Source organism: Rhinoraja longicauda, chromosome 30 (genome assembly GCF_053455715.1).
Source record: "Rhinoraja longicauda isolate Sanriku21f chromosome 30, sRhiLon1.1, whole genome shotgun sequence".
NCBI classification, from domain to species: Eukaryota; Metazoa; Chordata; class Chondrichthyes; order Rajiformes; family Arhynchobatidae; genus Rhinoraja; species Rhinoraja longicauda.
In genome coordinates this window covers 26495427-26617926 of record NC_135982.1, presented here as the reverse complement: position 1 = coordinate 26617926, position 122500 = coordinate 26495427, and the positions used below count along the sequence as shown (strand labels likewise).

The 122500-nt window shown below is 46.2% G+C and overlaps 3 protein-coding genes across 6 annotated transcripts in view; all 3 read right to left on the bottom strand.

The window, feature by feature from the left end:
* Positions 1-7008: 7008 nt before the first annotated feature.
* On the bottom strand, positions 7009-58843 carry ano11 (anoctamin 11). Its single transcript, XM_078425002.1, has 23 exons — positions 58527-58843; positions 54353-54449; positions 49693-49874; positions 45377-45484; positions 42437-42573; positions 40184-40241; positions 39639-39749; positions 38552-38717; positions 34705-34795; positions 32509-32605; positions 29911-30054; positions 28172-28309; positions 26938-27036; positions 23640-23742; positions 23125-23236; positions 20991-21045; positions 18526-18623; positions 18226-18362; positions 16827-17032; positions 14478-14620; positions 13401-13491; positions 10301-10435; positions 7009-8586 (listed from the first exon to the last, which is right to left on the bottom strand). Exons 1-23 carry the CDS (start codon positions 58656-58658, stop codon positions 8563-8565), a joined length of 2664 nt encoding a protein of 887 aa, XP_078281128.1. The 5' UTR covers positions 58659-58843; the 3' UTR covers positions 7009-8562.
* Positions 58844-65529: 6686 nt separating this feature from the next.
* Positions 65530-76673, bottom strand: cplane2 (ciliogenesis and planar polarity effector 2). Of its 3 annotated transcripts, none has more exons than XM_078425005.1 (6): positions 76567-76673; positions 71323-71482; positions 70395-70547; positions 69559-69683; positions 68843-68979; positions 65530-67666 (listed from the first exon to the last, which is right to left on the bottom strand). In XM_078425005.1, the coding sequence occupies exons 2-6, from the start codon at positions 71432-71434 to the stop codon at positions 67426-67428; spliced, it is 768 nt and encodes a 255-aa protein (XP_078281131.1). In that variant the 5' UTR covers positions 71435-71482; positions 76567-76673; the 3' UTR covers positions 65530-67425. The 3 variants fall into 3 exon arrangements, with proteins under 3 accessions (XP_078281131.1, XP_078281129.1, XP_078281130.1); XM_078425003.1 differs by lacking the exon at positions 76567-76673 and adding an exon at positions 76245-76377; XM_078425004.1 differs by lacking the exon at positions 76567-76673 and adding an exon at positions 76163-76366.
* An 11625-nt stretch (positions 76674-88298) lies between these two features.
* Positions 88299-122500, bottom strand: part of fbxo42 (F-box protein 42) — a 35811-nt gene continuing 1609 nt past the window's right edge. For both annotated transcript variants that reach the window (XM_078425254.1, XM_078425256.1), the window contains exons 2-10: positions 116596-116853; positions 112681-112797; positions 105653-105787; positions 101753-101906; positions 100550-100660; positions 99771-99867; positions 97964-98020; positions 95237-95353; positions 88299-93801 (exon numbers count right to left, since the gene is read on the bottom strand). In XM_078425254.1, the coding sequence (XP_078281380.1) occupies positions 92653-93801; positions 95237-95353; positions 97964-98020; positions 99771-99867; positions 100550-100660; positions 101753-101906; positions 105653-105787; positions 112681-112797; positions 116596-116842 (2184 nt within the window). In that variant the 5' untranslated portion in view covers positions 116843-116853 and the 3' untranslated portion in view covers positions 88299-92652. The remainder of the gene's footprint in view (positions 93802-95236; positions 95354-97963; positions 98021-99770; positions 99868-100549; positions 100661-101752; positions 101907-105652; positions 105788-112680; positions 112798-116595; positions 116854-122500) is intronic.

Here is a 122500-nt window from a genome sequence, read left to right as displayed (position 1 = left end):
GCGGAAGCCATTGGTGGAGCGGGAGCACGTGGCTGCTGGCTGTGGGTGACGGGGCGTGGGGCGGTGACGTCACCCTGTCCCGTATTTGGGAGTCAGATAGTTGGCAACCCCTAGATATGAACCAAACGCGGGCAGGTGGGACGCAACCTCCCTTAGGCGAACGCACTCGGACACGCTCCCCAAACACACTCCGTTAGCCTACACCGTCCCGGCCGACAGCGGCCCGCGGGCCTAATACGGGACAAGGGCGGTCCCGTACGGGACAAACCCATTTAGCCCAAAATACGGGATGTCCCGGCTAAAAGGGACAGTTGGCAGCCCTGTTCATATCCCTGAAAACCGGTCCTATCCATGCACAGTACCTGTCTAATTGTTTCTTAAACGTTGGGATAGTCCCAGCCTCAACTACCTCCTCCGGCAGCTCGTTCCATACACCGGCCCACCCTATGTGTGGAAAAGTTACCCCTCAGATTCCTATTAAATCTTTTCTCCCCCTTCACCTTAACCCCATGTCCTCTGCTCCCCGATTCCCCTACTCTGGGCAAGAGACTCTGAGCGTCTACCCGATTGACTCCTCTCGTGATTTGATGCACGGTTTCACACACAGTTCCTGGGTTGTCGGTGTTAAATAGCAGGGAGGTGTCAGTGCTCCTCCACACAGGCCTCAACAGGCAGTGAACAGAGTCGTTCCTGCTGGCTGGGGACCAGCCAAATCCGTCACATCCCCAGGGAATAAGCAGACAGAGCTGCCTGCACTGAGCCGTGACATGGACCTGCCCCGTACAAGAGGGCAGATCTCCCATTCCAAGAGCTTATTGAACCAGAGTCTAAATCATCCCCATGATCCCATCAATAAACCCCAGGCAGGAGGTCATTGAGAATCATTATTGAATCACCATCTTAGATGGGTCATGAAGGTCTGGTCTAATGTTTCTTATGCTGTTGCAAAGCCTCAATTACATTGTCACGTCAGTTCACAGTCACTCCCATGAAGGTCCTTGGGGCGTTTATCAATGTTAAAGACATGATGTCAAAGGGAATTCATTTTGTGACCATCTTTTTGTCAAGTCAAGTCAAGTCAACTTTATTTGTATAGCACATTTAAAAACAACCCACGTTGACCAAAGTGCTGTACATCTGATTAGGTACTAAGGAAAAAAATGAAACATACAGTAGCATACAAACACAACAGCACATACAAAACAGTTCACAGCGCCTCCTCAATGAGTCTCAAACGCTAGGGAGTAGAAATAGGTTTTGAGCCTGGACTTAAAGGAGTCGATGGAGGGGGCAGTTCTGATGGGGAGAGGGATGCTGTTCCACAGTCTAGGAGCTGCAACCGCAAAAGCGCGGTCACCCCTGAGCTTAAGCCTAGACCGCGGGATAGTGAGTAGCCCCAAGTCGGCCGACCTGAGGGACCTGGAGTTAGAGAGGTGGGTTAGAAGATTTTTGATGTAGGGGGGGGAAATGTCCATTTAGGGCTTGTCCATTTGTGACCTTGGGTGGCGCAGCGGTAGAGTTGCTGCCTTACAGCGAACGCAGCGCCGGAGACCCGGGTTCGATCCCGACTAACGGCGCTGTCTGTATGGAGTTTCTACGTTCTCCCCGTGACCTGCGTGGGTTTTCTCCGTGATCTTCCGTTTCCTCCCACCCTTCTCTCCTGAGATGCTGCCTGACCCGCTGAGTTACTCCAGTGGGTCACATTGGCCTTCATCAGCCAGGGAATTGAGTATAGAAGTCAGGAGGTCATGTTATAGCTACATAAGACATTGGTGAGGCTGCGTTTAGAGTTTTGTGTTCAGTTCTGGGCACCATGCAATGGGAAAGACGTTGTTAAGTTGGAAAGGGCGCAGAGAAGATTTACGAGGATGTTGCCAGGACTCGTGGGGCCGAGCTACAGGGAGAGGTTGCGTCGGCTGGAACACTTTTCCCTGGAGCGCAGGAGGTTGAGGGATGACCTTATAGAGGTGTATAAAATCATGAGAGGAATAGATCAAGTCTTTTGCCCAGCACAGCGAAAAGCTTTTGTTGTAATGGGAGACCTGGCCAATTTTAACACTGCCGTCTTTGTAATATCCCAGGGAATTGGTCAGGGAATCGAGAACCAGAGGGCGGAGACTTAAGGTGAAGGGGGAAAGATTTTACAGGAATCTGAGGGGTAACATTTTCATGCAAAGGGGGGCGGGTGTATGGAACGAGCTGTCGGAGAAGGTAGTTGAGGGAGGAACTATCGCAACGTTTAAGAAGCAATTAGACAGGTACATTAGATAGGACAGGTTTTAGAGGGATATGGACCAAATGTAGGCGGGTGGGACTAGTGTAGATGGCCGGTGTGGACAAGTTGGGCCGAAGGGCCTGTTTCCACACTGTGTGACTCTATGACTAACTGATTGATGTAATGACGTTGGCATTAGCAAAGATATTCTTCGCCCCTGAAGAGAGGTTCCTGGTGAAGACAGCCAGTTCTGCCGGGGGATTGGCAGGGCTCCCACCCTGAACTCATCTTTGCTCGGGAGCTGCTGGGTAATGATCAGTGAGGGGAGCTTTGCCCATCCTTCCTCCACTGCCACTGAAGGCCACCAACTCAGTTCACAGCGCCAGTCAGCTCAGGGTCTCATGTTGAACAGGTTACAGGAGCAGAATAAGGCCATTCGGCCATTCGAGTCTACTCCGCCATTCAATCACGGCTGATCTATCTCTCCCTCCTAACCCCATTCTCCTGCCTTCTCCCCGTAACCCCTGACACCCGCACCAATCAAGAATCTGCCAATCTCCGCCTTAAGGATATCCATTGACTTGGCCTCCACAGCCGTCTGTGGCACGGTCTCACCACCCTCTCACTAAAGAAATCCCTCCTCGTCTCCTTTCTAAAGGTAGGTCCTTTTATTCTGAGGCTGTGCCCTCTGGTCCGACCCTCTCCCACCAGTGGAAACACCCTGTCCACATCCGCTCGATCCGGGCCTTTCACTGCCGGTTTGTGTCGGCCTGGGTCATCGGGTGATAATCCCACCTGCTCGTTGGGAGAGCAGAGCCGGCCGGCCCTGCTCCACTCCTCTCCTGAGCACGAGAAGCCTGTGTCGACCTGCCCGCAACACCGACAGCTCAGGCCGGCAGCTGCACGAGATCTGATGCAACACATTCCTGGCAGAAGGTGTGACTCCTGCTCCATTTTGTAGCGAGCTCGATCCGAAAGCCACTGTGAGTGGGGCCGCTGGCAGCAGACAACCCTCGCATTCCTTTCCAGGATGTGGGTCGAAGTTGCACCGGAGTGCCCTGGAATTATTTCTGATGTGACATGAATTTAATTAGGGTTTACACGCGAGTTGAATTCTCCAGAATCGCAACTGGAGAGAGCGGTATGTGAGCAGCTCACTAATGTGATTCCACGCAGCACCAACGCACAACCGGCTGCCTGTTGTGTGACTAAAATGACCCGTTTAAATGCAACCCATAAAAAGCCACAAACGTCACAGAATCCCCAATCCTCACACTCTGCCCAACACACAGAGCGACCCGCACACGTATAACACTCACGACACCTTGGCACAGTGAAATACCCAGAGGGATCTGCACACGACTACACTCACGGGCACTCTCACACTACTACACATTTATTTAGAAATATATACAGTATATATGTTTATATACCATGGGTAGGACAGGTTTGGAGGGACATGGGCCAAACGCAGGCAGGTGGGACTAGTGTAGATGGGACATGTTGGCCGGTGTAGGCAAGATGGGCCAAAGAGCCTGTTTCCACGCTGTATCACTCTATGACTCTATCTCTCTCTCTCTCTCTCTCTCTCTCTCTCTCTCTCTCTCTCTCTCTCTCTCTCTTTTTCTCTCTATATATACCAATCAGCCAAAACATTATGGCCACTGACAGGCGAAGTGAATAACATTGATTATCTTGTTACAATGGCACCAGTCAAGGGGTGGGATATATTAGGCTGCAAGTGAATAGTCAGTTCTTGAAGTTGTCGCATTGGATGCAGGAGAAATGGGCAGGAGTAAAGACCTGAGCGACTTTGACAAGGGCCAAATTGTTATGGCCAGACGACTGGGTCAGAGCATCTCTGAAACGGCAAGGCTTGTGGGGTGCTCCCGGTCAGCAGTGGTGAGTACCTACCGACCGACAGTGGTCCGAGGAGGAACAAACCACAAACCGGCAACAGGCAGGGTGTTGGGCGCCCAAGGCTCATCGATGCGCAAGGGCAACGAAGGCTATCCCGTCTGGTCCGAACTGACAGAAGGTCGACTGTGGCACAAGTCACAGAAAAATTTAAATGGTGGAATGTGTCACGATACACAGTGCATCGCACGCTGCTGCGTATGGGGCTGCACACGGAGGACCAACAGCATATTAGGCAGGTGGTCATAATGTTTTGGCTGATTGGTGTATTTTCTATATACACTGATCAGCCAAAACATTATGACCACCTGCCTAATATGCTGTTGGTCCTCCGTGTGCCGCCAAAACAGCGTCGACCCGCCGAGGCAAAGACTCTACAAGACCCCTGAAGGTGTCCTGTGGTGTCTGGCACCAAAACATTGGCAGCAGATCCTTCAAGTCCTGTGAGTTGCGAGGTGGAGCCGCCGTGGATCGGACTTGTCGATCCAGCACATCACACAGATGCTCAATCGCATTGAGATCTAGACAATGTGGAGGCCAGGGCAACACTGTTAACACCTCATCATGTTCCTCAAACTATTCCCGAACAATGTGTGCAGTGTGGCAGGGCGCATTATCCTGCTGAAAGAGGCCACTGCCATCAGGGAATACCATTGCCATGAAGGGGTGTACCTGGTGTGCAATGATGTTTAGGTGGGTGACACGTGTCAGATTGACGTCCACATGAATGGCCGGACCCAGGTTTTCCCAGCAGAACATTGCCCAGAGCATCACACTCCCTCCACCGGCTTGTCAACCTCCCACAGTCGATTCGGACCAAACGGGATAGCCTTCGTTGCCCTCGCGCATTGATGAGCCTTGGGCGCCCAACACCCTGTCTGTCGCCGGTTTGTGGTTTGTCCCTCCTCGGACCACTGTCGGTAGGTACTCACCGCTGCTGACCGGGAGCACCCCACAAGCCTTGCCGTTTCAGAGATGCTCTGACCCAGTCGTCTGGCCATAACAATTTGACCCTTGTCAAAGTCGCTCAGGTCTTTACTCCTGCCCATTTACTCCTGCATCCAACACATCAACTTCAAGAACTGACTGTTCACTTGCTGCCTAATATATCCCACCCCTCGACAGATGCCATTGTAACAAGATAATCAATGTTATTCACTTCACCAGTCAGTGGTCATAATGTTTTGGCTCATCGGTGTATATCTATCTATGGTTTAAACCAGCATCTGCAGTTCGTTTCTACTATATATGTGTGTGTATATATAAGCTAGACGATATAAGTAAATGATCTAGATATAAATGTAAGACACAAAATGCTGGAGTAACTCAGTGGGACATGCAACATCTCTGGAGAGGAGGAAGAAGTGCCTTCTCTCCTGAGATGCTGCCTGACCCGCTGAGTTACTCCAGCATCTTGTGCCTATCTTCTGTATTCAATCAGTCTGAAGAAGGGTCTCGACCTGAAACGTCACCCATTCCTTCTCTCCTGAGATGCTGCCTGACCTGCTGAGTTACTCCAGCATTTTGTGCCTATCTTCTGTATTCATAAGATCATAAGTAATAGGAGTAGAATTAGGCCATTTGGCCCATCGTCTACTCCGCCATTCAATCACGGCTGATCTACAATGTCTCTCCCTCCTAACCCCATTCCCCTTCCTTCTCCCCATAACCTTGGACACCTGTACTAATCAAAATTATCTATGTATCTTCGAATGGAAGGACTATAACCCTCCACTGCTAATGCAGCCATGCATGGATGCAAGATTGCTTCAGCAGTACATGTAACAAAAATGGATCTAGAAAAAGGAAAAGAATATTAAATATTTTTGTCTAGAATTCAGATTGAAATTCTAAATAATCTTTGTGCTACGAAAATTGTAGATAAAAATCCCACTTCACCCTCAGATGTTACTTTCTTTTATCTTAATATATTACTGTAAATATTATTTAGCTGGATACCAAACACTCACTTTGTTGAGAGGCTGAGTAACTAATTTAAATTAAACCTGCTTTCCTTTCCAAGGTACCTGAATGTTAGATTTTTGAATATCCCAGTTAGTTTTGGGCATTGCTTTATCCACATACTGAATTTGCTAAGGAGCTTTTAAAGACTAGACATACTGCTGAAAATAGAATAAACATGATAACTTCCATAACTTCTGAGGAGAATTTAAAAAAAAATTTAAATCAGCAAAAAAAAGCCCAAAATATCAAAATAGACCAAAACAGGTAAGAAAAACAAAATGTGCAGATGCTGGTTTACACTGAAGATAGAAACAAAATGCTGGAGTAACTCAGCGGGTCAGGCAGCATCTCTGGAGAACATGGATAGGTGACATTTCCACCCAAAACGTCACCTGTTCCTTCTATCCAGAGATGCTGCCTGTCCCGCTGAGTTACTCAAGCTTTTTGTGTCTATCTTCATTTCTAGTCGAGACCCTTCCTTAGTTTAGTTTAGTTTAGAGATACAGTGTGGAAACAGGTCCTTCGGCCCACCAAGTCCATGCCGACCAGCGATCCCCATCTGGGCAGCATCCCTGGAGAGAGGGGTGACGTTTCTGGGTCGAGACCTTTCTTCAGTCTATCCCTTCCCTCAGTCTGAAGAAGGGTCTTGACCCGAAACATCACCCATTCCTTCTGTCCAGGGATGCTGCCTGTCCTGCTGAGTTACTCCAGCATTTTGTGTCTACCTTAAGAAAAACTAACATTATCTTGGTGCAACAAAGCTGCTATATAATGGATCAAAAGAGGGAAAACTACAGAACAAACAGATTTGCCCGGTAATAGGGAATGTTGATGGCTCATCAAACTCACTGAACAGCCATGGAGAGTCTCGAGATGCAAAGCAGATAGACTTGAAACAAATGATGGTGCAAACTAGTTTATTCAATCAAAATAAATATATCCAGATCATTCTGCACCTAAATGCAAGTGAGGAAGCAAATATACAGTAGATACAAAACAATTAACAGCAAGTCTTTTAAGCATAGAGTGAAGAAAATCAGGAAGACACAAATGACCAGCTGACACAAAAGTCAAGCTGAACATCATCATTGTGAATGTGTTAGAGCAGTGCTTCTTAAACTGGTGAGTGGTTCAACCAAGGGTGAATTAAATTATTTTGGCGTGAATGAAACTAGAGGGGTGAAGGACTTAATAAATATAAAATTATACACAAGGGAGAATAAGCCGAAAATGACCAAAAACAGTAAGAAAATTTAGTCGAGAGTGAATGAAATTTTGTGATAAAGACTCAAGGGTGAATGACACTGAAATAGTTTAAGGGTCACTGTGTTAGAGACCACATGCACAGCACTATTTGTGGTGTTTATGGTAACATCATTTTATTTTTGTGTTAGAATTTTAACATAATGAAATGCTTTGTGTTAAAATGGAATACTTTGTAACTTTGTCGAAGCCCTTTATGTGGCCACTCTTTGCATACCTTGGGGAGGCAAAACAAAGAGTTTCATTGTGAAATGACACATGATAATAAAGTATCATTCATTCATAATGGAGTGGATGGGGTGAGTGGGTGAGGGGTATGCATGGGTGGGGGGGTGTGGGTGGGGTGAGTGGGTGGGGTGAGTGGGTGGGGGTGTGGGTGGGCTGAGCATGGGGGATGTGGGTGAGGGGTATGCGTGGGTGGGGTGAGTGGGTGGGGGGTGTGGGTGGGGTGAGCATGGGGAGTGTGGGTGGGGGTTGTAGATGGGGGGTGTGGGTGGGGGATGTAGTTGGGGTGAGGGTGGGATGAATGGGTGGGGTGAGGGTGGGGGGATATAGGTCGGGGGGGTGGGTGGGGGGTGTGGGTGGGGGGAGTGGTTGGGAGGAGTGGGTGGGGAGTTGGTGAGGAGTGGGTAGGGTGAGTGGGTGGGGTGAGGGTGGGTGGGGTGATGGTGGGTGGGGTGAATGGGTGGGTGGGGTGAATGGGTGGGGGGTGTGGGTGGGAGGAGTGGGTGGGGGTAGTGGGTGGGGTGAATGGGTTGGGGATGTGGATGGGGGTGTGGGTAGGGTGAGTGGGTGGGCTGAGCGTGGGGGGGTGTGGATGGGGGGGTGTGGATGGGGGGGTGTGGGTGGGAGGAGTGGGTGGGGAGTTGGTGGGGGGAGTGGGTGGGGAGTGAGTGGGGAGTGGGTGGTGAGTGGGTAGGGTGAGTGGGTGGGGTGAGGATGGGTGAGGGTGGGTGGGGTGAGAGGGTGACCCATTCTATCTGCCGCTTGTGTGAAAGTGCGTGACAGACATGCAAAGCCAGCAACTGGGGTGGAACACACCACATCTGCAGCCATCACCAAGCCGAGACCACTGACAGCCGAGCAAATCTACAGCATCGTCCTGCAGCTTCCTCTCCACGTCTCCCACCGTGGGAGGACCCTGGCCGGCTGTGTAATAGCCAGTCAGCTCCTGTAAGGCCAAGTTGCCACTTGCAGGCTTATTACACTGCTGGACATACTATTTCCTGTGGAGATATAATCGGTGGAATTAGAGCGAGATAGAGATATAAATAAATGAGCACATGCTAATTTATCCATTTACTGGTGCTGGTACAAATCGTAGGTATCACAAAATACTGGAGTAACTCAGTGGGTCAGGCAGCATCTCTGGAGAGAAGGCAGATCCAGAGATGCTGCCTGGCCCGCTGCTCCGGCAGCGGCAGCATCTTCGCCCGCCCCGAATCGCGGGGCTTGGGTCGGCCCGCTGCGGACCTTTCACCGTCCGGCGCGACCTGGAACGTGGCAACTTCAACAGCCTGACCGCGGGAGAAGACGGCAAGGGAAGAGAAAAGGCATTCTGGCCTTCCATCACAGTGAGGAGGTGACTGGAGGAGACTCACTGTGATGGATGTTTCTTTTTTTTGTTTTGTGTTGGTTTGTGATTGTGTTTGTTATTGCTTATTTTTATTGCTCTTATTGTTGGACTGTGGGTGACAAAATCTCGTCCAAAAGACTTGTTTTTTTGGATGACAATAAAGGTTATTCTGATTCTGATTCTGAGTTACTCCAGCATTTTGTGATACATATTCCTCATTGTTCTTTAAACAGTAAATAAATACTTTCTCCTCCCTGTTTTTTCATTGTGGTAAAGGAAAGATACAATGCACCATTCCTCGAACGCATGGACTTAACTCTGAACTGCCCTTGGGTCAGGAACTCATGGACTTAACCTTGAACTGCCCTTGGGTCAGGAACTCATGGACTTAACTCTGAACTGCCCTTGGGTCAGGTTCTCCCTCACAGACTTTAAAACCAAAGATTAGCATCAACCAATCACTGCTGAATTACCTACTGCTTAGAGACCTTGCTGGACCAGTCACTGAGTAAGAAAAAAACTGCAGATAGATGCTGGTTAAAATCGAAGGTAGACACAAAATGCTGGAGTAACTCGGCGGGTCAGGCAGCATCTCGGGAGGGAAGGAATGGGTGACGTTTCGGGTCGAGACCCTTCTTCAGACTGATGTCAGGGGAGGGGGCATGCACTTCACTCCAGATGCAGGGCAGAATTTGTCGTAGCAAGATAAAGTTCCATTATAACAGCAAAGAACTAAACATTCCCAGCTCCGTCCACAACCTAGTGAGATAACTGTAATTAGCAATGAGGTCAGGAAACATAGCTCGCCATTTATATATTGTATTTCATGCAGTAAAACAACACAAGGAACTTACATCCCAGCAGTAAGAATATTGATTTCTCTAACTTCAAGTTATCCTTGCATCCCCTCTGTCTCCGTCCTTCCCCAACTTAGTCGCTGTACTAGTTTCACTGTCGTCGGGTTGAGTTTCACTGCCTGTACAACTCGTTATTACCTTCCCCCAAACCAACAATGGACCATTGTGGGCTCCAACATTCCTTGACCACTGTTGGTTTCTGCATATCTTTCATTCATTTGTTCTGTGCACTGTCTATATATCTCTCGTTTCCCTTTCCCCTGACCCTCAGTCTGAAGAAGGGTCTCGACCCGAAACATTCACCTATTTCTTTTTTCCAGAGATGCTGCCTGACCCGTTGAGTTACTCCAGCATTTTGTGTTCACCTTCGATTTAAACCAGCATCTGCAGTTTTTTTCCCTCCACATCTGCAGTTCCCTCCTACACATTCTAATCTGATTGCCCGCTGCCTCTAACCAATGCGTGCCGGCACCATGGCCAACCTGGTGGATTTACACGTTGACTCACCGACAAGTAAACGTCTTGGTTGTCCGCCAACGCCTGTTTGGCAAGGTACCGCTCCCGCTTAATCTTCACCTGCAACGACGCAGGGATGTCCAGCACCATCCAGTCAATCAGATGCAGAATGAGAAACACCACGTGCTGCAGAACCAAAGCACACCAACTCAGTGACACAGCCCGCGGCAATCAGCGACATAGCCCGCGGCAATCAGTGACATAGCCTGCGGAGATCAGTGACATAGCCCGCGGCAATCAGTGACATGGTCAGCGGCAATCAGTGACATAGTCCGTGCAATCAGTGACATAGTCCGTGCAATCAGTGACATAGCCTGCGCAATCAGTGGCATAGCCCGCGGCAATCAGTGGCATAGCCCGCGGCAATCAGTGGCATAGCCCGCGGCAATCAGTGGCATAAACCGCGGCAATCAGTGGCAAAAACCGCGGCAATCAGTGACATAACCCGCGGCAATCAGTGACATGGTCAGCGGCAATCAGTGACATAGCCCGCGGCAATCAGTGGCATAGCCCGTGGCAATCAGTGGCAAAAACCGCGGCAATCAGTGGCATAGCCCGTGGCAATCAGTGACATAGCCCGCGGCAATCAGTGACATGGTCAGCGGTAATCAGTGACATAGCCCGTGGCAATCAGTGACATAGCCCGTGGCAATCAGTGACATAAACCGCGGCAATCAGTGAAGTGGTCAGCGGTAATCAGTGACATAGCCCGCGCAATCAGTGACATAAACCGCGGCAATCAGTGACATAAACCGCAGTGCTCCTGCAATAGCAACAGTTCTTTCAACGGGCTTAGGGCAGAGCCAGCACACCACGAGGCCACAGGAACATACAGTGTGGAGGAGTATCTACACTGAACCCACCAGGGACGGCAGTGTGAAATTTACAGTGCGTTGCAGGATGCTATTAACCATCGCAACGTTTAAGAAATATTTTGACACAAAATGCCGGAGTAATTCAGCGGGACAGACAGCATCTCTGGATAGAACGAATGGGTGACTTTCCAGGTCGAGACCTGTCTTCAGACTGGTACACGTACATGGATAGGATTGGTTTAGAGGGATAGACAATAGACAATAGACAATAGACAATAGGTGCAGGAGTAGGCCATTCAGCCCTTCGAGCCAGCACCGCCATTCAATGCGATCATGGCTGATCACTCTCAATCAGTACCCCGTTCCTGCCTTCTCCCCATACCCCCTCACTCCGCTATCCTTAAGAGCTCTATCCAGCTCTCTCTTGAAAGCATCCAACGAACTGGCCTCCACTGCCTTCTGAGGCAGAGAATTCCACACCTTCACCACCCTCTGACTGAAAAAGTTCTTCCTCATCTCCGTTCTAAATGGCCTACCCCTTATTCTCAAACTGTGGCCCCTTGTTCTGGACTCCCCCAACATTGGGAACATGTTATCTGCCTCTAATGTGTCCAATCCCCTAATTATCTTATATGTTTCAATAAGATCCCCCCTCATCCTTCTAAATTCCAGTGTATACAAGCCCAATCGCTCCAGCCTTTCAACATACGACAGTCCCGCCATTCCGGGAATTAACCTAGTGAACCTACGCTGCACGCCCTCCATAGCAAGAATATCCTTCCTCAAATTTGGAGACCAAAACTGCACACAGTACTCCAGGTGCGGTCTCACCAGGGCCCGGTACAACTGTAGAAGGACCTCTTTGCTCCTATACTCAACTCCTCTTGTTACGAAGGCCAACATTCCATTGGCTTTCTTCACTGCCTGCTGAACCTGCATGCTTCCTTTCATTGACTGATGCACTAGGACACCCAGATCTCGTTGAACTCCCCCTCCTCCTAACTTGACACCATTCAGATAATAATCTGCCTTTCTATTCTTACTTCCAAAGTGAATAACCTCACACTTACCTACATTAAACTGCATCTGCCATGTATCCGCCCACTCACACAACCTGTCCAAGTCACCCTGCAGCGTTATTGCATCTTCCTCACAATTCACACTACCCCCCAACTTAGTATCATCTGCAAATTTGCTAATGGTACTTTTAATCCCTTCGTCTAAGTCATTAATGTATATCGTAAATAGCTGGGGTCCCAGCACCGAACCTTGCGGTACCCCACTGGTCACTGCCTGCCATTCCGAAAGGGACCCATTTATCCCCACTCTTTGCTTTCTGTCTGTCAACCAATTTTCTATCCATGTCAGTACCCTACCCCCAATACCATGTGCCCTAATTTTGCCCACTAATCTCCTATGTGGGACCTTGTCGAAGGCTTTCTGATTTGGGCCAAACGCAGGCAGGTGGGACTAGTGTAGATGGGACATGTTGGCCGGTGTGGGTAAGTTGGGCCAAGGGGCCTGTTATAGGGTTGCCAACTATCTCACTCCCAAATACTGGATTAGGTGACATCACCGCCCCGCGCCCCACGTGACGTCACCCAGCCAGCGGCCACGTGCTCCCGCTCCCGCTCCACCAATGGCGGCAGCCCGGGCTACGCAACCTCAGTTAGGCGGCACCCGGGCCTCCGGACCTAGACTGTCTGGAGCTTAAATGTCGGAAACCTAGAGTGTTAGGACCTAAACTGTCGGGGCCTACTGCGTTGGGACCTACAGCGTCAGGACCTACAGCGTCCGGGCCTACAGCGTCCGGGCCTACAGCGTCCGGGCCTACAGCGTCCGGGCCTACAGCGTCCGGACCTACAGCGTCCGGACCTACAGCGTTGGGACCTACAGCATCAGGACCTAAAGCGTCCGGGACTACAGTGTCCGGGCCTACAGTGCCCCCAGGCCTAATATGGGACAAGGGCCCGTACGGGACAAACCAACTTAGCCCAAAATACGGGATGTCTTGGCTAATACGGGACAGTTGGCAACCCTAGCCTTTTACCACACTGCACCACGCTGTATCACTCTGTGTGCACAGGGAAATGCCTCAGCATATGTTTATAAATGAGCTTTGACAAGAGGTTGAGCATTGACATTCCGAGCTCTGCATTGAACACCAAGGTGGAGGTTTAAAAGTATCCCAATACCCGACAAAGGGGTGCAGCAAGTGAACACACGGGAGGAATTGGTCCTCTTCACAGAATGACCACTTCTCAATACTGCGTTACCTCAAAGGCAATGATGAATCCCAGGCGGATGGCCAGCAGCTTCCAATAGAAGAGCGTGAGGTTCCCAGCGTCATCACGGAATGCTTTGTACCTGTCGTTACATGTAAGAACCACATAGAATCACAACACAGTAACAAGCTTGGTCCCAACGGCCCAGGGTGGTGTTTAGATGGTGTGCAGGGAGGACTGTTCATTCCTCACCTGGTTTATCTCTTAATCCCAACTCTTCCTCTAGTCATTGATCTGACCTACCCTCGACTGTTAACATATTTGATTAATTGATGGAAGGAAACAGGCCCTTCAGCCCACAGAGCCCATGCTGCCATTGCTCACCCGCTCACACTCGTTCTATGTTATCCCACGTTTTCATCCACTCCCTACACACCAGGGGCAATTTACAGAGGGCCAAATAACCTACAAACCTGCACATCTCCGGGATGTCGAAGGGAACCAGAGCACTCGGAATAAAACCCACAGTCTCGGGGAGAACGTGCAAACTCCACACAGACAGCAGCCGAGGTCAGGATTGAACCTGGGTCTCTAGCGCTGTGAGGCAGCAGCACTACCTGCCGTGTCCCTGTGCGTTGTTCATTTATTGCAATCACTCACTCTATCGGTGCATGACATGGTCTCCCAGTTCCCTGCGTAAATAGATTTCCCCTGTAATTTACCAAAGGCAATTAACCTACAAACCTGTACGTCTTGGGAGTGTGGGAGGAAACCGAAGCACCCGGAGAAAACCCACGTGGTCACAGTGAGAACGTACAAACTCCGTACAGACAGCACCCATGGTCAGGATCAAATCCTACCACTGCGTCACTGTGCCGGCCTCTCATTTTCTCAACAATCTTTCTTTTATTAATTTAAAATTATGCACATGGTTTGAGTTGAGGTGGATTTGATTTTGTATTGAATACTGGTCCTGAAGGGTAGATGGATAGGGACCATTCGGGCGACAATGGGCCAAGCACAGGTAGATGGGACTAGCTTAGATGGGGCACCTTGGTCGGCATGGCTGAGGTGGGCCGAAGGGCCTGTTTCCCTGCTGGCTGCCTCTTTGGGGTCAGGCGTTCTTACCTACATACAGTGTAGTTGCTGCTGATGTAGGTGTAAGGAGAGTAGGCCAGCGTGAAGTTCACGTATCCTTCCAGGTTCCGGCTGTTTTCATACTGGTAGAGCAGACGCGGGATGAATTCAGATGTGAATGCGATCAGGAACGCCTGGAGCAGGAAAGGAAAGGAGCACAGACAGAACGAGATGGTAACCGGACTGTACGTGAGATTAGGGTTGCCAACTGTCCCGTATTAGCCGGGACATCCCATATTTTGGGCTAAATTGTTATGTCCCGTACGGGACCGCCCTTGTCCCATATTAAGCCCGGGGGGGCGCTCTAGTCCCGGACGCTGTAACCACCACTGGCCTCCCTATGATTTGTTTTAGTAAATCGCTGGCCGTTTGCGTTCACGGGCCCACTTTGCATCCTTCAGCCTACGCACGGTCCACTGATGGCTTGATTTGAACAGCGGCCCGGACGGTTCCAAACCCCCTGCACCCGGAATCCGAGGGTTGCGTGGCAACCCACCTCCCAGCCCGGGCGGCCGCCATTGGTGGAGCAAAAGCACGTGGCCGCTGGCTGGGTGAGGTCACGTGGGGCGCGGGGCGTCACCTTGTCCCGTATTTGGGAGTGAGGAAGTTGGTAACCCTATCACAACCTACGCAAGTCAAGAATAGTTTCCCTCTCCCCTGTCTCTCAGTCTGAAGAAGGGTCTCGACCCGAAACGTCACCCATTCCTTTTCTCCAGAGACGCTGTCTGAGCCGCTGAGTTACTCCAGTGTTTTGTGTCTATCTTCCATATGTACAAGCACATGCACAATATGTTATATATTTGTACCGCACACACAGTACAAAGGTCTTCCAATGTGACCCAAATGTTTCAATGACTACAATCCTTTTTATTGATAAAATTAACGTCATCTTTAATATTAGTGAATTAGTCCCTGGCATTAATATTTACAGCTTCCTTCATTCAATTAATTGCTTTCTAGTTTTGACCCACACACTTGTTAATTTTTTCAAATCAGTTTTGAAAATTAATACTCACGTTTTCACCAATTCCACAAATCTGTCTTTATTATTAATATTCACACCTTCGCTAATCCCTTGAAATCTCACACTCACAAATTGTACTAATGACTTTAGCAGTAATATTCAGGCACCCACTAATTCTACTAATACAGTCGTTATTCCCGTATCACGTATCTATTTGTACACTATAAACGATTAGGTTGCGATCATGTATTGTCTTTCGGCTGACTGGCCAGCATGCTACCAAAAGCTTTTCACTGTACCTTGGCACACGTGACAATAAACTAGACTGAACAGTCACAAGCATTAACATTAACCAATGTTGTCAGAGATGCCTTGCCCCTCCAGTCCTGCCAATACTTTCAGAGGATTTTTTTCTGAAATTCGAGTAATATTGCAGCTCAATTAATTTTCCGTTTAGTTTAGAGATGTAGTGCGGAAACAGGCCCTTCGGCCCACCTAGTCCGCACCGACCAACGATCCCCGCACATTAACACTACCCTACATACACTAGGGACAATTTACATTTATACCAAGCCAATTGACCCATAAACCTGTACGTCTTTGGAGGGTGGGAGGAAACCGAAGATCTCGGAGAAAACCCAGGTGGTCACGGGGAGAACGTGCAAACTCCGTACAGACAGCACCCATGGTCGGGATTGAACCCGGGTCTCTGGCGCTGCAAGCGCTGTATGGCAGCAACTCTACCACTGCACCACCGTGCAAACTAAATTAATTATTAAAAAATGACATTCAATCTAATGTTGAAGTAACTGGATCTCGCCAATTCCCCAGGCTTTATTGTGATCATCTGACTGGGGAAGGCCCAGTTCTGATCTGAGGACTTTGTTGCTGAGTTAATTGATTTCACACAGAGCAGCACATATACTGCAGTAAGTGCCACCCACCGTGCCAGGCCTGGAGGGGGAAGATGTCAACCATCCTGCCGTCATTCACATGGTGGTGTTGCCAGCTCTGAGCCTGACGGGCGTGGGTTCAGAGGCTTAAACACCAAATCCAGGCACACTTTTTTGTGCAGAAGAGACAGACAGGCTGCCTCTGGAACGAACCTTGCTGTGGAGATGCCATCTGCCCACTCTGATGGTCAGAAGAAATTTGTTGGCAATATTTCACAGAGGGGAATTCTCCCTGGTATCCTGACTAGTTCAACGTCCTCTTACTGAATAGTGAGCAGCCTGGATGGAGTGGATGTGGAGAGGATGCTTCCACTAGTGGGAGAGTCTTGGACCAGAGGGCACAGCCTCAGAATTAAAGGACGTTCCTCTAGGAGGGGAGGGAAGGGGACAGACGCCGGGCAGTTGCTGTTCCCTGCTACTCACGTTGATAATGACGGAGAGCTGTGCCAGACCCTCGAGGATGTTGAACCAGACGCCGATGTTCTGAGCCCGCTCGGCCACTGGCCTCCGGTATTCACACACAAACTTCTGAGCATCCAGCCGGATCTCCACCCAGTTGTTGAGCATGGCAAAGAGTGGAGCCAGGGGGAAGGCAGCCACAAAGATGGTGATGAACCCAAACTGCAGCACTGCCAAGGGAAAGACGGCACGGATTCAGCAACCTTACCTCTCTGCTTCTCCCCCCCCCCCCCCCCCCCCCCCCCCCCCCCCCCCCCAGCCTTCCAGAAATACACTGCACCCAGGGATCTGTGCCATATCTTTGGATGTGTTACTAACGAGAGTTTTAAACCTGAGGGGCAACTTTGATTGAAAGAGGAAGATGGTTGAACTTTATTACCTTCCATCACAGTGAGGAATGTGGAATCCGCTGTGGTGGATGTTTATGTTACATTTTATTTTATGTGGCTGTGTGTCTTGTTGCTTTTTACTTAATATGGCTGTACGGTAACTCAAATTTCACTGTACATTAATGGGAACATGTGACAATTAAATTGAATCTTGAATCTTGACTCTCTTGATTAGTACGGGTGTCAGAGGTTACGGGGAGAAGGCAAGAGAATGGGGTTAGGAGGGAGAGGGAGATCAGCCATGATCGAATGGCACAGTAGACTTGATGGGCCGAGTGGCCTAATTCTGCTCCAATCACAAAAACCAAGGCACTGGTGAGGTTGCACGGGGTGTTGCCTTCATTTTGGTCACCCTGCAACAGGGAAGATGCTGTTAAGCTGCAAAGAGTGTAGAGAAGATATGTCGGGATTCCAGGGCCTGAGCTATTTATAGGGAGAGGTTGGGCAGGCGGGAACATTATTAACCTCATCCTAGTGCATCTGGTTTCCCAATGTGGCCTCTTGTGCACTGGCAAGACCATACGTAGACTCACTGAACACCTACACTCTGTCCACCAAGGCCTATTGCATCTCCCGGGCGCTAACCATTTGAACTCCTCTTCCCCATTCCCACACTGACCTCTCATTCCTGGGCCTCCTCCATTGCCAGAGTGAGGCCACATGCAAATTGGAGGAAAAACACCTGATATTCCGCTTGGGAAGCTCACAGCCCAGCAGTAGGAATTCTCCAATTTTAGGTAACTACACACCCCTCCCTCTTTCCCTTCTCCCCCCCGTCTTCCCCCCTTCCATCCCCCACCCGTTCCCCTGTGACCCAACTGGACTCACACCTATTTCACCCCTGATATGGGCCAAACGCAGGCAGGTGGGGCTGGTGTAGATGGGGCAAGTTGGTCAGCGTGGGCAAGTTGGGCCAAAGGGCCTGAACCCACTCAGTATCGGGACCAATGGTACAAATTGATCTGCCCGCTCACCCATTTCCAGATACTCGTCGAACAGACCCTCGGATGCAATGAGTTCATAGTCGTCCTCCCAGTGCTTCGGCTCCTGGCAGATCTGGGAACCCCTGATGATGGCCACCCTCCGCTTCTGCCACCATGCCTTCAGCTTCCTGGCCAATGCATGCAACAACACAACGCACCGTCACTTGCAGGTAGATGCACGACGCTGGAGTAACTCAGCGGGTCAGGCAGCGCCTCGGGACAGATGGGATGGGTGACGTTGCCGGGCCGAGCGTCTAGTGCGTTGGAAAGGAATGGGCACGGTCTACTCACGGGATAACAAACTCCTGGATGTTGTTGATTATCTGCTTCCCCACCATGATGATGAAAAGCTGCTGAGCCAGTTCAATGAGGCAACCTCCTGGGCCACACTGCGGACAAGACACACACTTCACCGCGAGCCCCTCACAACAACACGTCACAGAGGATGGGGGGAAGGGAAGGATTGGCATGAAGCAGGCAGGACATGTACATTCACAGTGATCCAACTCCAAAATCATTTACACAATAAACCAATGGCAAGAACCAAAGGGGCATTTCCCTCGAGCCCTCATCTTGCATGCCACAGAAACATAGAAAATAGGTGCAGGAGGAGGCCATTCGGCCTTTCGAGCCAGCACCGCCATTCATTGTGATCATGGCTGATCAAATGTCATAATGATACAGGACAGCGTTTGTCCCAGGGTGTCTGATAACCCCCTCCCCACACACACCACCACCGCCCAACCCCCGTTCATAACTTCTAGGAGCAGAATTAGGCCATTCAGCCCATCAGGTCTACTCCGCCATTCAATCATGGCTGATTTATCTCTCCCTCTCAACCCCATTCTCCTGTCCCTCCCCGTAACCCCTGACACCCGCGCTGATCGAGAATCTCAATCTCCACTGTAAAAATATCCATTGACTCGGTCTCCACAGCCGTCTGTGGCAATGAATCCCACTGATATCTGCTCTGCACTTCACAATCCCCTCCTGCTGTCACACAGGCCGTCATCATTAACCTACTCTTCACATCATCACAATAAAAGAGTTTCAATCTTTGCAGTTGGTAGGTTCAAGGATATCCCAGCCTCCCTTACACTTTCACACTTGTCTTAGAGTCATAGAGTGACACAGCACGACAACAGTCCCTTCGGCCCAACCCGCCCCTGCCATCCAAGATGCTCCATCTGAGCTCGTCCTATTTACCCTCCAAACCTTTCATATATATACCTGTCCAAATGTCTTTTAAATTATCTTATTGAACTACTTCCTCTGGCATTTATTCACAAAATGCTGGAGTAACTCAGCAGGTCAGGCAGCATCTCAGGAGAGAAGGAATTCCTTCTCTCCTGAGATGCTGCCTGACCTGCTGAGTTACTCCAACATTTTGTGAATAAATACCTTCGATTTGTACCAGCGTCTGCAGTTATTTTCTTATACTTCCTCTGGCAACTCGTTCCATTTATCTACCACTGTCTACATGAAAAAGTTGCCCCTCAGGCTCCTATTAAATCTTCATCCTCTCACCTTAAACCTTTGACGTCTCGTGTTTCATTCTCGTAGTCTGGAAAACGATTCTGGACATTCACCCTATCTAATCCTCTCATGATTTTACACGTCTCTGTGAGATCCACTCCTCAGTCTCCCGCTCTCCAAGAAATAAAGTCCTAGCCCATCCGACCCCTCCCTTAGGGTTGCCAACTGTCCCGCATTAGCCTGGACATCCCGTATTTTGGGCGAAGGTAGTTTGTCCCGCATGGGACAGCTCTTGTCCCGTATCAGTAGGGTTGCCAACTTCCTCACTCCCAAATAAGGGACAAAGGGTGACGTCACCGCCCCGCGCGACCTCACCCAGCCAGCGGCCACGTGCTCCCGCTCCACCAATGGCGGCCGCTGGCCGCTAGCTGGGTGAGGGCACGTGGGGCGCGGGGTGGTGACGTCACCCTTTGTCCCGTATTTGGGAGTGAGGATACGGGACAACCCAACAAATCCTCCATCTCAGGCCCTCAAGTCCTGGCAACATCCTCATAAAAACTTTGCACCCTCTCCAGCTTAAAGGCATCTTTCTTATAACAGGGTGACCAAAACTGAACACAAAATGCCCCAAACAGAAAAGACAATAAGTTTGCAAATATTAAAACAAAAGTTGCTGGAAATATAGAAAAGATCGCTCAGCCGTTTAAGTTTTTAGATGTGACTTCAAGTCAAAGAGAAGCACCTCAAAGCTGCTTCACGTCGTTCTGTGGAGCTTTGGTCACAAGTCAAGGAATGGGAGGGATTATGGTCCTGGTCATGACGGCACGGTGGCGCAGCGGTAGAGTTGCTGCCTTACAGCGAATGCAGCGCCAGAGACTCAGGTTCGATCCTGACTACGGGCGTTGTACTGTACGGAGTTTGTACGTTCTCCCCGTGACCTGCATGGGTTTTCTCCGAGATCTTCGGTTTCCTCCCGAACTCCAAAGACGTGCAGGTTTGTAGGTTAATTGGCTGGGTAAATGTAAAAATTGTCCCTAGTGGGTGTAGGATAGTGTTAGTGTGCGGGGATCGCTGGGCGGCGCGGTCCCGGTGGGCCGAAGGGCCTGTTTCTGCGCTGTATCTCTAAATCTAAAAAAAATCTAAAGTTTGGGGTTCGTGAGAGGGCATCTCACTCTCTCTGTTCCGGAAATATTTATCCACACGGACGCAGTCTCAGAATAAAACAAGGGGAAGAAATCTGGGAAACGACGAAGTCCTATCCAGACGGTCTCACTACTCACATCTTCGTTCCTCATTCCGAACAACGTTCCATAATGTCCCGGGTACCCGACAAACCTTGGAGAAAGCAGACACGCGGTTGACAGTAAAGGATTTCCATTCTCAGCCCGAGGCAACAACACCTTGCATTTATGTAGCGCCCTTCATGTTGAAAATGATTCCAGTGCACTTCACAAGGGGCTAATCGCATTAACAGGGTAGTTCAAATAATTAAATAAATACAGAGGCAAATGCTAATGTTAGGAATGGTCGCAGGGAAAATACTGCAATATAAAAAATAAACCCTTTTGGCTCACTAACATATTACAGAGAGGCAGATATGGTATCTATGCATAGAAACATAAAATATAGGTGCAGGAGGAGGCCATTTGGCCCTTCGAGCCAGCACCGCCATTCATTGTGATCATGGCTGATCATCCATAATCAGTAACCTGTGCCCAACTTCTCCCCACATCCCTTGATTCCACTAGCCCCTAGAGCTCTATCTAACTCTTTTAAATTCATCCAGTGAATTGGCCTCCACTGCCTTCTGTGGCAGAGAATTCCACAAATTCACAACTCTCTGGGTGAAAAAGTTTCTCCTCACCTCAGTTTTAAATGGCCTCCCCTTTATTCTTAGACTGTGGCCCCTGGTTCTGGACAGTCTGCAGTCTGCATGACTCTGATGATCATCAATATATTGCAACAACAGATGCACAAGAAGTTGGATTGTCAGACGCTGATACATCTGAATCTTTCTTTATGCCTTGGATCTATCCGGGAATTGGATCAGGAAAAAAAACTGCAGATGCTGGTTTAAATCGAAGGTAGACACAAAATGCTGGAGTAACTCATGGTATTGGGGGTAGGATACTGACATGGATAGAAAATTGGTTGACAGGCAGAAAGCAAAGAGTGGGGATAAATGGGTCCCTTTCAGAGTGGCAGGCAGTGACTAGTGGGGTACCGCAAGGCTCGGTGTTGGGGCCGCAGCTATTTACAATATACATCAATTACTTGGATGAAGGGATTAAAAGTACCATTAGCAAATTTGCCGATGATACAAAGCTGGGTGGCAGTGTGAACTGTGAAGAAGATGCTATGAGGTTGCAGGGTGACTTGGACAGGTTGTGTGAGTTGACGGATGCATGGCAGATGCAGTTTAATGTGGATAAGTGTGAGGTTATCCACTTTGGTGGTAAGAATAGGAAGGCAGATTATTATCTGAATGGTGTCAAGTTAGGAAATAGGGATCTGGGTGTCCAAGTGCATCAGTCACTGAAAGGAAGCATGCAGGTACAGCAGGCAGTGAAGAAAGCCAATGGAATGTTGGCCTTCATAACAAGAGGAGTTGAATATAGGAACAAAGAGGTCCTTCTGCAGTTGTACAAGGCCCTAGTGAGGCCACACCTGGAATATTGTGTGCAGTTTTGGTCTCCAAATTTGAGGAAGGATATTCTTGCTATTGAGGGCGTGCAGCGTAGGTTTACTAGGTTAATTCCCGGAATGGCGGGACTGTCATATGTTGAAAGACTGGAGCGGCTAGGCTTGTATACACTGGAATTTAGAAGGATGGGAGGGGATCTTATCGAAACATATAAGATTATTAAGGGGTTGGACACGTCAGAGTCAGGAAACATATTCCCAATGTTGGGGGAGTCCAGAACCAGGGGCCACAGTTTAAGAATAAGGGGTAGGCCATTTAGAACGGAGATGAGGAAAAACTTTTTCAGTCAGAGAGTTGTAAATCTGTGGTATTCTCTGCCTCAGAAGGCAATGGAGGCCAATTATCTGAATGCATTCAAGAGAGAGCTAGATAGAGCTCTTAAGGATAGCGGAGTCAGGGGGTATGGGGAGAAGGCAGGAACGGGGTACTGATTGAGAATGATCAGCCATGATCACATTGAATGGTGGTGCTGGCTCGAAGGGCCGAATGGCCTACTCCTGCACCTATTGTCTATTGTCTAACTCAGTGGGTCAGGCAGCATCTCAGGAGAGAAGGAGTGGGCGACGTTTTGGGTCGAGACCCTTCTTCAGAGTTCTTGGATCTATCAGCGTACCACTGGTTTTAATTTTCCATCTTACTCTAGAAAAATCCCAATGACCAATAACCATCTCGCTTGAATCTCATACGACTCATTTCTACTTTTGACGCACCGGCCTTTTATAAATGCCACGTAGAATGGGGAGGAGTAGAAGTTCACAAACTGGAACACAAACACTTTAAAGGTGAAGGCATCCTCAAACTGAGTCTGTGTGCGGTGCATCTCTGTGCAAAACAGAAAAAACAAGTGTTAATATGTCGAGAGGGCACGTCTCAAATACATGCTCTCAAACAAACAAGCAAACGCACACAAGAAACGCGCGCGCATAGGGTTGCCAACTGTCCCGTATTAGCCGGGACATCTCGTATGTTGGGCTAAATTGGTTTGTCCCGTACGGGACCGCCCTTGTCCCGTATTAAGCCCGCGGGCCGCTGTCAGCCAGGACAGTGTAGCCTGACGGAGTGTGTTCGGGGAGCGGGACGGTGACATCACCTTGTCCCGTATTTGGGAGTGAGATAGTTGGCACCCCTAGTGTTGAATCTAACTTGGGTCAATGCTGGGACATCAGGCACAAGTTGCTGCTGGCTCCAGACTGACTGTGCTGGTGGCCTGCGGCCTTTCTCTTACCCCATCGGGTCAGCTTCTCCGCCAGCGAGGTGTAGATCTGGCCCATCAGCAGGATGAGGATGAGGTTGACCATGGAGCCACTGATGTTCGCGATGTTCCCAGCCTGTCAGGGAAAAAAGCAAAAAGCACCGGGTACAGTCCCGACAGTTACTGTGCCCATAACCTAATAACAGCCTGTGAGGGGCGGGACTAGGGTCGCCAACTGTCCCGTATTAGCCGGGACATCCCTATTTTGGGCTAAATTGGTTTGTCCCGTACGCGACCACCCTTGTCCCGTATTAGGCCCGAGGAGTGCTGCAGGCCGGGACACTGTAGGCCGGGACACTGTAGGCCGGGACACTGTAGGCCGGGACACTGTAGGCCGGGACACTGTAGGCCCCGACACTGTAGGTCCCGACACTGTAGGCCCCGACACTGTAGGCCCCGACACTGTAGTAGGCCCCGACACTGTAGGCCCTGACAGTTTAAGTCCTGACACTCTAGGTCTCCGACATTTTAGCTCCAGACAGTCTAGGCCCGGGGCCCGGGCACTGCCTAACGGAGGTTGCGCAGTAACCCGCCTCCCGGCCCGAGGTGCCACCATTGGTGGAGTGGGAGCACGTGGCCGCTGGCAGGGTGAGGTCACTTGGGGCGCGGGGCGTTGACGTCACCTTGTCCCGTATTTGGGAGTGAGATAGCTGGAACCCCTATACGGGGCCTTGGATTGGAGATCGAGAGGTGTTGCTGCTGTGAATCCATAGCCCACGGGAGCTAATGGCTTGAGAAGAGGACGGGGGAAGACTTGCACTTAATGCTGCGTTGCAGGAGAAGTCTTAATGACTGCCACCCACCCCTCCAGCACTCTCTGTGATTTAAAGATCTCCATGCATGTGGAATGCGGACGCCATGAATCAAAGTCTGTCATTATTAATATTTATTGCCGAGACAGAGATGGATGACCAGTTTAGACTCTTCTGTCCAGCCCGATTGTTTTATCCTTGCATCCACCTCCATCTGCCAAAGCTCCAGTGTGTGCATTCCTCAGACGCACAGTCCCTGCCTCATCTCCCCAGGCAACCCGCACTCAGTCTCGTTCATCCACGTTACTCCCTTTCTCATGTATCTGTGCACTGTGAACGGCTCAATTGTAATCATGTATTGTCTTTCCGCTGACTGGTTAGCACGCAACAAAAAGCTTTTCACTGTACCTCGGTACACATGACAATAAACTAAACCAACTAACTAAACAAACTCTCTCTACACACCGAAGGTATTTATTCACAAAATGCTGGAGTAACTCAGCAGGTCAGGCAGCATCTCAGGAGAGATGCTGCCTGACCTGCTGAGTTACTCCAGCATTTTGTGAATAAATACCTTCGATTTGTACCAGCATCTGCAGTTATTTTCTCATACTCTCTCTACACACCAGTCTCCTCAGAATTAATCTTCCCAACGAAACCTTTAGGCATCTCTCCAAGTCTCTTCCCTCCCAGTTTGCTGTGTTTGGTTGTAAAGCGTTATTTATATGAAAGAGAAGACCAAGGGGGACACAGACCCAGTTCCCAGCCGTGCACATTTGCAGATCATCTACAGTGTGGTTTAAGTGCGGCAGGGAATCCTCTACCATGTCTCGGGTTGCCAACTGTCCCGTATTAGCCGGGACATCCCGTATTTTGGGCTAAGTTGGTTTGTCCCGTACGGGACCGCACTTGTCCCGTATTAGGCCCGCGGGCCGCTGTGGGCCCTGAGGGTCTCGACCCGAAACGCCACCCATTCCTTCTCTCCAGAGCTTTTGCCTGACCCGCTGAGATACCTCAGCACTTTGTGTCTACCTCTACAAGATGCAGTTACTGGATCTTATAGAAACATATACAATTCTTAAGGGGTTGGAGAGGCTAGATGCGGGAAGATTGTTCCCGATGTTGGGGGAGTCCAGAACCAGGGGTCACAGCTTAAGGATAAGGGGGAAGTCTTTTAGGACCGAGATGAGAAAACATTTCTTCACACAGAGAGTGGTGAGTCTGTGGAATTCTCTGCCACAGAAGGTAGTTGAGGCCAGTTCATTGGCTATATTTAAGAGGGAGTTAGATGTGGCCCTTTTTGCTAAAGGGATCAGGGGGTATGGAGAGAAGGCAGGTACAGGCTACTGAGCTGAATGATCAGCCATGATCATATTGAATGGCGGTGCAGGCTCGAAGGGCCGAATGGCCTACTCCTGCACCTATTTTCTATGTTTCTATGTTTCTATGTTTCTATGTTTCTACTTCACTGGGCTACAACATGCCCCAAACCTGCATCCTCGACCACCAAGTCGGGCCATGGCTTCAGAAGCACATGGACCAGTTGCCCTTCATGTCACACACCAACCTAACTTGACCCATAATTCATCAATTCATAAGCCACTGCAGCAGAGTTAGGCCATTCGGCCCATCGAATCTACTCCACCATTCTTCATTGGTTGATCTAACTTTCCCTCTCAATCCCATTCTCCTGCCTTCTCCCCATCACCTTGGACACCCATACTAATCAAGAACCTGTCAATCTCCGCTTTACAAATATCCACTGACTGGGCCTCCACAGCCCTCTGTGGCAATGAATCCCACAGATTCACCACCTTCTGACTAACAAAGGTCCTCCTCATCTCCTTTCTAAAGGTACGTCCTTTAATTCTGAGGCTGTGCACTCTGGTCCTAGACTCTCCCACGAGTGCAAACATGCTCTCCACATCCTCTCTATCCAGGCCTTTCAACGAGGACCCCCCTCATCCTGGAATTGCTTCCCCAGAGATCAAGTGGGAGCAGCTTGAGCAGAAGGATTGCAGCGACTGAAGAAGGCGGTTCCCCACCACTCTTTTCAAAGAAGATTATTGAAGAGTAATACTTTTGGCTTTGCCAGCAATTCCAAAATCCCCCCCAAAATGAATAAACGTTTAACAAAAACAGGGAGTGTGCACATGCAAATCGCGTCAAATTTTAGTTTAGAGATAGAGCGCGGAAACAGGCCCTTCGGCCCACCGAGTCCGCGCCAACCAGCGATCCCCGCACACTAACGCTATCCTACACACACTAGGGACAATTTACAATCTTTACCGAAACCAATTAACCTACAAACCTGCACGTCTTTGGAGTGTGCGAGGAAACCGGAGCACCTGGAGAAAACCCACGCAGGTCACAGGGAGAACGTACAAACTCCACGCCCGTGGTCAGGATCGCACCCGGGTCTCTGGCGCTGTGAGGCAGCAACTCTGCCGCTGCGCCATGAAATGGATAAATGAATGAGAAGCGTGCCGAGTGTGTAGGCCACAGGCTGTCAGACTCACCTGGGTCATGAGGATGGTGTTGCCAGTGTGGTACATCATCATGCTGATAATCGCGCGGTATATGATGACTGTCACCAGGAAGATCATCACGACAAAGAGCTGGGCGAGCGAGGCAGGGGACAGAGGGAAGAGAAGGAGTGATGATTGTGGGAGGGATGCGGGAGTGGGAAACGAAAGGACGGGTTGCGATAGGAAATAGTGCCAGAGGGACAAATAAAATGGAGGAAATGAGAATGGAAAAATGTAAAAAAGAGAAAATAAATTACAAGAAGTATGAGAGAATGGACAAAAGAAATGAAAAGCCAAAACGTAGATGTTATTGTTGCACCATAATTATTAAAATGATAAATCTCTATAATCGTAGTAACTTTGCATTACATCAATATGGCCAATACTGTCAAATATCCCCAGCATTCCCATAGACCACACAACCCATGCCCTTTAAATCTGGCGTGGTCTTTCCCAACGGTGATTATGCAACGTGATTGTTGGTCAATGTTCATTTCTGTTTCGTTGGATAGTTTGTACAGAGTAGTTTAGATTAGTTTATTGTAGGAAGGAACTGCAGATGCTGGTTTAAAACGAAGATATGCTGGAGTAACTCGGCGGGACAGGCAGCATCTCTGGAGAGAAGGAATGGGTGACGTTTGTCACCCACAGATGTGGAAGGAATGGACAGGTGATGTTTCTGGTCGGGACCCTTGCATGTCCAAGCTTATTGCTTGCTTCTGAGGGCAAACCATCCTAATACAGTCGCAAAACACCCTTTTAATGGACATCATACATTGTTGAATTTAATGAATGCTCGATTGTCGTCAAAGGCGGGTCTCGACCCGAAACGTCACCCATTCCCTCTATCAAGAGATGCTGCCTGTCCCGCTGAGTTACTCCAGCATTTTGTGTCTGTCTTTGTTTTAAACCAGCATCTGCAGTTCCTATAAGAAGATAACTGCAGATGCTGGTACAAATCAAAGGTATTTATTCACAAAATGCTGGAGTAACTCAGCAGGTCAGGCAGCATCTCAGGAGAGAAGGAATGGGTGACGTTTCGGGTCGAGACCCTTCTTCAGACTGAAGAAGTCTGACAATAAACTAAATTAAACTACTCTGTGCAAACTATCCAACACATCAGAAATGCAAGTTGCAATTCGAGGCTTAACGCTGCATGAATCTGCACCGGCTCTCAGCGCTTGGAGGCAAGGGCAGACTAATGCAGATGTTTATCTGATCTCACCATAATTATGATAACGGTGGAGCCGGTGATGATGCGGGACGTGCGGTCTCTCTCGGAGAAGTGCGGCTCATTGATGCCAGTGATTGGATTGTGTTCCATTGCTGGCGCCATCGCTGCAAACTCAGGTCTCGGACGTTCCTGCAAGAAGGCAACTTGTGTTACAGGTGGGGTCGCCAACTGTCCCGTATTAGCCGGGACATCCCGTATTAGGACGCAAATTGGTCTGTCCCGTACGGGACCGCCCTTGTTCCGTATTAGGCCCGCGGGCCGCTGTCGGCCGGGACAGTGTGGCTAACGGAGTGTGTTCGGGAAGCGGGGCCGAGTGTGTTCGCCTGACGGAGGTTGCGTAGCAACCCGCCTCCCGGCCCGGGCGGCCACCATTGGTGGAGCGGGAGCACATGGCCGCCGGCTGGGTGAGGTCACGTGGGGCGCGGGGCGGTGACGTCACCTTGTCCCGTATTTGGGAGTGAGATAGTTGGCACCCCAATTCCAGAGCAGGTCACGTTGTTGGTAACCTCTCTCTGATAGAACACAGAGCACAACACAGTACAGTGCAGTGCAGTGCAGGAACAGGCGGTCTGGCCCTCAATGATTATTCCAAACACAAAGCCAAGTTAGACACACAAAAGCCGGAGTAACTCAACGAGTCAGACAGCATCTCTGGAGAAAAGGGATAGGTGACATTTTGGGTTGAGACCCTTTTCTAGATGCCAAGTTAATCTGATCTCAACTGCCTGTACATGATCCATATCCCTCTATTCCCTGCACTTCCTGGTGCCTCTCCAAAAGCCTCTTGAATCCCACCATCATACCTCCCTCCACCACCACCCCTGGCACTGCGTTCCAGCTAGGGATGCCAACTATCTCACTCCCAAATATGGGACTAGATGACGTCACCGCCCCGCGCCCCACGTGACCTCACCCAGCCAGCGGTCACGTGCTCCAGGTCCACCAATGGTGGCTGCCCGGGCCGGGAGGCGGGTTGCTATGCAACCTCCGTTAGGCGGCGCCCGGGCCTCTGAGCCTACACTGTCTGGAGCTAAAATATCGGAAACTTAGAGTGTCGGGACCTAAACTGTCTGCACCGACAGTGTCGGGGCCTACAACACCCCCCGGGCCTAATACGGGACAAGGGCGGTCCCGTACGGGACAAACCAATTTAGCCCAAAATACGGGATGTCCCAGATAATATGGGACAGTTGGCAACCCTAGTTCCGGCCCCCCACCACACTCTGTTAAAACATTTGCCCCAGGACTTCTCCTGTAAACTTTCCCCCCACTCACCTCAAAGCCACGCCCTCTAGTGTTGGACATTTCCATCCTGGGAATAAAGGTTGTGACTGTCTACCCCATCTATGCCTCTCACAACGTTATATACTTCTACCAAGTCCCTCCTCGACCTCCAAACCAAGTCTATCTAAACTGCCTGTAGCCGAAACCCTTCTCACGACCCGAAACGTCACCCATCCTTTTTCACCAGAGATGCGGCTTGAGTGTCTATCCCACAGCTTTAAGCACAGGCCTCTATCCACAGGCCTCTTGCAACTTCTGTTTGGATTATTTTTGTGCTGGCACCACACTGTTCAAAGATTGCAATTTATGGTTTTATGAACACAAATGTTAATATCTCACGTGATTTTCCTTTCATTGGATAATTAAGGTTGTTCGGTGGCAGTCAAAATTGGACTCGATTTACAGATTAAATTAACCGACAAATCATGGCAACTGTGTGGCCTCACCTCTTCCTCTTCAAAGTTCATGCAGTCCCAGTGATGTGCCAGCGTGGCGTTCTTCCGCTTCCAATACTCCAGGAAGGACACCGCCCAGAAGGACATAAAGATGCTGAAGAAGACGGTGCCAGGATGGTCAAAGAGATAGCCCAGCTGGAGGGAGGAACAAGGAACCAGCACCAGGCAAGTCAAAGCGGTGGCCATTCCCATTAGCAACATCAATGTTTGGACGTAGATACAAGAAACTGCACATGCTGGCTTTCAAAGAGATCATCACTCTTAGCCGGTCGTCAGACTGGATCAGTGAAACTGAAAATGAGAGTCTTTTGCTCAGAGTAGGTGAATTGAGGGCCAGAGGTGAAGGGGAAAAGATATAATAGGAATCTGAGGGGTAACTTTTTCACACAAAGATGTGGTGGGTGTATGGAACAAACTGCCAGAGGAGGTAGTTGAGGCAGAGATTATCCCAACGTTTAAGAAACAGTTAGACAGGTACATGGATGGGACAGGTTCGGAGGGATGTGGGCCAAATGCAGGCAGGTGGGACTAGTGTAGCTGGGACATGTTGGCCGGTGTGGGCAAGTTGGGCTGAAGGGCCTGTTTCCACGCTGTATGACTCTATGACTCCACGACAAAATGATGACATCGAGAGAGGTAGACACTTTCCTCATGTTTCCTCTCTATCTCATTTAGGGAACTGGTGCGCTACGATGCTGAGAGAACTATATTCTGCACTCTTTGTATCTCACTCTTTATCTATTGTACTTAAATTTGTGTGTAGGAAGGACTGCAGATGCTGATTTACACTGTAGACACAAAATGCTGGAGTAACTCAGCTGTTTCAGGTCGAGACCCTTCTTCCGAAACTTCACCCATTCCTTCTCTCCAGAGATGCTGCCTGTCCCACCGAGTTACTCCATCATTTTGTTTATAATTATGTACGGTACATATGATCCATTTGGATAGCAAGCAAAACAAAGTTGTATACTGTAACTCAGTACATGTGGCAATAACAAACTCAAACCTCCAGCTCTTACCCATTCTAATGGTGCATTTACCTCTGTGGTGAGTAGGGTTGCCAACTGTCCTGTATTAGCCGGGACATCCCGTATTTTGGGCTAAATTGGTTGGTCCCATACGGGATCGCCCTTGTCCCGTATTAGGCCCGGGGGGGGGGCGATGTAGGCCCGGACAGTGTAGGCCCGGAGGCCCGGGCGCCGCCTAACGGAGGCTGCGTATCAACCCGCCTCCCGGCCCGGGCGGCCGCCATTGGTGGAGCGGGAGCACGTGGCCGCTGGCTGGGTGAGGTCATGTGGGGCGCGGGGCGGTGACGTCACCTTTTGTCCCTTATTTGGGAGTGAGAAAGTTGGCAACCCTAGTGGTGAGAATGTTCTGAGGGACTACAGCTCGGGTTTGAGTAATATAAACAAGTTGAGGGACTAAACGATCTGCTGCTGTTCTCAGACTCCATGTTAATTGTTGTTCTCATCATCAGTCTGTCCTCTCGATTAATACCTCTATAACCTGGGCATTTCGTGACCACAGGTCAATAGACAATAGACAATAGACAATAGGTGCAGGAGGAGGCCATTTGGCACTTCGAGCCAGCACCGCCATTCAATGTAATCATGGCTGATCATTCTCAATCAGTACCCCGTTCCTGCCTTCTCCCCATACCCCCTGACTCCGCTATCCTTAAGAGCTCTATCTAGCTCTCTCTTGAATGCATTCAGAGAATTGGCCTCCACTGCCTTCTGAGGCAGAGAATTCCACAGATTCACAACTCTCTGACTGAAAAAGTTTTTCCTCATCTTAGTTCTAAATGGCCTACCCCTTATTCTTAAACTGTGGCCCCTTGTTCTGGACTCCCCCAACATTGGGAACATGTTTCCTGCCTCTAACTTGTCCAACCCCTTAATAATCTTATACGTTTCGATAAGATCTCCTCTCATCCTTCTAAATTCCAGTGTATACAAGCCTAGTCGCTCCAGTCTTTCAACATATGACAGTCCCACCATTCCGGGAATTAACCTAGCAAACCTACGCTGCACGCCCTCAATAGCAAGAATATCCTTCCTCAAATTTGGAGACCAAAACTGCACACAGTACTCCAGGTGCGGTCTCACTAGGGCCCTGTACAACTGCAGAAGGACCTCTTTGCTCCTATACTCAACTCCTCTTGTTATGAAGGCCAACATTCCATTGGCTTTCTTCACTGCCTGCTGTACCTGCATGCTTCCTTTCAGTGACTGATGCACTAGGACATCCAGATCTCGTTGTACGTCCCCTTTTCCTAACTTGACGCCATTCAGATAATACTCTGCCTTCCTATTCTTACCACCAAAGTGGATAACCTCACACTTATCCACATTAAACTGCATCTGCACCAAGACTGCACACAGTACTCCAGGTGCGGTCTCACTAGGTCTATAAAGCTGAGGGTAATATTCATTAGAGGGCACCAAATATTAGAACCAAAGATTCAATTAACCTAAATGTACTTTCAGAGGAAGGTAGCGGCAGGTATCACGAGACGACCGCGGGTATCGTTGCACAAACAGACACACGCACACACGGGCAACGCTGTAATCGTGTTAGAAGACGTACTTTAGCCATCGAACAGATCTCGGAGATATTCCAGGTGTCACAGCTTTCGCAGAGAGGACACATGACGTACTGGGTGCTGGTGTTGCAGATTTGCTCCCTGCAAGAAGTGAAACACAAGGTTAACGCACCGTCTCTCTGCCCACCCTGCACAGGCACGGTGAGGGCAGGGTCGCCAACTGTCCCATGCTAGCCGGGACATCCCGTATTTTGGGAAAAATTGGTTTGCCCCGTGCGGGACAGCCCTTGTCCCGCAGTAGTAGGGTTGCCAACTTCCTCACTCCCAGATAAGGGACAAAGGGTGACGTCACCGCCCACGCACCCCGCGCGACCTCACCCACAGCCAGCGGCCACGTGCTCCCGCTCCACCAATAGCAGAAGCCATTGGTGGAGCGGGAGCACGTAGCTGCTGGCTGTGGGTGAGGTCGCGTGGGGCGCGGGGCGGTGACGTCACCCTTCGTCCCTTATCTGGGAGTGAGGAAGTTGGCGACCCTAAGGGTGAGGTACAGTGAAAATCTTGCTTGCAGCAGCATCACGGGAAGGCGGACTCAAAAACACACACAAACACATCAATTACACAGAGAGTACAGATAAAATCTGCAAGAGAGTGGAGAGGAAAAATCTGCAAAACCCAAGACTTCAGTGCAAGACACAATTAGAAAGCAAGTCAAGTCAAGTCAAGATTATTTGTATAGCACATTTAAAAACAACCCACGTTGACCAAAGTGCTGCACATCTGATTAGGAAAAAAAAAGAAACATACAGTGCATTGTTCCTGCTAGAGGTGGTCCCTAGTATTCTGTTGCTGAGGTAGCATTAGGGTTATGGGATCGGTGGTAGGTGGTAGGAAAGTAGCTGTTCCTGCTCAGGGCCCTTACAATTGGTCACATTCTGAATTCGAAGGTGGACACAAAATGCTGGAGTAACTCAGCGGGTCAGGCAGCATCTCTGGAGAGAAGGAATGGGTGATGTTTCGGGTCGAGACCCTTCTTCAGACCCGTCCCCGTCCCCCCCTGACATCAGTCTGAAGAAGGGTCTCGACCCGAAACGTCACCCATTCCTTCTCTCCCGACATGCTGCCTGACTCGTTGAGTTGCTCCAGCATTTTGCGTCCACCTTCGAATTCAGAATGTTACCAGTCGTAAGGGCCCTGTGCAGAAACAGCTACTTTCCTACCACCTACCACCGATCCCATAACCCTAATGCTACCTCAGCAGCAGAATACTAGGGACCACCTCTTGCAGGAGGTTCTGTTACCAGTGGAATTCTCTGCCTCAGAAGGCAGTGGAAGCCAATTCTCTGAATGCATTCAAGAGAGAGCTAGATAGAGCTCTTAAGGATAGCAGAGTCAGGGGGTATGGGGAGAAGGCAGGAACGGGGTACTGATTGAGAATGATCAGCCATGATCACATTGAATGGTGGTGCTGGCTCAAAGGGCCGAAGGGCTGAATGGCCTCCTCCTGCATCTATTGTCTATTGTCTAAGCTGCCTGACCCGCTGAGTTGCTCCAGCATTTTGCGTCTACCTTCGGTTTAAACCAGCATCCGCACCTTTCTTTCCTAAACATTCTGAATTTGTTCAATGCTCGTCCTCCCCCATCACTAAACCTGGCTCCTCCTCTCTCCTCTTGTTTCCTCGCAGCCTGAAGAAGGGTTATTCTTTGCAGTCTTATCTTTATCACTCTCTTGTGGAATTAATGTGTACTTTACGTGTAGTTTATGTTCTATGTGTGATTTTTTTAATCTAGGTGCCTGTGATGCTGCAAACATGATTTGCAATGGGCACTGTCCATTGAAGGTCACAGTTACTGTGAAGGGTTGAAGATTGTGATTCCATGCTAGAGAATGCACTTCAAGTATTCCCATTTAATCGTGTAGTTACTGTGATGTCAGCTGACCGATTTTACACTCAATTTGTGATTCTTTTTTATTTCTTGACAGTAAATGGTATTCAAACGATGTGCACACTAATAACTAACAGCATCAAACAGCTACGTTTCAACCTCAAGGTTTTCATCACAGCTCATTCGCAGGGCAAGTAGGCTTCATGAGTTGCGGTACATCAGAGTAGATCTGGAATCTTGCGAGAGTTATTCTCTCCTCTGAGTCTCTGTGAGACTGTTGAACCTGATAACTGCAGGAGCGTTGGGCAGTGCCCGCATTGGGCAGTGCCCGCGCTTCCTCTGGGCAACTGACTTACGCTGCCTTGTTCGTGTTCATCGACATTATCCCAGAGATGAAGACAAACGTCCCGACCAGGGCAGCAGGGAGAAGCCAAGCAGTGTAGAAACCTGCAGAATCAAAGAGCAGAGATTGTACAATTACATCAGCTTCCCAATTAGTTTAGAGATACAGCACGGAAACAGGCCCTTTCGGCCGACCGAGCCCCGCGCCGACCAGCGATCCCCGCACACTAACACTATCCTATATTCGTGAGGGACAATTTTAACATTTACCAAGCCAATTAACCGACAAACCTGTACGTCTTTGGAGTGCGGGAGGAAACCGACAATCTCGGAGAAAACCCTCGCAGGTCACGGGGGAACGTACAAACTCCGTACAGACAGCGCCCGTAGTCGGGATCGAACCCGGGTCTCCGGCGCTGCATTCGCTGTAAGGAGGCAACTCTACCGCTGCGCCACCGTGACCGCCCTTAACTTGTCCCTTAAATAATCAGTAGGATTATTTGGTACAATAACAGGCCTGGTGCTGGGGGTCAGTGCAATCAAAGGAAGTTCATCCATTACCACAGCCACAAAAAACTCTGCCAATTCTCTCAGAGAAAGGAAAAGTCACAAAGACTGCTGTTCAACTTTGGTATACGACAGAGTTTAAATCAAGCAATGGGGATTTGTACGAAAAGCAAGGCAAAGATCCCAAATACGTGTGGGTTTGTGGGTGAATTGGATTGTGTTAATTGCCCCGACTGTGTAGTGAGTGGAAGCGAAGGTATGAAATCGGGTGAGCGATGGTCAGTGTGGACTCGGTGGGCCGAAGGGCCTGTTCCGTGCTGTATCTTTCAAACAATCAGTCAAAATGGTTGTATCATCTTGAGGATGAGTTGATGGAGAGTATTCTGAATGGTTTGTTCGAGCGGTACATTGAGCAAGTTATTTTACATCTGGCACCGTGTCTTGAGATAGGATTCATTAATGAACTCACTGTAAAGAATCCCTGATGGACAAAAACAATCAGAATTTCAAATTCAGTTTGAGGATAAGAAACTTGGGTCTGAAACTAATGTCCCAACTTTAAATGTAGGCATAATTTAGTTTAAAGATGCAGAGTGGAAACAAGCCTTTCAGCCCACCAAGTCCATGCCCACCAGCGATCACACTAGTTCTATCCTATACACTAGGGGCAAATTACAGAAGCCAATTCACCTACAAACCTTTGGGATGTAGGAGGAAACCGGAGCACCCAGAGAAAACCCACGTGGTCACAGGGAAAACGTACAAACTCCATACAGACAGCACCCGTAGTCAGGATCGAACCCAGGCGCTGCAGGGATGGTACTCTACCGCTGTGCCACCGTGAGGGCAGAGTTGCCAAAGTGGGCGGGGAAATAGATTAAAGAGTGAAGTGGCAGGTCCAGAGTCACAAGGTAAACCAGAGGACTGGACGTTTTTCCAGGAAATGGCTGTGAAAAGCTAAAACACTCGTAAGGAATAAGAAAATTGGAGAAAACTGTGGAAGGAATGGAGAGACAATGTTTTGGATCGGGATTGATTGGAATAGAGAGGAGAATGCAGGAAAAAAAGAGGTGGGAGCTTTTGGATGGGTCAAAGCAAAAAACACTGAAAGCATCCCAATAATAGATAGACAATCACGAGATGAAATGGAGGAAGGAACTCCAAACAATCTCCACCGCCAGGGACAACCAGCCGGCTGCAGGCCTGAACTCCAGGGGTTGATAGAAAACGGGGCCATTGGTGGAAAGTTACCAGATGATACACCGATGAGCCAAAACATTATGACCCCCTGCCCAATATGCTGTTGGTCCTCCGTGTGCAGCCCCATACGCAGCAGGGTGCGATGCACTGTGTATCGTGACACATTCCACCATTAAATTTTTCTGTAGCTTGTGCCACAGTCGACCTTCTGTCGGTTCGGACCAGACGGGATAGCCTTCGTTGCCCTCGCGCATCGATGAGCCTTGGGCGCCCAACACCCAACGCCGGTTTGTGGTTTGTCCCTCCTCGGACCACCGTCGGTCGGTAGGTACTCACCACTGCTGACCGGGAGCACCCCACAAGCCTTGGCGTTTCAGAGATGCTCTGACCCAGTCGTCTGGCCATTACAATTTGGCCCCTGTTAAAGTCGCTCAGGTCTTTACTCCTGCCCATTTCTCCTGCATCCAACACATCAACTTCAAGAACTGACTGTTCACTTGCTGCCTAATATATCCCACCCTTTGACAGGTGCCATTGTAACAAGATAACCAATGTTGTCCACTTCGCCTGTCAGTGGTCGTAATGTTTTGGCTGATCGGTGTGCATTTGCTTCGGAGGCAGTGCAGGGAAGATTCACCAGGTTGATTCTTGGCATGACAGGGTTTAGGTGTGAAGATAGGTGGAGCAGGTTTGGCATTTAGAACATTCAAGGTTATCTTATTGAAACTTTTGAGACTCAAAGGGAAGTGATAGGGTGGAGGCAGAGAGTGGGGTATCTAGGGCAGCCGGGAAGAAACTGCCCCTGAATCTGGAGGTGTGCGTGTTCACACTTCTGTACCTCTTGCCTGATGGGAGAGGGGAGAAGAGGGAGTGACTGGGGTGAGACTGGTCCTTGATTGTGCTGCTGGCCTTGCCGAGGCAGCATGAGTTGTGGATGGAGTCAATGGAAGGGAGGTTGGTTTGTGTGATGGTCTGGGCTGCTGGCCTTGCCGAGGCAGTGTGGGGTGTGGATGGAGTCAATGGAAGGGAGGTTGGTATGTGTGATGGTCTGGGCTGCGTCCACATTTTGCTGCAATTTCTCTCTCTCTCACTCTCTCTGGTTGATGCAAGTATTATCTGTCTGTTGTGCCAGAGGCAAGCAGAGTGGAGAAAGCACGTACTGGTGGCAGGTTCAGTCATGTGTCCCTTCCACATCGCATTGGCAAAGTCACACAACAGTGTACTGTCTGAGCTGCAGAAACATTCACTTTAGACTTCACTTTACTTTCCACTTTAGAAATACAGTGGGGAAACAGGCCCTGCAGCCCACCGAGTCCACGCTGAGCAGTGATCACCCCGTACACTAGCACTATCCTACACGCGAGGGACAATTTACAATTTTACCAAAGTCAATGAACCTACAGACCTGTAGGTCGTAGGAATGTGGGAAGAAACTGAAGCACCCGGAGAAAACCCACGTGGTCACAGGGAGAACGTATAAACTCTGTACAGACAGCACCCGTGGTCAGCATCGAACCCAGGACTCTGGTGCTATGAGGCAGCAACTCTACCGCTGCGCTTTTTGGAATCAAATTGTCTTTGTTAATTCTATATAAAACGGAACCAGAGCATTGATGCCATGATCACATTGAATGGCGGTGCTGGCTCGAAGGGCCGAATGGCCTACTCCATTGTCTATAATTAGGCCTGGTTACATTTATTGCTTACCCTGTCGAGTCCTTACTCAGTTAGGATCAGATGGGGCACTCTGAACCCACTTGTAAAAGATCAATAAATTTTGTTTAGTTTAGTTTAGAGATACAGCGCGGAAATAGGCCCTTCAGCCCACCGGGTCCGCGCCAACCAGCAATCCCCGCATATTAACACACAATCCTACACTCACTAATTTTGTTTTACATTTACCGAGCCAATTTACCTACATACTTGTATGTGTTTGGAGTGTGGGAGGGAACTGAAGATCTCGGAGAAAACCCACGCGGTCACGGGGAGAACGTGCAAACTCCGTACAGACGGCGCCCGTAGTCGGGATGGAACGCCGGTCTCTGGCGCTGCAAGCCCTGTAAGGCAGCGACTCTACCGCTGCGCCACCACACACAATTCTTGCGTGATTCTTCATCACTTTCCACCCAGGGAACTGTAGAAAGAGGAACTCACCCAGCCAGGCAAAGTAAATGGCAATCTTTTCCCCAAAGTACTCCCGGATGTGATCAAGTGGCTGATATTTGCACCACTTGGACCAGCAAGCCCAGTACATGTACAGAATCTGGCGTGGGTTCAGATCTTCTGTAGGTACGTCATATTCAGGCAACTCAAATGGGCCCTACAAAGAGCACAGATATACCAGGAGTCAGCACACAAACAGGCCATGGGTATTGAGAGCAATAACGAGTTGTAGGTGCTCCTCAACTTACCATGGGGTCACGTTCCGAGAAACCCATCGTAAACCGAAAATATTGTAAGTCGCAGCATCGTAAGTCGGGGAGCATCTGTATAGCCAAACTAGGGTTGCCAACTTGTCCCGTATTAGCCGGGACATCCCGTATTTTGGGCTAAATTAGCTTGTCCCATACAGGACTGCCCTTGTCCCGTATTAGTAGGGTTGCCAACTTCCTCACTCCCAAATCAGGGACAAAGGGTGACGTCACCGACCCCGCACCCCACGTGACCTCACCCAGCCAGCGGCCATGTGCTCCCGGGGCGGGCGGCTGCCATTGGTGGAGAAGGTGCACATGGCCGCTGGCTGGATGAAGTCACATGGGGCGCGGGGCGGTGACGTCAACCTTTGTCCCTGATTTGGGAGTGAGGAAGTCGGCAACCCTAAGCCAAACGGATGTTTTGTGTACAGACGCTGAGGGAGAGGGAAGGTGTAGGAAAGCAACTGCAGATGCTGGTTTACACCGGAGATAGATACAAAAAAGCTGGAGCAACTCAGCGGGTCAGGCAGCATCTCTGGAGAAAAGGAGTAGGTGACATTTCAGGTCGGGCCTGATGAAGGGTTTCAACCCAAAATGTAACCTATTCCTTTTCTCCGCAGATGCTGCCTGACTCGTTAAGTTATTCCAGTCTTTTGTGTGCATCTTCTGAGAGAGAGGGAACTGGGTGGAGAAGAAATTAGCTGACTTAATTCCAGGCTGCAGTTGGCAGGCAGCCAGTTGCTGGAGACTTGTCACATCCCTCAGCGCCCTTTTTTAATAGTACAATTTAATACATATATATTTAGCATTCCTATGTAGCCCATTACCTCATGCAGAGGGAAGGCTGAGGTAAAGGCTCTTTCGTTTAGCAGGCGGTCGATTCCAATCTCTGCTCTTTTTCTCTTTCCGTACGCAGTGGTGGCTAGAATTTCATACACCTGGAACACAGAGTGACTCAGGTTCAGGTGACGGCATTGAAGCAGACCTCCACAACGTTGCAATGCCACCCCCTGAAACATTCCCAGCAAATGCTCATGGTGAGGGAAGCCTGGATATCTCCCCGCTGCTGTCAGCACACCATGAGCGCGTACACACGCCTGCAGTGAAATGCACAGGCCGCAAGCTGCTGTCAGTGAGATCTTGGCTTGACAAAGAGGCACCAGGCAATGATGGCAAATCAACGCAGCAGTGCGTTCGTGAAGTAACTGGTGAACATGCAGTGGGGACAGGGCAGAGGTGCCCGGTGACCGGGTGGGGTCATTTGTTATATTGCCGGGCACTGCCCTCTTCATATTCCTGGAAAGGTTGACGTTTCTTTTCTTTCCCACACGCCCACACGACAGGCATTTACAGTTTCCCAAACAAAACTCACAATCCGGTGCCGCTGCGTGTTGGTAAAGTAGGTTTCATGATCGTCACTTCTCAAAAACCTAGGACAACAAAAGCAAAATGTAATCATGACCTGCCCTAGGGGTGCGATCTTCAATTAAAGTCTTCGGAAGAATACAGTGCTCACACATTGTGCCCCTGCAAAGTTATCATCACTATAGACAATAGGTGCAGGTGTAGGCCCTTCGGCCCTTCGAGCCAGCACCGCCATTCAATGTGATCATGGCTGATTATTCACAATCAGTACCCCGTTCCTGCCTTCTCCCCGTACCCCCTGACTCCACTATCCTTAAGAGCTCTATCTAGCTCTCTCTTGAATGTATTCAGAGAATTGGCCTCCACTGCCTTCTGAGGCAGAGAATTCCACAGATTCACAACTCTCTGACTGAAAAAGTTTTTCCTCAAAATTTTCCTCATTTCCTCACATTGGGCTTCTAGACACTCTCCATTTCACAGGCACCAACTTCATGATACAATGGTGAAAGCCGGACTATCAGACACAACACACACAATACACAAACACACATGCACACACACACACGTGCACACACACACACACACGTGCACACACATACCATTATCATTGGTGGTCACTGGAAGCGAGTGTGACTGTCCTCTCCGTAGGGTCGTACGCCCGTGCGTGACTTTGTGTAACGTGGGGAGACTGGAGCACAGACAGCCACCACACGGTCCTTGACAGATCTGGGTCAGGATCCAGTGGCGTGGAGTCCAAGACGACCGGGGACCCTTTTCTGCTGCAGCCTTCATCCATCCGCCTTCCCAGCCGCTGTGACGCTCCACTAAAGTCAGCCATCGTCCTCCCGCCTGTTCCACCGTTGAGGTCTTGGTTGGATCGTTCTTTGTCAGGGACCTCCCCCCCAACCTTACCACCATGGGTGACCCTACCAGGAGCGTAGCTCCAGGCGGCATCGCCCTCAGGATCTCAGGACCACACAAGCTTCTCCACCGCGACAAGGTGACAACACACACACACGCCGCACACACGCACACGCACACGCGCCGAACACACGCACACACACACGCACACACGCATGCGCCGCACACACGCACGCGCACACACACACACACGCACGCACGCACGCACACACGCATCTACATACAGAGCATCCTGGCTCGTGTTGCAGGTGGGAACCTCACAACCTGCCTAGGTAAAATATTAGTCATTCAGCACAGAAACAGGTCCTTCACCCCAACTTGTCCATGCCAACCAAGATGTCCCATCTAAGTTGGTGCCATTTGCCCGCATTTAGCCATAACCCGCTAAATCTTTCCTGTCCAAATGTCACTGAGTGTTGATACTGTAAGCTTCTGAAGGTTACGTTTCAGTGGGCCGCACATGGCCGCTGCTGCTCTGACTGTCTGGACAGGTTGCGTTGGAGCCAGTTGCTGGGGGTGGCAGCGTTGCCTGAACCTCATGCTGAGAGACAAGGGTTTTCCGCTTGGTTTGTCTCCATGATCGCAGAGCTAAGACTGACACATCCTAATGCTGTGGCTCATTTACCACCGCTTAGTGACGATGCTCACGCTAAGCTGGGGAGCAGAGCAACGTCCTGGCGCAGAGATCCATCGCTACAACAAGCTCAAGAGCCCACTTACCCCAAAGAATCAGTTTAGTTTAGAGACACAGCGTGGAAACAGGCCCTTCAGCCCACCGAGTCCATGCCGACCAGCGACCCCTGCACACTAGCACTATCTTACACACACTAGGGACAATTTGCACATACACCAAGCCAATTAACTGACAAACCTGTACGTCTTTGGAGTGTGGGAGAAAACCAGAGATCTGGGAGAAAACCCACGCGGTCACGGGGAGAACGTACAAACTCCGTACAGACGGCGCCCGTAGTCGGGATGGAACCCGGGTCTCTGGCGCTGTGAGGCAGCAACTCTAAGCTGCGCCACCGTGCCACCCACATGGGCAGTGGAAGTGGAACAGTGCTGCCTGGTCTTTGATGGACATGATATCTCCTGGGTGATCGTCCGCCCGACCACAATAGAACTGTTCCTGATGCTTACGGTCCACATCTCCACAGCGTGTCCTTCCTCCAGCCTCCAACTACACTCTCACTGAATGACCATTGGAAAGAACCATCTTCCTTCCCCCCCCCCCACACCCACCACACCACCCCACCACCACCCACCCACCACCACCCTCCCCACCCACCCACCCACCCACCCATCAACCACCACCACCCCCCCCACCCCAAGTGCTTACTTGTCGAGCTTTGATTTGCGGAAGGCACAGGTGTAGTAGTCCACAGGCCTGTTGGCAACGTGTTCGGACAGGATGTTTGGGATATTGAGCTTCCTCAGGATTTCCTCGGATGCATTAAGGCAGCGATTAGGCTGAGCCTGTGAACAGAACAGAGGATGCTGAGACAGAGACTTTGCCAAAATGTCCACTGAACAAAACCTGAATAGCTGGACAAATGAGTGTAGCAGTTGGGATGCTCTGTCTCCGACATCTCCCGACCGTTTCTAGATCTCACCGTCTCCATCACAGGAGACAGACTATTGACCGACATCTACTACAAACCCACTGACTCCCATAGCTATCTTGACTGCACTTCTTCCCACCTGCTTCCTGTAAAGACTATCCCCGACTCCCAATTCCTCCGTCTACGCCACATCTGCGCCCAGGATGAGGTGTTCCATACCAGGGCATCAGAGATGTCCTCATTCTTTGGGAAACGGGGGTTCCCCTCTTCCATTATAGATGAGGCTCTCACTAGAGTCTCCTCTTTATCCCGCAGCTCCGCTCTTGCTCCTCCTCCTCCCATTCGTAACAAGGATAGAGTCCCCCTTGTCCTCACCTTCCACCCCATCAGCCAGCGCTTTATAATCCTCCAACACTTTCGCCACCTCCAACGGGATCCCACTACTGGCCACAGCTTCCCATCTCCACCCCTTTCTGCTTTCCGCAGAGACCGTTCCCTCCGTAACTCCCTGGTCCACTCGTACCTTCCCACCCAAACCACCCCATCCCCGGGCACTTTCCCCTGCAACCGCAGGAGATGCAACACCTGTACCTTTACCTCCCCCTTCGACTCCATCCAAGGACCCAAACAGTCTTTCCAGGTGAGGCAGAGGTTCACCTGCAGCTCCTCCAACCTCATCTACCGTATCCGCTGTTCCCGGTGTCAACTTCTCTACATCAGCGAGACCAAGCGCAGGTTCGGCGATCGTTTCGCTGAACACGTCCGCTCAGTCCGCTTTAGCCTTGATCTCCCGGTGGTTTGGCACTTTAACTCTCCCTCCCATTCCCAATCTGACCTTTCTGTCATGGGCCTCCTCCATTGTCAAGAGTGAGGCCCAGCGCAAATTGGAGGAACAGCACCTCATATTTCGCTTGGGCAGTTTACACCCCAGCGGTATGAACATTGACTTCTCTAACTTCAGATAGTTCCAGCTTCCCCTCTCTCTCCATCCCCTCCCCTTCCCAGTTCTCCCATTAGTCTTCCTGTCTCCGACTGCATTCTATCTTTGTCCCGCCCCCTCCCATGACATCAGTCTGAAGAAGGGTCTCGGCCCAAAACGTCACCCACTCCTTCTCTCCAGAGATGCTGCCTGCCCCAGCATTTGGTGTCTAGACACATTTTGTGTTGAGTAGCAGCTCTACTCAATAACCAAACGTCTGCAGCCTCCTTTTGCTCTGGTATTTTATTTGATTCTTCACATGTTTAAACTATAATGTTTTATTCTTAATGTTTTATGTTTTATTCTTAATTGTTTACTGTATGTCGTGTTGTTACTTGCGAGCACCAAGGCACATTCCTTGTATGTGTACGTACTTGGCTAATAAAATGTATTCAATTCAATTCAATTCAAATGGGACCAGGTTAGATGGGGCCTCTTGGATGGCGTGGATGAGTTGGGCTGAAGGGCTTGTTTCCGTGCTGTGTGACTCTACAACTGGAGAGTACGTTCCCACCAAAAGCCGGAGGAGCAACACACAAAGGCTGGAGGTGGAGTGAGGTGGGAAAAGGAGGCCGGGGGGGGGGGGGTGGGGGGTGCTACACACATGGGGCTGGGAACCGTGTTGTTGACTGGAGCTTGTCGTCGACAGGAGGAGGGTTGGCGGTGACGGAAGAGATAAACAAACTCATGTGATTTAAGTCGCTCACATCCGCTGCTGTTACCATTTATCGAGCAAACATGAATGAATTCGCATCAACTGCCCTCCAATGTAAGATCAGCTTCACGGTAAAAGCTAAGATAGTCACAAAGAGCTGGAGTGACTCGGTGGGTCAGAGAAAAGGAACAGGTGGATGTTTCGGGTCGAGACCCTTCTTCAGACTGAGAGTCGAGGCCTTATCTCGACCCAGACCGTCACCTATTCCTTTTCTCCAGAGATGCTGCCTGCCCCGCTGAGTTACTCCAGCCTTTTGTGCCCACCTTCCGATTGAACCAGCATCTGCAGTTCCTTCCTACACAGTTGGTGAACGCGATGCTGGACTACACTGCCAAGCTCTCCTCATGTTCTTGATAAACAGCCCCGTGAAATGGTGGTGATTACATTTATATTTGTGATGTGACCGTTGTTCTGGATGTAACGATAGGAGTAGAAACATGGGAACATAGAAAAATAGGCGCAGGAGTAGGCCGTTCGGCCCTTCGTGCCAGCACCACCATTCAATATGATCCTGGCTGATCATCCAGAATCAGTACCCCGTTCCGGCATTTTCCCCCATATCCCTCGATTCCCTCAGCCCGAAGCTCTTTCTTGAAAACATCCAGTGAATCGGCCCCCACTGCCCTCTGTGGCAGAGAATTCCACAGACTCACAACTCTCTGGGTGATCTTGATATGATGCAAAGATATCGCTGACTGTATAAATTGTACCATACAAATACTCCAGCATGCCAGGACAAGATTCACCATGAGTATTTGTCTGACTCTACATAGCTGAGAAGCCTGCTCTGTGTAATAAGGAATAATGACTCAGGACGGGTCGGGAGAGTGCAATGTGTGTGTAGGAAAAAAAACTGCAGATGCTGGTCTAAATCGAAGGCAGACACAAAATGCCGGAGTAACTCAGCGGGTCAGGCAGCATCTCGGGAGAGAATGAATGGGTGACGTTTCGGGCCGAGACCCTTCTTCAGACTGATGTCAGGGGAGGGGGCGGGTACCCCACGAGTGTTCAGCCCACACTGACCTGTAGCGGTGCCCGCATACACAGCTCCTCTGCGTGATACACCAGCACTTCCCAGGGCGCGCTCAGCTTCATGTAATGGATGCTCTTCCTCTCGCTCACTGTCTCGTCCTGCATCAGATGGAGAGTTCCCTCAGTATGGCAGCATCACACGCAGAGAGAGACACGCACACGCACACACACTCCCTGAGCTACTGACGGGACTCAAGCACACCATCAGCCCGTTAACATCCCGTTCTGTACGATGGAGCTTCCAGGCAGCACATAACATTATAATGATACAGAGCGCGGGCGGCACGGTGGCGCAGCGGGTAGAGCTGCTGCCTCACTGCGCCAGAGACCCAGGTTCAATCCTGACCACGGGTGCTGTCTGTACGGAGTTTGCACGTTCTCTCAGTGACCGCGTGGGTTTCCTCCGCTTTCCTCCCATCTTTCAAAGATGTGCAGGTTTGTAGTTTGTAGGTCCATTGGCTTCTGTAAATTGCCCCTAATGTGTAGGATGGAATAGCATAGAACTAGTGTACCATGTCCATGGTCAGCGTGGACCCGGTGGGCCGAAGGGGGCCCCGTTTCCATACTGTATAGAGTCATATAGCGTGGAAACAGGCCCTTCGGCCCACATTGCGGGCACCAACCAACATGCCCCATCTACACTAGTCCCATCTGCCTGCGTTTGGCCCATATCCCTTTAAACATGTCCTTTACATGTACTTGTCCAAAAGTTTTTGAAACATTGTGATAGTACCTGCCTCAACTACGTCCTCTGGCAGCTCGTTCCATATATCTACCACCCCTTTGTGTAAAAAAGTTGCCTCGTGTTCTCATTAAATCTTTTCCCCCCTCACCTTAAACTAGGGTTGCCAACTTCCTCACTCCCAAATACGGGACAAGGTGACGTCACCGCCCTGCGCCCCACGTGACCTCACCCAGCCAGCAGCCACGTGCTCCCGCTCCACCAGTGGCGGCCGCCCGGGCCGAGCGGAAGCACGTGGCCGCTGGCTGGGTGAGGTCACGTGGGGCGCGGGGCGATGACGTCACCCTTTGTCCCTTATTTGGGAGTGAGGAAGTTGGCAACCCTAGTAATACGGGACAAGGGCGGTCCCGTACGGGACAAACTAACTTAGCCCAAAATACAGGATGTCCCGGCTAATACGGGACAGTTGGCAACCCTACCTTAAACCTATGTACTCTGGTTCTTGAAGAACTGTATCTCTGAGCTCTAAACTCAAACCTTTAGCTTGTGCAATCAAGATGTTAAGAACCTACATTTCCGTTTCTGGCATTTATTTTCCAACTCTAACATGCAGTTCCAACCCACTCACGAGGAAGGTAGGATGGAGAATGAACACTTCACCCCTCAGGCCATATTTCAAGTCCAACTCTTTTTCAGCCTGTTTCCCCTCAGGAACTGAACAGTCGTTGAGTTGATCCAATGGCTTGTCATCACATGCTCAGGGAAAAGATAGGGAATTTCCTGAAAAGACACACACCCATCCTCCTACCGCACAACCATCTTTGTTTAAAATATCATTTGGTGGCTCCAGCAATGGCTGCCTCGCCAACCATCCGTCTGATTTAGAGATACAGCGCAGAAACAGGCCCTTCGGCCCACCGCGTCCGCGCCGCCCAGTGATCCCCGCACACTAACACTATCCTACACACACTAGGCACAATGTTTTTTTACATTTGCCCAGCCAATTAACCTACCCGTACGTCTTTGGAGTGTGGGGGGAAACCGAAGATCTCGGAGAAATCCCACGCAGGTCACGGGGAGAACGTAGAAACTCCGTACAGACGGCGCCCATAGACAGGATCGAACCTGAATCTCCGGCGCTGCATTCGCTGTAAGGCAGCAACTCTACCGCTGCGCCACCGTGCCGCAATGGTGTTCTTTGTTTGTATGTGTTAAATGTATGTTTTAGTGTTCTTTAGCTTGTTTTATGTGGGTGGGAGGGTTGGGGGAAACTTTTTTAAATCTCTTACCTCGACGGAGATGCGATTTTCTTTTTCTGTATCGTATCTCCGTCCGCACTGCGGCCTAACATTGTGGAGCTGGCGGCCTCTGCTGGAGACCGACGTCGGGAGCTCCAACCGCGGGAGCCTGCGGACTTACCATCGCGGAGCCTGCGATCCCTTTGCCAGGGATCGACCTCCGAGCTCTACCGCGGGAGCCTGCGGACTTTAACATCGTGGAGCTCGCGGTCTCTGGTCAGAGACCGACTTCGGGAACTCGATCGCCCCGACGCGGGAGCTTCGACCGCCGGCTGCGGGAGCTTCGATCGCCCCAACTGTGGAAGGTTCGACTGCCCCGACCGCGGGAGAATAAAGAGGAAGTAGATTAGACTTTATTGGCTTCCATCACAGTGAGGAACGTGGGGAATCCATTGTGGTGGATGTTTATGTTAACGTTTATGTAGTTGTGTGTCTTTTGGCTTTATTTTTTAGTATGGCTGTATGGTCATTCAAATTTCACTGAACCATATTTGGCACACGTGACAATAAACTGACCTTGAAACCTTGACTAATCAAATGTTTCTAACCGTCTAAATATGGGCTTAAAACAAGGTGTCTCAAATCATAAGCATGAACAGTTTCATTTAACACTTGGCTGCACAGCGACACAGCTTCTAGAGCTACTGCCTCATTGCACCAGGGACCCGGATTTGATCCTGACCTCAGCTGCTGTCTGTGTGGAATTTGCACGTTCTCCCTATGGGTTCCCTCCGGCTGCTCCGGTTCCCCCCCCCCACATCCCAAAGGCTTGCGGGCTTGTAAGTTCATTGGCTTCTGTAAATTGCCCCTCAGTGTGTAGGGAGTGGATGAGAAAGTGGGATAACATAGAACTAGCATGAACGGGTGATGGATGGTCGGCATGGACTCAATGGGCCGAAGGGCCTGTTTCCAAGCTGTATCTAAACTAAACTAGTCTGGTTTAGAAACATAGAAACATAGAAAATAGGTGCAGGAGTAGGCCATTTGGCCTTTTCGAGCCTGTACGCACCGCCATTCAATATGATCATGGCTGATCATCCAACTCAGTATCCTGTACCTGCCTTCTCTCCATACCCCCTGATCCCTTTAGCCACAATAATATAGCCAATGAACTGGCCTCAACTACCTTCTGTGGCAGAGAATTCCACAGATTCACCACTCTCTGTGTGAAAAAAAACGTTCTCATCTCGGTCCTAAAAGACTTCCCCCTTATCCTTAAACTGTGACCCCTTGTTCTGGACTTCCCCAACATCGGGAACAATCTTCCTGCATCTAGCCTGTCCAACCCCTTAAGAATTTTGTAAGTTTCTATACGATCCCCCCTCAATCTTCTAAATCTTTTAATGGGATTTTGAACTAGCCTTGCAACCTTACTTTAGAGCAGCTCTTTCTGTGAGGGAGTACACATATGTTACATTTGCTGCGTCCTTTTCATAGCGGCTTCACCCCACATGTTTCTGTAGCTGTTTTTTTATTTGAAACAATTTTGCTTTAACCAGCAAGAATTCCTCGGAGAATTAAAATAGGCAATAGACAATAGGTGCAGGAGTAGGCCATTCAGCCCTTCGAGCCAGCACCGCCAATCACTGTGATCATGGCTGATCATCCACAATCAGTACCCCATTCCTGCCTTCTCCCCATATCCCTTGACTCCGTTATCTTTAAGAGTATCTAACTCTCTCTTGAAAGCATCCAGAGAATTGGCTTCCACGGCCTTCTGAGGCAGAGAATTCCACAGATTCACACTTCTCTGGGTGAAAAGGTTTTTCCTCTAAATGGCCTACCCCTTATTCTTAAACTGTGGCCCCTGGTTCTGGACTCCCCCAACATCGGGAACATGTTTCCTGCCTCCAGTGTGTCCAATCCCTTAATAATCTCATACGTTATAAACAGGAAAGCCCTGGGTGACACCCCATTTTGCCTCTCTCGTTCCTGTGCCACCCCACCCTGGTGTGCCTACCTTTCAATAGACAATAGGTGCAGGAGTAGGCCATTCGGCCCTTCGAGCCAGCACCACCATTCAATGTGATCATGGCTGATCATTCTTAATCAGTACCCCGTTCCTGCCTTCTCCCCATAACCCCTGACTCCACTATCTTTAAGAGCTCTATCTGGATGCTCTCTCTTGAATGCATCCAGCATCCAAAGCTTTCCTCTACTATCCCTCCCACTCCGCACCGTTGGTGGAGCAGGAGCACGTGGCCACTGGCTGGGTGAGGTCACGTGGGGCGCGGGCCGGTGACGTCACCTTGTCCCGTATTTGGGAGTGAGGTAGTTGGCACCACCACACTGGGCTGGTGCAGCTTTCTGGGGACTTGCTCACTCACCTTCTCCATCAGGAGCCCCACGTTCTGTAAATTCTTCATGAACTTGTTCCTCCATTTCTCGTGCCGGCTGAGCATGTTCAGCTTTGTCATGCCCTTCTCTTCTTTTTCCATCTCCTGATACTTGCATTGCACTTTCTGCTTCTTTGGTGTGGTTTTCTTCACCTCCCAGACCAGTACAAAATCTGAAGTGAGAACCACAGTGTTAAGGGCGTCCTGTCACCCAGCTGATAAACAAGGCACCTTTTCCAGGATCGCTGGCCCACTTCCTCTGCCATTGGCAATCTGACAATGTCCGCAAATCCAAGGACTGATAAAGATCCACATCTCCCTAAGATCTCCCTGGCACTGTTGTTAATGATTTAAACATAGAGACATAGAAAATAGATGCAGGAGGAGGCCATTTGGCCCTTCGAGCCAGCACCGCCATTCATTGTGATCATGGCTGATCATCCACAATCAGTAACCTGTGCCTGCCTTCTCCCCATATCCCTTGATTCTGCTAGCCCCTAGAGCTCTATCTAACTCTCTTTTAAATTCATCCAGTGAATTGGCCTCCACTGCCTTCTGTGGCAGAGAATTCCACAAACTCACAACTCTCTGAGTGAAAAAGTTTCTTCTCACCTCGGTTTTAGATGGCCTCCCCTTTATTCTTCCCTGGTTCTGGACTCCCCCTAACATTGGGAACATTTTTCCTGCATCTAGCTTGTCCAGTCCTTTTATAATTTTGTACTTTTCTATAAAATCCTCTCTCATCCTTCTTAAATTCCGGTGAATACAAGCCCAGTCTTTCCAATCTTTCCTCATATGACAGTCCCGCCATCCCGAGGATTAACCTGGTGATCACATTTACTGATCACATCCCTGGAAATACCACACACTCCGCCTGGGAATTGATTGTCATCATCGTGGAGGATTTAGACCATAGAACAATATAGCTCAATAACAGGCCATTCAGCCCACAAAGTCTGCGCTATCATGATGCTGAGTTAATCCAATCACCGCTACCTGCCCATGATCCACTCTCTGTGTGTAGCTAAACGTTGTTAACTTTTATTGCATCTCTGGGAACTAGTGATGGTTAGGGTTTACTGGTGAGATCCCTGTGATTTATTGCCTACATTTTCCTAGGATTCACTGACAATATTCATACAGGGTTTATTCATGGAAATGATTGATTGACTATCATTGGCGATTTATAGCCATTAATTATCCCCTGAAATGTATCACTTTTTTTGCAACAGGGACCTCCAAGAAGTGAAGCTGTGAAGTTTGACTTTATTTATTGACCCATTAAAAAATGTTTTCAGTGTGCCTTTATACTAAATCCGGTTAAACTGGAGTGCAGTCTGAGCTCGTGCTGTTCTAGCCCTTCCAGCTATCACTGCCCCCAGGGGAATGTCAAAGTGCTTTGCATACAATCCAGAGTTCAGAGCTGTGCAGATAGAAGGGGGCGGCGCGGTGGCGCAGCGGCAGAGTTGCTGCCATACAGCCAGCGGCCCAGGTTCGATCCCGACTACGGGTGCTGTCTGTTTGGAATTTGCACGTTCTCCACGTGACCGTGTGGGTTTTCTCTAGGCACTCCGGTTTCCTCCAAAAACTCCAATGTTGTGCGGGTATGTGCATTGATTGTACGTGAGGAAAAACCTTTTCAGTCAGAGAGTTGTAAATCTGTGGAATTCTCTGCCTCAGATTCTCTGAATGCATTCAAGAGAGAGCTAGATAGAGCTCTTAAGGATAGCGGAGTCAGGGGGTATGGGGAGAAGGCAGGAACGGGGTACTGATTGAGAATGATCAGCCATGATCACATTGAATGGCGGTGCTGGCTCGAAGGGCCGAATGGCCTCCTCCTGCACCTATTGTCTATTGTTTGGATTCGGTAAAGAGCGCAAATTGTCCCCAGCATGTAGGATAGTGCTAGTGTACGGTGTGATCGGTGGTCAGCGAGGACTCAGTGGGCCGAAGGGCCTCTTTCCGCACGGTATCTCTCAAGTAAAGTACAAGGGGACAGCCTTCTTCAGACTGAAGGGTCTCGACCCGAAACGTCACCCATTCCTTCTCTCCAGAGACGCTGCCTGTCCCACTGAGTTACTCCAGCACTTTGTGTCTGTCTTCGGTTTAAACCAGCACCTGCAGTTCCTTCCTGCACAAATGCTGGAGTAGCTCAGGGCCGGGGCCTTCCTTCGGCCCAAAACGTTGCCCTTTCACCCCCCAACACAGATGTTGCCCGGCCCACTGAGTTCCTCCAGCACTTTATGTTTTGAACGGGCTGCTAGAGGCTCAATTATCTTGATGTGCTGTCCATTTCTCTGTTGTATTTTTCCCGGATTTCCATAGCTCTTCCCGGAACTATGACAGACAGCCACAGAAAGTTCTTCTGCCTCCAGCCTCAGTCTGTGCAGCAGCACAGCCTGCTGGGCATGGAGAGATCTGCTTCTTGATAAACAATCTCAGTGCAAGACAGGCAGCATCTCAGGAGAGAAGGAATGGGTGACGTTTCGGGTCGAGACCCTTCTTCAGACTGTCTATCCGGCTGAGTTACTCCAGCATTTTGCGTCTTTCCTTTAAAAACAAAACGTCACCCATTCCTTCTCTCCTGAGATGCTGCCTGGCCTGCTGAGTTACTCCAGCATTTTGTGAAATTAATACCTTCGATTTGTACCAGCATCTGCAGTTATTTTCTTACACTCAGTGCAAGACATGCCCCTGGGAACTCAGCATTCAGGCGTACACTGTGGCCTGGGGTTTGAGTTTGAGCTCAGTTTATTTTGTTTGTTGTCACGTGTACCGAGGTGCAGTGAGAAGCTTTTGCTGAGTGCTAACCAGTCATTGGGAAGACAATACATGATCACGATCCGCAGTGTACATGATAAAGGATAACTTGAATGACGTTTAGTGCAAGATGAAGTCCAGTAAACTCCAAACAATGGTGGTCCGAGGGTCTCCAATGAGGTAGAAAGTAGTTCAGCACCGGTCTCTAGTTGTTAGTAGGATGGTTCAGCTGCCTGATAACAGCTGGGAAGAAACAGTCTTTAGGGCGGCACGGTGGCGCAGCTGAAGAGTTGCCGCCTTATAGCGCATGCAGCATCGGAGACCCGGGTTCGATCCCGACTACGGGTGCTGTCTGTAAGGGGTTTGTACGTTCTCCCCGTGACCGCGTGGGTTTTCTCCAAGATCTTCGGTTTCCTCCCACACCCCAAACACGTGTAGGTTTGTAGGTTAATTGGCTTGGTGTACGTGTAAATCATCCCTAGTGTGTGCAGGATAGTGTTAGTGTGCGGGCATCACTGGTCAGCGCGGACTCGGTGGGCCGAAGGACCTGTTTCCGCGCTGTATCTCTAAACTAAACTAAACTAAACTAAACTGTCCCTGAATCTGGAGGAGTGCGTTTTCACACTTCTGCACAATAAACAATAGACAATAGGTGCAGGAGGAGGCCATTCGGCCCTTCGAGCCAGCACCGCCATTCAATGTGATCATGGCTGATCATTCTCAATCAGTACCCCGTTCCTGCCTTCTCCCCATACCCCCTTACTCCGCTATCCTTAAGAGCTCTATCTAGCTCTCTCTTGAATGTATTCAGAGAATTGGCCTCCACTGCCTTCTGAGGCAGAGAATTCCACAGATTCACAACTCTCTGAGTGAAAAAGTTTTTCCTCATCTCCGTTCTAAATGGCCTACCCCTTATTCTTAAACTGTGGGCCCAGGTTCTGGACTCCCCTCCACTTTTTGCCGGATGGGATAAAAATGGGATAGAAGTGTGAAATCCCTCGCTCCAGTGGACAGGCTGCCCTGAAATGTAAACTGCTCCTATTAGGCAGCATGTTTGTTGTATTTCAAGTTGGTAACTCAAAGAATTAGGAGTTAAAACGCACAGACTTTTAAAATAACAGTGGAAACTGCGCAGTCAGAGATCGCAAGCAGAAGAACTTTCTGTGCCTGCCCCTCCTAATTCCGGGAAAGAGCAGTGCAAATCCTGGAAAAATAAAACAGAAATGGAAAGCAGCGCGGATAACTGAGCTTGTACCAACTCGTCTAGACTATTTGTTAGAGACACAAGGAACTGCAGGTGCTGGAATCTTGAGCGAAACACAAAGCGCTGGGAGTGAAAAGACAATGTTTTGGACTGAAGGATGGTCCCGACCCAAAACGTTGCCTATCCATTCCCTTCATGGATGTTGTCTGACTCTTTCAGTTACTCCAGCACTTTGTGTTTTACTCAAGATTCCAGCACCTGCAGTTCCTTGTGTCTAAACTTTGTGAGGATCAAACAACTGCTAATGTTGGAAATTTTAACTAAAAGCAAAACACTCTGAGCAATCTGTGGTCAACGATGAGCTAGATTATATTGCTAAGTTGTGTCTTATTCCAATGAGGGCAGAAAATGCAGCAGGTCAGGCAGCGTCACTGGAGAACATGGATAGGTGACACTTCAGGACGGGACCCTTCTAAGAGACCTTCTTCGTACCCTTCTTTTCTTCAGAAGAAGGGCCACGACTCAAAACGTCACCTTTCCATGTACTGCAGGCATGCTGTCTGACCGGCTGAGTTACTCCAGCATTTTGTGCCTTTCCTTTAAAAACAAAACAGTTCATGTTGGATCAGAAGCTGAAATGTATGAATCTATGCCCAGTGACAAGCAAGGCACGAGTGAAGTTCTTACCAATTTTTGTCTTTCCATCCTTGAAATAGTTGCCCCTGCAATCAGGACTGTAGCCATTCGTGGAATTAATGGCCAAGTCATTGTCAGCCTCAGCACCCTACAGCACAAAAGCAACGATGGAGTCAATGACTGAGCCAGCATGGACGTGAGCAACAAATCACAAACACATAGAAAATATGTGCAGGAGGAGGCCTGCACTGGACTGTCAGCCTGCACTGGACAGTCAGCCTGCACTGGACGGTCAGCCTGCACTGGACAGTCAGCCTGCACAGGATGGTCAGCCTGCACTGGTCAGTCAGCCTGCACTGGACAGTCAGCCTGCACTTGACAGTCAACCTGCACTGGATGGTCAGTCTGCACTGGTCAGTCAGTCTGCACTGGTCAGACACTCTGCACTGGACGGTCAGCCTGCACTGGATGGTCAGTCTGCAATGGACAGTCCGTCTGCACTAGATGGTCAGCATGCACTGGATGGTCAGCCTGCACTGGTCAGTCAGCCTGCACTGGACAGTCAACCTGCACTGGACGGTCAGTCTGCAATGGACAGTCGGCCTGCACTGGATGGTCAGCCTACACTGGACAGTCAGCCTGCACTGGATGGTCAGTCTGCACTGGATGGTCAGCATGCACTGGACAGTCAGTCTGCACTGGACAGTCCACCTGTACTGGACGGTCAGCATGCACTGGACGGTCAGCATGCAGTGGGTCAGCATGCACTGGATGGTCAGTCTGCACTGGACAGTCAGCCTGCACTGGATAGTCAGCCTGCACTGGTCGGTCAGCCTGCACTGGACGGTCAGTCTGCACTGGTCAGTCAGTCTGCACTGGTCAGTCACTCTGCACTGGACGTCAGCCTGCACTGGATGGTCAGCCTGCACTGGACAGTCAGCCTGCACTGGACGGTCAGTCTGCACTGGATGGTCAGCATGCACTGGACAGTCAGCATGCACTGGACAGTGAGCATGCACTGGATGGTCAGTCTGCACTGGACAGTCAGCCTGTACTGGACGGTCAGCATGCACTGGACAGTCAGTCTGCAATGGACAGTCCGTCTGCACTAGATGGTCAGCCTGCACTGGATGGTCAGCCTGCACTGGTCAGTCAGCCTTCACTGGACGGTCAACCTGCACTGGACGGTCAGTCTGCAATGGACGGTCAGCCTGCACTGGATGGTCAGCCTGCACTGGTCGGTCAGCCTGCACTGGACAGTCAGCGTGCACTGGACGGTCAGTCTGCACTGGGTGGTCAGCATGCACTGGACAATCAGCATGCACTGGATGGTCAGTCTGCACTGGACAGTCAGCCTGTACTGGACGGTCAGCATGCACTGGACGGTCAGCATGCACTGGATGGTCAGTCTGCACTGGACAGTCAGCCTGCACTGGTTGGTCAGCCTGCACTGGACACTCAGCCTGCACTGGACAGACAACATGCATTGGACGGTCAGTCTGCACTGGTCAGTCAGTCTGCACCGGTCAGTCACTCTGCACTGGACGGTCAGCCTGCACTGGACAGTCAGTCTGCAATGGACAGTCTGTCTGCACTGGATGGTCAGCCTGCACTGGATGGTCATCCTGCACTGGTCAGTCAGCCTGCACTAGACAGTCAACCTGCACTGGACGGTCAGCATGCACTGGATGGTCAGTCTGCACTGGACAGTCAGCCTGCACTGGATGGTCAGCCTGCACTGGACAGTCAGTCTGTACTGGACGGTCAGCATGCACTGGATGGTCAGCCTGCACTGGACAGTCATCCTGTATTGGACAGTCAGCATGCACTGGACAGTCAGTCTGCACTGGGCGCTCAGCCTGCACTGGATGCTCAGTCTGCACTGGAAAGTCAGCATGCACTGGATGGTCAGATTGTACTGGACAGTCAGTCTGCACTGGATGCTCAGCCAGCACTGGGCAGTCAGTTTGCACTGGACAGTCAGCCTGCACTGGACGGTCAGCCTGCACTAGATGGTCAGCCTGCACCGGTCGGTCAGCCTGCACTGGTCGGTCAGTCTGCACTGGATGGTCAGCCTGCACTGGACGGTCAGCCTGCACTGGACAGTCAGTCTGCACTGGACAGTTTGTCTGCACCGGACGGTCAGTATGCACTGGACAGTCAGCATGCACTGGACGGGCAGTCTGCACTGGACGGTCAGTCTGCACTGGACAGTCAGTCTGCACTGGACGGTCAGCATGCACTGGACAGTCAGCATGCACTGGACGGTCAGTCTGCACTGGGCAGTCAGCCTGCACTGAACACTCAGTCTGCACTGGATGGTCAGCCTGCACTGGACAGTCAGCCTGCACTGGACAGTCAGCCTGCACTGGATGCTCAGTCTGCACTGGACAGTCAGCATGTACTGGACGATCAGTATGCACTGGACAGTCATTCTGCACTGGATGCTCAGCCTGCACTGAACAGTCAGTCTGCACTGGACGGTCAGTCTGCACTGGATACTCATCCTGCACTGGACAGTCAGTGTGCACTGGATGCTCAGGCTGCACTGGACGGTCAGCCTGCACTGGACAGTCCGCATGCACTGGACAGTCCGCATGCACTGGACAGTCAGTCTGCACTGGATGCTCAGTCTGCACTGGATGGTCAGCCTGCACTGGTCAGTCAGTCTGCACTGGATGGTCAGCATGCACTGGACAGTCAGTCTGCACTGGACGGTCAGTCTGCACTGGTCAGTCAGTCTGCACTGGACAGTCAGCATGCACTGGACAGTCAGCCTGCACTGGACCGTCAGTTTGCACGGGATGGTCGGCCTGCACTGGACAGTCAGTCTGCACTGGACGGTCAGCATGCACTGGACGGTCAGCATGCACTGGACGGTCAGTCTGCACTGGATGGTCAGTCTGCACTGGTCAGTCAGTCTGCACTGGATGGTTGGCCTGCACTGGACAGTCAGTCTGCACTGGATGGTTGGCCTGCACTGGACAGTCAGTCTGCACTGGATGGTCAGCCTGCATTGGTCAGTCAGCATCCACTGGACGGTCAGTCTGCACTGGACAGTCAGCCTGCACTGGATGCTCAGTATGCACTGGATGATCAGCCTGCACTGGTCAGTCAGCACTGGATGGTCAGCATGCACTGGACAGTCAGTCTGCACTGGACGGTCAGTCTGCACTGGTCAGTCAGTCTGCACAGGACAGTCAGCATGCACTGGACAGTCAGCCTGCACTGGACGGTCAGTCTGCACGGGATGGTCGGCCTGCACTGGACGGTCAGTCTGCACTGGATGGTCAGCATGCACTGGATGGTCAGTCTGCACTGGATGGTCAGTCTGCACTGGTCAGTCTGTCTGCACTGGATGGTTGGCCTGCACTGGACAGTCAGTCTGAACTGGATGGTTGGCCTGCACTGGACAGTCTGTCTGCACTGGATGGTCAGCCTGCACTGGTCAGTCAGCAACCACTGGATGGTCAGTCTGCACTGGACAGTCAGTCTGCACTGGATGCTCAGTATGCACTGGATGCTCAGTCTGCACTGGATGCTCAGCCTGCACTGGACAGTCAGCATGCACTGGACAGTCAGTCTGCACTGGATGGTCAGTCTGCACTGGATGGTCAGCATGCACTGGACGGTCAGTCTGCACTGGATGGTCAGTCTGCACTGGATGGTCAGCCTGCACTGGCCTGCCAGGTCTCTGGAGTTAGACAAGCTCAGGAGTGAAACCCATTACTACACCACAGCCCGTGGCTCAGAGACCTTTGTGGTTGAAGGTTAAGCTGAAAGACCACATCAACACATGAACTGTCCTCCCCCCCCCCCCTCGTGCCTGCCATCAGATGATTTCGGATAATGCTGACCGTAGAGACAGCTCGGCTGATGAATTTCATCCAAGGGAATCTCGAAGGGTTGGTGGGAGGTCACCCTATGCATTAATCACGATTTTGAAATATAGATTTTTCTAACAAATGTCGCAAAATTACAAGAGAAAGGAACAGGCAAACGCGAGGGATTTAAAATATAATTCATATCCTTGCTCTACAGAAATGGCAGGCTTCGACCACTTCTCCTCTGCTGGAATCAAAGTTATATTGGATTAGATTATTCTGCATGGATGCGCAGATTGTGAGGGATGGCATGGCCACCTTTCAATGTTAAAGTTGCACAGAGGCAAGAGGGAGAAACAGGCAGAATGACAATTTGTACTGAAATAAACAAAACGACTCACATGGAGAGTGGAGCGATAACCACCATTCCGAACACTTCCATAGGTGTCCATCAAAATGCAAGATGCATCCTTTTCCGCAAACGTTAACACATTGTGATCCTCCTGGGTCTCAAAGCTCTCACTCTGCAGCATCTTCCAGCCCGAAAGCAGCTTAAAAATGGCCGTACAAGCAAAAAACTGTAAAGCAACAGGCCCGTTTACAATGCCTTTAGTCTGAAGGAACTTCAACTGTTTTATTAATGTGAGATGGCAGCATTTTGCAGCAGCAGATGTGCGTACGTGGGTCGATGCAGGAGAGGATTCCTCTGTTGCCGAGACAGATGTGCTGTGCACAGGCGCAGGGAACTGCATTTAATCTCCAGCAATCCAATTTACATGGCTTGGAAAACACTCTCTGGAGCTCCAGGCACTTCATCTCCTGACATTACATTTCAGCATTTGCTTTTGCTGCTAACCTTTTCCTTGTTCTACACAAATACAAATATTCAGGGGCAGTCACCATGAGGGCTGATTACATTTTAATAACACAATGTAAACATGCAGCACAGAATGGAGGAGCCGACACAATTGTGCGAAGGACAAGACTGCCTTTTTCAGTCAACAGAGGCAGATATTACATTTCCTTTTACTGTGTGTGTGTGTGTGTGTGTGTGTGTGTGATTAGTGTGCCTGATATTATACATCTACCTTCCATGTTAAGTCAACCCAGGCAACAACAAAAAAATCTATTCACATGTTACTTCCCCGTGGTGCTACATAAGTATAGCCTATATATTTTTTTAAAGATAAACACTGCAAAAGAAATTGAAAAATTAAAAATCTGAAAATTAAAACAGAAATTGCCGGGAACCCTTAGTTGATCAGGCAGCATCTGCGGAAAGTGAAGCAAACGTAACGTTTCAGGTCGATGATCGTTCATCAGAACTGGGCCAAGTTCAAAAACAGACCTGTTATAAATTGCAGAGGGATCTGTGGAATTCATTGCCACAGAAGGCTATGGAGGCCAAGTCAGTAGATATTTTTTTAAGGCAGAGATAGATAAATTCTTGATTAGGGGTTATGGGGAGGAGAATGGGGTTAGTGGGGGAGAGATAGATCAGCCATGATTGAATGGCGGAGTAGACTTGATGGGCCGAATGGCCTAACTCTGCTCCTATCACATGAACTTATGAAGAAAGGGGAGGGGTGAAGTGAAAAAAGAAAACGATCTGAGATGGGCTGAAGACCAAGACAAGCACATTGCTTGGATGCAGTTGAATGCAATTGAGAGAGGGTGATGATGGGGCGTCAGTAACTAAAATGACCTGGAATGTAAGTAGAGAGAGATGAATGAAAAAACAGCAGAGAGGAAACAATTACAAGAATGATCCCAGGAGTGAGTGTGTTAACATGTGACCAGCATTTGACAGCGCTTGGCCTGTACTCGCTAGAGTTTAGAAAGATCAGGGGGACTTCATTGAAATAGTGAAAGACCAGGATAGAGTGGATGTGGAGAGCATGCTTCCACTAGTGGGAGAGTCTAGGACCAAAGGCCACAGCCTCAGAATAAAAGGACGTACCTTTAGGAAGGAGATGAGGAGAAATTTCTTTAGTCAGAGGGTGGGGAATCGTGGAATTCTTTGCCACAGAAGGCAGTGGAGGCCAAGTCAGTGGATATTTCTAAGGCAGAGATAGATAGATTCTTGATTAGTACGGGTGTCAGAGGTTATGAGGAGAAGGCAGGAGAATGGGGTTAGGAGGGAGAGATAGATCAGCCATGATTGAATGGCGGAGTAGACTTGATGGGCCGATTTGACCTAATTCTGCCTCTTAACAAATATGAATATTGGAACTGGGAGATAGAAAACACGATATTGCTGGAAATCTTAAAAAGAGAATGCAAGAAACACACTGCAGGGCAGGCAATATCTGTGGAGAAAGAAACTGTTATTATTATTTTTTTCCTTTCATCTCCCTCTATTTCCACTTCCTGCAGCCAGTTCAGCTCACAAAGGATCCCTGAATTATCATCTTTGTATCTCTTTCCACAGATGCTGCCTGACCTGCTGAGAACTCCCAGCATCTTCTGTTTTTTTATTTTGCACTTTAAAAGACTTGCACAGTTTCATGGAAACAAGGCCACTCATACAGCATGTAAACAACGAACTGCAGATGCTGATTTACACAAAAGGACACACAGTGCTGGAGTAACTCAGTCGGTCAGGCAGCATCTCTAGAAAAAATGGGTAGGTGAGATACAGATTGGGACCCTATTTCAGACTACCTATCCAGTTTATTCAGAGATGCTGCCTTGCCTGCAGAGTTTCGCCAGTACTGTGGCAATTCAAAGCTATCCACATTGTAACAAACTCTCTGGTACCCGTTTGCCACTCCATGTTTAAATTTCCCAGTCCAGGACAGTGGCATCTTCTCTACACAATACAAATTTTCTCTGCAGAATTGTACATCCCTGTGAATGCAATCTAGTTTGAATATGCAGTTGAAATGGAAGAGAGTCAGTGATATAATCCCAGTTCCTGGTTCATTTGCCTATGAGCTCCAACCTGTTTTACAGCACAGCCTGGTTCCTCCAACCCACATTTCCATGTCTCTGTGCAACTTATCCCAATCATTCTGTGTGACTCAAACTGTGGTGTCTGTTGCTTGTGATGGCTGCTCAACTTGTCACCCTCTGTGCAATGTAATCTCTTTCTGGACGTCCATTACAGTTTACCACCAGGTGTCCTTCAATCGGTGTGTAACACATTTCCACGTTTCTGTCATTTTCTGCGTATGTGATAAGTGAATAGAAATTGTGACGTCCACCTTTGATTTCAATGTTAACCAAAATATGAAGGAAATCTCAATTACATCAGTTAACATTCTAGTCATATGCAGTTTGCAATTTATATGTAATCCGCCAAGCTTGAGTTCATGACTTCAGGGGAGTAGTGGTGGTCTTTACGGATACTGCAAGGATATGCAGTCTTTCACCTGCTAATGATTGCTGCTTGAATACAGACACTCCCTGACTTACACAATAGGCGACTCACGTAAACCTGCACTGATGTAAACAATTCTGCACTGCCATAGTGTACTCAGTACACTAGTGTAAACAGTGCAATCGAAGCAGTTTGTAATTTCCACAGCACCATACAATCACTCGTTTACATCGGAAACAAGCCTGGCATGGTCACGCACCACAGAAAGTGCCCCAATAGCAAGACGGAACTCAAGCCGGCAATGGTGGCAGTGCTTACAGAGGAGACCGCGCTGCAGAAAGTACCCCAACAGTGAGACTGAACTCAAGTTTACACGTTCACAAGTAACTTGACCAAAATACAAAGTGCTGGAGTAACAGAGGAGTACATCGGGTAGACACACAGAGTCCCTTGCCAAGAGCAGGTGAATTGAGGACCAGAGGACATGGGTTTAAGGTGAAGGGGAAAAGATTTAATAGGAATCTGAGGGGTTACTTTTCACACAATGGATGGTGGGTGTATGGAACAGGCTGCCAGAGGAGGTAGTTGAGGCAGGGACTATCTCGATATTTAAGAAACATTTAGACAGGTACATGGGTAGGATAGGTTTGAAGGGATATGGACCAAACACGGGCAGGTGGGACTCGTGTAGCTGGGACATGTTGGCTGGTGTGGGCAGGTTGGACCGAAGGGCCTGTTTCCACACTGTATCACTCTATGAATCCAATTTATTGGGTCAGCATCTATGGAGGACATGGATCTACATTTCCATCACAGATGCTGTGGTGATGTTTTGAGTTTTGAGTTGCTGCTGAGTTGCAGTGGTCATCCCTGAGACAGCGAGCTTTAGTCCAGCAGTGCTGACTTGCAGTTTGAGTGAATACTCTCCGTGAGTTAATTTGGGCAGGGAATAGAAACCAAACATCGGTGGTGATTCCAACTTACTTAAGTTCATAACTGTTAGGAGCAGAATTAGGCCATTTGGCCCATTAAGTCTACTCCACCATTCAATCATGGCTGATCTATCTTTCCCTCTCAACCCCACACTCTTGCCTTCTCCCCATAAACCCCGGCACTCTTACTAATCAAGAATCTGTCAATCTCCGCCATTGCTTTGGCCTCCGCACCGTCCGTGGCAATGAATTCCACAGATTCACCAACCTCTAGACAAAAGAAATTCCTCCTCATCTCCTTCCTAAAGATATGCTCTTTTATTCTGAGTCTATGGCCTCTGGTCCTAGACTCTCCCACTAGTGGAAACATCCTCCCCACATCCATTCTATCCAGACCTTCCACTATTCGGTAAGTTCAAGCTGGGCTAAAGCACAGTATCTGTGGTGGAAATGTACATCCATGTCCTCCACTGATGCTTCCTGACCCGCTGAGTTACTCCAGCGATTTGTATTTTGCTCAAGTTACTTGTAAACACTATTCAAGTTTCAATGAGGTCCTCCCTGACTTCGGCAACGGCTCAAGGAAGGAAACCCTTACGTAAATCGGGGAGGGCCTGTACTGTCTAAATCCAAGCAAAAACTCAATATGGCACTGAAGCATCCACCTAGATATCGTGCTAATCTTTCTGGATCAGCGGCCAGAGTTCCACAAAATGAAATGCTGTTAATTGAAACAGCCAGCACAACAAAATTACCAAAGTAGTTTTGGTTGGTAAATAGCATTAGTTAGGCAAAACCGGTAATGCTTAAGAGTACATGAGAATTAAGGCCCTTAGGGCAGCCTTACCAAAGACTCGGATCCTCCGTTCGGTGACGTGATCTCTCAAGGTCCAGGGTACGTTTTACCATCTGCCAGTCTGCCAACAATCCAGATCATGATAAGACGAGGCCAGCAGGGATTGGGAGACAAGTTAATTGGAAGTGAACACCGCGACAGAACATGGAGAAGGTGGAGCAAGTTCTGAATTGGTTGGAACTGTGCCACGTGTTCAAACAATATTTGAATAACTTCGGCTTCTCTGGAAAAATCTACTTCCAAATCACTCAAATTTCCATATGACCACCTCCAGTGTATTTTTGTCCATCCTGGGGATGTGGCATTACTGACGTAAAGAAGGGCACGCGTTGCATGATGTTTAGTAAATGCTTGTGTTGTCTGGAATACATGTGACAGCTAGGGTTGCCAATTATTTCACTCCCAAATACGGGACGTGACGTCACTGCCCGGTGCCCCACGTGACCTCACCCAGCCAGCGGCCACGTGCTCCCGCTCCACCAATGGGGGCCGCTCGGGCCGGGAGGCGGGTTGCTATTATACCTGTTAGGCAAACACACTCGGCCCCGCACCCCAAACACACTCCGTTAGCCTACACTATCCCGGCCGACAGTGGCCCATGGGCCTAATACGGGACAAGGGCGGTCCCGTACGGGACAAATCAATTTAGCCCAAAATACGGGATGTCCTGGCTAATACGGGACAGTTGGCAACCCTGGTGACAGGATAAGGCCTTATGGAATCCATTGTCGGAGTTGAGGTACACACTCCCTCAACTGTATAACCCTAGTCCATTATCACTTATGTTTTGTTGTGGTGTCTGAATCTGACGACCACGGCAGTGCTGGATGGTTAGTCTTTTTTTTCCCATTATATTTTGTTGAATAGTTGGTATAACTGTGACTTCTTGGGCCATCTCGAAAGACAATCAGAAATCAACCACATTCCAAATCTGGACATATAGAAAGTGGATGGACGCAATACGCTGGAGTAATTCAGCAGGTCAGGCAGCGTCTCTGGAGAAAAGGAATAGGTGATGTTGAGATGCTGCCTGACCCGCTGAGTTATTCCAGCATTTTGTGTCTATCTTTGGTGTAAACCAGCATCGGCAGTTCCTTCTTACATGTATATAAGGTGAACCAAGATCAGAGGATGTGTTTTCTTCCCCAGTGGTCATTTATATGCCAGATGATTTTCATGATCACCTTTTCTGGTACTGGCTGTATATTCCACTGTGAATGGCTCAATTGTAATCATGTGTTGTCTTTCCGCTGACTGGTTAGTGCACTACAAAAGCTTTTCATTGTACCTCAGTGCACCTGTACATGATAATAAACTAAACTCACATGTATTTAATTAACTGAATTTAAATTTGTCTGCCCCTATGAATTCTTATCTCCAGAATATCAGGACAATTCATATCTGCAGAACATCAAGGTCCCGACAGGCCACGTGCAGCAGGCCGGTGAGTCGCGGCCTTACCGCGACAGTAGGCCCACTGTAGAATCGGGGGAGGCAAGCCACCAAGCCCAGCCCCAGCTTCCCCCCCCCCCCCTCCCCCAACCCTGGGAACCAGTGAGGAGGTGGAAGGAGTCGGTGACAGTGGCAGACATTGGACAAAGGGCCGGTGAGAAAGAACCGAGGGTCTTACCTTGCACGCCCTCAAGGTTGGCTGCAGGAGGTGCCCCTGGGGCACGATGGCCAAGCAAGGAGAGGGATGACGGTTCACACGACAACCAGATGGACATGACGGCTGCAATGGGCATTTATGGCCAGCCGCAGCAGGAACTGTGAAATGGCGCCAAAACCTGGGCGTCTCTTGCATTTAGACTCGGTGGGGGCTGTTTCTATGTATTATGTACTTATTGTACTTATGAATGGCAATAATCTTTCTGATCTGTATGCAAAAAAAGAATTTCACTGAAAACGGTGATAATAAACGGTGAATGTGATAATAAATTGAGTCATTGAACCATATGTATAAGTAGTCCAGTAAAATAATCACAAGAGGACATTTTTAATCTTAAATAGCAAATACTGGAGTTGGCCTTGCCATCTGATTTCACTGATCGGTGAGATCATTTGCCACTGTCACATAACATTGGCAATGTATGTTATGTTTATGACTGTTGGCAGACTAATTTCCCTCCTGGAATAAATAAAGTTCTATCATATCGGGTCGTATCGTGTCGAATGAATGCACAAATGCCTTATTTCAAACAACCCTTACCTTAAGGGCGCTAGGATATCTGGATGGGCAAAACACAAATTGCGGTTCAGCTGATTTTAGCATCAAAGCACAGGAAAACTCAACATTCAGCAATTACTGATCCCTTTATTGAGCCATGGAAATAGTCCCCCTTTACACTTGCCATCCATAACGTGAAAACAGGTTGAGAAAATAATGGTGGCAGCACTGAGTGATGAGCTGTTGTACTTATTGCTCCTTCACTTACATTGTTCACTCTATGAACAAGGAATATCTTTACATCCCAGTGCATATGACAACAAACTAACATGAATCAGAATCTTAATTGTCATTTTACCCCATTTCAAGAACAGTAGTTATCAGATCCACAGAGCATTAAAAGCCGTCTCCTACACACGACTTGGAAATTGATTTATATTCAAATAAAGCTACAGATGGATGGACAATCAGATTAAAAACACGGTACAAATGCAGTCTTCACTTCATGCCTCCTCTTGTGCTGGGCAACATGGGCACTGACGTTAGGAGGTTAGAGAACAACCTTTACTTGATAATATTGCTTTGAAAATTATTATAGTAAAGACAACTGGCTCTCATGTTACGGGGATTGGAATCCTTTGGTAAGGTGTTCTTGCCCATTCCATTGGCTCAGGTCATAAGCAGATTGTCCCACTAATATCCTATACTTCCAATTACTCGGCTGCATTTCCAGATACAGGTCCACCACTGATTTTCCGGCAACTGGTGGTCTGGACAAAATTACGAGGGCGCTCTTGAAATCCCCCTTAATTGGCCCATGTCACCAGAATGAGTCAAATCCCTATCCTTTACTCTGTTGTGATGGCATTGGGCAGGTTTGTATATCCACCGGAGATGCAGCCTGACCTGCTGAGTTATTGCGCCACTTTGTGTATTGCTCAAGGTTCCAGCATCTGTATTTGTCGTTTCCCCAACTGAACCCACGTCAATATTGGGTCTTCAGACTTCCACAGCAAGGACGGACTGGATGAACTGCAGGCTGTTTGCAGCTGAGGCATGGGCCACTGGTTAGTGCCTCTCGGTAGTAACATCATTAATATTTCTGTAGTAATCACCAAACCATGATCTCTGATGACTTCTGTGCAACATGATAATCATCGGGTCTTGAAAAATCAGGAATAAAGTCCAGGGAATGATTTGTTTGGAATACGTACTTTGGGATACTCAAGCAAACCACAAAATGCTGGAGGAACGCCCGCCCGCGGGTCAGGCAGCATTTTCGGAGAGAATGGACGGGCAACATTTCGGGTCAAACCCTTCTTCTACAAAAGGGTCATGATTCGAAACGTCACTTGTCCATTCCCTGTCCAGTTGCTGCCTGACCTGCCTTGTTGCACCAGCATTTTGTGTTTTGCTTAAGATTCCAGCATCTGCAGTTCCTTGTGTCTCCTTTGGATATCCATCTTAGTTGTTGTACAAATGTGATGTCATGACATGGTGTGAAGTATGCCAGGTTTCCCAGAGATTGCCAGCTTTATTCCTGGCTTTGTCAAACCTGCACTTTTAAACTTGGCTTCACCCGCTGTAACTGCTTCCATTAAGCAATGTGAATGGCGGGATATTGAACGGAGATGCAGAATATGTCTCTTTGTTTCACAGCAGTTCGCTCAATAGGTTAAATCAGAGTTTGACAAAGGCTGTTCAGATTATCAAACATTCCTCCATGCTGAACTAATTCTATGTCAGGTGTGAAGAATGGTCTCGACCCAAAACGTCACCCATTCCTTCCAGCATTTTGTGTCTAATTTTATGTTACATTGTTGTCTTAAGGAGAATTTGGTTTCCTCCCCAGATACCATCCAAAATGCAAATGGTTGACAGAATGGAGGAAACTATCACATACTTTTCAGCTGGAATCGCTGTGGTAACAACTAAACATATGTAGTGCAGTGAGTACCTGAAGATCAAGAAGAATATCATCAGGAAAGAGGTTACAGGCAGCTCCGAGAGGGCTGAAAGGCTCTCAGTGGTAATGCGGAGCAGGGACAAGTCCCGCAGTCACTTGATCCTGGTACCAGAGATGTTCAGCCATTCCATTCAGTATGTGCTCAACCTCCAGAAGCCCTGCTTTGCCATCAAGAGTTCTTCCATCCGACAACCGTGGACCATTGACACTCTTAATTTTGAAGACAGGCAGGTGCCATGTCTGTTGGAAAGAGAGAACCTCCCTTTCTGTGACATCTGTGTGCATGTACTGGTCAAATCTTGTCAACACTCAGTTAAAGAAAACGAGTAGATTCAAGTTCGATCCCAGAATTCCGTAAAAGTCAAAAGATTACACTTATTAGTTGTCTACAATTCTGTGGAACCCCAAAGCTTGTCAAAACTATTGATTAAAAAAATTAAATGGAAAAGGGTATTGAAATCCTTTATCTTTACTGGTCTCCAAATTTGAGGAAGGATATTCTTGCTATTGAGGGCGTGCAGCGTAGATTTACTAGGTTAATTCCCGGAATGGCGGGACTGCCATATGTTGAAAGACTGGAGCAACTAGGCTTGTATACACTGGAATTTAGAAGGATGGGAGGGGATCTTATCGAAACATATAAGATTATTAAGGGGTTGGACACGTTAGAGGCAGGAAACATGTTCCCAATGTTGGGGGAGTCCAGAACAAGGGGCCGCACTTTAAGAATAAGGGGTAAGCCATTTAGAACGAAGTTGAGGAAAAACTTTTTCAGTCAGAGTTATAAATCTGTGGAATTCTCTGCCTCAGAAGGCAGTGGAGGGCAATTCTCTGAATGCATTCAAGAGAGAGCTAGATAGAGCTCTTAAGGATAGCGGAGTCAGGGGGTATGGGGAGAAGGCAGGAACGGGGTACTGATTGAAAATGATCAGCCATGATCACATTGAATGGTGGTGCTGGCTCGAAGGGCCGAATGGCCTACTCCTGCACCTATTGTTTATTGTAAGGTATTAGATTTGTACACATCGGGTAAAATGACAATTCCTTTATATTTTGCTAAAAAAGAGCAAAAATGCTGGCATTGGGTTACCACAAGATGGGATATTCAATCAAGTGGTCAGTTGATCAACGCAGGCTACATGTGTCAAATCTGTCCTTCGATGAGAAGGGCTGCTGGTTCCCAGCAGGTGTTAGTGTTTTCTTTGAAAGGCAGGGACAGGAAAACAACTGAAAGTTAACCCTGCAACTGTCTTATAACCGATCAAAAATCATAGATTTTAAGTCAACTAAAAAGAGTAAATCACCTTCATCTGATTAAAAAGCACATAGAATACACATGTTAAATTAAATATTGTTAATGAATAACAAACAAAAATATTTTCTAAGTAACAATTAAAACTTACACCAAAATCTAAGAAAGTTTGTGGAATATCATTTAGCTGAAGCTTGAAGTGATTTTATAATCAAAGGATACTTTGTGCCGATAATAATTTTAACCATCTTCTCGGTATCATGCAGGATGCGCGACATTTGGCCAGGCAAATCAGTGAACGATGATCGATCGGTGAAAGAGAAGAGAAACAAGACTGCATCTGCTTTGTCCTTGCAGGCCTGAGGAGCCAAGGATTGCTGATTATAAACTGTACATATTGGATTTATTCAATCTCAAGACAATGCCTTGATTTTCCGCAGTTATGTGCAAGCATATACAGGCCTTCAATGTCCTAACTATAGTAAATCAGTGACTTCCATTCAAGTCCACAGGAAATAAATTATATTTGATGTAGCACAGTCAGTGAACAATGCAGATGAAGAATCAATATGGTTTGGTTGAGACTTCTCTGTAAATACAGAAAATTTGTCCTAGTTATCTGAAGAATTGACAAACACGAGGACTAAACAACAGTTATGAATATTTCACATGAATTTTCAGAAAGTATTTCTTAAAGCTGAGGTGCCCCAGTTATAGGTGGGAAGGGACTGGCCAAGGAGAGACAGGGTAGGGTAGAGATTTGAGGAGATAAATTCAGTGGGGCAAATTATTTAATTTAATGGTGAAGAAAGGATCAGTCTGAGATTCCTTCTTTAAGTGGCCAAGTTAGATCTTTGCGGGTTTGGTTATTGCGTATCCTTTTTGTGCATGAAACGAGGAATGTACTTATAGTTACAATGTCTTTGATGCTTTCTTACAGCAAGAATGTGGTCAAACTTCTTCAGGGAGGCTTCACCGCAGTCCCAGAACTGAAAGCGGAACATGATCACTCGGCCACTCTCCACCAGCTTTCCGGGCCAATAGACCGTCCTTGTCTGAATTCCTGTAGTTAAGTCAAACATGAGACCTTATCTTCTTAAGAAACAAAATCTTTCACCTGAAATGCTAGGTGATGTGTTGCTTTACTTTAAAAATCTCAACAAAATTCAGTGCCCAATTCCATGTAAGTATTTCAACGCAGTCAATATAAACACAAAGTGCTGGAGGAACTCAGCACTCAGGCAGCATCTGGGGACAGTCTCTGAAGAACGACCCAATAGACAATAGACAATAGGTGCAGGAGGAGGCCATTCGGCCCTTCGAGCCAGCACCGCCATTCAATGTGATCATGGCTGATCATTCTCAATCAGTACCCCGTTCCTGACTTCTCCCCATACCCCCTGACTCTGTTATCCTTAAGAGCTCTATCCAGCTCTCTCTTGAATGCATTCAGAGCATTGGCCTCCACTGCCTTCTGAGGCAGAGAATTCCACAGATTCACAACTCTCTGACTGAATTTTTTTTTCCTCATCTCAGTTCTAAATGGCCTACCCCTTATTCTTAAACTGTGGCCCCAACCTGAAATATCCCATTATCTCCTCAAATGCTGCCTGACGTGCTGAGTTCCTCCAGCACTTTGTTTTGATCAAGATTTTAGCATCTACAGTCTCTTGTGTCTTCAGTATACAGCATGTACAGTCCTCATTACATACACTTTGCTGTTCACACCCTCGTACAGAAAATACAAAGCAGGATTGCATTCACGAGACTTTACCTGTAGTCTCGTGATGAAGGCTGGGAACTTCTACACCGGCAAATTTGGCAATTGCTGCTGTTTTTCCTACACCGCCCTTCCCAGACAGAAAGATCTTGTAACTGGCAATATCAGGAGCAGCCTGTGGGGAGAGCACTGGACGCTCGAGTAAACCTAGAGACAAACACATTCATATCAGCATTACCAGCTTAGATGCTGACATGAACTGAACTAACTTCTTGATTATCTATCGCTGATTCTAGCTCGGGCTGTCAACCCACAAAACTAAACTGGGAATCAATTTCAAAATTAAATCTCCAACAATAGTGCAGTGACTGCACTCCGAAACCTGAATCATCGTAAAGATTCCAGTTCCTCAAGGACAAATAATTAATATAAACAGTAAGGATATATCTAATGAACTGAAGAGGGCATATCAACTTCAGAATAAACACTTCAAGCAATACACCATCACAATTTGCATACAGTATCTTTAGACCATTCGTTTGCAAGTATAGACTAAATTAGCTTATTATATGTACCGTATGATGGTATATACAGGAAGTGGGACTACGGAAACATGCTAGGCAATAAAAGGTGCACTTCCTTGATAAAGGAAACTGTGCAAATTAATTAAACAGATTAAATCCCTGAACAGAAAGTTCTAATTTTTTCCTGTTATAGACAATAGACAATAGGTGCAGGAGTAGGCCATTCGGCCCTTCGAGCCAGCACCGCCATTCAATGTGATCATGGCTGATCATTCTCAATCAGTACCCCGTTCCTGCCTTCGCCCCATACTCCCTGACTCCAATATCCTTAAGAGCTCTATCTAGCTCTCTCTTTGTACCCGGGTTTGTGTGAAGCAAGATAGTTGTCAGAAACACACCTATGCTCCATGACCATCGATGCATCATTTCAAATCAGAGAAGGATAAATCTTTACTCACCAAACATTTTCCTTTTGTTTTTGCGTACAATGCTAGCCAAATATTCTCGGGCTTCCACTGAGTTAAGCCAATTCACTGTTACCAGAGATCCCGGTTTTACAATGACTGCCATTGCTTGACCATGGAGTTTAAGATCCTCAGACTATCATCCTGTAAGAAGCTGTGTAAAATTGAAGAAACTTGTTTATAAAATTACATTTCTGGATGACTGCAGCTCCAAAACATAAACCCCACGTGCAGTGTACTGGGCTGAATGCTGACAAGACTTTACATCGAGAACATACAGAAAACATGACAGTGAATTCCATACACTGGCTAGGAAAGAACTGCAGGTGCTGGTTTAAATCGAAGGTAGACACAAAATGCTGGAGTTACTCAGCGGGACAGGCAGCATCTCTGGAGAGGAATGGGTGACGTTTCGGGTCGAGACCCTTCTTCAGTACAGAGATGCTGCCTGTCCCGCTGAGTTACTCCAGCATTTTGTGTCTACCTTCCATACATTAGTTGTTGGGATCCCGAGCAAGATGAATTTCAGGACTTCCTCAAAGCCATTACAAAGTTCCCGCTACTTGGTACTAATTGTCAATTGAGTCAATAAATTGTAGCAAATCTGGTTGTCAGCTCTTTGCTGAATTTGAACCTGTCTAACCCTTTGCCCCCCTCTCCCCTGACTCTCAGTCGGAAGAAGGGTCTCAATCCGAAACGTCAACCATTCCTTCCCTCCAGAGGTGCTGCCTATCCCACTGAGTTACTCCAGCATTTTGTGTCTGTCTAGAGTTTGACACTTATCCTTTTAATACTTACTACTGTATTATTTATGCAGAAACAGCAAACAATAAAGATTCCACTGTCAACTGCTCTGTCGACTTCTGACCTTCAGGATTGTCATTGACCATAACTCAGGTTCCAAGTACAAATAATTTATTATCCCATTTGCTTTTTTATTGTAAAAGTTCAGCCGTTGGCTGCAAACCACAAGACATAATTCAAGATTTAAAAACCACATCTGCTACGTTAAGTTTATGTATCTTCAATTCAGCAGTTTGTGCAACAATAATTGAGAAGGCCCCAGTTTAAGTCCCTGGTATTTGGCACCAATACAGGTTGAGCAACAACTGGCATGAAAATATTTAACCTGTATCCCAGGACAAGCTGGGAAATTAACCTGTATTTCCTCCACTAATCACTTCCTTTAGAGAAAAGTGCACATGCGCAAATCCCCAGTAGGTAGAGTACACTCCAAGTTGGTACAAAGATCAGGCATGCACCATAAATATTGATGCTTGCTTGTTATTGGTATTGGTTTTTATTATCAAACACGTTGAGATAGAGTGAAATTTTTAATTTGCGTGCTCTTCAGATGCATCATGCCTATATGAATGGTGTCAAATTAGGAAAAGGGGACGTACAACGAGATCTTGGTGTCCTAGTGCAACAGTCACTGAAAGGAAGCATGCAGGTACAGCAGGCAGTGAAGAAAGCCAATGGAATGTTGGCCTTCATAACAAGAGGAGTTGAGTATAGGAGCAAAGAGGTCATTCTGCAGTTGTACAGGGCCCTAGTGAGACCGCACCTGGAGTACTGTGTGCAGTTTTGGTCTCCAAATTTGAGGAAGGATATTCTTGCTATTGAGGGGGTGCAGCGTAGGTTTACTTGGTTAATTCCCGGAATGGCGGGACTGTCATATGTTGAAAGACTGGAGCGGCTAGGCTTGTATACACTGGAATTTAGAAGAATGAGAGGGGATCTTATCGAAACGTATAAGATTATTAACAGGTTGGACACGTTAGAGGCAGGAAACATGTTCCCAATGTTGGGGGAGTCCAGAACCAGGGGCCACAATTTAAGAATAAGGGGTAGGCCATTTAGAACGGAGATGAGGAAAACCTTTTCAGTCAGAGAGTTGTAAATCTGTGGAATTCTCTGCCTCAGAAGGCAGTGGAGGCCAAGTCTCTGAATGCATTCAAGAGAGAGCTAGATAGAGCTCTTAAGGATAGTGGAGTCAGGGGGTATGGGGAGAAGGCAGGAACGGGGTACTGATTGAGAATGATCAGCCATGATCACATTGAATGGCTCGAAGGGCCGAATGGCCTACTCCTTCACCTATTGTCCATGTGTATCTGAGTGTAAATGATGCTAGCCCATCTGTCCTACTTGCCCACCTACCCTACTGTACTAACCCACCTACCCTACTGTACTAACCCACCTACCCTAAAGTACTAGCCCACCTACAGTACTAGCCCACCTACCCTACAGTACTAGCCCACCTACCCTACTGTACTAGCCCACCTACCATACAGTACTAGCCCACCTACCCTACTGTACTAGCCCACCTACCCTACAGTACTAGCCCACCTACAGTACTAGCCCACCTGCTACAGTACTAGCCCACCTACAGTACTAGCCCACCTACAGCACTAGCCCACCTACAGTACTAGCCCGCCTACAGTACTAGCCCACCTACAGTACTAGCCCACCTACCCTACAGTACTAGCCCACCTACAGTACTAGCCCACCTACAGCGCTACCCCACCTACAGTACTAGCCCACCTACCCTACAGTACTAGCCCACCTACAGTACTAGCCCACCTACCCTACAGTACTAGCCCACCTACAGTACTAGCCCACCTACAGCGCTACCCCACCTACAGTACTAGCCCACCTACCCTACAGTACTAGCCCACCTACAGTATTAGCCCACCTACAGTACTAGCCCACCTACCCTACAGTACTAGCCCACCTACCCTACTGTACTAGCCCACCTGCTACACTACTAGCCCACCTACCCTACAGTATTAGCCCACCTACAGTACTAGCCCACCTTCAGTACTAGCCCACCTACCCTACAGTGCTACCCCACCTACAGTACTAGCCCACCTACCCTACAGTACTAGCCCACCTACAGTACTAGCCCACCTTCAGTACTAGCCCACCTACCCTACAGTGCTACCCCACCTAGTACTAGCCCGCCTACAGTACTAGCCCACCTACCCTAAAGTACTAGCCCACCTACAGCACTAGCCCACCTTCAGTACTAGCCCACCTACCCTACAGTGCTACCCCACCTAGTACTAGCCCGCCTACAGTACTAGTCCACCTACCCTACAGTACTAGCCCACCTACAGTACTAACCCACCTACAGTACTAGCCCACCTACCCTACAGTGCTACCCCACCTAGTACTAGCCCGCCTACAGTACTAGCCCACCTACCCTACAGTACTAGCCCACCTACAGTACTAACCCACCTACAGTACTAGCCCACCTACCCTACAGTACTAGCCCACCTACAGTACTAACCCACCTACAGTACTAGCCCACCTACCCTACAGTACTAGCCCACCTACAGTACTAGCCCACCTACCCTACAGTACTAGCCCACCTACCCTACAGTACTAGCCCACCTACCCTACAGTACTAGCCCACCTACAGTACTAGCCCACCTACAGTACGGGCCCCCCTACAGTACTAGCCCACCTACATACAGCACTAGCCCACCTACATTAGGAGCCCACCTTCAGTACTAGCCCACCTACAGTACTAACCCACCTACAGTACTAGCCCACCTACAGTACTAGCCCACCTACCCTACAGTGCTACCCCACCTACAGTACTAACCCACCTACAGCACTAGCCCACCTACAGCACTAGCCCACCTACAGCACTAACCCGCCTACAGCACTAGCCCACCTACAGTATTAGCCCACCTACAGCACTAGCCCACCTACAGTACTAGCCCACCTACAGTACTAGCCCACCTTCAGTACTAGCCCACCTACAGTACTAGCCCACCTACAGTACTAGCCCACCTTCAGTACTAGCCCACCTACCCTACAGTACTAGCAAACCTACAGTATTCACCCACCTACAGCACTAACCCACCTACAGTACTAGCCCACCTACAGCTCTAGCCCACCTACAGTACTAGCCCACCTACCCTACAGTACTAGCCCACCTTCAGTACTAGCCCACCTACAGTACTAGCCCACCTACAGTACTGGCCCACCTTCAGTACTAGCCCACCTACCCTCCAGTGCTACCCCACCTACAGTACTAGCCCACCTACAGTACTAACCCACCTACAGTACTAGCCAACCTACAGTACTCACCCACCTACAGCACTAACCCACCTACAGTACTAGCCCACCTACAGTACTAGCCCACCTACAGCTCTAGCCCACCTACAGCACTAGCCCACCTACAGCACTAGCCCACCTACAGCACTAGCCCACCTTCAGTACTAGCCCACCTACAGCACTAGCCCACCTACAGTACTAGCCCACCTTCAGTACTAGCCCACCTACCCTACAGTGCTACCCCACCTACAGTACTAGCCCACCTACAGTACTAGCCCACCTTCAGTACTAGCCCACCTACCCTACAGTGCTACCCCACCTACAGTACTAGCCCACCTACAGTGCTACCCCACCTACAGCACTAGCCCACCTACAGCACTAGCCCACCTTCAGTACTAGCCCACCTACAGCACTAGCCCACCTACAGTACTAGCCCACCTTCAGTACTAGCCCACCTACCCTACAGTGCTACCCCACCTACAGTACTAGCCCACCTACAGTACTAGCCCACCTACATACAGTACTATCCCACCTACAGTACTATCCCACCTACAGTACTAGCCCACCTACATACAGTACTAGCCCACCTACAGTACTATCCCACCTACAGTACTATCCCACCTACAGTACTAGCCCACCTACCCTACAGCACTAGCCCACCTACATACAGTACTAGCCCACCTACATTCAGTACTATCCCACCTACAGTACTAGCCCACCTACCCTACAGCACTAGCCCACCTACATACAGTACTAGCCCACCTACCCCCTGCCCCAGTCCGTGTTTCTCCGTAGACCGGATCGCAAGCCGGGCCCAGCAACAGCGTCGCTGCGAGTGTGGGTCGGACCTGCAAGGGTTCGTCCTCCGCCCTCCGGCCCAACGGTCAACCGCCAACGGCCAACCGTCAACGAGCAACGGCCAACCGTCCGGGCAGCCGCGCACCGCCTGGCGTCTGACGTCAGCGCCACCCGCCGTCGCTTCCCAACCCCCCCCCCCCCCCCAAAAAAACCCGGCCCGTTGCCATGGTTTCCGGGCAGAAGGCTGAAGAAGGGTCTCGTCACCCATTTCCTTCTCTCCAGAGATGCTGCCTGCCTGTCCCGCTGAGTTACTCCAGCGTTTTGTGTCCACCAGAAGCAACCTGTAAGGAGGCATTGGTTTAAGAGACATACCATAGATGAACACAAAAATGCTGGAGTAACTCAGGGGGTCAGGCGGCATCTCTGTAGAGGAGGAATGGGTGACGAGACCCTTCTTCAGCCTTCTGCTTCTCCAGTTTGTTGCCTCTGGTTGGTGTTTTTTCTTTGCCCTAGGCCCGGAAACCATGGCAACGGGCCGGGTTTTTTTTGGGGGGGGGGGGGGGGGGGGGGTTGGGAAGCGACGGCGGGTGGCGCTGACGTCAGACGCCAGGCGGTGCGCGGCTGCCCGGACGGTTGGCCGTTGCTCGTTGACGGTTGGCCGTTGGCGGTTGACCGTTGGGCCGGAGGGCGGAGGACGAACCCTTGCAGGTCCGACCCACACTCGCAGCGACGCTTGGGGTCGAGACCCTTCTTCAGACTGAGAGTCAGGGCTGGGAGAGGGAGACACAGATATATGGAAGTGTATAAGGCGTGAAAACGACAGATCACAGCACTCAGTGATCAAGGAAAATGTAGAATGGTTCATTGTCATGGAGTCTGAAGAAGGGTCTCAACCCGAAACGTCACCCATTTCCTTCTCTCCAGAGATGCTGCCTGCCTGTCCCGCTGAGTTACTCCGGCATTTTTTGTGTCAACAATGGTTCCTTGTTGGCCAAAGGGAAGATGATAACGATGCATACAAACAGTAAAATTAATCAGGGCAGTGAAACTAGTCAGAGAACTAGGACTGGAGAGGGACGGGGACTAGAGGGAAAGCAAGGGGTCACTTGAAGTAGGAGAAATCAATATTCATACCGTAGACACATAATGCTGGAGTAACTCAGTGGGTCAGGCCGCATCTGTGGAGAGAAGGAAATTCAGGTCAAAGACCCTTTCTCCAGACTGAGAGTCGGGAGAGGGAGACTAGAGAAATGGAAGGGCAAGGTGTGAAAAGGACAGATCAAAGCAGACACTCAAGGAAATGTAGAATGGTTCATTGTTGACGGAGGGGAAGATGACGAGGCATGCAAACAGTAAAAATTAATCAGAACAGTGAAACGAGTTGGAGAAGGTGGGGGAGAGGGAAAGCAAAGGTTACTTGAAGTTAGAGAAATCAATATTCATACAACTGGGTTGTAAGCTGCCCAAGCACAGTACGGGGTGCTGTTCCTCCAATTTGCGTTGGGCCTCTCTGTGACAGTGGAGGAGGCCCAGAACAGAAAGGTCAGTATGGGAATAAGAAGCAGAGTTAAAGTGTTTGGGAGATCAGGCGGACTGAGTGGGGGTGTTCAGCGAAACGATGGATGGCGACACATTGGCTTGTCTCTGCCAGTGAAAACAGCCACTGGATTTCATTGAGTATTGCAGGAGTTTTGGTGATGTCTGGTAAATGCTTTAGCTTTCTGCCAAACCAGATCCTGTCTGCAGCTCATGAACATGTAGATGTTGAGAAATCCAACTGATCAATGTTGTATAAAAAATTCATCTTTCTGCAGAATCTCAGAGCAGTACGATGCAAGTAAATAAAGTGTGTCTAGGTAACAAATGCAGAGTGTGAGAGTGATTGCCTAATATAAATAAATCAAGCTGAAGGCAGAGCCGCCGGGAACTGAATCTGAAGAAGCGTCCCTATATGAAACATCGTCTGTCCATGGCCTCCAATGGTATAGCCTGACCTGCTGAATTACTCCAACGCTCTAGGTTTTCACTCAAATTGGTGAGCGAAGATCTTTTAGGTATAAAACGTTGGAAAAGGTCAGAGATAGAAATGAAATTGAATAATGAAAGGCCTGGATAGAGTGGATGTGGAGAGGATGTTTCCACTAGTGGGAGAGTCTAGGACCAGAGAGCATAGCCTCAGAATTAAACAATGAACATTTAAAAAGATGAGGAATTTCTTTAACTAGAGGGTGCTGAATCTGTGGAATTCATTACCACAGATGGTTGTGGAGGCCAACTCTTTGTTTTTTTTTTAAAGCAGAGTTTGATAGGTTCTTGATTAGTAAGGGTGTCAAAGGTTTTAAAGGAATGGAGTTGAGAGGGACAAATAGATCAGCCTTGATTGAATGGCATGGTAGACTCAATGGACCAAATGGCCTGATTCTGCTCTTATATGAATTTATAAGAAACTCTCAAAGTGGTGGGACAAACCTGAATACAAGGCTGAACATAGTTATGTTGTTATTTTGGAAGGTAAAGAAAGTGAGAGTAATGAAATAAGAGTAGAAGCTAAATAAATATTGTGCATGAAGGACTACAACTGGACATCCATTATTATATTAAAAGATATTGCATTATATTATATTAATTATATTGCATTATGTTATATTAAAAGAGTGGTTACGCTCGTACATTTGATTATTGCTTGTTTCCTGTTTGATTTTTGATTTTCTGCAAAAGTGAATTGGGGCACAATGATCTTTGGAAAATTCTGGCATGAATTTGGTTGAGAAATAATTTGAAAACTGTTTAAATTTCACCAAAGAGATCCCCCAATGATGCATCTATCACTTCTACCATTTTCAGTCAACACTAAGCTTTGGAGCCAAACTAATGCAAATAAGCAAACCTGCCAAACCTATAATGAATTAACTTCCTTGAAAATGATGCCCCTATTCTTGATTGTCTTTTCTTTAATAACGAAATTCATTGTTCCATTTCGGTACATTTGACAATTAAAAACTCCTGAAACAAGTCGCTCATCATCTCTCGATATTAAATTGTTGTGAGGCATGGCAGCTTAAGTATTTAAATATTGAGAAAGAGTTTTGAATATTATTAAACTGTAATGTCAAGGCAAATATTTTGAAAAAGTACTAACAATGCAAGCATTTGGTTTTTTTTTAAAAAAAGGACTTTAATAAAAGAAAGCTTCTTTGTATCATGATCTGATCAGGCAGGACTTTACAGACACTTAACACAGGACAGATACAAGCTGAGGTCTCAACACCTGTCACAATGACTCCACTCAATGAGGGTAACAAAACACCTAATTGCAAAAGACTTCAAGTAAATTTGAAATGGCATTTTTCCCAAAAGTAGAAAAAAATATTAGTGCACATTTAAATACAAACATTACAAAGCCCTGGAACCCATCACTACTCTAACATCTTGGTCAAGGCAGGCAAGAAAGGAGCTGAGATTGAACAATTCCTGGCCTTTGCATTTGGACATTTAAACAATTTTTATTACTTGAAATTAAAGACATCTTGAAAGTTTGTTCATATTCATCGTCCACTTGTAACTAATGTGAGAACAATGAACAGGCAGGCAATATCCTTTATATTACCCATTCCCAAATATTAAATTTAGACAGAGAATTAGGGCACAATGAATGATCCATGGAAAAATCTGGCCGATGTACTTTATGAATTTGGTAGAGAAAATGAATTTGAAAATTGCTTAAATTTAAGCATTTTATTCTAGTACTAATTTAAATGGCATCTTCCCTGTCAATGCAATTCACGTGCTCTACAAAGATAATCCAGAGTTCAATTTTTCACAATCGCATTAAATTTACCATTTCAGAGATAGTTATAAGTAATTAATGTTTTGCATATGTTGTGATTTCAATGTGATTTTTCTTCAGAATGGAAATAGCAAATAATCTGAGTTAATCTAAAATTACATAATTCCAGATAATTAACTAAATCACCGTGGAGTAAAAGACCCTTGGAGCCTGGATACAGGAAAAAAAGTTTGATTAGCATACTGTGCTGGTGTGTAAAGCAACCCCATTATCAGACTGACCAAGTGTCAAAATTTCAGACCAACATTCCTCATTGAAATTTACAGAATAATGAAAGGCATAGAGTGGAAATGGAAAGGATGTTTCCACTGGTGGGAGAGTCTAGGACCAGAGGTCATAGCCTCAGAAATAAAGGGTGCTCTTTTAGAAAGGAGGTGAGGAGGAACTTATTTAGTCAGAGGGTAGTTAATCTTTATATATTTATTTTGTCCAATTATATATTTTTAGAGTCCAAGCTGTGGAACTCATTGCCACAGAGGGCTGTGGAGGCCAAGTCAGTGGACATTTTTAAGGCAGAGATAGACAAATTCTTGATTAGAACTGGTGTCAAGGGTTATGGGGAGAAGACAGGAAAATGGGATTAGGAGGCAGAGATCAGCCATGATTGAATGGCGGAGTAGACTCGAGCCGAATAGCCTAATTCTATTCCTATAACTTGTGAACATTCCATTGCCAAACTAGGAAACCACCAGGAGCACGATCATTCAGGTACAGCATTAAATGAAAGCCTTGCACAATGTGTTTTGAGAAACAGATCCCGTAAAATTAAGAGGGTTGTCCAACGACAAATATATCCTCTTTAGAACAAAAGGTGATTTCATTGGTAAAGGGACTTGATGGGGTCAATTGCTGATCAAGCTGTTCATCCTTACAAAAGAGTTCAGAATAGGGAGTCTCGGTCACAGAATGAAGAGCTGGCCATTTAGCAGCGGTCAGCAGAGGTTTGGACACCAGGAAAAATATAGTAATAGTGTTGGAAGCTGAAGTTGATGTAAAGAATCAAACTTGGTTTTAAAGAACAATGGAGCAGAATTCATGACCTTTTTCTTCAGACAAATTCAATGAATATTAACATTCCATTCTATTAAATATTTTCGAGCTTTTTTTTGCCTTCATTTTGTGCTTGCTTTAACTCCTATTTTCATTTGATCCCAATGGACAGTGTGTGTGCCAAGATCATTGGGAATAAAGGATGCATGAAATAGGAATAGCCTGACGCTACATCCCAATGGATTGATACTCGCTCCTGAGGTTTACTTGCCTTTTCTCCATTCTTGAACAGGCCAATTTCTTCTTGCTGTGACAGATTTCCCATTTCTCTTTTGTACTACTCTGTGGTTACAAGTTATCCGTAGAAACCATCATTCGCAGTTATATGCCCCATATAACCCATTTTTCACCACTCTGGACTATTTGATTATTCCTACCATCCCCAAAGTAAACCCTTACAGGTTTTCACTGCTCCATCCAAGCTCTTGCTCTGTATCTGCTTAAAAACTAATCATCTCCAGCATCTCTCAGGTCATCTGAAAGCCTTGCTTTTCTCACCACACAAGCTGCTTAATCTGCCAAAACCTTTGAATCTCTACCTCAAGGTTTTACACCATCTGTAATATTATGCGGTAGTACCATTTAATGATGGAGGTATTATTCCGCACTTCACAGCAATTCTACGAATATTTGCACACATTTATCTTCTTTGTCCACTAATGTCCTCCAGAATCAGGGGCCACAGTTTAAGAATAAGGGGTAGGCCATTTAGAACGGAGATGAGGAAAAAACTTTTTCAGTCAGAGAGTTGTAAATCTGGAATTCTCTGCCTCAGAAGGCAGTGGAGGCCAAGTCTCTGAATGCATTCAAGAGAGCTAGATAGAGCTCTTAAGGATAGCGGAGTCAGGGGGTATGGGGAGAAGGCAGGAACGGGGTACTGATTGAGAATGATCAGCCATGATCACATTGAATGGTGGTGCTGGCTCGAAGGGCCGAATGGCCTACTCCTGCACCTATTGTCTATTGTGGGAATCTCACCTGGCATTAGATACCTCAATCTGCATACATATATTTGAGTTACCTCAGTCTTGCAAACAGACCCACTAATGTCCTTCAGCTGATTTATGATAAGTTTCATTCAGTATGATCGGGAGGCAAGGACTTTTTCCGGTTGTGACAGAGATTTCTTGGGACGGATAGTCAATTTCAGAAAAATTAATCATAATATTAAATTCCAAAATCCTTTGAGACTCATTAGTAAAGGCACATTGGATGTAGTTATCTTGCAGGAAGAAACTGTCCTGATCAGTCTATTAATGTCCATAGAATATCCCCGCTCAGCAACAAATTTCCATTGTAGTTTTCTGCCGGACCAACTCAGTCTATTTCTCTCCTTGTTTGATTTCCACACCTCTATATTCTTTTGAACAACTATAATTCCCATTTATACACATTTATGGATCCACTCAGACAATTTCTTTCCAGAGAATTCCAGATTCTTTAATTGTAACATTTTTTAATCGAAACCCCATCTCTGATCACTCTGTGAATAAATTGTGCCTCAGGTTAGTCTCGTGAACCAGCAAAAACTGGTAAACCATTTTATCCCATCACCTATTCTGATTTCCAACCTTTTTTCAGACAGCATTTGTCCTGTGCTAACTTGCCCCACACATCCATAAGCCCTAATTAAGTGTTAACATGTTGTTTAGGCTGTGAGAAACAAAACTGAGCTCCATATATATATATTTTCTGTACATATTGTGATAACAGTCCTGTTAAGCACCTTTGGGCTTTTTACTTTGTTAATGGAGGTATATAAAATGTAACTTGTTGTAGAAGGCACTGGAATACTTTGGCTGCAGACCATTACCCCCACCTTACACCAAGAACAGTATCAATTTTTTAATAGGTAGTGACTTTGACCAGCAGCCCATCCTTAATATTTCCTTTTAAGAGTCATGTACTGAGTGCTTCAAGAAATAATCAACTACATTGGTCAAACTATTCAGAGTTAAACACTATTATCTTGCTTTTAGCAAATACTGGTAAATGTTGCAAACAGCAGGTCTAATTATTTCAGATTTCCAACTTTTCTGTTGAATTATAATCTTTCCTATGCATCCTTAAGTCAATGAGGCAAATTTCTCAAACAACTATGTAATTAAATACTAGATAGATTTTATACATAGCAGCAGTTAGCTCTATTCATAGCTTTTAAATAAGAAACTATACTATAGTCTCCTAGTGAGTCTCCAAACAAGGCAGCTAAATATATATCCTATATTAACAAACAAATGAGGCTGCTTTAATTCCAACAGCAAAACATAAATTTAAGTTTTCTGAAGCTGAAGAAATTGTGTCCATTTTGAGGTAAAAGTTCTGCTGCTGCTTTAACATGTACTATGTGGCTACATGTTCATTGTATTTAGTAATCCTACACTATGGAAGAAATTGATTGTGTGCTGGCTATTAGTGTTATGTAGGTGGAAGCACACAAACAAGCCCAGCCCAAATTCAACTGCCCAGTAAACATTCAACCTTAGTTAGAGGTATGTCAATTCCCACCTGCACGGCATTAGATATGACACGAAACGTAACATGAGGTACCATGATTTTGTACTAACTGTTGCAGTCTTTGTCATTTCTTAGAATACATGGGTGCCTTGCTGAAAAACAATTGAGCATTAGATAAAGCAGATTTAAGCTTGTTTCAAAGTCTTAAAGCTGTGGATGCCAGGCACTTAAAGTGGAAACTTCTCCAAAAAAAAAAAAGACCTTGCATTCTTAGCTTCTGATGTACGTAGAACTGTAGTTACTTGCCGTGGCTTCCCTTTATTGCATTCTCGATGAGTATGACTTCCAGCCAATCTACCAGGCTCACTGCATGTATATGCTGCAATTGTTTAGGTCAGTCTGTAACTTCCAACATAGTAGTACTAAGTCTGTTTTACAGCCTGAGAAAAATATATATATTAATGTTATAAAATATCAAATCACTCAGGACATGAACCAATCTTAAGCGGTTTTTGGGCATCACCTGAAAAACAATCCTTCTGTATATTGTCTTTGACAAGGGCATCAAATGTGCTGCACTCTGTCAGTTGCAGTACATATTCTTAGAAAAATATCATTCCCAACCAGAAGGGATTACCCATATTTTGTTTTAATAAAATCTATACATTTAAAGGGTGACAAGATGATTCAATGAAGATAATGCAAGCGACTTGAGAAAACTAAACTGTCTCTAGAGTCTGCAACTGACAACTTCTCTTACCTCCAAATCCATTTCAATGATTTTTCATTAATTCTCAAACAAATCTCACTTTAGACAGGGCTTTGATAAAGGAAGGAGACTCAATGAACCACTCTCATCGATGAAATGTCAAATGACCATCAATTATACTCAAGAAATCAGATGAGAATGGACAAAATCGCTTGCTTGTATAAAGCAATGACAGGAAATGGACTACTAGGAAATATCTGTTACTCTAAGCATCAGTTTAAGAAAAGTAAAAACCGACTCGGGCTTTGACAGTTTCAGACTTCGATTCTGCACCCTGTATTTTGTACTCATTGCCGAGATAGCTCCTCAACCCTCCCACAACTTTATAGGGCATCAAAACCATCATGTGCAAGTTTGACTAAAAACATAGAAATAGAGTAACTTGTCACTAATATAATCAATGTGGGGAATGAGTGATCCCATCTATATTTAATTATCAATAAGTCAATACCATTATCTACAGTGGTACCTGCGGCAGAGAATCAGAGGACAGTTAATTATTTTTTTCCGTCCATTGTACAGCTCCTATCCCCACACCCCACCTCTTTTTCTCAATAATTACCATCACTGGAGTACAGGCTCTAGTAGAGCCACGTATCCTTCCTTCAGCAAGTTACCCAAATAACCATTCATCCTTCCATTCAAGCTTCCTTGAGATGTGTCTGAAGGCTATTTTATCATGAAGAACATCCACACTCCCACATACATGCATAAGACCCCTGGTTGATCTTCCTCACTGGGGTCAGTACCACTCATTCCTGTTGCTCGTCTGGCAGAGATCAGATAAAGCAAAAATAGATCAGCAATTGAACCCTTGCCTTGGCAATTTAACTCAAATGCATGGAGTATTACAACTGCCCAATTAGGTCAGTAGTCTGTTCAGCAGCAATAATAATTCCAATCTTTCTTTAAACAATGTCTTTTTAATTAAAAGTTGGTTCATTTTTACAAAACTTCCATTACACTCTAAATCATGGACTCAGGAACATGCCTGATCAGCTCATAATGCAAACCACTGTTGCATTTGTGTGGAAATACTGCGCAGATTTCACACAAGACCACTGTATTAGAAAAAAAGTTTCTGACACCAATAGAAATTTTGACAGGAAGAATCCCAATTTAGCACAGCTTACCATAGCTGGTTTAATTACATGCATTCAACATCACAGTAATTTGAGATCAAAAGGAAGTTTTACCAAATCCTACTGGTTCTCACATTAAACTTACTATTGTTGAAATTTCTCAAAATCACTATTAAACTTTCTCCTTCCACTGAAAAAGCTTGATTTCAAAATTTGAAGCCGATTGTGCTGTGGAACAACACATTTTTTTTTTGTAAAAATAAAGATGTGTTGGGCGGGAGATGATCAGGGAGAGGGAGAGAAAATGTTTGTGTGTCTATGATGGGGTTGTCAGGTGGGAAGAGGGGGTGACAGCAGATTATGTTATTACTTTCCAAGAGGACTGACGTGAACAGAGCAGTCGATGTTGTCCACATGGATTTAGCAAGGCTTTTGACAAGGTTCAGCATGGTAGGCTGGTCCAGAAGATTGATACACATGGGATCCAGGTTTATTTTGGATACAAAATTGGCTTGGTAGTAAGAGGGTGGTTGTGGAGGATTGTTTTTCAGATTTGAGGCCTGAGATCAGCGGTATGCTGGGTCCTCTTGTTTGTTTTATATATATATATATATATATATTAATGATATATGATGAAAATGTAGTTGGCATAAGTAGTAACTGGTGGTATAATGAACAGTTAAAGCAGTTCTCTATAGCGGTTATAACGAGAAATAGATCAACTGGGAAAATGAGTAAGGGAATGGCAAAAGGAATTTAACTCGGACCAGTTTGAAGTGATGCATTTTTGGAAGATAAACCAGACCAGGACATATACAGTAAATGGCAGAGTCCTAGGAGTGTTGTGGAACAGACACCTTGGGACACAAGTACATATTTCCCTGAAAGTAGCAACGCTGGTAGATGGGTGTTAAAGAAGGCATATGACTTGCTTGCATTCATCGGCTGAGGCAGCAAGGAGTTGGGACGTCATGTTAGTTGTACAAAATTGGTCAGGCTGAACTTGCTGTATTGTGTACAGTCTGGTCACCATAGTACAGGAAATATGTGATGAAGCCAGAAGGGCTACAGAAAATATTCACAAGGATGTCGTCTGGATTGAAGGGCTTGAGTTATAAGGAGATTTGATACACTGGGACTGGTTGCAATGGAGGGAAGGAGGCTGAGAGGTGACATGATGGAAAGAGAGGCATAGATAGGGTAGATAAAGACTGTTTCACATCTTAGAGGTGTCTACAACTAGCGAGCATGGGTTCAATTTGAGTAGGAGGTGCTTTAGAGGGGACCTATGGGGTGTATTTTTCGCACAGAGTAGTTGCTATCTTGTGTTTGCTGCCAGGGGAAGTGGTGGAGTTAGGAACAGTCATGTTTAAGATGCATCTGGATGGGTACTAGAATGAGTAAGTCATCGAGGGTTATGGAATTGATGCAGGTAAGTCGGGTTAGTATAGATAAGCATAATGGTCAGCGTAGACTCACTGGCTGCTGTGACTCTTTAACAAATCATTTGGAAAGGAAGGATGACACATCAACTCAATGCTTTGGAGACTGAAGGACAAAGTGAGTCATAAAGATGTAGAAATATTTGTTGCAACTTTGCAATTAAAGATCAGTGAGTATCTTCACTGCTGCGCAAATGTTCGTGTTCTGTGTTGTATGCCAAATTATCTCATAATTGGTGAAAGGCTATATTTCAATTTGTTGAGTTGTAAAATGTATATTGAGTTTCAATGAAATTTTATTTGCACCGTTAAACAGTATGAAGAAATCTTACGCCAATTAATCACAAGGAAAGAAAACACCGTTCTATCCAGCTGCTCCCCTGAAATCTCATCAGATTATGCCTTTTCATCATTTTTCATTTCACATGTACTCAAATATACTGCATGGAAACAAGAGAGATTTGTGCACTGCTAGTCAAAAAATCCTGCTCGATTCAAACTAGCAGTGGCATTTCAGAAAGGTAATTGGGAAAGAAAACTAAATATCATAAAGACAGACGGTGATAATTTTCAGGGCATAGACCTCAGAACCTATGCAACTAACTGAGACTAAATGTAAATCGATCCAGCTCACAGGAGTTAAAATGTCACGTTGTGTTATTACAGACCACCGTGCTGTTTCATAAGGACAAAGGCCAATTAAATTCCCAGTAACTTTTTCTGAACGTTATCACCTCCAGTACTCCATAAACTCACCTGAAACATACACGTGGCAGCATATCCTATAAAGAAAATCCCATTTATATTTTGGTCTTATTTCTTGAGATTGAGCATTCTGAATTTATTCATAAAAGTTAATCAGATTTTAAATGCACCAGATTCTTGATTAATCCTTCAATGGAGTACCGAGAAAGAACAAAGTATGTTTCATTTACAAAACTATAGAGATTTGTGGGAAAAAAACCCCATTTATGTATTAAATGACAGAATTTGAAGAATTTTTCTTTGAATACAATGTCTTTTGGGAAATTCAGAGAATATTACAATGTGTATTTAAATATCTATCATTCCTTTAGTTAGGTTTCTTTCCCCAAATTTATTAAGATCATAAATGTTAAAATGTTTATTTATCCTCAGGGATTAACAGAATGATCTTCCAATATCTGCTTGCTCTTAAGATCCCATGTGAAATATTGAGCCATTCCAGGGGGCATTTCTCCAATGGAAAATACTTTCATTTGAAAAGGCAGTATGATTCTGACTTGGGTAGTGAAGACTTATTAAATTAGTGTAAGAAAATAACTGCAGATGCTGGTACAAATCGAAGGTATTTATTTCACAAAATGCTGGAGTAACTCAGCAGGTCAGGCATCATCTCAGGAGAGAAGGAATGGGTGACGTTTTGGGTCGAGACCTTCTTCAGACTGAAGAAGGGTCTCGACCCGAAACGTCACCCATTCCTTCTCTCCTGAGATGCTGCCTGACCTGCAGAGTTACTCCAGCATTTTGTGAAATAAAGACTTATTATATGGAGTACAAGAATCGTTCTTCTGAAGGGAGGGCAATTTAAATGGTACTAACCTGTGTTTGAAGTCCAATATGGAATTTGACCACTATTTGATCATTAAACAAAAAATGTAATGAGTATGAAATTGAGGGAAAATTTATAACAGTAGTATTAACAAAACTCAAAAATTAAATGTGCCACTCAAAGTTAAATTTAAATCGTTAAACAAGTACAATAATGAAAATATATATATTGATGGAAACGGGCCCTGAACTACTCTGCTTAATACAACAATGGGCATGATCTTCTGGAGGCAATAAGTAATCACAATTCAGGCTTTGAGTGTAGCACTTTTTGGGTTCGGGATTTAAGGTGCAAATTTGTATTGATATTGAGTTTCACAAGAGCTGAATTTGTGAAATCATCCGATACACAGCTAGCAGCCGAAGGCAAAGGGAAGCGAGAATCAAAATGTGGGTGTTCTCCAAGTACAGTTGGTGAATGACCAAGTGCCTATCATACGGAAATCAGGCCTGAAAGGCAAGCATGTGCAAAAGAGGAAAGTACTGATAACCAAAATACAGACAACTACCACACAGCTAGCCATCTGACAAAGGACATTACACGTGTCTTTGAATCAGACTACACACCATTCACCTGTAGAGTGAATGGATCCATAATGGCATGGACCTCCTTTTCTCATAGGCACAAATTGGCAGAGCATAACATTAAACAGACAGGGATACATGTTGATTCATATCTGGCTAGAACCATAAGACATACTACCAGTACTCTTCACTGTTTGTGTTCGACAACAATGCCTGTTACCCTTTTTTGGCCAAAGTGAGAAAATTCCCAAATCCTAACAAAGATCTGCCCCATCAAGTCCAATGTGTGAAATCAGATGATCAACCATTAACAAGGCCATAGTGCATTGTGGACCTGTCCACTAGATATCATTATACCACATTTGCAACAAATCGTTAACTGGCTCAAAACATCTATTAGCAGGCTTCAACTGTATAGAAGCAGTAGATACACAACCGACTCAGTGGCTGCATAAAAAGGGATGGATTCTCAAACTTTTAAGTATCAGTGGAAGGATAAGTAAGGAGATAGGAATAGCTATGTTTTAGGGGTAAAAAATATTGCATAGAGTTTGCTATGGACACAATTTTCGCAGTTAATCTCATGAGGAAAGAGGCCAACATAAATAGCACCAAAGCTGTGGTTATATCTGTGGAAAAATACAAATACATCTCACCACAGACCTCATCAAAGCAGAGCATAAATCCAATGAATTGAAGGATGTAACGTATTTACCAGATATATACCCATACCGCCAATAGTCTTGCCATAAACCAGGAACACATCAAAAGGTTAAAGTTTACACACCAGCTATAGTTACTTGATTCGGATTTGAGCAGCATTTTAGTTCATCCCTATATTTCCCTAAAATCTGTAGAAAATAAATCAAAGCAGCAGGTCTGGCAAAGGGATTATATCTGTGCAATGTAAAGCCCCATTATTGCAACACATTTGTCAACTTGGGCAGCAGTGCATCACTGCATGCACAAGTTTCCAGCAAATTGCAGCGTTTTTCTCAGAGCCGTGACAAGCTCCATTTCTCCAGAGGGATTCTCCCGGGTCCTCAAGGACTGTACAAGATTCTTCCGGATGTTTGGGGGAAAACTCAACACTTTAAAATTGCTACGCTGCATTTTGTAAGGATCTGTAGATCTGTAGAGAAACCAAAACAGCATAAAAATTATTTGGCTCCCTCTACTAATGTCACGTTATATCAAATGTTGTGCATTTTAAAGACGCGTCGGGTTCCAGCAAATTGCAAACCATCACACACACACACACACGCAAACCATCGCACGCACGCACATACGCACGCAACACACAAAGGCAGCTGAAGGAGAGCGTGAACCTCTGAATCTATTAGTTGGCTTGGATAGCTTTCTCTACAGTGAAGTTCACAGGTCTGAACAATTTTCTTCTAGATTGCTGGACAATATGTAAATGATTACACAAATACATGCTAGTAATCAAAACCTCACTTGCTCATCAAAATTTCTCGAGTTCTAATTTGAATCTTGGGTCACTAGCTCTCCATAAACTGGAGCAATTTCTTTGTCTGATGGCCTGCATTTACTGCCATCCATTCACAAGAGGTACAATTCCACATTCTTTACTGCCCTTGACTACATCTCACACAAGCTCCTCCATCCTTTTTAATTAGCAGTTTCTTACATATGAACAAGTCATAAAGTGAATGAAACAAGAACACCACGTTTGCCCACAAAGACAAAACGTTACGAGGGGATTGTGCACACACGCCTCAGTGTCATCTATGGCCCTAAATAAAGCCACTCTCTCTTACACTCATGAGGTTTTTACCCACAGCAGATCTCCTGTGGAATGTTGCAAAAGCTGGGATTCAATGTTGCGATCTCTCTTCTCACTGAAACTTGAGAAAGAAGACAGATCAGTGAAGTAAAATTAGGAGGTTATCTTAGCACTCAAAGTAACTTCAAGGGCACTGTGAAATCTATAGGAGAGGTAGGTTAATTCTGTCTTAGATTTCCCTTATGCAGTCTCACCATGGCTGCCACCAGAGATACTGCATATGAAACTGGGATTTCTGTGCGGGGAATTACATGTACAACACACCACAGCAAAGCAATCCTAAATGCAACACCACAAGAACTGTGCCTTGCAATAAAATGCCAGTAAATTATACTATCATCGTGTCTGGGCAAGACTGAAAATTCTGCACAAAAGTAACAAGAAAAACCATTCGGGAAATGTCGCCTGTGTAAATTTGCAGCTTAATACGCACTTCGTCATGGCAACTTAATTCCAAATTTAGTCTCTGTGGCAACTCCTGGAGATAATTATAAAGCAGATGATGGAAAAGGTGATGAAAAAGACAAATTCCAAAGTGATTTCAATAACACATTATGGTGCAAACACCCTTATTGTAGAACTGGTTGACAAAGGCCATCACATGTTGCCAACAGCCAGAACCAAAAGCTAAACTGAAGTGGAAAGATAAAACATTGGTTTTTTTAAACGAAAGAAACCTGCAACCATCTCCTAGGAGTTCATTATGATATTGAAAAGGAAATGCTCCCAGACAGCCAAACCAATTAGCTCCAATGTTTAAATATACAGAAACACCGTTTTCTACCTCGACTGAAATAAAGCAGTTTACCATATCAGACAACAGGCAGACTTTAATATACATAAGGGTTTCTGCACAATCTAACTGATTACCACCACCATTGCACTGTCAGTAAATCAGGCCTCCTTTCATTGAGATTGAATTTATTCCAAACAGTGGCAACAGGACTCAGTTGTGGGGCTTACAATCTCCCAAGTATTTCCACATCTTCATCAGGACAAGTCCAGAAACACCAATGTTGTGAGGTTTTCTGTCTCCTACCAATAATGGGACAGTTGGGTCGACCACCAGTGAGGCTTAGTGCTTTCTCCCCAGTATGTAAAGGTTACAACGAGGAATGGGCATCTCGGCATTCAATTGGACAAGTGTACCGCAGGCTTCATGCTGCCATCTGCAGTGAACCGCGCACATTAATTGTGTCCTTACTTTAACCTTCTCTCTTGATAATTACCTACACTGTTTCTCCTTAACAAATAAATTAAGTGATAGAATGCAGTCAGAGAAAATGTAAATGCTTGACAGCACCTTTCATTGGCATGTACGTATGTGTTAATTCACTGGCTTTGGGGTCAACATGGGAAATTCTTGGAGTGATTGGTTTATGTCAATTAGTTGGTATGATAAAGAAATGTCACAGAGCAGACTGAAGATGACAACCGAATTACTGAATCGCAAATTGACCCACCTGAATGAACAGGGCATTTCCTCCTGTAGATAAGCTGCAATTTCAAACTAGGCACTGCAGACTCCTGCAGGCTCACTGTGCCCTGCCAACTCAACTGCATTTGCTTCTAAAGTAAGATCTCACCTAGCTAAAGCGAGCTTGCTAACTTGTACCCCAACCCCACGTGTTTGCGGCAATGGGCGGAAGTATTCACGCGTCACTCCTTTATCCAATTATTGAAAGCAGCAGCAGCTTTCGAGAACACAGCGAGAATCAAATTAAGATAGATAAGTCTGGATATAACAAACTCACTGGAAAGGAGCAAAAAATTTGTGTTTTAACACAAACTTTAAACCACTTGCAGCGCAGTTTTACAGATAATGTTGTTGTTGAATTCACAGCTTCTGGGTGTGCATCAGGTAATGTGAAATACCTGCTGGCGGTGCATTATCTCTTAGCTCGCACAAAGTACAACGCATTGGTTTTTGGATAGTACTTCACATTCTGTTTCTTGTCCATCAGTCCTCCAAAAATGATCAATTCTCCCCTGCCTTGCACCACCGTGTGGAGGCTGGTTTCCGGTGGGCCTACAACCGAACCACTGTTGAAAATTTTCCAACTAACTTTTCCCATCTCTTTTGCATCCTTTATATCCAACACATACATTTGCATTGGCTTGCAGTTCATACTCTGGTACAAGGGCTTTCCTACATTTAGCGACTGAGGTGGGTGGTGGCCTAATCGGCGTGCAATAGGTGGCAGTGCATGTCCATCTGCCTGGGCGGGAGCTGGAGCAGGAGCAGGAGCAGGGCGCTGCGTTGTGTCAGTACTATTTGAGCTTTGACCAGGGTTTCCTGGTGAAACGGGTGAAGAAGCAGAACTCGAGCTGGCCGGCATGGCCGACGTTGAACTCTGTGGCAAGAAATCCTTCACTGCCTCCAGTCCTCTTCGAAGAGCTCCAGGTGAAACTGGACCCGAAGAAGCACTAGCGACGCGAGGTGGTGTGTGAATTCCATTGGTTTGCTCGGCGACATTCCCAAGGTTAATCTCAGTTCCTGGGCTTGTCACGTTTCCCTCCACTCCGTGACTGGACGAGGGTTTCGAATCCCAATTTACCAAGTCCTGGGACCTGTACGAATCTAATCCTGACTCGGCCTTCTGTTCCACTGGTGTGCTTTGCCTCGTGACTTGCGGAAGTCCTCCAATGCAACCTCGAAGATCATATCCTTCCACCACAGCTGATGTGATGGGGGATCCTGGTTGCACTGGGCTATCCAAAGAACCAGATAAGGAAACCGGGGATAATGTTCCACCATTTAAAACTGGTGACCTTTCTCCTTTCGCTGGAGATAGGCTGCCTTCCCGAGAACTGGATGTAGTCGGCCTGTGTGTCCTTGGCCTCAACGTGCCCCAGCGCCCGTTCACACACGGAACTTCGTCGGTACTCCGAACGGGGGACTGGGAGCGATGTTCCCTCATTTCTGCACCAAGGGCTGGTGGTGTGGCACTGATGGGAGATGGGCGAGAATGTAAGCTGGGGCTCAAAGGGGCTCTGCCGCTGGGTGCTTGGCTGAAGACCACCACACACTGTCCAACCTAGAAAGTAAATGAGAGAGATTAGCTCATCCTGTTCATATATAGCATGCATAATTTCCCAAAGGAATAAACAAAACATGAATCAAAACACGAACATAAAAAAGGAAGATAGTAGGATGTGTTGTGTGACTGGCTGTGGAGAGCCATGTCCATTAGAGTGACATTTAACAGGCATTTAGATAGGCATATGGATATGCAGGGAATGGAGGGATATGGATCACGTGGCAGCCTGTTCAGCATAGACATTGTGGGTTGAAAGGCCTTTTCATGAGCTGTGTTGTTCTATGTTCTGTAATAAAATTGCAACAAACTGGGATTGTTTGAGGAAACCTATGGTTAGTACTGAGATCTTAGTCCTCAGTGGTGATACATGGGCTTCTAGTGAGTGGCCCATACATGGGCCTCTAGTGAGTGGCCCATACATAGGCCTCTAGTGAGTGGCACAAGGATTCTGTGATAATATAGCAGCCTGTAAAGAGAAGGATCCTACATTCAAACCAGTGACCTGATGTGACGTTAACCAAAAGGTGGAGGACCACAAACAACTAGTGGTTGGAAAAATGGAATTCATACGATCTACAGGACTTATGGGAGCCACAATCAATTCGGGATTCAAGGGGGAAAGGATGGCGTACCAGAGAGGGGATGGGGAAGGAGAGGTGAGTCAGAGAGGGGAAGGAAATGAGTGGCAGAAAGAGGGAACAAGCAAGAGGGAGATGGGGATGGAGAGCAAGTGCTAGTTTGGGGTAAGATATATAGTCTCTTCTGTGGCAGGGGAAAATTAGATCAGGAGCAAGGGCAAGACAGGCCAGGCACAGAGAGAGGGAAAGAGGAGTTGTGTGAAGGGAAGAATTTCAGCTATTCAACTACAACTATCATTGCTGAAGTATTTTCTTGCATGGATTACTGCATACGAGCCAAATATTCTAGGTAATCTGATCTTTACTCCATAAGAACATTCTACTTTATGAATCTACCAATTCCAGGTAAAATTGGTCAATACAGAATGGGTCCTAACCAGGATATCTTTTTTTTTTTTTTATCACTTATAGCATCAGCCTTCAAACCATCTGATATCTGTTTAGTTTAGTTCACTGTGTTTATTAGTTTACTAATATCTGTTTGGTTTAAATACTGTGCGGAAATAGGCCCTTTGGCCCACCAAATCCGCGCCGACCAGCGATCGGCCCATTCATACTAGCAATATCCTACATACTTGGGACAATTTCACAAAAGGCAATTAATTACCGTCCAAACGTGCACGTCTTTGGAATGCGGGTGGAAACCGGAGGGAAACGCTACAAGGAGAAGGTACAAACTCCATACAGAGAGCATTGGTGGTGAGGATCGAAGCCGGGTCTCTGGCGCCGTAAGGCAGCAACTCTACCACTGCGCCGCCCTGCGTTTAACAAAACAACACATGGTTCAGGCTTACCCGACATGCCGGATGACACCACAACTCTGGTGCTCCATGCTCCTCATTCTCCACTTTCAGCTGTTGCCATGTCCAAGGGGCCACGCTCATATGTAGTAGCCATGCATCCTTAAACAACTATTTTGGAACAGTGACCAGAGAAAGATGTTAAGTCATTTTTAAGACAGCCATATTCAGACAGATTAACAATTCCAACATAACACCTTTAAGACCAATTTATTCACAAAATGCTGGAGTAACTCAGCAGGTCGGGCAGCATCTCGGGAGAGAAGAAATGGGTGAAGTTTCGGGTCGAGACCCTTCTTCAGACTGATGTCAGGGGGGCGGGACAAAAGGGGTAGAGTTCGGGGAAGGGGCCAGTGTACGTCTGGAACAGGGATTGTTCGACGTACCCGACAAAGAGGCAGGCGTAGCTAGGGCCCATGCGAGTGCCCATAGCTACGCCTCTGGTTTGGAGGAAGTGGGAGGAGTCAAAGGAGAAGTTGTTGAGGGTAAGAACCAGCTCTGCTAGGCGGAGGAGAGTGTTGGTCGATGGGGATTGGCTGGTTCTACGGTCGAGGAAGAAACGGAGGGCTTCGAGACCATCCTTGTGGGGGATGGAAGTGTAGAGTGACTGGACGAGGTAGAGTTCGGGGATGGGGCCAGTGTACGTTTGGAACAGGGATTGTTCGACGTACCCGACAAAGAGGCAGGCGTAGCTTGTACCAGCATCTGCAGTTATTTTCTTATACTACCTTTAAGACCAAACCTTGTAAACAAGGATAGACAACCAAATTCAACACCAAGCAGGGGATTATACTGAAGTACTTAGAAGTAGCTAAATTACTATTAAAATACAAAGTATTTTATTAAATTACTATTAAAATACAAAATATGAACATTGATTTCTCCAACTTTAGATAGTTCCTCTGTCCCTCTCTTCCCCTCCCCCTTCCCAGTTCTCCCTCTATCTCCCTGTCTCCACCTATATCCTTCCTTTGTCCCGCCCCCCTGACATCAGTCTGAAGAAGGGTCTCGACCCGAAACGTCACCCATTCCTTCTCTCCTGAGATGCTGCCTGACCTGCTGAGTTACTCCAGCATTTTGTGAATAAATACATTCGATTTGTACCAGCATCTGCAGTTATTTTCTTACATTAAAATACAAAGTACGTGCTAGAATAGGATAAGTGGTCAACCAAGAAAACCAAGCCCAATGCCAAAGTAGTCTCTGAACTGCCTATACTCACTTACGCTATAAAATAAGGCGCAGTTCTACCAATTTTACGGAAATATGTTATGAATTCTACTTGTATAAAAACACCATGAGAAAAGTGTATTTAAAATCTACAGAATCTCAAGATTCCAGCATTCAACTCCAATGCAGTCATGCTTTAAAAGCCTATAAAGGGGAGCTGTGCCTTTAAGTTTTCAAGAGAGAGTTAAATTTAGCTCTTAGGGCCAAAGGAATCAAGGGATATGGGGGAAAAAACAGGAATGGGGAACTGATTTTAGATGATCAGCCATGATCATATTGAATGGCAGTGCTGACTCGAAGGGCCGAATGGCCTACTCCTGCACCTATTTTTCTGTTGCTATTTTTTTCTAAATGTAGTGTTAATATATTACACAGCTGAAGCACTACCTCAATAGACATCCACTCAATTTAATTTCAGTTTTGATGTTTTTAAAATACATTTGATACATTTTAAAATACCATTTCTCTTAAAACAATAGGAAAGACGGAATTTATAACATGATGATTTATGACATTCAGTATTGTACGGTTAGATTATTAGCAAAAAGGCAAGCTTTTCAATCTTTGCTCCAGCTTTGAGTTAGATGTAGTAAAACAATTCCCTTTTTGCCTTTTTCACTGTACTTTATCCTGTGGACCTTAACATCGTGAAGCCCGCGGTCTCTGGTAAGAAGAGGCCGACTCGGGAGCTCCATGCCGCGGAGAGTGTCAACCGTCCCGACGCGGGGAGTTTTGATCATCCCGATGCGAGGGCCTCGGACAGTCGGCAGCGGCGATTGCGGACAGCCCCGACCGCGGGTGAACACAACGAGGAAGATGGTTGAACTTTATTACCTTCCATCACAGTGAGGAATGTGGAATCCGCTGTGGTGGATGTTTATGTTAAATTTTATTTTATGTGGCTGTGTGTCTTGTTGCTTTTTACTTAGTATGGCTGTATGGTAACTCAAATTCCACTGTACCTTAATTGGTACACGTGACAATAAATTGATCTTGAAATCTTGAATCTAAATGAGATTCTTTTCTGACAACCACATGATCTGTACATTATCGGCCCATTCAGAATGTGCTTGTTTCTTTCACTAATTCACAGAATACCTAAATGTATGCAAAGCTTTAAACTATTGAAAGGATTAAGTAACTGTACTCAAAAACACTTTTTTTTTTCTACTTGCATATGGCAAACTTTGTATTTCACCATTTGCAACTAAGACTCCAAGAGCATTAGGTTTGGTGAAAATATTCCAGTTTAAGATGGCAATACTAATATGCACTGCAAAAAACAAACTGCTGGTGTAACTCAGCGGGTCAGGCAGCATCTGTGGAGGGAATGGACAGATGTTTTGGGTCAGGACTGAAGAATGGTTCCCACACGAAACGTCATTTGAGGATTCTCTCCACAGAGTTGCCTGACCCACTGAGTTCCTCCAGCACTTTGTTTTTTACTCCAGATTCCAGTATCCAGTTTCGTGTGTCTCCACCGGTACTCACTGCATTAGGTCCTCCACAACCTCCCAGGATCAGGATAGTTTCATGGTCAATAATAATCTAGAGTAAAAAGTAAATATGTTTTGGTTAATGCCGCACAGATATAACTTTACTTATGCTACTCTGCCAGCTACTTCAAAAAGCTTCTTTTAAAATATAGTTCACACGCCTGGTGTCAACCAGATGACCTAGTTAAATCCAAGAGTGAACATGTCCAATAACTCTGCAAATCAAGGACTTGTAAATAGTTCTCCAAGTTTTTAAATTCTCTAACTTTAAGGAACAAAACCACCGAAGCAATATACAGGTTGAAACTCTCTAAACCGGCAACCTCGCTGATCCGGCAAGTTTTGAATCTGTGGTACAGAACTACACTAATTAATTAATTCTAACTAAGATCTAAAATTAACTGAGATCTGTACTCATTTACAGATAATTAACTTGGAAGTGCAGCTTCTGCGATTTCAGCTGACAGCATTTCCAACTTACGGAAACTTCAGATAACAAACAGTTCTCGGAACCCTTACGTGACCCATGGAGTGTCCACAATTAAACAGTGCAGTTGTCTTGCTTAGAGGAAGATGGCAGGGGCAACTGCTGTGGTCAGCATTTTCTATGATCCAGCACCAGACAGGTCCTACGGGTACCGGATTAGTTTCAAACCGTCCATAATAATAAAACTAGTAAAACTTACAAATATGTTTCTGAAGCTGAGGATGGCTGAACCATCCATCAGCCAATTCATATTTTTTTGAAGGATAATCAACGATAAAATGTCCAAAAACAACGTATGCCTTTCTTATTCAGATCATGTCAAAGAAGCCTCTATGCACATTTGATTGATTGAAAGATACAGCATGGAAATAGTCCTTTCAGCTCACTGAGTCCATGCCAGCCATCGATCACCCATTCACACTAGTTCTATGTAATTCCACTTTTGCATCCACTCTCCACATACTGGGCGGGGGCAATTTTCAGAGGCCAATTAATCTACAAATTTACAGGTCTTTCGTATGTGGGAGGAAACCCGAGCACCTGGAGAAAACCCACGTGGTCACAGGGAGAAAGTGCAGGTTGATTCAGAAAGCACTCAAGCTCATGATTGAAGCCGGGTCTCTGACACTGTGAGGCAGCAGCTCGATTAGCCATGCCACCGTGCCACCCACCATTCGCAAGTCCCCAGTTTGACAATACTTTCTGAAAGCGGTGCCTTTGGCAACACGGCAATCTTCAGTGACCCACTGAAGGGATGGATTAAAGTTTATGTTTAAGTCTCCATGTTAAGATTTGAATTCATGTGGCGTGGGTGGAAGCCAGAGCACCCAGAGGAAAACCATGCGGTCACAGGGAGAACGTACAAACTCCACACAGACAGTATCAGGATTGAGCCCGGGTCTCTGGCGTTGTGAGGCAACAGCTCTTGTAGCTGTGCCACTGTGTCTTAATGCAAAAAAATGGATAGTATCGAAAACAGCAATTCACAATCGGAAGTATTCCTAGCCTAAGTTGAATCAGTTTTATGATATTTTGCCTTAAAAAAATAATTTGATATTCCAGATACTCATACATCCCACATATATCAGCACCAAATCCCTGATATAATGACACCAACTGTGCACTGTGGATGACTCGATTGTAATCATGTGCTGTCTTTCCGCTGACTGGTTACCACGCAACCAAACCTTTTCACTGTACCTTGGTACACGTGACAATAAGCTAAACTCAACTCAACATAAATGTACATTTCCATTGCATTTTAAATGAGCAGCCTACACATAAAATGTGGAAAGATCATCTCTTGTTCACTCACCTGGGACTGCCCGCCCCTTGGATGTGGCATACTGCCCGTCGTTGCTGGTTTGGACCAAGCCCATTGCTCCATATCCAAAATCCACACCTCATTACTCCTGAACAGAAAGGTCAACGCAGAACAGGTCAAGATGGAAATAAGCAGCAAGATTTTGAAATCATAAACCATGCAAATGATTTCTCACCCAACAACCTTTCTATCCAGGAAATCCCATCAGCAATAATAAACCTAGCCACAATTAATATAATTAGGCACTTCACATGAAGCAGCTCTATGAACTCCTGGGAATCAATTCAAGAGCAAATTTACTCATCGTTTTTAATAACAATATATCTGTGCAATATATCTGGTATGGGAGAAAAAAAAAATGTAGGACAAGCAATCTGAATGGTGGGGGTAACCTAAATAAGACCATAAAACACAGGGGCAGAATTAGGCCATTCAGCCCATCGAGTCTACTCCGGCATTCAATCATGGCTAATCTACTTTTCCCTCTCCACCCCATTCTCCTGCCTTCGCCCCATAACTTCTGACATTCTTACTAATCAAGAATATCCACTTTAAAAATAGCCAATGTCCTGGCCGCCACTGCTGTCGGTGGCAATGAATTCCACAGATTCACCACCCTCTGGGTAAAGAAATTCCTCCTCATCTCTATTCTAAAAGTACATCCTTTTAATCTGAGGTCGCGCCCTCTGGTTCTAAACTCTCCCATACAGGATCTCATTGCATTGCATAGTTCCCATCTAATTTACCAGCAAATGGATATGTATACATACATTTGTCGAGACCCTAATGACCCTCCAAATACAATCATTTTATCTCCTATTACAGAAGATGAATGGCCAGCCATTGGAGGGGGTCCGTGAGTTGTAACAATGCAGTTCCACCTTCAAGAGAGGAAAGAAGAAGAGATTTACACTGATGTAAATACTCACAATTCAGTTTGTGTTCTGGCATACAGAAAACCACATTTAAAAGATAAACATTACTTAAACGTAATTTCGCTTTAGTGCATCTCAGGGTTGCAGGCTGAAATGGTATTCAATGCACCTCGGCTAGGACAAAAACCAGTTTGGGTTTCACATATTAAGTTATTTCAGCTACAAAGCTTTAGGCAAAACTATGTCCCAACTCAGAATACACTCACTCCACCAACGTCTTGCTGACAAGATCTGTGTAGGAAGGAACTGCAGATTCTGGTTTCAACCGAAGATCGACACAAAATGCTGGAATAACTCAGCGGGACAGGGTCTCAACCCGAAACATCACCCATTCCTTCTCTCCAGAGATGCTGCATGCCCCACTGAGTTACTCCAGGTTTTTGTGTCTCTCTTTTGCTGACAAGATCTGCTGTGCATTTTACAATGACCTTACAGAAACTAAAATCTATTTTACTTTTCTTTAATGAAGAGGTGTTAATATAAGCATCTTGATAACAAAGCATCCTGGTAATAAATGGTGGTCATAAATTTAAATCTATAAAAATAACCCAAACTGTAATGAAATTTCCTGCAACTCCCTGATTTAGATAAATTTGGTATCTATGCGCTTAGGATTCCGAACACTGCATTATTTACTTTCTTCACCATTAAAATGTAGTTATGACATTAAAAGCCTTGTTCCACATGCTTAATCACCCAGGATGCAAGGTAGCACTAATTATTCTGCCGTTTAATGCATTCCAAGTAACAAATTCATCTTTACCCCCTGAGCATGTTTAACAGCAATCTTCCATTGGTTTGAGTTTGAGTTGGCACAATTATTAAATACAAGATTAAACACAAAACAGAATAAAGGAATTTGCCGGGAAAGTCAAAGTTTTCCATAGACATGCATGATGAGGGGTGCCCTGTGGTTACCCGATTATTAAATTTAAACAAATCAGTGCATTCTCTTAAACTGTACATTTGTTGCAATTCTCTCATTACATTCCAGTTTCGAACTAAATCAGAAATATTAAGCAATGATAAATTCTTTACCAGTTTTTGGAAGGTGAATAAGTATGTATTTCATCAAAAAATCTTTCAGGTTGATGTAGAGGGTAGGGGCTTGGCCTGGTCCAGCCTCCAAATAACACCAGAAGATCCTTGTACACAACTAACGTGGCTCCAGCCTTTGGAGAGGGATACGAACCTAGGGACATTGGGGTACACAAACAATTATGTTTCTGTGTAAAGCATCTTAGAAAATGTGAAATGAACACGCCTAAGCAACCAGGACTTCTCCAGCCCTCAGTTGCTCTTTAATGAATAGATTAATTGCTCATGGTCAACACCAGACCCCTCAAATGGAGAACATCGGAAAACTGGAGTAATTTTAACCTGGCATTGTTTCGCAAGCTAGAGTTCAAAGGCTAAAATTGAATGATATATATTTTTAATCTCCAGTGTTGGAATTACAGCTATTCCAACTGATTAGACCCTGTCTGGAGTTGCAACATTAAATTTGGGACATCACATTTCAGGAAAGAGATTCTGATCTTGAAAAGCGGCACGTCCTAATTTCCAGAATGACACTTGGGCTGTGGGGGTTAAATTGGTGGCAGATTTAATACATTTGCCTCACATGCCCTTGAGTTATAGAAGATCATAGGATGGTCTGTTTAAGATGATTAAGGACATGATATGATACGATGAGATAGAAATTACGTTCAAGTGCAAAGATCAAAGCATGGGAATGAAATCAAGATCAGATGCAGGCCATTGAACAGGGGCTGTGAGGAAACACTTTGGCACATACACGATGGGTGCGGTGCACACATGATGGCTTTCTGGAGAGAGTGTTTTGGAATTAGGTTTTAGATCTGATGGAATAGTGGAACAAATGAGAGCGCATCAATGGCTATCTTCTAATTCACCAAATAGATAAGATTCAATGGATGTGCGGAACAAAAAAGGTTGGAGAGAGAAGGCTAGATGCTGGGGGAGGACGCGGGGGGAAATGGTGCCGGTGAGCGGGCTGGGGTCTCACCTCCCATGCCCTCAGGGTGTTCTCAGGCAGGCTGCGGGAGATGCTCCAGCAGAGGCTATGCGTTCATGTGTCTAACTATCCTAACTATCCCTTAGTTTTGTTTAGTTTATTGTCACGTGTACCGAGTTTTGTTGCGCGCTAACCAGTCAGCAGAAAGACAATGCATATTACAATCAAGCCCTTTACAGTGTATAGATACATGATAAGGGAATAACGTTTAGTGCAAGGTAGAGCCAGTAAAGTCCAAACAAAGATAGTCTGACGGTCATCAATGAGGTAGATCGTGGTTCAGAACTGCTCTCTAGTTATGGTAGGATGATTCAGTTGCCTGATAACAGCTGGGAAGAGACTGTCCCTGAACCGCGAGGTGTGCAGGTTGGTAGGTTAGTGTAAGAGGCTGCTCTGGCAAACGCTGCAGCAGCCTGGAATCGGTTGTATCAGGCAGAGATCAGATCAAGAGGATCCAAGTGCATTGAATGCGGCCCGCAGTGGTGGAGGATACTGACAACATCACCAGGCCATCCCCTGCAGCTCCCACCCAGTGCTGCCACCAGGACAACAGGCCTTTAAGCCAAGTTAAAACTCACCATTTTTAAGAACTTTGAAACTTGAAGGATGCACGATGGCAGCAGAAATATGCGACTCTTATGTACTGCCTCAGTATAATGGACATACTTGTACTTAAGTATGATTGCACACTTGTATCGTAAGATTTTTACTGAATTGTATGCAAAAAAGGAATTTCACTGTTCCTAGGTATATGTGACATTAAAGTACCATTGATCCTTCAAACGATTGAGCTGGAGACATTCCAATCTATAATTCATGGCCTAATGCATTATCTAGCATTATTCCCAGAGACTGGAATAATTACAGTTTGGTATTTGTTCTGTGCCCAGTTAATTGGTATATTCCAAGAAGGATGGGGACTGAATTCAAGAGCAGGTAAAGAAATATCAGACTTGGATGAAAAGGAAAATTAACCTTGGTACCTGTCCAATATCTATTCAGCAACCGCTTAAAAAGTGTGTATCTTCGGTGAGGACTGAGACTGGATTGTTCGATGGTCAAATAACAAGTCAATATCCATTCACTCAAATCAAATTTTATATATAAGGGTGGCACGGTAGCACAGCGGTAGAGTTGCTGCTTTACAGCGAATGCAGCGCCGGAGACTCAGGTTCGATCCTGACTACGGGTGCTGCACTGTAAGGAGTTTGTACGTTCTCCCCGTGACCTGCGTGGGTTTACTCCGAGATCTTCGGTTTCCTCCCACACTCCAAAGACGTACAGGTATGTAGGTTAATTGGCTGGGTAAATGTAAAAATTGTCCCTAGTGGGTGTAGGATAATGTTAATGTACGGGGATCACTGGGCGGCACGGACTTGGAGGGCCGAAAAGGCCTGTTTCCGGCTGTATGTATATGATATGATGATATGATATCTTAACTGTAACAAGATACTGAACATATGCTGTCATGTCGAAGAAAAGTGTAAAGTAAATTTCAATTTAATAATTTTTTTAAACCCTCTAATTAATTGTGTTGTAATCCTCAAGGAATTTGGAGATAAATCAAGACACCGCTCAGAGCAATTAGGTTTTTTCCTACCGAATCCCTTAATTGTTTTAATCAACCCTAAAAATATAATATAAAGGAATAAAAGCTAAATTAGTTTAGTTTATTTCTTTACTGTCTTGTGTACCGAGAAACAATGGAAAGCTTTTGTTTGCATGCTATCCAGTCGCAAGAAAGACTATTCATGATTACAATCGAGTCGTACACATAATGCAAAAATCATAAATCACTTTGTGATATCCCAGCAAAGATTCAAAAATGTAAATTTTAATGGTCATTTAAAAATGTACTGACAATGCTAGTTTTCAACCCACAATAACAGTCAGATAAACTCCATTATCACTGTGCATATAAAGTCAAACTCATTCATTTCTATGTATTATTTGGGAAGTATCCATGGATAGATTGTTTCTGAAATTCAGCACTGGCCATCCCTTCACATGGAGTTTTTTTGCCTATTTGCTTTCCTGAACAAGCCAAGTCTGCCCCAAGATTGACTGATTCCATGGGTTCCAACCGCCCTGTGAGATGCCACCAAGTGTCCAGTCTTCATCCTGAACCTCAATCAGCGTGATAGTCAGTTTGGAAATGCAATTTGACTGATCAGGACCTCAACATATTCCCTCCCACCCCTCAACATCTGCACGCACACATGCAACGCACACACATGCGCAATGCGGCACGTGACACACACGCAACACATCGCACATACACACACAATGCACACACACACACAAACACACATACACTAGTGGAAACTCTGGCTAATATTTTATTGAAAGACACAGCATTGAAACAGGCGCTTTGGCCCAGAGTCCATTGGGATCATCGATTCACACTAGTTCTGTTATCCATCTATTGCATTTTAACCTACAAACCTGCTCTACGAGCTGCACCACTGTGTAGTCCCTTATTATTTACTGACCAAGCTCAGGAGGTGTTAGGACAAAAGCTACATTCAAGTTGCTGTCTGAAATCAGCTGTATAGATTATGGCCAAACAGGATCCCATTTAGTGCATCTCCCACGAGTCAATTCCAAAGATTCTTGGAACACTTCAGAAAAAAAAGCAGTGCAACAGCTATTCCACTCTGCAGTTGTTGCAACATTAACAAATAGCTTTTGTTTGACCACTCATTGTTTGATACTGATTGACACGAGCCACTGGGATTATTTGTTCTGCCTTAAAACCACTCAAACATCATCAATCTACGAGAAATGTATCCAATTCAGGTATCCCTGCTTGCTTGCGTTTGGCAGCCAAATTCAGTTTCTACGATCAATGTCATATTTCAGTTAGTTTGACATTGTTCACTGGTTCTAGACGTACGTACCTGAAGCCAGAGGTCGGATCCATTCTTTGCTATTGAGGTCAAGCCGCCAGAGGTCATTGAATGCTGCATTACAACTGCTTTGAGTGCAACCCCCAAAGACGTACATCGACTGATTGGCATCATAGTAACAAGCACCTGGAATTAAAGACATTGAACAGTGTTTGACATGAGTTCAGTGTGGAGAGGCTGGGGAGGGGGAGGAATAGAGGAGAATCAATTTTCCTGAAAAACTGCTAAAATGTCACACTGTCTTAATGATATTCTATCGCTACACTGAATTCCAGTAAACAGGACTCCAACATTGTACTTACAATCAGATATAGAAATGTGTTTATCATCAATGCTGCTGCTAAATTCAAGCTTAGAATAAGATATTTAAACAAGTATGCTTCTACACATCGACAAGTTATTGACAGTTGTACATTCCATGTCAAATTAGAGGCAATTAATAATGAAAACCTGGGCCAGGGACACTGCAATGCCACTATCTGGGAGAAAGGTATGGTGTATAGCCTACAATTGTGCAGTAAATAATATATACTAAAGAGAAAAATACCAAAAATAATAAAATCAGAACTTGAAAATAGGGATAAATTTGTTAGTACCTTGTGGTCCAATGATCCCATTTTTAAAAATAAAAACAGAAAATGCTTAAAAAAACACTCAGCAGGTCAGGGAGCACCTGTGGAGGGGGAACACAGTTAATGTTTCTTGTCTTTGACTGTCTGAACATTTCCAGCATTTTCTGTTTTTATTTCACATTTCCAGCATCTGCAGTTTTCTTTTTATTACTAGCATCGATCGTTTAAACTCACTTCACTTACAGGCAACCCTAGTTTGCGATTTCCCAAATGAAGTTCCATATTTGCAAAGATTTCTATTCAATGCTAAAGATAGACACTAAATGCTGAAATAACTCAGCGGGTCAGGCAGCATCTCTGGAGCAAAGGAAGAGGTGACGTTTTGGGTCGAGACCCTTTTGTGTCTATCTTCGGTGTAAACCAGCATCTGCAGTTCCTTCTTACACTTATTAAATGCTAAGTACCTCATACTTCAAATAAGATCATTCCATGACCACACAGGTACCCTGGACTTGCCTATTAATTGCTTTATGGTATTTACAAAACATAACATACCTATTAGTTGTGAAAAAGTGCCCGGAAAATACATATATTTACAGATCAGTACTCCTTTCACAAAAATTATGGTATTTGCAGCTTGTTATTTTAACTCAGAAAACAAGGCCACAAGGACTTACCACTAAAGCATGTCATGGGAAAATATTGCATGATTTAAATGCAGGTGCATCACCTGCAATAGATGGTATCCACCAATATCAATGCAAAATTCTTCTGAATGATAGAAATCAGATATAAAAACAGAACACACGGGAAACATGTCAGATCAGGCAGCATCAAGAAAAAGAAAAACAACGTCAACATTTCAGGTCAATGATTTTCCATCAGTTCTCATGAAAGGGCATCGATCTGAAATGCCTTCTCCTGAATTTCCTCTCTCCTAAGCACTGGCCGTCCCTGGGTTACAAATGGGTTCTATTTTTGCAGACATCCATCAGTCAATTTTGTCAGAAAATACTCAAAAATCATTCGAGAGGGTAACAGTACCTCCACAGTATTGTAACGAATGACATCAAGAGCAAACGAGGCTGATAGGAAAGAAGATACGAAAAGTAGAGTGTTTTGCCATGCATATGTCCATTAGACCTTTGCATTTAATATTATGGCAGCTTGTTCGCATGTATGGGTGCCAGTGAGTCGGGCATTCATAACCGGGGAACAGTCTGAGCTCGGAAAAATACTTCAGGAAAGATTGTGCAATGCTGAACTTTTATTTGGAGATTATAGTTCCTTGATCAAAGTTTGTGCTAAGCTCGAAATTTATTCATATTCATATCACGCCAAGACTCCATCAATATTAACGTCATCCAAAGATTGCAGCAGTCAACGTAAACCTAAAAAGTGGACAAACAATGTCTCAAGTATATTGGAATTATTTAATTGAACTGAAAATCAAACTGGTTAAATGAGATCATCGCATTGGATGTCATCTTCTAGTACTGTCTGAATACATCCCATTGATAAGGATCATTAAAACGTTGAAACTCTCCAATTGGAAAAACGATGAATGGAACCAATGCTGACTAATTAATTAATGTGCAGCCACAGGAATTTGCTGTGGGGTTTTCCTCTTCATGGTGTACCATTGAAATAAATGATGATGTAATGGCATATGGCTAGTTGCTCAAGTGATGAGCATGAAGAATTAACAGTATTGATGGAGACTTGGCGTGAAAACGCCAAGGTTAGAACGAACGTTGATCAAGGAACCATAATCTCCTAATAAAAGTTAGAATCAATAGCAAAAAAGAACTTGGAAATGTTTCCGACTTACAGGAGACAAAACACAGAGGATAAACTGATACTTAAGGGTTTCTCAAGGCTACAAGCACCTTTGCCTTTTTTAACTTCTCTGAGTCAGTTTCTTATGTGAGGAAAGTATTAAAATGATGAGGACCACAGAAGCACATTTCCCTAGTTGCTCAAATGAGGCAAAAGAACTGTTGGAACATACTAACTTTTTTTATGTTTCACTGGATATTTTCAAACAAACGTTAAATAAACCTAAGATAGAGACAAAATGCTGGAGTAACTCAGTGGGACAGGCAGCATCTCAGGAGAGAAGGAATGGTGAAGTTTTGGGTCACGACCCTGCTTCAGAGTGAGAGTCAGGGGAGAGCAAAACGGGAGATTATGGAAGGGCAAGGTGTGAAAAACGAGAGATCAAAGGGGACGTAGTTCAAAGAAAATGTAGAATCGATCATTGTTAGCTGGGGGAAGGTGACAAAGAGGCATACAACGTGAAATTTAATCAGGAGGGTGACAAATTGTCAGACAACTAGGATGGGGGAGGGATGGCAAGAGAGACGGTCACTTGAAGTTAGAGAAGTCAATATTTATTTCGCTGGGTTGTAAGCTGCCCAAGCGAAATTTGGAATAAAAAAACAAAATGGTTGGAGTCTACATTCTATCATTGTAAATCAGAAAAAATAAAAATCCTGGCGAAGGGGACTCAAAAATCATCTTGTGCCTCTACTTCACTGAAGGTAGTAACTATCGTGCAGAAGTAGTTACCACCAGATATCTCATCCAACACTGACCCTCTTCAATTTTGAAGATAGGCAGGGCAGTCAATCCTCATGCTGCCTTCGCAAGAGCCCAATTCTAGGGTCGCCAACTGTCCCGTATTAGCCGGGACATCCCGTATTTTGGGCTAAATTGGTTTGTCCCGTATGGGACCGCCCTTGACACTGTATTAGTAGGGTTGCCAACTTCCTCACTCCCAAAGAAGGGACAAAGGGTGATGTCACCGCCCCGCTCCCCACGTGACCTCACCCAGCCAGCGGCCACGTGCTACCGCTCTACCATTGGCGGCCGCCCGGCCCGGGAGCACGTGGCCGGGTGAGGTCACGTGGGGAGCGGGGCGATGACGTCACCCTTTGTCCCTTCTTTGGGAGTGAGGAAGTTGGCAAACCTACCCAATTCCCAGCATGAGCAACTAAATGGGAATCACAACCCAACCTTTCCTCCCCATTACTCTGGGTGACTCAGGCCTATATTTATGCTCAAACCTTCAATTTGTTTGAGATAATTTCAAACAGCACATACGCAGAATGAAGCTACGGATTAATGAATTTACAGGACAAAGCCATTCCATTAGTCAAGAACAGATGGCAGCATCTTAGTTACCTTGATTGGTTGTAGATTAATGTCTTATTAATGTCTCAGGAGAGAAGGAATGGTGACGTTTTGGGGCACGACCCTGCTTCAGAGTGAGAGTCAGGGGAGAGGGAAATGGGAGGTATGGAAAGGCAAGGTGTGAAAAACAAGAGATCAAAGGGGACGTAGTTCAAAGAAAATGTAGAATCGATCATTGTTAGCTGGGGAAGGTGACAAAGAGGCATACAACGTGAAATTTAATCAGGTGGGTGGCAGACTGGTCAGACAACTAGGATAGGGGAGGGATGGCAAGAGAGAGGGCCACTTGAAGTTAGAGAAGTCGATATTTATTTCGCTGGGTTGTAAGCTGCCCAAGCGAAATTTGGAATAAAAAACAAAATGGTTGGAGTCTACATTCTATCATTGTAAATCAGAAAAAATAAAAATCCTGGCGAAGGGGACTCAAAAATCATCTTGTGCCTCTACTTCACTGAAGGTAGTAACTATCATGCAGAAGTGGTTACCACCAAATATCTCACCCAACACTGACCCTCTTCAATTTTGAGATCCCATGATAGGCAGGGCAGTCAATCCTCATGCTGCCTTCGCAAGAGCCCAATTCTAGGGTCGCCAACTGTTCCGTATTAGCCGGGACATCCCGTATTTGGGCTAAATTGGTTTGTCCCGTACGGGACCTCCCTTGACACAGTATTAGTAGGGTTGCCAACTTCCTCACTCCCAAAGAAGGGACAAATGGTGACATCACCGCCCCGCTCCCCACGTGACCTCACCCAGCCAGCGGCCATGTGCTCCCGCTCCACCAATGGCGGCCGCCCGTGCCGGGAGCACGTGGCCGCTGGCTGGGTGAGGTCACGTGGGGCGCGGGCGGTGATGTCACACTTTGTCCCTTCTTTGGGAGTGAGGAAGTTGGCAAACCTACCCAATTCCCAGCATGAGCAACTAGATGGGAATCACAACCCACCCGTTCCTCTCCATTAGTCCGGGTGACTCAGGCCTATATATATGCTCAAACCTTCACTTTGTTTGAGATAATTTCAAACAGCACATACGCAGAATGAAGCTACGGATTAATGAATTTACAGGACAAAGCCATTCCATTAGTCATGAACAGATGGCAGCATCTTAGTTACCTTGATTGGTTGTAGATTGATGTCTTATTTCAGTGATCTGTACACAAAAATCTAGGCTGACACTTCCTAAGTGAAATGAGTGGCTATTACACTCAGGGGTGGTGCCTTTTGGATGAGATATTAAATCTAGGCCTCATCTGCCTTTATTGCAAGGGAGTTATCTGATATGTCCAAGACACCTTCTTAAAACAGATTATTTGGTCATTACCCTCTGGTCGTGGGAACATGCGATGCACAAACTAGCAGCCTATTTCATACATCATTATAGTGATTACAGTTCAGAAGTACATCAATAACTGTGTACTTCAATCGAATGCAAATTCCCTATCAATACAGGTCCACTAACGATTTTCCAGCAACTGGTGGTCTGGCACTTCCTTTAATCCGGTCCTTGGAATCTCTCCCCCACCCCCAGAAGTCCCCCCAAAAATGTGGTGCCTAAGCCTGGTAAGGGGGCTGATCTCAACCTCACCCGGATTCCCGCAGCCGGGTCAAATGGGCCCCCAGCGGCCGAGGCTTTGGAACTCTGGCCCCGCCTGACCCGGCAGATCCGTACCCAAAACCAACTTCCAAGGCCAGCTTTGAGGGCCGGAATCTCGGCCCCTGGGCAGGGGCCCCAGACCGCTTCAGTACCAATGGAGTCCTCTCGCAGGCTGTGACCTCTATTGGTCCAGTAAAACGGATAATCCAGAAAGCCTTTGGAACCAAAGTGGTGCAAAATCAGTGGTGCACCTGGAGTATCGTCCATGTACATCACTTTACAGATAAGGATGACCAGACACGAACGGACAGCAGTGACACTTTGCATTGTCGAATAAACTGCTGACATTCACCATGTTGAAAAATACAAGACATTAAAGATATTATGGGCTACCATCTCCTGCAAGTCAAAGTCAAGAATCAACACCCACAGAACCAATCCCAGCAGTAGTTAGCATTTTGGAGGCACAAGAGGGACGTGTAGAGATACAAATGAGGAGGGCACAACTATTCTTGAAAAATCTTCAATAACAATTCCTAACGATCAGAGATGAATGTCTTTTAAGGGAATCTTTTATCTCTGGGTTAGTATAGTTGATGATGCCATGCTGGTCTTCCTCAGAACACTGAGAAAATTCGGCATTTCTCCAATCACTCGAACCAATTCCTACAGATGCACCACAGAAAGCAATTCTATTGGAATGCATCATAACTTGGTTTGGTAACTGCTTTGCCCAAGGCCGCAATAAATTACAGAGGGTTGTGGACACAACCTAGACCATCACACAGACAAGACTCCCAACCCCATCCCTCCCATTGTCTCCATCCACACTTCACGCTGCCTCAGGAAAGCAGCCAACATAATCAAGGACTTTTTTCACCCCGGTCATTCCGTCTTCTCCATCAGGCAGAAGATACAAGAGCTTGAAAACATGTACCACCAAATTCAAGAACAGTTTCTTTCTTACTGTTATCACTCTTAAACAGACTTCTCATAAAACAACGATATATTCCACAATCTATCTCATTGATAACCTGCATTTTCTTTGTAGCTGTAACACTATCCTGTTACTTTCTCTTTTGCAATACCTGTTGTACTCATGTTTGGTATGATTTACCTGGATACAGGTAAAACAAAGTGTTTCCACGCCACACCTGACAATAATAAATCAATCCCAATAAAAACCAAGTATTCTTTGAAATAATTTATTCTTTCCCATTTTACATACCCAAAACTCCATTCAAAATATCTCCCACGTGATAATTCTACATCTTCGCACAAACTTGTTGGGTTTGCTGTCTGTACACAACAAGCTCCAGTTCAATCAACAAACCCAATACAATCAGGGCACAAAAGACTGCAGATGCCGGAATCATGAGCAAAATATAAAATGCTGGGAGAACTCAGCGGGTTAGGCAGCATCTGTGATGGAAATTGTGTGGCTCTGCAACACACGTCAATGGTTATAGTTTTGCCAAGTGTCTCCAAGTCTAATGAAGGGTTCCGACCCAAAACGTCATCTGTCCTTTTCACTCCATAGATGTTGCCAGGCCTGCTGAGTCACTCCAGCACTTTGTATTTTGCACACAAATACAATCACTACTTTAATAAACGCCATCTACCCAGGCCAAAGCAATGGTATTGTGAGATTCTACTTACTGTGTGAGAAGCGCTGGGTAATCGGAGTCCCAGGATATGGATAGGTTCGGCTCTCCCACTGAATATATCCTCCCTGAACAGCTTTTATAAAACCATGATAACATTGGTGAGCCACACCTGGGAGTTAAAGAGACACAGAAGCTTAGTGGCCTTTTTAATGCCAGGTAATGAATAAATTTAATGAATAAATGTTGCTACTTGCCATCCCACCCCCTCGTTTCCCGTGAGAACTTCATTATCAACTACCCACAAACTTTAGAACTATTACCAATTTATGAAGTTGCATATTGCGTGGAAATTTTATTTTTTGATTCAGTCTACTTTCTGAAGATGCAACTAGAATTCGACAGACAAGATTTAGAAAAATCAATAAAATATTAGATTGCAAAGAAAGATCAAGGAAAAGCTACAAAACTGAACAATGTAAGTGGGTTAACAAGGGGGGGCTTCCACTCACTGCACTCTCACTGTACACCTGTCCTCTGATGTCCACCGTCTTTCAGTATCTCCATCTCCGAAATCCCTTCAGTTTCCAACCTGCTCCCACCCCTCCACTTCTCCCATTTACCTTCAGCGGGTATGAAGGAGAGACAATCATAAAGATGTTGCAGGCAAAAATATCTGTCTGTGATTATGGTGTGAGCAGATACACGCATACAGGAAGAGTGGCATCCATGCATCACAGCCTGGTTTCCACCATCTTATGCCTCCTTACCTTTAAACTAGAACGTTCTATCATGATAGCATGGTGCAACAATCACCCCTTGTTCACTGAGATCGCCTGGAGCATAAAGATCAACATGGACCACAGCAATAGGTCAGAAATATTGCAAAACCATTATGTCCCAGGAACTCAAGACATCTCAACATTGATATTACTGGCCTGAGTGAGGCCCAACGAGCTGGAGAAGGCCAGCAGGAGGAACAAGATGGCAAATACATCAGCTGGCAGAGCAAACTGGAAGATGAATGTTGTCTTCATGTGGGTGGCACAGTAGACTTGCTGCCTTACAGTGCCAGAGACTTGGGTTTGATCCCGACTATGGGTGCTATCTATAACGGAGTTTGTACGTTCTCCCTGTGACTGTGTGGGTTTTCTCTGGATGCCCCGGTTTCCTAATCTGGGAAAGGGAGAGCATCTGAGGATACCAGAGGTGCCACAAACATGGCCATTTTCAATAGTTATCTGATTCCAGCAATGACAGAATCTCCCCTTAATCTATCATAGTGAAAGTTAGCACGGAAATCCTTCTCAACCACTTTCTTCCAGTGACTGAAGAGCATCTTGCATTGTTGCAATGCCACTTCTGTCCATTGAAAGCACATTAGATACAATTTCCATCACCGTACAAACGCAAGAACAAAATAGGGAGCTGCATCCATAGTTGAAATTCAAAGTTTTGTGACTTCAAAAAAAGCTTTCAAATCATGCCCCCGAGCAAATGTGTGGAGAGTTCTTCTCATATTTGGCCCAAATCTTCCATCAATACCTTCTATCCACTTCATGCCATCTGTGAATTTCACCAACAGAGGCACCATGGGCACGGACAGTACAGAGGCGCAGGGGTAGAGTTGCTGCCTGACAGCACCAGAGGTCTGGGTTCGATTCTGACTATGGGTGCTGACTGTATGGAGTTTGTGTGTTCCCTCTGTGACCGCGTGAGTTTCCTCCCACATTCCAAAGATGTGCAGGTATGTAAGTTGAATTGGCCTCTGTAAATTGCCCCTAGTGCGTCGGATAGAACTAGTGTGCGGGGTGATCGCTGGTCAGCGTGGACTCGGTGGGCCAAAGGGCCTGTTTACACGCTGTACCCCTAAACTAAACTATCTCTGTACAAACTGGGTTCAAGAGAAGCTGTGTCATTACAAAAATCTTCTTCTCAATCTTTCTGCAATATTTCACCTCAACAAGCTCGCCACTAGAATTAATCTACAGGACAAGAGGGAATCTGCTCATTCTTCATTGCCCCCATTCCAGGCCCAAGATCAGCCTAACCACAGTCCTGTTTACAGTATACAGATGGCGCTAACTTACTTGCATACCAAGTTCCAAACCATCACCGATTTCGTCACTGAAACATTTGACAGGATAGCCACAATCAAAACTTCAGCCTAATACCGCTCCCTGACAGTCCATGCTACGATCCCGTGGAACATGCGTCAATTCCCATATCTTGGAGCCATATCTCAACGAGTGCAAACATCAATGATAAAATCCATAACTGCCTCCAATGTACAAACACAGCACGTGTCCAGCTGACAAAGTGTTTCAAGAGAAAAGGCACCAAACACATGGTCCACAGAGCAGTGGCAATCTATATCCTCCTCTACGCATTGGGAGATGTAGACTAGAGAAGTGCCATTATAAATTGCCTTAGCAAAATCAAATTCACTGTCAGGATTGACAGACTAATGTCAGCATCCTTTCTCAACTAATTCCGAGGTGCAGGCCACAACATCTGCAAGCCAGGGTCTCGCTTTTTCAACCCCCCCCCCTTCATTACCTAGACATCACCCTCCCCCAACTTCATCACTCACACTCCTACCAACCTTTATGTCTATCTTGGGCTTCTTCTTCCTTGGTTCACCTTTCCTATCATCTCTCCCATCTGCCCATCACCACTTCCCTACCCACTCATCTTGCCCCTGCCATCACCTACCATTTTCCGTCTAACCTCACCCTCTTATTTCTATATACTGGCTATCTTCCCTCTACACGCTTCGTCTTGAAGCAGGGAATCAACCCAAAAACATTGACCCTCCTTTTGCCTCCACAGATGTTGCTTGATCGCTGAATTGTTCCAGCGGTTTCGTTTTGCTATAGTTCCAGCATATGTAGACTCTTGTTCCTCCATGCCATATGTGTTCACCATCCTATCTACCTGTGTTGTCACTTGCAGGTAAACTATGGTCTTGAACCCAATGATATCCTCTGTTCAGCAACATTCCTTATCGCCCTACCATTTACTGTAAGTGCCCTACCCTAATTTGAATTTCCAAAACGCATCGTTCCACACTTGCCGAGATTAATTTCCACCTGCCAATGCTCTGCCTAATTTGCACTAGATTTATATCCTGCTGCAACTTTGGAAATATTTCTTGCTGTTCATAACACCATCAATTTTAATGCCTTGGTAAACTTACTAATCATAGCTCTGATGGGAACAATCACAGAATAAATAACCAAATCAATCTACCCACCAGAACCATTGAGAGGTTCTGCAGATACTGAATAGGGCTCATTAGTTACCTCAGAATTCACAGAACTGTAACGAAAACAAGCCACTCCCAAAGGACTGCACATGAAGACAACTCTTGCGCAGTGAAGCATCGGACAAACTTCCCCGTAAACGTTCAATACAGCACGGAGACTGACACAAATCTACTGTAGACGTTTAATATTGGAGGGAAATTTCAGTGCTCATAATGGATGATTTACAATCTCTTGACTCCCAACAAATTGCATGGATCAAATGAAAAGGTTCACAGACTTGGGGTCTACACCACATTACTTTTTTAAAAAGATATTGCTATGAATAAATTCGTTAGTGTTGTGCAGACAATGACACAAAGGATATTGAGATAAAGATCAGGAAATCGTGAAAAGGAAAAGGTGGAGTAACTCAAAAAACAGTTATATTATGGAAAATGATATAATTAGGGTGTTGCAAACAGGTCCAAGAAATTATGTTATTTTTGGAAACAGTTTATAGTGGAAAAAGTACTGCCTGTCTATCAACAAGGAGCTAGTTTATTGATGCACTTGGCCTTTGCTTGTTCATAGAAATGCCATGCTCCTAGTCACCTCAAGTTCAATCTCTTGTCTCTTACTTCACTTATAAATTATAAACATTTTGATCTTACTCCCAAATATTTGTCTCACTCCAAACTTTTATTCTGAACCATGTTCCATACCTTTAATGAGTCGATACCACTGTTTACAAACAAGAGCAGCTGTTTTGTGCTCTTGATAGGGTGATAAAAAGGACAAGATGTATTCCAGCACCTCCTCAGGCAATTCCAGCATTGACCGGTTATGCCTCATTTCTTCAACTTCCAGTTCGACGTGAGCTTCTTCGTCTTGCTCCATGGGCCCATCCAATACTTCTTCTGTATCCATGGCAATAAAACTGTCATCCTCACTGTCCGATGAACTGGCCATTGCATGCCACTCTGGATTGTAAATGAGAGAGAAATGTAGGGTTGAAAACATTAACTGTCAGAAACAGTAAGCACCCTTGCACAAAAGACTAAATAATGAAGTACTCAATGTTAATACCAATGAAATCAACCAGATGCTGGTAAATATAACTATTGTGAGGTCCAAGATCAGACTCCATCTACCTTTTCTCCTGCTTCTTCAGAGTCTTGAGCACTGCCGGCTATATCTGGAAGACTTTATCTCCCCATAGTTCACAAGTCATCACTGCAAGGTTAAAAACCTCACATCTCAGACTACTATAACTTTCCTCCTTGAAATTTAATGTTCATAAGTGATGGGAACAGAATTAGACCATTTGGCTCAAGTCCACTCTGCCATTTAATCATGGCTGATCTATCTTTCCATCTTCACCCCATTCTCCTGCCTTCTCTCCATAACCTCTGACACACATATTAATCAAGAAGTCAAAATGATCAAGTGGTCAAAATTTAACAAGACCTAACTCTTCTCTTGCACCTGTATTATCATTAGTCTGTGGTCTGATGGAGAGGAGGAGGAAGTCTGAAGAAGGGTCTCGACCCTAAACGTCAGCCATTCCTTCTCTCCAGACATGCTGCCAGACCCGCTGAGTTACTCCAGCATTTTGTGTCTACCTTGTGGTTTGATGGAGTCAGTAATCTAATATGTCATTGGAGCTCACAACTGACCCACTTCCTGGAATCATGCAATTGTTGGCTGATGAGAGTAGTCATAGAATGATAAGAGTCAGACAGCATGGAAACAGGCCCTTCGGCCCAACATGCCCATTCCACCAAGATGATCCATCTACACTAGTCCCACCTGCCTGCGTTTGGCCCATATCTCTAAAACTTTCCTATCCCTGTACATGTCCACATGTCCTTTTGCAAAAATGGAAAAGTAAAGAGCAGGACAAACAAAAAGATTGGAAATGAAGCCAAAACACCCAGGTTCTTGCACATCTTGCCTATCTATGCAACACAACCAGGTATCAAATCATCCGACTTGGCCATTAACCCTTGGAGGAAAACCTCATGGCTGTGAAATTTTGTGAGGTGCATTCTGCATTTGGTTTATGATCCCTTCATTATCTGCAACTCAGCATTTAGATCTACTTTGAAAAACACAATGCATCCACATTATGGAGTAATAAACTGCAATTAAAATATTACTGTAAAGTTGTAATAAACAATTTGAGCGATGCCTCAAAATCAAATCAGGTTCTTTTACTGCTGACATCCATGCATTTTCTCTCTTTCTGGGAAAGGTAGAAGGTACACCAGTTTAGGGAAGACAGAAGCAGTCTTACAGAAACCGGCACATCAGGAAACAGTCATAGGCACACCAGGAAAAAGTCACACACAACAGTGACATATCTGACAGTAATCACCAGTATTGTACACTAGTCCAGTACCATGTTTAAAATGCTCGGTCATCACACAGCCATTGTTCAGAAAAATGAAACACATCACCGCAGTGATGGATCCTTTCACACGTTACAGCGACGGCAACATAGAAAGCATGTCTACCTTTGTAACAAACTCCACATTTGGTAAGTCAACACAGCAACATTTCCCAGGCTTACATAGTATGACCAGAAATCAAAAGGTTGTGTATGAAATCTCACAATTCCTATGACCGACTGGATGAAAGAAATGTTGTTACCCTGCCAAGGAGGGAATGAGTCAACCAAAAGCTACACACAAACCAGAAGTATAAGCAAGCATTTCAAAAAGAACCAAATCTCCCCACAGCCCTGCAGATGACGATGCTGTGTTTAAAGTTAGGTTTGCAGTTTGAATCCAAATTCCCAGAATGAGAACTTAAGAAATAAGCAAGAATAGGCCATTTGCCCCCTTGTCTGCTCAACCTTCCTAATAAGATCATGGCTGATCTTTTATATCAGCACCACCTTCTTGTAGTGACCCAAATTCCCTCGATTCCCTTAATATCTAAAAATTGTATCGATCATGTATCTTGAGCATATTCGCAATTGAGCCTCACAGCAAGAGAAGTTCCATAGATTCACTACCATCAAGATGAAGAAATTCTTCCCATGTCTGTCCTGAATGGCCAACATCTTATTTTTAAATTATAATCCCTGCTTCTGGACACCCCTTCCAAAGAAAACTTTAACTCTGCTTGTACCCTTTCTTGTCCCTTAAGAGTTCCATATGTCTCAATGAAATCACTTCTCATTTTATAACTTTGGAAGAATAAAACCTTGCCTGCTTACTCACCTGAGATGACAAAGTCACCATTCCATAAATCAATCCAGTGAACTTTACTGCACTCTCAAACACAAGCACACCCTCCCTCAGGTAGGGAAATAGCAAACAAAACCAATATTTCAGATGATGTCTGACCGATTTGAGCAAGAGGTCTTTTGCACTTTCGCAATAAAAGTCAACTTAACATTTGCTTTCCCAAGATGGACACAAAGTGCTGGAGTAACTCAGCGGGTCAGGCAGCATCTCTGGAGAAAAAGGATGGGGGGGGGGGGGGGGCAAGGAGCTGGAGGTGAGAAAAGACCAGGAGCAGTCAAGGTCAGCCACAAATAACTTCAGCCAGGGTGGTTAGGGAAGGTGTGATCTCACAAGGGAAACAATGTAGAGAACTGTGGAACTGGTAAAAACGACTAGGGTGCAGGAAGGGGGCAGGGGGGGAGAGAGTAGTCCAACACTCGATCCATTTTCTTTCCTAATTCTTTACAGAATCCCCATTTAACTTCCAGCAATTCATGTTCTAAGATACCCAGGTCCTCCTGCATAACCACACCTTTCCTCTCTCAAAAAAATATGTAAGGAAGAAAATACAACTTTCATTTTATGTTATACTGTTAAATTCCTGAATTTAATAAAAGTCCCACAGCAATCTCATTTCTTTTCTAATTTTAGTGAATGTAAAACCATGAATGGTAGTCTACACTGCCCATTAGATACATTCCTTCCATAACCACATGATCAGGCTCATGTCCAAAACTTCAAAGGATTGATGGGTGAATTGGCCACTGTAAAATGCCTGCGTAGATAAGTTGTGGGTAAATTTAGTAGTCGAGTGGTGGTGGGGGGAGGGGGATGTGGGGAGAATACAATGGGATTGGAAAGGTTTAGTGTACAAATGAGTGCTTGATCATTGATGTACGACTGTGTTAAAAGGTCTGTTTCCATTCTTCAACAGTCTGACTCCATTACTGTTATTTATCATCATTACCATTCTAGCCCAGCCAATTCTACTGATGACATTGTGTCAATAGAAACCAGAGGGATCAATGGATCTCTTAATGGAATGTCTGACTGCATGTTGCACCTATCCGTATATTTTACAAGCAACTTGGTGAGAAACTTTTGATGGATTGTCTTTGTTCCTCTGTTTAGTTTTAATTACAGGGGTTCTTCCATCACACAGACCAGACTCCCCACCAAAAACTCCATCAACACTTCACACTGTCTCAGAAAAACAACCAACTTCATCAAAGACTTGTCCCATCCCGGTCACTCCTTCTCTCTGCTCCCGTCCGGCAGAAAATCCAGAAGTTTGAAAGCACGCACTGCCAGACTCAGGAATAGCTGTGTCTCCTCTGTTATCAGGCTTCTGAACCGTCCTTCCACAAACTAGGGTATTGTCCAATTCACCTCGACCCCATTGAGGAAACTGTACTTTATCGAGAAAACTGATGCGCCACAATGCTGAGAACTATATTCTGCACTCTGTATGTTTCCCTTTGCGCTGTCTATTGTACTTGAGGTTGATTTGATTGTACTTTTATGTACATTATATCTGATTGGATTGGATAGCATGTAAAACAAAGCTTTTCAAAGTACCGTGGTAAACTTAAACTTCAGAGGAAATGTTGGATCCCTTCAAATGAGCATTGCAGTTAAAAACCTACCGCAACTTTCCAATCAAACAAAAATTCCAACAGTTTGTATGGGTTTGTGCTTGCAGAATAACATGAAGTCACAAAAGGGGGAGTGGGTGATACATTCCTTCAAGCTTTTCCTGCCATTGAATTGTGGCCAATTTGTACTTCAACTCATTTACCTATTCACATTCCATGTTCTTTGAAAGGCCACCTAACAATAACCTAAACCTTCAATTGGTCTAACACATTCAGAGCATTTTTTGGCAGTGTGATGTGATGGGAGGGGAGAGAAATACGATACCAGACTTCCAGTATCCTTTGGCGAGGGGAAAAAAAACTTCCTGATTTCATCCCTAAATGGCCACACTCTAATTTTATTATTCCCTCTGTTCTGCATTCCTCTGCCAGAGAAAACAGTTTCACTGTATCTGCTCCGTTTTAATGTTTTAAATACGTCAATTGGTTCACCTCTCAACTTTCTAAGCTCAAGGGATTAGCAAGTTTACATGAAATATTTCCATTTAAATCCTGGCATAATTCTGGTGAATCCGTAATGTATTCTTTTCAATACCAATTATATCTTTTGGGGGTTCTGTAGCCAAAATTGAACACAGAAAACCGGATGAGATCCAACAAAGGTTCCCAGTAACCGAGGATTGGATCCACATTTCTGAACTCCAATCCTTTTGAAATGAAGGATAATATTTCATTATCCTTTTAGTTATTTTGGAAACTGAAGCTTCCAGTGACAGGACAAGGCACCAGGTGACGTGATATTACAGAATATACTACTAAGTGCCAACTATCTTGATTTCTAATGCGCAGTACAACTTATTTATTTTCTACCCAATTCAGCACACTAAACATTATCCAGAGACTGAGGGAGATTTCTGGAGAACATGGATAGGCGTCATTTTGGGTTGTGACACCTTCTTCAGTTTGAACCCCAAAACATCGCCTATCCATGTCCTTCACAGATGCTGTCTGACCTGCTGAGTTACTCCAGCGTTTTGTGCTCTACACAAGACTCCAGCATATGCAGTTCCTTCTGTAACCAAAATATCACTCTTGTTTTACAAACTTGAAAAGCATGTTGGAAAACCCCATTTGGAATTGGCAGTGGAAACAAGAAACTGCAGATGCTGGTTTACCAAGGAAAGACACAAAGTGCTGGAGTAACTCAAATCAATTTGAAGGGTCCCAACCCGAAAAGTCACTTATCCATGTTCTCCAGGGATGCTGCCTGACCCGTTGAGATACTCCAGCACTTTGTATCTTTCCTTGGGAAATAGCTGAATAATTTTCATAATTTAAATGAACAATGTAAACACTTACATGCACTTTGTTACCATTGTAACAATTCTGCAAAATATAGGTAGTTTCATAATAACCAACTGAACTACAATTTTTTTGCAAATCTTACAAAACTTATTGTAGAGCAGCCCATTAGAAGATAATTTCTATTAAACAAGAATGATCAGTTTCTTTGCTAATACTCATATGATTTGACCACTTATATCTTTTAAGGTTAAACTGAAAAGGTGTCCTCATCACCCTATATAATTCATAAACAAACTGGACCAAAGTAGAGTCTCAACATTGCCTATCACTTGACAATTTCTCAATGTAATGCTCTGTACATAGCGAAGAAAAACTGATAATATCCCACAGATATGGGCCAAATGCAGGCAAATGCAACGGGCTTAGATGGGACACCTTGGCCGGCATGAACGAGTTAGGCCAAAGGGCCTGTTTCCAACACACCTTCTCTGCCA

Coding starts and splice junctions, on each gene's coding strand:
- ano11 (XM_078425002.1), bottom strand. CDS start 58,658: ATGCTGCAGAGTGAGAGCTTTGAGACCCAGGAGGATCACAATGTGTTA. Junction 18,363..18,525: donor ATCCAGGAGTTTGTTATCCC/GTGAGTAGACCG, acceptor TGCATTGGCCAG/GAAGCTGAAGGCATGGTGGC. Junction 17,033..18,225: donor CGACGAGTATCTGGAAATGG/GTGAGCGGGCAG, acceptor TTCCCTTGGCAG/TGCTGCAGTTTGGGTTCATC.
- cplane2 (XM_078425005.1), bottom strand. CDS start 71,434: ATGGCAGTCATTGTAAAACCGGGATCTCTGGTAACAGTGAATTGGCTT. Junction 68,980..69,558: donor AGTTTGACCACATTCTTGCT/GTAAGAAAGCAT, acceptor TTGGCTCCTCAG/GCCTGCAAGGACAAAGCAGA. Junction 67,667..68,842: donor AAAATTATTATCGGCACAAA/GTATCCTTTGAT, acceptor AGTGTTGACAAG/ATTTGACCAGTACATGCACA.